Below are 144,179 nucleotides of genomic sequence, written 5' to 3'. Positions count from 1 at the left end.
ATTCTGAGTTTGTGTCACGTATCGAAGAGATGGAGACTCGGATTTCTCGCTTGGAAGACAACGTTGGGTCCCAGAAAGTGACTCGGGAAACCATGGAGAAACATCTTGAGGATACCCAGTGGAAATTGGCAGATTTAGAGGATAGATTGAGATGCAATAATTTACGAGTACTGGGTATACCAGAAGGGGTTGAAGGGTCTGACCCGCGTGGGTTTGTGGTTGCTCTGTTTAAAGAAGCTTTTCCAGATTTGAACCAATGGGATTGGGAGAGAGAAATTCAGAGGGCGCACCGGTTTCCCTTTAACAGGACAGGTATATCTTCTACAGAAGAAGGTGGCAGACCAAGGGCAATGTTAATCTCTCTCCTTAATTTCCAGGCAAGACAGGCTGTTTATGATCTTGCCTGACCTAACTCTAGACGTAAGGCTAAGGGCTGTGATTTTTTTGTGAGGCCTGATTTTTGCCATACAACAGTTGAAAAAAGATGGAAGCTTCGTCAGTTAATTCAGCCTTTGCAGAATAAGGGCACACAGGCCTTTTTGATAAATCCTGCTAAAGTAAAGGTGGTGGCTGGTAGTCGGACTCAGTATTTTACGTCCGAGGCTAAAGCAAGGGACTTTTTGGAAGGTTTAGGAGTTTGATATGGACCCAGGGGAGAGGGGGAGATCGAAGGAGGGGGGGGGAGAAGGGGAAAAAAAAAAGGAGGGAGGCCTTAGTGTTTGTTTTTCTTTCTTTTCTTTCCTCTTTAACGCTAATAAGTATCACTGGGAATAGGGCACTGTAGTGATTGTAATGATTGTAATGAGATTTGAGGTGGTTTTAGGGCATGAGCTGATAAGGATGGGGGCGGGCAGGGTGGTCACGTATCCATCACCAGGGACAGTGGAGTCCCATACTTTCCAGAAACAGGTTGTAAGAGTAGGGGGGGATTTGGGGGGAGGGGAGGTGGGGGAAGGATTGGAGAGGTGGAAGGGGGAAGGGTTTGGGGTGGAGGGTGTGTGGGGGGTGGGTGGGAGGGACAGGGGGAAAGACTGACAGACAAAAATATTCAGGATAACCAGGCAAAGAGACCGACGAGGTTGCAGGAAAGGATTAATGAGAGAGCTGAGCAAAGACAGTGGTTAGGTTTTATAGGAGGAAGAGGTAGAGGAGATGTGGCGATATTAAAACAACATGCACGTTTAGATAAGGAAGAATAGCAAGCCGACTAAGGATATGGCGAACATTTGTGGTCTAAATAACCCCCAAAAAAGGAGAAAAGTGGCAGCCGGTCTTCAATTAATTCAAGCGGATTTATACTGTTTGCAAGAGACCCATATTCCTTGGGAAAGACAAGAGTTGTTAAAAGAACTTGGGCTGATACCTTTAGCCTGCACTCAGCAGAAGGTGTCGACATGGGGAGTGGCGATATTAGCTAGAGCTGGATGCCTTCAAGCTGGTCGCTCGCGGGTAGATAAGGACGGGCGTTGGACTCTTTTAGAATGTATAATTGGTACACTTAAATTTACTCTTTTACCATTCATGGGTCAAATTTTTATGAGACTGAGGTTTTAGATACGTTAAATGTGGTATTGATTGAGGGGCCACTACCGCTGATATTATGTGGTGATTTAAATATCCATATAGAAGTAAGTAGTAATAATATGGGCAATCAGAACCAATATGTGCGACGGAAACCTAAAGTATGGAAGGCCTTAAGAAGATTGGTAACGGATCATGGCTTAACCGATGTTTGGGAGAGCATTAGGGCTCCAGACCCGGGCTATACCTACTATTCTCCCCCACACGCGAAATTAGTACGCTTGGATTACTTTTTTATTTCAGGTAGTTTAATTCAAGGTGCAAGAATAGAGCTCAAGCCCAGATTTCTGTTGGATCATAATCCGTTAACGTTGTCTGTGTTGATAAAGGGGCTAGTAAGTCCACATCGAGCGTGGACATTCGATAGGAAATTATTGGTTGACCCTGGATTTATAGGACATATGAAGATTTGGATTCAAATTTTTTTTAGATCAACAGAAATACGGCTACGAGTGGGATGGTGTGGGATTCATTTAAAGAGGGTGTTAGGGGTGAAACCCTGAACTATAGCCTGGGACTACAGAAGGCTAAGGCGAAGGAGGTGAAAGAGCTTCAGGAAAGACTTATGGTGAGGGAAAGGGAATTAGTCCTAAATATAATTAATGAGGAGGATCATACCTCCACACAGACTCAGATTTTGATGTTAAAAGCTCAAATTAATGCATATTTGAACAAGGTAACTGCAGCTGATTATCAGAGCCATAAATACTATGAATATGGTGAGACAACCAGCAAAGTTTTAGCTAGACGTATAAGGCAGAAAATGGTTAAAAGAAATATTGCAGATATCATTGATGTACATGGGCAGAAGAATGACAAATTAGAGGAAATCATAGAGGTTTTTAAGGACTTCTATCAAGAGCTATATAGAGAAGACATAGTATACTCAGACGACTTCAAAGTGAGGACAGAGAGTTTTTGGGAGGATTGAGAACTGCAAGACTCTCCTGTGAGGATCAAATAATGCTGGATGCATTGATTCAACCTGAGGAGATAATGGAAGCCGTGAATTCTCTGGCAACAGGGAAGGCTGCTGGACCGGATGCCTTACCATTGGAGTTTTATAAGGTCTTCTATACAGAAATAAAGAGGGATATACATAATACTTTCTGTAAAGCACAAGAAGGGCAGGCCCCATTATCAAGGAATACTCTAATATTATAGTGTTTAAAAAAAAGGATAAGCCACCAAGTCTCCCCGGATCATATAGGCCAATCTCAATGTTAAATGTAGATGGGAAGATCTATGCAAAGGTGTTAGCAAGTAGACTGGAAAAAGTTATATCCATGCTAGTCTGTAAAAAGCTGCATGGATTCAATCCCAGTAGAGGAACGGTTGATCATATAAGGAAAATAATCTCCCTGTTTGACCTTGCCAATTTGTATTGAACACCTCTTGTTTTAATATTACTAGATGCTGAAAAAGCATTTGACCATGTGGCGTGGAAGTTGTTATGGGAAAATTTGAAATGGAAGGGGATAGGGACAGGGTATATTACAGCTATAAAAGCTATGTATGAAGCCCCTAAAGCCAGAGTGCGTGTGGGAGGGCTGGAATCGGGTATCATATCGATTTCAAGAGGCACTAGACAGGGATGCCCCTGTTCCCCTCTGCTTTTTGCATTATATATAGACCCCTTTTTATCTAAACAGGAGGGGTGCATAAATATCAAGCCACTGAGTTATCATGAGGAAGAGTATAAGGTGTTTGCTTATGCGGATGATGTAGCTGTAACAACAAGTGATCCGGAAAGTGCTATTAAGGAAGTTGAAGAGGTGGCTAAAAAGTTTGGAGGATACTCTGGATACAAATTGAATGCGGATAAGACACAGATTGTATGCTCTGAACATGCTTTGATAAAGGATAAACGGGTGGTAACAGAAGCTATGTATTTCGGGATAAAAATTACTGCTGCCGTAAATCAAGTGGTGGAACTTAATTTAGCCCCTTTGTTAAGCAAAGCGAAAAGTGACTTGGATAGAATGCATTAATTATAATTATCACTTGAGGGTCGTTGCAATGTTCTGAAAATGATGATTCTGCCAAAAGTATTATACTTATTTCGGGCGATTCCTTTGGAGATTACAAAAAGCTGGCTAAAAAAACTTGAAACAATAAGCAGTAATTTATTGTGGGGAGATGCTAAACCAAGGAGGGCAATGAAATATATGATGCTTCCTAAATGTCGAGGAGGCTGGTCGGTTCCCAATTTTACATTGTATTATTATGCCTGCTGCCTTCAACATATGGATGAACTAATAAGGGGAGAGGTTAAAGAAAATAATGAAGAAATACAACCCTCCCTATATGAATTGATGCTGGGTGGGGTAGCAAAAGGGTGGCTGTCTAAATTTGAGGAGCATAGCTATTTCAAAAAAGTAAGATTCAAAGCTCTACAAGCTGCTTATAACGTTTGTGCACAGGTAAAACGAAGGTTGGGATTGGGCAAGATTACTGTTTACACGCCACTGGATTGTTCCAGTATCCCTAGTTTCATTTTCAGAGATCCCATTTTAGCCTTTTGGCGACGACAAGGGATAAAGAGGGTGGGGGATATTTATGTAACTTTACAGTGTAAATCCTTTATGGAGCTGCAGTCACAATATGGTTTACCCAGGACCCATTTTTTTAAGTTCCTACAAATACGGGATTTGTTTTATCGCCATAGACAGGATATGCCGTTCATGGATAAGATAGCTTTAATAGAGGCCATTAGACGAGGGGAAAAGATAGGTGTGATATATACAATGCAATATTAGTTGATATTCAATAAGATGATTTGGCACAACAGAACAAAAGATGGGTTAAACGTGTGGGAAAGGAGGGGGAGTGGATGAGTAAATCAATAGAAATGGCAGATACTACCTTTCTCTCAGCAAATTTGAAAATGCAACATTATAAAAAAGTATTTGATTTATACTATACACCAGCTAAGTTGAGAAAGTGGGGGAAATCAGATGGGTATTGTAATCGATGTGGTGGGGTGGAGGCAGAGATTTTGCATATGTTTTTTTCATGCCCCAAGCTGAGACCATTGTTTGATGAATTAAAGGTATTTCTCAGTAAGATTACAGGATGTAACGTGAAGTTGTCATCAACATTGGTATTATTAGGAGTAATTGATACACTGGGAGAAGAGGGGCCGGCAGTGGAAAAAATAAGACTCTTTTTATATGTGGCAACGGCAATACTCCGGCTCTGTATAACCGCAGATTGGATTGAAAAAGAGCCCCCTACGTTTGAGATATGGAGGTCAAGACTATTAGCAATTCATAACATTGAACTGAGCTTATATAGACTCAAAGGGTATAAGAAGAGATACAGGGGGGGCAACGAATGTGGGCACCACTGACTAAGTGGGTAGAGATCTATGCATATAATAGAGGCTGTTTGATCATTGATTGATTTTCTTTTTGTTTTGTAAGTGTATTGTCTCTTTTTCTTGGCGTGTCAAACAAATAAAAGAAAAAAAAAAAAAAAAAAAATGAAATAAGTAATTATTTACCATCCAACCATAAATATACTTGAAAGGTCTTTTACACCGACATAGCATTTCAACCTGTCTCAGGCCTGTCACTGCAGCCTGTGTGTGCAGTTTACTGCTACTTTGATCTGGCATTTAAAACTGTTTGTCAATCCTTAAAACTCTCTTTTTGCTACACATAAGTCACCACTAAGGTAGGCGCTAGGTAGGTGGGGCATGTATTTTTAAGTTTACATGTCCTGGTGGTGTCATACACAAATTCTTTTTATTTTTGTCACTACTGTGAGGTCTAATCCTCTTTATTTGAGTGCCTTTTTACCATTAAAGTTAGTTTTATCACTACTATTTTATAAATGTCACTTCTAAAATATAGATATTTATCTGCTGTTAAAATTCTGTGTGCATGCAGCCTGTCTTTAATACCCAGGCTTTGTTACAGCTACACTCTGTGCTTTCCCTCTCTCTGTCCACATTAGTGCGCAAACCACTTTACATATTTTAGACAATCTGAGATACCACATAAACAGTTTTTCTTCTCTAATGCATCAATGATCTACTTTACATATAATTCAACGAAACATTCCAATGAAACGTAGTGGCACATTTAAACTTAATCAACACATGTTTCAAATACAGCCATTGATAAATGACTATTTGTGCACATTTCAAAATAATTTCCCTGTGTTCCGGTGCCAGCTGATCAAATGTTGCCCAAGCTACACTATGGGAGGGTTTTAATTTATTTATTTATTTATTTTCTGTCTGGGGTTCCCATAAAACGAAAATCAATTCTCTTCTCTCTGGCCCAGGCTCTCCTACATGGTCTTACTATTTGCTGTATGAATTTGCCATTATCATTTAACGTAATGATATGGATAACTTATTTATTCCTCAGCCCCCTGTTTAAGAAACAAATTCTCTTCTCTCTAGCCCAGGCTCTCCTGCGTGGTCTTACTATTCGCTGTACGAATTTGCCACTATCATTGAACGTAATGATATGGATAACTTAGTTAATCCTCAGTCCCCTGATTAATTTCCAGCTATATTTTTATTTACTTCAATCCCCAGTTTTACTATAAGCTATATTGTAAGCATTGAAAGGCCACAACAGCAAGGCATTTAATTAACTGACCGGTGGTGGCATTTCACGCATCCCACTTCTGATGCTATTTGTTAGAGAAACTACTTTTCCAATCCTCATCAGAGTGATGCAAAGAAAACACAAACACCAGGCAAGGCTCTGGAACAGATGAAATGTTTGTTGAGGTACAAAGGTTTACTGGCAGGCTAAGGCCGAAGGCAGACGCACATCCCAGTGTTACAACACACAAGCTAGCATCTTCTGCCCTGAGACATTTAAGTCAGGCGCATATATATGCTTGGAAGTGCTGTCACAGAAAAACCCCAAAAGGGGACACAGTCCAAACATGGGCAAGCATATACAAAAAGAAATGCTGCATACACAAAACTTCAAGACCACAGAGTAAAATTATACCTAATGCAGTGTGAGCAGAGATAAGTGAACAGACAACAGGTACACTGGAAGAAAAAGGGGGCTGGGTTGCTGCCTGGCTGAACTTAAAGTGTGAGACTGAGCTAAACTCAACAACGTGGCTTAGAGAAGTTTGTTTGCACAGCTGGCATAGGTGTCAGAAAGGTCAGCAGGGAAGACTTGGTGCAGTGCTAACATTGTAATGTGGATGAGTGGAACCATTCTGTGAATGAGAGGAGTAAGCATCTTGGTAAGAGAAAATAATAAATAGCTTACTGGGATTCAGATAATGGTGGAGAGAATTCGAACTAAAGTATCATGTCTTTAGGTACATCCATGTGAATATATGTATGTGTGTATATATATATATATATATATATATATATATCCTCAAACAAATGTGGTCTAAAAGTTGCTGGGCGGCGCACTCCACTGCCGGTGCCAGTGACGGAGAGGACCAGTCTCGAAAAATACAAATCACAAAAATTATTCACTGCACTCCACGAGATATCAATAGTGCATGTTTATTCCAAATAACAACCACCAACGCGTTTCAACTCCCTCAGGAGTCTTGTTCACAGTAAGTGAGTCCCTTTTCCCTTTTGCTATTTATACCCCAAGGTGATACATACTACTCAGTGCATTATGGTCCATGTAGTTCCCAATTAAATAAAAGTAATTAATTATAAATTTGATATTCTCCTAAAAAATGAAAATAAACTAAAAATATACATTTATAATGAGTGATGTTCTTTATGTATGCTCTCTTCTATAACACTTCTCCTTTCTCATTCGTGATTGCATCGGCTACTGATTAATTCCCCATTAATTTCTCTACTATAATTATCTAAGCTAAGACATGTATGTTAATGTCGACCTTTCAGCATCTCCCATACATATATATTTAAATAACTGATATTGCACTGCTGTCATTGTGTTATCTTGGTCACGACATTCTTATAAATCTGCAGTAATCACAAGGTTATGAAATTTGTCGACTATATTCATAATTATATTTAGAGCAATAAATATCTTTTTGTTTTTAAGTAATTCCATTTTCCAATTCCTCGTCCATATTCAACCCATAAGGCATCTTAGTGCGGAGCTGAATAATAAGTTTGCTCTCCATTTGTCTTAGCTTTTTTATTCTATCCCCTCCTCTCTCACTCCTTTTCATTTGTGCTATGCCCATGAATCGTAACGATCTCCAATCGTTGGTATGTGATTTTGAGAAATGTTTTGCCATTGTACAGTATAGCTCATGTCTTGATTAGTAATGGCTCTGGTATGTTCCAAGATCCTTTTCTTCAATGGACAAATTGTACTCCCAATGTATCTCAAACCACATTCACATTCAAGCATGTAGACTACATATTGGCTCTCACAGGTGATTCTTTGTAGAATGTGTGTGATTTTACCACTATAATCCATATAGGTTTTGCTGTTTCTTGCAATTTGACATACTTTGCATTTGTTACACTTATAAAAGCCAGTCGTCTCATTCTTTAACCAATTCCTCATAATTGGTGCTTCATAATGACTTTTTACCAATATATCTTTTACTGAGCGTGACTTCCTATATGATATTTGTGGTTTGCCACCTACTTTTGTTGCCAAATCTCGGTCACTTCTCAGTATCTTCCAATGTTTTCTGAATACTGATTCTATGTCCTTGCTTTCTTTACTGTAAGTGAGAATAAGACGCGGGCACATGTCTTCCCTGTCATTTCCTCTTTTTACCCCCTTGTCTATCAGTGTTTCCTGTTGAGAAATTCTCTTAGCCCTTTTCTCACTTGACTCAATATTTGTTCTTAGATACCCACAATGCATAAAACGTTTCCGTACCATGCTGAATTGAGTCTCCATTTCTTCATCATTGGAGCAGTTCAGTCTCATTCTTAAGAATTCACCAAATGGAATGCTTTTTATCAAAGGTTTTGGATGGAAACTGCTCCCATGTAAGACACTGTTGGTGGAGGTCACTTTTCTGAATACAGTGGTGTTGATTTGATCATTGTCTACATATACCCTAATATCCAAAAATACTATTTGTTTGTCACTGATATTGTAGGTGAAGCTCAATCCACATTCATTCTCATTCAAAATTGCAAAGTATGATGCAAATTCGTCCTTGGTACCATTCCAAATCAAGAATAAATCATCTATGTAGCGAAGCCATAGTACTACCTTATCCCAGTGTTCGGAGTATCCATCTTGCCATGCTATTTCCCTCTCCCACCAGCCCAAGGTTAGGTTGGCATAACTTGGAGAGAGAGAAATTCCCATGGCAGTTCCTCTCACTTGCTTATAGATGTTTTTATCAAATAGGAAGATGTTGTTGTATAAACAAAGTTCCACCATCTCCACTAACATTTCAGAGTGGCTTTTTTCTTCAATTTTTCTTTGTCGTAGAAAGACTTTTAGTGCATTTAGTCCTACTTCATGTCTAATAGATGTATATAGTGACACTGCATCCACTCTCACTAGCTTGTAGCTCGAATGCCATTGAATATCATCTATTATTCGCAAGAAGTCTCCAGTGTCTTTGATATATGAGCTAAGAGAGGAAACCAATGGGGCAATGTAATAATCCACATATCTCGATATAGTTTCACATAATGATCCACAGCCAGAAATAATAGGTCTTGCAGGGGGATTTTTTAATGTTTTGTGAATCTTTGGAAGAAAATAGATGGTAGATAGTGTTGGATGACTTGGATTTAAGAATTTGAATTCTTCCTCATTAATCAAGCATTCAGTGCGCCATTTTTCCAATTTCTTTGTAATTAACTCCTGTATATGCCTAGTGGGATCATTTCTCAGTTTTCATAACTCTCTTTATCATTTATTTGTCTCATTGCTTCTATAAGATAGTCATTTCGATTAAGAATCACAATATTTCCTCCCTTGTCTGCGGGTTTTATAATGATATTTTGATTGTCCGCCAATTGTTGTAAAGCTATTTGTTCATTTATAGTTAGATTTTCACCCTTTTTAGAAGGTTTAACATATTCTAGTTTCTCTAGATCATTGATGACCATTTCATAAAATAAATCCACTTTATTTCCTGGAGTTAAGGCTGGGCAGAATTTAGAGACTGGTTTGAAGTGACTGTATTCATGAGTGTTTGTTGATATTCCCATTGTTTCCAATATTTGACTTGATGTCATTTCCTCATTTTCCAAATTATTCATTAGCTCATAACAGACTTTTGTGTCTTCTATTTGATCAATTATTAGACCCTCCTCATTCTGGATATTTTCTTTATCTCTGGACCTTTGTTGATGTTTGCTAAAGTACTTGGCTAGTTTGATTTTTCTAACAAATTTATAAGTGTCTATTTTGGTTTCAACCTTGTCCATATGGTGTGCAGGGCAAAATGACAGTCCTTTGTTTAGTACACTTTCCTCCTCCTTTGTTAGTATGTGATTAGATAGATTGATCACTAGTTTTTCCTCTTAATTTTTTCCACATCCTCTATTGTTTCATTTGTCTGTTGCGAAGAGGATAGTTCTTTCTTTCTTTTACCTCTTCTAGTCTTCCTGTGTCTGATTGCATGTTTTTTGGCTGGCCTCTGCCCATGTTGCGTCCTCGGCCCCTGCCTTTTGATGTTTGTTGATCCTTGCATATGATTTGCATTTACTCTAGCAATGTTGTTCTGATATTTATATTTCCAGATTCTTCTCCTTCACTTATTTCGATGTCTGATTCACTGATCGTTTCCGATAACATTGACGTTTTTGGTTTATTATCCTTTGAATGCTGTTCCTTAATACGTTCAAACCTCTTGGCAAAGGTAAGCACTCTGCCATTTTTATAATCTAGTTCATCCCGTTGAAATCTTCTTTGTTTTCGAGATTCTACTTCAGATTCATATTTATTCAATATATCCTCCATTTTCTTCCTACATTTAATTGATTCCTCTTGATGATTCATGTCTTTAACTTTCTCTTCTAATGTTTGTGCTTCCTCTATTGCTTCCGCCGCATCCATTTTGGCATACTTGATCAGAATCAACATCATGTTACGTGAACAAGTCATGTTGTTTTCACCCCATTCTGATAGTAATTCGGGTCTCATGTCTGAGTGATTGGGAAGTGTAAAGATCCGCAGTCCTCTTGGTACTCTACCAACCTCTATATATTTCTCTAAAGCAATTATTTCCCAGCTTTTATTTATCTCCTTCCGATATAACTTCTCCAATTTTTAAAATGTATCTTGTATAGTCATACTATTATCTGTAGGTTTTGTAGCTTCCTCCAATCTCTCACTATCATGTGTTGTTGAAAATATTGTGGCTGCTTTGAGAGCACGTTTAGCTGCTCTCTCTTCCATTTTTGTTTTTCATAAGTATCTTACTCTACTCTATTCACGATAAGAAAGAGAAAAAGAAGAGATAAAGGGCAGAAAGAGAAAGAGAAAGGAGAAAAAGGAGAGGGAAACAGAGCGAAATGCAGGGAAAGCACACAAAGAAAGGGAAAAAGAGGAAGAGAGAAAGAGAGGGAGAAAAAAGAGAGAGGAAAATGGAAAAGAAAAGAAAGAGCACACAAGAAGAACACCTTAAACTACTAAAAAAAAATCTTTTTATCTTAAGACTCATCAAGTTGTTATAACTTATTGTTGTTTCATTTTCAGCACATAACCTTGTGGCCTGTATTTTATAGGCTGCATCGATATTCTTATACATGTATTGTGTGTATACTTTACGTGTGTATATTGTCTTTTATGGACATACAACTGCACTCATTAACATCAAGGAATATGGATTGGAGAGACTCACCGTATGTACTAGTGTCCTCCGACTCCACACAGCCGGTGGTCAACTGCCAATCGTTTGCCCTTGGTTGATTTGAATGTCCGTTTGAAATTTTTCAATTATCCATTTTAAATAGCCAAAAAGAAGAGACGAAGCTTTAGCGTGTGTATTCACACGTATATATATTATTTCATCCAAGTTCTCGGTTCTGAAGCAGTTGTTTATTCAGCTCCCGCTTAGAGACCCTATTCAGAGAGAAAGAGAGCACTCGCGTGTGTGTTTCAAAACGCGAGTTAGGTTCGAAGCTCTTTAAGGTTCGGGAGAAATTGGTTTCTCAGCTGTTTCTGAGATATTTTGTAGCACGCGCGTTTCTTTAATCCGATCGAAAAGCGTTCTTTTCCATGGTGCTCCGTAGTACTATTACATTGTTTGGCAACAGTTTATTCGTAGTCGCGCGCGTTACAAACTCGAAGCTCATGTACTTCCCAATGTGTATTTTGTCTTTTCATCGCTTGCCGCCGTAAGTTGCAAAAGCTATCCACTGTGTATTTGCAGAACTCTAATCGTCACAACAGTTATTTCCAATAATAAGCTCTTCCCATTTATCTCACCTTTTTCATTTCGCCAGATTTAAAATAGTTGAAAAGTTTCACTCCATGTTCCTTTATACACACGTATACATGTTGTTGAATTCCAAATTGGTAATATCGGGTGCTGCCACTCCTGTTGAATCCTCAAACAAATGTGGTCTAAAAGTTGCTGGGCGGCGCACTCCACTGCCGGTGGCAGTGACGGAGAGGACCAGTCTCGAAAAATACAAATCACAAAAATTATTCACTGCACTCCACGAGGTATCAATAGTGCATGTTTATTCCAAATAACAACCACCAACGCGTTTCAACTCCCTCAGGAGTCTTGTTCACAGTAAGTGAGTCCCTTTTCCCTTTTGCTATTTATACCCCATGGTGATACATACTACTCAGTGCATTATGGTCCATGTAGTTCCCAATTAAATAAAAGTAATTAATTATAAATTTGATATTCTCCTAAAAAATGAAAATAAACTAAAAATATACATTTATAATGAGTGATGTTCTTTATGTATGCTCTCTTCTATAACACTTCTCCTTTCTCATTCGTGATTGCATCGGCTACTGATTAATTCCCCATTAATTTCTCCACTATAATTATCTAAGCTAGACATGTATGTTAATGTCGACCTTTCAGCATCTCCCATATTTTATGTCTTCTATTTGATCAATTTTTATACCCTCCTCATTCTGGATATTATCTTTATCTCTGGACCTTTGTTGATGTTTGCTAAAGTACTTGGCTAGTTTGATTTTTCTAACAAATTTATAAGTGTCTATTTTGGTTTCAACCTTGTCCATATGGTGTTCAGGGCAAAATGACAGTCGTTTGTTTAGTACACTTTCCTCCTCCTTTGTTAGTATGTGATTAGATAGATTGATCACTAGTTTTTCCTCTTCAATTTTTTCCACATCCTCTATTGTTTCATTTGTCTGTTGCGAAGAGGATAGTTCTTTCTTTCTTTTACCTCTTCTAGTCTTCCTGTGTCTGATTGCATGTTTTTGGCTGGCCTCTGCCCATGTTGCGTCCTCGGCCCCTGCCTTTTGATGTTTGTTGATCCTTGCATATGATTTGCATTTCCTCTAGCAATGTTGTTCTGATGTTTATATTTCCAGATTCTTCTCCTTCACTTATTTCGATGTCTGATTCACTGATCGTTTCCGATAACATTGAAGTTTTTGGTTTATTATCCTTTGAATGCTGTTATTCAGCTCCCCACTAAGATGCCTTATGGGTTGAATATGGACGAGGAATTGCATGTACATCTGTGATTAAGTAATAAGGATGAATACATGGTAACAATGATGCAGGATGGCTACTGACTCCCAATCACTAAAAATTACTGAACTACCACATGTATTTTTAAGAAATTATAGATATCAGGTGAGAGAGAATTGATATTCATTAATATATATGGAAAATGGAATTGCTTAAAAAGAAAAAGATATTTATTGCTCTAAATATAATTATGAATATAGTTGACAAATTTCATAACCTTGTGATTACTGTAGATTTATAAGAATGTCGTGACCAAGATAACACAATAACAGCAGTGCGATATCAATTATTTAAATATATATATATATATAGATGGAAGATGCTGAAAGGTCGACATTAACATACATGTCTAGTTTAGATAATTATAGTGGAGAAACTAATGGGGAATTAATCAGCAGCCGATGCAATCACGAATGAGAAAGGAGAAGTATTATAGAAGAGAGCATACATAAAGAACATCACTCATTATAAATGTATATTTTTAGTTTATTTTCATTTTTTAGGAGAATATAAAATTTATAATTAATTACTTTTATTTAATTGGGAACTACATGGACCATAATGCACTGAGTAGTATGTATCACCTTGGGGTATAAATAGCAAAATGGAAAAGGGACTCACTTACAGTGAACAAGACTCCTGAGGGAGTTGAAACGCGTTGGTGGTTGTTATTTGGAATAAACATGCACTATTGATACCTCGTGGAGTGCAGTGAATAATTTTTGTGATTTATATATATATATATATAGATATATATATATATGCCCATATATATATAGAGAGAGAGATCTCTCTCTCTCTCTCTCTCTCTATATATATATATATATATATATATCTATATATATATATATATATATATATACACACATATATATATATACATATATATATATATATATATGTATATCCTTCAACAACAGGGCCCTTGGTACCACTGGTGCCTGTTACAAGGGACTTAGCTGTGTGCCAGAGGTGTGCCAAATGTGGAACAATGGTACAGATTTAGGGAAAGAACACAGATGCTGGGGCCTGGTTAGCAGGATCCTAGCACACACTCAGTCAAGTTAGCATCAGATATCAGGCAAAAAGGGGTGGATGCTGCAAACAAGGGGTCAGTTTCCTATACCTGGCTTGTCTTTCTAAAGTACAGAGAGTGAACAGATTAAACATGCTGGAAATTAACATTGTGTGAAAGAGAGCAGGTGGCCACTATTTGCAAAAAAATGAAGCAAATGATTTAGGTTTCAAGTTAAGGCAAGTATTGTGTGATCCTGTTGTATAGGAGGCTTTACGTTGGAAAACTAGGATTTGTATGAGAATCAGGCTACTCACTGGCAGGGGATTAGCACTGATACCACAGCTAACCTTTTTGTTCCAATGATTTGAATAGGGTTAACCCAGTTAACCCCAAGGCTCCGCCTAGGTGATATGCGCCCAAAAAATACAGTGATAATAGCTTAGGTGGGAACTATTATTTGTGAACACTCAGATACAATTTGAAAAAAGTTGCTGAATTTAGGAATAAAACCGCTAAATAGAAAACTGTATGCTAGTGACACTGTGAACAAATGTGTATTGTCATTTTTAGCAATATTTGCTCCTCATGATCATAAGAAATATGGAATACATGAAAAGCATATTTCTAATACCTACACATAACTTCAGAATGAGACAGTTGTGATAGCACCTTGTGCCGACCTTACCACGATGTGATGTTTAAGTCTTTCTAGCTAATAATTTCAAGATTGGATGAGAGCAAGTGCTGGTGGTTGCCTTAATAATCATTTTAAGGAGTATTCAAACCAATCCCTTGATTACAAGTTAGCAGTACTTATGGAGAGTTCTTTCAGTTGGCTGTAATTACCATTTTCAACCAGTATCTTCACACATATTTACTCCTATTATGAGTTAAATCCTCAGGAATGAAGAATAACTGTGTGAAACCCTAGTTACCAGCCATAATTCTTAATGGTATTCCCTGTGATGTGGGGTTTAACACACATATTTACCACCTAAACTGAGAAGGTGAAAAAGGGTATGAGGCACTAGTGCAAAATGGAGGGGAATAAGGATAGTTGAATGGGGATTGTGGGGAAGGAAACGGAAGAAGGTTGGCTGACAGGGGAGACATTTAGCCTTATCTGAGGGTTGGGCGAGGGGAAAGGAATGGACCTGGGCTACAATGCAGCATTTCTTGCAATGCAATTTGCTGTGTTGGTAAAATTGGGTCCACTGGGAAAGTCTGTTCCCCTTCACTCAATTCATATTTGGGGCCTTTGTTGGATATATGTTCAGTGGTCTCTCAATATTTTCTTTTGAATTGTGGTGGTGTAGTACATTTTGGTGAATAGTGAAAAAAATGCTGATAACATGGAGATACCTGAATATATATGGCATGTCTGTGCTCTGTTCTGCCTAATGTGCATGTTTATTTTATGTATGTGTTGTATAATTTACAATGTATAATGTTGTGACGACGCTGGTGTCAAGATGTAGCACCATGTGAGGGAATTTCATGGTCTCCCACTATAAGAATGAATACCTATTCCTCAACCTCAGAGAACCCCCATCACAAATCCCAATCCCAGCAGATTTCTACCCCGAGCCACACCCCAAGCTTACACTGTGAATTTTGGCATTTGCAGTATTGTTGGGGTCATCATAGGAAATTCAGTTTTTTTCTGAATAATATTTTTTAAGAATGGGCTACAACCTGCTCCTAAAAAATGTAATGTCTTCTATCTCAGGTTTAAACTATTGTTAGTTGAAAGATGGCAATAGGTCATGCCATCATCCCAGGTTAACATTAACATTTATTTCTATCACTCTTTATTCTCCATAACTACTACTCCTATTTAGGCCTGGGCAGAGTTCACGGATTTCCACTCTGCAGTATTCTGCAGAGTTGATTAAAAACTACATGGAATTCCACAGAGGTGGAGTTCCATGAGCCATGGAGTCCTGAATAAGCATGATCTCAGAAGCACTAAGCAGGGTCGGGCTTGGTTAGCCAGGCCTGACCCTGCTTAGTGCTTCCGAGATCGGGCGCATTCAGGGCCACAGACAGTGAAAGCTGCAGTTTTAGGCCTCTTGTGCACTGGCCTGTCCTGTGTGCGGCGCACACGGGGCATGCTGGTGCACAAGAGGCCTGCAACAGCAGCTTTCTTTCGCTGCCTACAGCCCTAGCCTGAGTTCAGGCCAGGGCTGTAGGCAGCAAAAGAAAGATGCTGAATTCATGCCAGGGATGTAGGCAGTGAAACAAAGCTGCTGAATTCAGTCTAGGGCTGTAGGCAGCGAAAACTGCAGTTTCAGGTCTCTTGTGTACCAATGTGCACAAAAGGAAAAAAAAAAGAAACTATGACTTCCAGGTTGTCCTCGTCATCCTCTCCTCCACCTTCCCAGCGGCCTGGCTCTCTAACTCCCTTTGCATCTGCTCCCAAGCTGCTGGCAGAGGGAGGACTGTATCTGTCACCGGTGTGCACTGCAGTCCAGTTATGGGTTATAAAGCCAGGTGCGGACTGTCTGAGCTTGCCCTGAGTAGCCCATGACTGGGCTGCAGTGCTCACCGGGTGATCTCTGCTCTGCTGGCGGAGTTAGCAGAGTTTTTGGGTGAACCCACTCCAAGCGAGCGAGGAGTGCCAAAAACTCCTTTAGCTCTTCTGGTAGAGTGGAGCTCGCCAGCCACCAGTACTTCTATTGCCTACTAGAGGCAGGTAATTCCTTTCAGGATGCATCTCATGGATGTCATTTTGGGGTCACCGGGGGCCTCAGCTGCAACCCCTGGCTTGCCCCTTGAAACCCCTAACACTGCCTTTGTGACCCCTGGCCTCACAGGTGGCAAAGTCAGTGCCTGGAACATAGTGGCAGGTCCTATTTAAAAAAATGCTTTTAAATGTATATTGTGTGCATGCTTGCAGGAGTGTGTTTACATGAGAGAGTGTTTGTAGGTGTGGGTGTGAGTGTGTGTGTCTGTAAACACGTATGTGAGAGTGAAATTTAAGGAAAAACGGCACAAGATGTGCATGCGATGTCACTTCGCTACCCCTGGCATTTTGGTGATTCGACGCTAATGATGCATCTCACTTTGAAAAAGCTTATTACTGACCAGCTGCAACAACAAAAGCTCTAGCCAATAATACAACAGAAATAATAGTATGATCAGTACAAACGAATCCAATTAAACCTCACAATCATTTTTGATCTTGTGATTGAGAATGCTCCGTGGACAATTCAATACACGGGGTTTAAAGGTAAAAATCCACAAATAATACAATGAATGAGTAAAAGGAGTGTAATGTTCAATAAAATGTATTTCCCTCCAAAAAGTATATCAGAGCACCCACATAAATATCCCAACAATGCCTTTGAAATTATACATTACACTGGAGGATCAGCATGCTCTAGGGCGGAGGGAGTGGGCTGAAGCTAATGAAAGCAGTTGAAATGCATCTAGAGAAAAGCAGAGGTTGTCCAGTGGTGACTTACTTTCTCACTTGAGAAATGAAGAAATGAGCACCTTCTGAGTGTGAGTCCATAGTCTTTGATTAGTCTTAACTTTTCCCTCATTCTCCAATAGACAAGTGAAGCCACTGGATGCTGCCATTGTGGGTGGGGGTAGCTATTATTAGTGCAGCAAGTGCAGTGTTACCAGGGCACCGACCTTTGAAGCGCCCTCTGCAATAAAATTATGGCTGCCTTTGTAAGCACTTTAAGTCTCACTAGGGATACGATATGGACAGTGCTACATAAATCCCAGTACAATACAACACCCAAGTGAACAGACGAGCATTTCCTTGCTTGCACCAGGGCCATGGCAACTTTGACTCATAGTTTGTTAGTTAATATATTGTGCATGTTTATGAGTAGCACGTTAACCCTTTGTATGCCACGGACGTAATGGTTACGTCCATGGTGGCGCATCTCAGGCGCCACGGACGTAACCATTACATCTGTGTACCGGCCCTTGGGGGAAGCGCTGGCGCTCCCCGAGAGGCCAGCAATGGTGAGGGTTAGAAGAGTTCCTTCCCCTTCCACCACCGACCCCTTCGCCCCCCCCAGTGATGTCTGATGACGTCAGCATGCGATCACGTGCTGACCTCAACAGAGGTCACCTCCCATCATGCTGGAGGCATGCTTCGAGAGCGATGTGGAAAAGAAATGCAAAAGCTCGGGAGGAGGGGGCTGGCAGAGGCATGAAAGGAAAGGAAATGCCTTTCCTTTCCTTTCATGTCTCTGCAAGCATTTCTGCTGCCTGATCGCTATGCGATCGGGCAGCAGAAATGCCCACTAGACACCAGGGATTTTTTTTTTTTTTTGCTGTTGATGATGGAGAGGAGCGGCCCCTGGGCAGGGGCCACTCATCAGGAGGCCAAATACATTTTAGGCCATTCATGCCTCACCTGGGGGCCGATCAGCCTAATATGATTAGGCAGATCTGCCCCAGGGGGTGGCAGAAAACCCCTAGACACCAGGAATAATTGTTTTTTTGTTTTTGTTTTTCTTTTATGTGTGGGGAGGGACCCCTTAGGCAAGGGTTGCTCCCAGGGGGGCCAAATCCACTAGAGACCAGGGATTTTTTTTGTATTATTCTTACGCATAAGGGGAGCGGCTGCTTGGGCAAGGGCCACTCCCTGGGGGGCCAAATATTTTTAGGATATTTCTGCCAGCCATGGGAGCAGATCGGCCTAAAATAATTAGGCTGATGGGGCAGAAAACCCCTAGACACCAAGGATATATATTTTTGGTTTATTTATTTTTATATGTGTGGGGAGCGACCTGGGGGACAAATTAGGTCATTTTAGCCCCCGGGGGGGGGGGTGGAAACCACTAGATACCAGGGATTTTTTTTATATATACTTATGCATAAAGGGAGCGGCCCCTAGGGCAAGGGCCGCTTCCCGGGGGGGCAAAATATTTTTAGGCCATTTCTTGCCACCCAGGGGCAGATCAGCCTACTATATTTAGGCAGATATGCCCCCAGGGGGTCAGAAAACCACTAGACAACAGGCATAACTTTTTTTTAATTTTTTTTTTATATATGTGAGGAGCAGAAACCTCTAGACACCAAGGGATATATATATATTTTTTTATTTACTTTGTTTTTATGTATGGGGAGCGACCCCTTAGGCAAGGGTTGTAAATAAATTAAATTGTACTTAGGCCATTTCTGCCCCAATCAGCCTATTTTCATTAGGCCAAACACTAGACACCAGGGATTGGTATGTGTGTGTTTTGTTTGGGGGGGGGCAGCCCCTTGGGCAAGGGTCGCACCCCATGGGGGCACATTACTGTTGGTCATATCTGCCCCCCTTGGGAGCAGATCGGCCTATTTTTGGAAGGCCCATTTGCCCTCAAGGGGAGCCGAAAGCCCACCAGAGACCAGTGAAGACTTTTTTTCAAAATAAAAGGGTGGAGGTATGGCCATTCCCCCACCCCAAATAAATGAGGCCAAAGTTGTTCTGCCCAACAGTGGGAAGATGGGGCAATTACCCCCGATCCACACCCCAGGGGGCAGAACGTCCACTAGATGCCATGGAACAAAAAAAATAGTAGGGTGGTGGCTACCAACCGGTATGGGCCTGGTCATGCCCTCACCCCAACTGAAGGGGGTAACAGTCTTTCAGCTCTCCCCAAAACATAAAACATCTTATCCCATGGCAAGCAAGAGGACATTTGATTATTTTGGGTTTTGGTTTTACATTTGGGCCCTGAGAGCTTGGCTAACTCTCAAAATCGTCCTACTTGGAATGGTGAGGGCTGCACTTTTTGGACTTTGCGACGCTACCATGTAGAAAAATCCACAAGACCTAGACACATCTGAAAACTAAATATCTGGGTGATTCCAGGGTGATGTGCTTCACATGTACCCCGCACCATTTTCTTACCCACAATGCCCTGCAATCCTCCAACTTTGCTGGAAATCACACATTTTTCCGACATTTTTGTGATGGAACCTTCCAGAATCTGCAGGAATACACAAAACTCCTACCACACAACATTGTCTCATCTATACCAATAAAAATTCTGCTGCACTTGTCAGCCTAAAAATGTTTTTTTTTCAAACTGCCCTTTTGGACCCACTTCAGTTCCCCCTCAATTTTGACATGTTTTTTTGCCTCTTCCCTGTCACAGGCACTTGGCCCACCTACACACAAGTGAGGTATAATTTTTACTGAGAGACTGAGGGGAACGATGAGTGGAAGGAAATGTGTCCTGGTGCGGTGATCCCACACAGAAATGTGGGAAAAATTGGTTTGGTAGCTAAATTTGAGGTTTGCTGAGGATTCTGGGTAGGAAAACATTGGGGGATCCACGCAAGTCACACTTCCCTGGACTCCCTTGGGTGTCTTGTTTTGAGAAACGTCTGGGTTTGGTAGGTTTCCCTAGATGGCTGCTGAGCCCAGGACCAAAAACGCAGGTGCCCCCCGCAAAAACAGGTAGTTTTGGATTTGATCATTTTGATGTGTCCAGATAGTGTTTTGGGGCATTTCCTTTTGCGAGCACTAGGCCTACCCACACAAGTGAGGTACCTTTTTTGGGGGAATGCTGGGTGGAAGGAAATTTGTGGCTCCTCTCAGATTCCAGAACTTTCTGGCCCTGAAATGAGAGCGAAAAGTGTTTTTTGGCCAAATGTTGAGGTCTGCAAAGGATTCTGGGTAACAGAACCTGGTGAGACCCCCACAAGTCACCCCATCTTGGATTCCCCTATGTGTCTAGTTTTAAAAAATGCACAGGTTTGGTAGGTTTCCCTAGGGGCCGGCTGAGCGAGAGGCCAAAATCCACAGCTACGCACTTTGCAAAAAACATGTCAGATTTCAATGTAAAAATGTGATGTGTCCATGTTGTGTTTCCTGTCACGAGCATTAGGCCTACCCACACAATTGAGGTACCATTTTTATCCGGAGACTTGAGGAACACAGAATAGCAAAACAAGTGTTATTGCCCCTTGTCTTTCTCTACATTTTTTCCTTCCAAATGTAAGAGTGTGTAAAAAAGATGTCTATTTGAGAAATGCCCTGTAATTCACATGCTAATATGGGCACCCCGGAATTCAGAGATGTGCAAATAACCACTGCTTCTCAACACCTTGTCTTATGCCCATTTTGGAAATACAAAGGTTTTCTTGATACCTATTTTTCACTTTTTATATTTCAGCAAATGAATTGCTATATACCCGGTATAGAATGAAAACCCATTGCAAGGTGCAGCTCATTTATAGGCTCTGGGTACCTAGGGTTCTTTATGAACCTACAAGCCCTATATATCCCCGCAACCAGAAGAGCCCAGCAGATGTAACGGTATATTGCTTTAAAAAATCTGACATCGCAGGAAAAAGTTACAATGTAAAATATGGAGAAAAATGGCTATTTTTTACCTCAATTTCAATATTTTTTTTATTTCAGCTGTTATTTCCTGTAGGAAACACTTTTGGGACCTACACAAATTACCCCTTGCTGAATTCAGAGTTGTGTCTACTTTCCAGAAATGTTTAGCTTTCTGGGATCCAAAATTGGTTTCATACCCTTTTCCGTCACTAACTGGAAGGACACTGAAAGCACAAAAAACAGTAAAAATGGGGTATGTCCCAGTAAATGCCAAACTTGTGTTGAAAAATTTGGTTTTCTGATTCAAGTCTGCCTGTTCCTGAAAGCTGGGAACATGGTGATTTTAGCACCACAAACCCTTTGTTGATGCCATTTTAAGGGTAAAAAACACAAGCCTTCTTCTGCAGCCCTTTTTCCCATTTTTAAATAAAAAACGAATTTTTCACTGTATTTTGCCTAATTTCTTGGTCTCCTTCAGGGGAACCCACAAAGTATGGGTACCTCTAGAATCCCTCGGATGTTGGAAAAAAAGTTGGGCGTGGGTAGCTTATGTGGACAAAACGTTATGAGGGCCTAAGTGCGAACTGCCCCAAACAGCCCAAAAAAAGGCCTGGCACCTAGCAGCGAAGGGGTTAAACATACACATATTGCGTACATTTTAGCAAGTTACTTTTTCATGATCTTTGTGTGTTGAGATTTTTTTTCATTTGGTTTTGCACAAGAAAATTACTTGTAAGTCTGTCAGGAATTTTATATCTAGTGGAAAACCATACTTTAAAAAATCCGAATTTCCTTGAAAAAGTTATATGATTATATTTTAATAACCTTACGCTCTTTAACTGAAAATGATTTTGCAATCCCAGCGAGTGGAATGCATCATTTGAAAGAGTTCCTGCGAAGTGATATTTGCCCGGCACAGAATAGGACAAATGTAGCCATCATTAATTTTACATATTCCTTGTACAAGCAAAAGGCAGCTAAACAGACAAGCAAATAGACAATACACAAAAGGAAATCATGGCACAGTAAGGCAAAGCATCAAACACAGCATCAGTTCGCCACCTTAGTTAGCATTTATTATACGGACCACAATGTACTTTGATCCCGTGGGTACCTTATGTTGTGCAAACTGATTTCTTGACAAAAAAGGTAAAAATTGCACCTTTTTTTGCCTTTGCTTTAACACACCGTCCATTCTTCCTCAAGGACATTGCATGGATGAGAAAGCAAGCAACATTCCAGACAGGCATGTGCACAGGCAACTCCGCCTGAGTGCCTGTGATCACAACCAGTGTAATTTGTATGATTATATCCGACCTCTAAGACAAAGGAAGTGCAGCAGAGTGACTCAGGCTCCAGTCTCATTTTCAAGTCTACAAACACATGTAGAGGCTATTACATGTCACCTTTGACCCGAGGTACTCTCAGGTGAAAAGGCTCGGCCCATTACCCCGTTAGCTTCATTCAAATGATTGACTTTTGGTAGTTAACATTTAATGACCATAGATGCAATAACGAAATCAAGATCCGAACTGGGATTCAACAGCAGGTAAATGAAAAAAATAACACGTTTTTAAACTTACAATATTCCCTGCTTAATTTTGTCATCTTTCTATGCAAATTAAAGTCGACAGCAGAGAAGAAATTAGACACGTCAGCACAATATATTTATTTATTTCAAAATAATTCGAAACAAATCAACGAATAGCTGATTTTAAGTTATATATAAAAAAGCACAGAACGTTTTTTATTTTTTATTTTGTAAGCACATTTGATGACACTCTCCCTCTCTCTGGTCTCAATATAAGTTTTATTCCTTCATTTACAACAGAGGGTGCGATTTTTACTGCTGTACCAAAGTGTCAAAAGAGAAGAAGAGCATTGAATTTTATTTAGTAATACTTTGCTATAGCATTATGAAAAGTTAGCACGGGACTAAACAGGACATTTTACAACCTAATAAAACTAGTTTACAGTTTTCTAGCGGACGGAGAGGGGATGGCACATGGACTGTAAAGCGTGTTGAATCATTAGTTCAATCACAAGTTCAATAACTAAACCTATTCAGCTTCACGCTTTTGCAGTGGTGTGGCATGCACACACATGCAGCATCGGCATCCCTCTCGGCAGTATACGAATTCACTTTAGTTTGGGCTCTAATTGATTGTTCCTCACATCTGCATTTTATACTGACACTCTAGTACATTGCAGCAAAGTATTAAACACAAGCCTCCTCTTCATCAACCCAAAGACTGATCATTGCATCTGTTCTGCGTTGTCATTGAGTAAATTAACCAAAAGAATGGAATCCGCAAATCCTGTGAGATGCAGGAATACAGCTGGAAAAAAAGTCCTCACGCACATCAATACTGGCACACCAGATCCTAATTTGTTTCCCTCTGCAAGCTGACTGTGATAATTTTTCATAAAGCATACTAAAATAATATTTGGAAAACACAAGAGGCATGGCTTTTTATCACGGAAAGTTATGAAAAATTACAGACAACCTTGTGTTTCTGTGCCTCTTTGCGGGGTGTTTGTGGATGAGAGAGTCAAAGTGAAGATTTAGATGAATGTTGAAAAATGTGAATCCCTGATGCAACAACTTGATGCACAACAATTGTGAGTCATCAAAGTTATACTTTAACCTCAAACAAGAGTGTTTCAAAAGGAGTGAGATGATGAGGACCATATTGTGAGTGATGCTCTTACAAGTGAGAGAGCGTAGTTTAAATATTACATATATTAGACGTGAAATGCTTATACCTAACAATGCTGCATACAAGAACGATCATAAACTATTATTTGCTTAAATGTATTCTTAACATAATTATAAGTGTGAAGTTACTATTGTGCACATATGCTAATGTCGAATATAAGAAATAATTGCTTATAATTAATTGAACATCTACGAAGATTGCGTTTATTAGAATCTATAAGTCTTAAGTTAGCGTGAGCTGAAAACTTAGCTGTGTAGCTCGCATATTAAAGCATATTTTTCTGTTTCTCCAGTGTGCTGATTCGCAAAAGGCCATGACCCAGCATGTGTTCTTTTCCTTTGTTTTATGTTGCAAGTTATGCCCTATTCCCATCCGCATGCTAGCTGCCTTAGTATAAGTTTTATACGTTTTGCAACAAATATGGAAACATTCAAGGACAATCGACCATGGAAAAGAGAACTTTTGACCTGAAGAACGTGCCAAAGGATGACACCCCCCAGATGTGCCACCTATGAAGACGTCAATTATGAAGACCAATCAAAGCGTTATAAATTATCGTGGGGTGACAAGTTGGATGACTTAATGTATAATTTGATAGGCTAAAGATAGTGGGGTATAGCGATTATCCAATAGAATTTTGGGGGAATGTATTTGGGAAGAGGGATAAAAACCCATGACACAGAAGACTCGAGAGTACTAGGTAGGGAATGATATTGATTGCATCCAGAAACTCTGTCACTCTGTTTGGTGATTTGAGACTTAAAACCATCCTCATCTATAGACTGCCCCATTACACTTTTCCTCCTTATGAGGGAAGTGTCCCCTGTCCCTTAGACGAAATAGACTGTCAGCGCTCTTACTGATGTCCTGAAGACGAAGACTGATCTTGTATGCTGACTCATTCCGAGGAGGGTAATTATGACAATTGCTATTGTAATTCGTCTATTTGCTTTTCCTTTCTAGGTACCAACTGCTGTATTTTTGGATAGAGACCCTAGTTAGATGTTTTCTAAATTAGTGTTCTAAATTGTTTTGCATGAAGTCCAACATGCTGATACTAATCAGTGGTTAGGCTAGGTGATCAATTTGACTGACGCAAATAGACGTGACTGACCTAGTGCTGTGCTGAACTGAGACGTATATTATATCTTATGCACTCTGATCTATGCATATCTTACATTGGTGCTTTTATGTTTGTGATCTTTGCATTGTCGAAGTCTTATCACAGTTGTCATGTTGTGACTTTGCTCTTTTACTTCATGGTTTTGAGACTAATACTCTTGCTATTAGATTGTAATTAATAGGGAATAAAATTCACAAAACTCTCATAAAGGTGTGGTTATTCATGACTGAAAGGTCATGGTTGCGCCGACCGTTTAATCAATGTCTAAAGTGAAATATATTGTGGTGATATATGTTGATAATATCATTGATATACTGCTTGACATATTTATCAGTTATCTCATTCTACGGTGTCTCACAAGTGGATCAAAAGATTCATCGGCCTAAAACAAGTCCTAATGTGTATAAATTGACATAGAGGGACGCGTTAACAGTTCTGGTAGCAGAGCGACGGTTTGGCCCTTTGGGGCCCTAGGACGGAGATTCATTGTTTAATTTGTTTTTCTGTGATAATTCAATTCAGAGATATGATGGTTTTCTAAGTTTACCATGGCTTTCCCGGGATCTCGGAGCCTGCCTAAATGAGTTGGGGATGTTCTCGGCGCCATAGTGTGTGTGGTTAGGGACTCTGCGCTTGCCTAAGCTTATGTATCTTGCAGGTGATTGTGAAAATTTGTGTGTATATTTAGGCCAAATTAAGTGTTGTTTTGCAGGAATGGGCGTACTCCACAGTATGAGAGTAGGGAAGTCGGCGTACTTCATGTGAATGTAGCGCTTGTTGCTCAAAATTATCCACGTGGTTGGTTGTTATGTACAGACCTGTTGAGGGCTAAGACTCCGGAGTATGAAGATAAATGTGATTTATATTGTAATCTGTGCGGTTTAATAGGTCAATCGGGCGTGGTTGACAAGTCATAATGTGTGTATGAAAACTTTGATGGAGATTTGACAAATTCTAAAGTGCACTAGAAGGAGTCATTGACAAGTCGAGAGTAGAATTTGCGGGTCGGATTCTGCTTGCGTATGTGGGAACTGATGAGGAGAGAGTAGCGGCTGAGGCTTCAAGTGAAATTTCTGTAAATTCTGAAGCAAATGTGTTACCCTTCCTGTAGTAAACTGACAGATTTGTGTTGTCATTTTAAGGCGCTCGCAATAATTTGCATTAGTTTGTGTGAGTTGTAGGGGTTCAGTGAGAAGCGGACAAGCCGCAAGACTTTGTCAGCTGCAGTGTGTGTGAGTGTGACGTCAGTGGTGCCGCGCTGAGATAGATCAGATGTCGAGAGGGGTCGCGCACGGATTGGCTGCCGTCCGTGAAAGGCAATAGGTTGAGAAAGGCAGTTGAAGAGTATCTTGGGAACTAAGCCATTTCTGATTAAAATACGAAATAAGAAAATCGCAAAAATGAATTTTGTTAAAGCATTCAAGAGCGCTCTAAAGCGAGATGTATATATTGTTGCAACCAATGGGGAACCTACACCACCTGAGGGCACACCAGCTTATACGGTTATGGAAGAAAAGGGTGTTGCGCCTTGTTTATGGATGAAACAGTGGCGCAAATTAACAGAGAAAGAAGAGTGTCTAGCGTTCCCAGAACATGGGACATTTAATCAAAAGGTATTAGAAAATCTAAGATGGATGTTAAGTACGCAGAAACCACCTCCAAGACCGGCACAATATGAGGCTTTGGCGATTTGGGACTTGATGGCTCTCAACCATAGACAGGAAAGGTTTCAGAGAAGACTGAGAAGGGCGGAAAAATCCTATGCAGAGGCTAGATGGGACAATGAGAGCAAAATGTGGAGACGGGGAATTGTAGACGGGTTGAAGATGTTCCCAGCAATAACTCAGGGAGAAGAAATGCAGGGAAAGAAAGCCTCCTATAAAACCGACAAAGATTCAGGCAAATCTAAAGAAAATAAAAGATCCTGGGAAGAGGAAGATGACTCAGATGATGAGGAATTTATGGATAGATTGTTACATGATCGCCCACCACCATATGCGTTGAGCGACAGCGCTCCAAGTACTAGTCTGGATCCTGGGAACCAGACGCAGGAAAAGGGAGTTGCTGATACGGTACAGATTAGCGATACAGCTTTGACACAGAATGGTGACAGTGTACCCACTGCACCAGACTTGCCGATACAGTTACAGCCTCCACCACAGATAAAGAGAATCTACCCTAATGTCCCAGTGCTTGAGACTACTACGAATTTGATAGTGCCACCAGACCCGATATATACAAAGCCAAAAAAGCTAATACAGATTGAATCAACTCCGAAATTAATGTCTCAACCACCACCACCACAGTTAATACCAGGGTATAACCCTGTAGCGGGACCACCGATAGTACCTGTTCCGGGTACATTGGAACAGACCTATGGTGTTGAGGCCCCAAGAGGTCTGGGTCCAGGTCAGACACCTGCTGCTATATCGCTACCCATTACTGTCGGTCAACCAGTGCCATTATATGCACAGGGTAAAACAAGCGTGTGTGACCAGGGAATGATGACTCAGGAAGCGATAATAGGAGGGTCTATGGAACTCCACAGATAATGGCCCCTGGAGAACAAGTAAATGAACCACTGAGACCCTTAATGGACCTTAGTCCAGTGGGGGCACCTCTCGAAGCAATGCGTCAAGCAGGGTTGGGAGTTCTAACTCCCCAAACCATGAGTACGAATACCTCACATTCTCCAATGATAAATGCAGGGAACATTTCACTGCAGGGTTTTACAGTTCAACAGTTAAATGAATGGTTGGAAAAAACTTATACTTCACAAAAGACTGCAGTGACTACGGTTGAACCTGAGAAAGAAAAACAAGACGAATACCTGAACTTTGTACGACTAGGGGCAGAAACTGCAGAGTTAGTGGAAGGAACAATGGGAGTAAAGAGATTGGAGTCCTACACAGAGGCAGAATTGAGATACTTATGCCCCAAGATTACCAAAGAGGTAGGCAAAGTACATCAGCGATTAGCGAACTTGGCAGACAAATACAATATTGATATTGGAAACACTAAACATTTGAAAAGAAGTTACAGATTAGACTTTGATTCAAAGGATTTCGAGCACATGAGATCTGCAGGAATGAAGGCACATTTGAGAGAACTGTTACAAAGCGCACAAATTTGGGGTGCACTGGAAAAATGGGAAGGCAGATGGGCAAAGAAAAGAGATAAGGGAAAGGGTGATAGCCCAGGGTCTAATCAAGCAAGGACCTCACCAGATTTGGAATCAGTAAAAATATTACCTATGAGAGAGACAGATGGTGGTGTTTTAGTACATGTGCCATGGACTAGAGGAGACATTCTATCCTTTACTAATGATTATCCCAGATTGAGAGAGAAACTGATCGAGTGGTATCAACAGACGGACATGTTTGTGGAACTTGCAAAATGGCTTTGGGAAGACTTGAATACTTTGTTTGAGATCATTGTTCCGCCTAATTTATGGCTTGAGTGCAAGAGAGGGGTAGATTGGCCGACGAAGGAGCCGGCGAGAGATAAGGTGACCGGAGCACCTTCAGAAGAGGTGATGAAATATTATCATAAAATGATTGAGTTTTTGAAACAAAAGGTATCGCCGAAGGTGACTGACTGGCAGAAAATCGACCGGACTTCTCAAGAGGTTAAGGAGTCAATACATGCTTATTATGAGAGACTGTTAAAGGCGTTTAAGCATTACAGTGGTACTGAGACTATCGAACCGAAAGATATGAACCACCTTGTGTTTAGATTCGTTGAAGGATTGAGACCGAAAGTTAGCCAAATGATTAAGAATCATCTGATTTGTTGGCAAGCTAAACCGATTGATGAGGTGTTGCAGTATGCAAAGTACTGTAGTGATGAGATTGAGTTGAAGCAGAAAAAGCTGAAGGAAAAGGTGATGGTGATGCAGATAAGAGCTGCACGGGCTGGAATACAGGGAAAAGGAGTTCAGCAGATGATACAGCAACAACCACAAATGAATGGCGTGTTTCAGGCACAGCCGAGAGGTAGAGGTCGAGGGTTTGTGAACCATGGATTAGACATGAATAACGTTGTTATTCCAAATGATGTTCAAGGAGCAAAAAAGATGTCACCATGTCACGCGTGTGGGGGCGTGGGGCACTGGAGCGGGAATGTCCAAATATGGTGCAGGATGGTGCAGTTCAGCAGAGCACTAATGTTGGTACATTACAAAACTCACGAGGTCCAAAAATAAGACATCAAACTCCAAATTTTCAGAATAACTTGGTACAAATGCAAGGGGTACAGCCCATGCAGCAGATACAAATGCCACGTTTTCAATCAATACAGATGCAACCAGTACAACAGCAGATTCCTATGGTGCCTAGACAGCAAATGCAATTACCAATAGCTCCGATGGGACAGCAACAGGTGATGCTTCCTCAGCAGGTCACAGGTCAGGTAACGAATCAAAACAATACTGTACAACAGTTCCCACTACGAGGTGAAAATGAGATGAATGAGGATTGGTCAGACGATAGTTCAGACAGCGAAGAGTGCTGGCTTGCAGCATCCTTAGAGGTAGATCCGAGAGGCCCATATGTAGAAGGGAAGGTGATGGGCTATAAAGTTTCATTTTTGGTTGACACAGGAGCCACACGTTCCACAGTTCGAAGTGCAGAAGTTCCAAGATTGCCTCTCTCGGGGCGTACTATACGAGTGGTCGGAGTAGCAAATCGGTACTTGACTAACCCGATTACCGATCTTGTACAAGTTGAAATTGGCAACTTCCAAGGGCTACATAGATTTGCTGTATGTGATTCGAGTCCAGTATCCCTACTGGGAAGGGACTTACTCTGTAAGACAAAATGTTCAATTACCTGTTCCAACGATGGAATTGAAGTACAGACAAATAGTGACGATGAGGGAGATGAAAGTCAAAATATAGAAGATGAAACAGGGACAAATGAAGACTACCCTTTGATTACTCTATTCCCAATGCATACTTTGATTGATCTACCTGTTGAACTACAAGGAACAGTAACAGAGAAAGTGTGGGATTTGACCGGGAAAGAAGTAGGATTAATAAAGGGAGTAGAACCAGTCAAAGTTCAGATAAAACCGAATGCAGTGTTTCCACAAGTGCCACAATATCACATGACCCAAGACGTCCTCATTGAAGTATCACAAATAATTGCAGACTTTCTCAGACAGGGAGTTCTGAAAGAAGTCTTGAGCAGTCCATATAACTCTCCCATAATGGGTTTGAAGAAGCCCTGTGGAAAAGTTCGAATTGTGCAAGACTTGAGAAAAATAAATGAAATTGTGATAAAATGTTGTCCTGTGGTACCTAACCCAGCAGTAATAATGTTCCAGGTTCCCTGTGATGCTGAATGGTTTACCGTAGTAGACCTATCACAAGCCTTCTTTTCGATACCTCTTCATGAGGACAGCCAATTTTTGTTCAGTTTCAAATTCCTGGATAAGGTGTACAGTTGGTGCAGAATTCCTCAAGGGTTCTCAGAGTCACCATCTATCTTTAATCAGATATTGAAAAAGGATTTGGAACCTCTTGTGCTGCCTTTTAATTCAACTCTTGTGCAGTACATCGATGATTTGCTAATTGCATCCAAAACAAGGGACAGTTGTAAGTATGATACCATTGCATTACTGAATCATCTGGGAAAGAACGGACATAAAGTGTCACCCAGAAAACTACAATACTGTCAGAAGGAGGTGAAATATTTGGGACATTTGATTGAGAAGGGTTCCAGGAGAATATCAAAAGAAAGGATAACAGCTGTCTTGCAAATGAATCCCCCAATAACAAAAAGAGATGTCAGGATGTTTTTGGGAATGGTGGGCTACTGTCGCCAGTGGATACCCAACTTCTCAATCATTTCAAAACTGTTAATAAAACTGACAGGAAAGGAAGTCAAGGATGAGCCATATACTATAACTTTGTCAAAAGAGGAGCTTGAGTCATTCATAGAATTAAAAGAATGCATGTGTAGAGCACCAGCATTGGGAATGCCAGACTACGAGAAGCCTTTTCTGTTGTTTTGTCATGAACGTGATGCTTGTTCTTTGTCTGTCTTAACACAGGTCCACGGAGATGCAAATCGCCCTGTAGCATATTTTTCAGCTACTTTGGACCCTGTCGCAGCAGCCTTACCGGGTTGTTTGCGTGCAGTTGCAGCAGTTGGTCAGAGCCTTTTACAATGTGAAGGCATAGTCATGGGATACCCTCTAACAGTAATGGTTCCACATTCAGTTGAAATTCTGTTGACACGAACTAAGACTCAGCATATGACAAATGCACATCTCACTAAGTATGAGACGACCATACTGGGATCGCCAAATGTCACTCTTAAAAGATGTACTGTACTGAACCCGGTAACTTTGCTACCAAATGAAAACACTGAAATTAAAGATGGGGAAGAATTTGAGCATGATTGTCTTGAGGTGACTGAGTTGTGTACCAAGCCTCGTCCCGATATTCAGGACACTCAACTGAAAGAAAATGACTGCATCATGTTTGTTGATGGGTCCTGTTTAAGAGATTCTGCAGGAACCCTAAGAGCTGGTTATGCGGTATGTACCATAACTGGCATCGTCGAAGCCTCCTGGCTCGAGAAAGTGTTTTCAGCACAAGTGGCAGAATTAATCGCCCTTACTAAGGCATGCCAGGCAGCTGTAAATTTGAAAGTCACTATCTATACTGACAGCAGATACTGATTTGGAATTGTGCATGATTTTGGCCAACTTTGGTCACAGAGGGGTTTTATGACTTCCTCTGGTTCTCCTGTGAAAAACGGTGAACCAATACGAGATTTGTTACACGCGATTCAGTTACCTCTCGAAGTTGCCGTGGTGAAGTGCAGCGCTCACATCAGATCACAAGAATTTGTGTCTATGGGAAACGGCTATGCAGATCAAGTTGCAAGATTTTGTGCATTGAACTGTTTTTCGTTTAAAGATCAATGGGAATTGTTACCACAAACTGAAAATGATACGTGTTTAAATCTAGCATTACGGGTGGTTGACACCTTAGATGAACTAAAAACATTACAAAGTCGTGTGAGCAAAGAAGAAAAACGCTCTTGGCAAAGAATGCAATGTGTACAAAGAGCTGATGACCTATGGGTTTCAGAGGAGGGAAAATTAGTCTTGCCAAATAGCCTTTTGTCACAGTTTGCCCGGCTTTATCATGCGCAGGCACATCTGGGAAGAGATGCCATGATCAGGTCCTTTAAGATCGATTGGTTCAATCCAAAATTCAGACATGCCGCGGAAATCACTTGCCACAGTTGCGTCATCTGTCAACAGATGAATGCTGGGAATGGGACTTTGGTAACTTTGAGCCACATTGGGAGAGCTGGAGGTCCATTTAACAAAATGCAAATGGATTTTATTGAAATGCCTGTTTGTGGAGGATTGAAGTACGTGTTGGTGATTGTGTGTGTTTTCAGTCATTGGATCGAGGCATATCCCACACGTAGGAATGATAGTCTTACAGTTGCAAAACTACTACCCAGGGAACTAATACCAAGATTCGGGTTTCCGGTTTCTATAGAATCAGATAGGGATAGACACTTCGACAATGAGGTGATTAAACTCCTGTGTGCCGCACTCAACATTGAACAAAAGCTGCATTGTAGCTATCGCCCTGAAGCATCAGGACTAGTAGAGCAGATGAATGGTACTTTGAAATCAAGGATGGCAAAAATGTGCGCAGCAACTAATATGAAGTGGCCAGATGCCTTACCTCTAGTGCTGATGTCAATGAGAAACACCCCAGATAAGAAAACGAGACTGTCCCCCCATGAAATCCTCATGGGCAGAGCTATGAGATTACCAGTAGTACCTGCAAATGCACTTGTGAATATTACAGATTATATGGTGTTGGATTACTGCAAAGGTTTGGCTGACGTGATTCGCTCTTTTTCTCACCAGGTGGAAGCTAACACATTGCCACCGATTGGAGATCCAGGTCACTCTCTACAAGCCGGTGATTGGGTAGTTGTCAAGAAGCATGTGAGAAAATCGTGTCTATAACCACGCTGGAAAGGGCCATATCAAGTAATATTGACGACTACTACTGCTGTGAAGTGTGCCGGGGTTCCCAACTGGATACATGCCAGTCACACGAAGAAGGTAACGTGTCCTGTTGAAGAGGAACTTGAAGTTTCCGGCACAGTAACCTTAGAAGGAGAGGTCTCAGGGTCAGAGAACAGTCAAGAAGGAACTGAGACTACCGGAGAGCCCACTGAGAACAGCCTTGTCCCTCAAACTATCAATGAGTTCGAGAGAGATGACAGAGTGCCTATCTCAGTAGAGGCAGCAGGAGAACTAAATCAAGGAGAGGTTCTCCCAGAAGTAGACGAATACGGATTAGAGTCTGAACCCAACATAGCACCGGAAGAAGAAGGAGAAGGAGAAACCGTAGAGAAAAAACAAAACGTATCAGAGTCCCCTGAACCAATTTCAGGTCCGTCAAGAGAAAACACCATATCACAAGAGGAGGGTGCTGTCCAACGTCCTGAAGGAAAACATCGAGAAAAAACGCATCGAGGCGACAATTGGCCTGACAGGCAACTCCTTAAAATAAGGGAGGCATCAAATGACACAATAATAGAAGAGAGTGATACTTCTCAAGCAGATGATCTGAGTGAGGGGGAACAACAAGGTGAACAAAGGTTAAAGAGAAAAAGAATCGCAAACAGAAGATATACAGGTCCTGAATGGGCGTACGCTACAACCTCTGAATGGCAACAAGAATTCCTAGCATTCTGCTTTGATCGAGAAGTACCAGGCCAATACTACGGTACCTGAACGAATCCGAGGAAAGCCTGGTTAAGTTTTGGAAAATTTTGAAATTGAAAAGAGCCATTATAAACTACCGGAAGTGACATTAAAACTGGATTGACTTTGAACTTGATTACAACAAGCTGCTAACCGAATTTGACAAGAGGTCCTGGAGTGAGTGAAGACGCTGTAAAATACGCAGAAAGAAAAAAAAAAACGAGAGTTTATCCTTAAGTTGATTGTTGATCTGCTATTCAGATTCTATACAAACATGGCTTACAATAGAAATAGTAACAAAGGGAGTAAGGTGTGTGGTTGGTTAGGTCTTATAATAGGTGTTGTGTGTGCAGTGATAATAGTGGGAGTGATTGTGGGAATGCCATGGAGAGAGAAAGAAACTATTAACGCAACTTTAAAACCTGAAACTACTACACTAACACCGTGGGAGAGATTTGATCAAGACGCAAGACACATGCATGAGGGAACTAATGCAAAAGGAGAACTATCTACTAATGTCTTCTATCGCTTACTGAACGAGTATGTGGAAACTATGGATGCAAAAGATTGTTATGTATGTACTAAAATTCCTTCATCTGTGCAGGAGGGAGTTACCTATCATAGTCTCCCTCTTACTTATGGAATTAGTTGCAGCTTAATATTAACAAGATTCTATAATCAAGAGCATGTGCAATATTTTTATTCGAATTTGGATGTTGTGTTTTCCTTTGTGCCTGTGATTGAATTCTTAAATAAATTAGCTAAAGAACACGATATAAAAATAGTTAGGGGATTCTTTGAGCCGACACTTACGTTTGGAACTGCCTATGCACATCGTAATAACTTGACTTGCTTACTGTCGCCTGTAGAGAAAAGCTTCTTAGACCACACAGATGATAGACGCAAAGCATTAAAAGAAAGATTGGAAAAAGGATTAGAGAAACGCACATACGCAAATGATTATGCTTACACTGCAATCAAAACACAAGGCAAATTAGCTATAGATGCATTACATGTAGGTAGGCTTTGTATATATAGGCCGAAATCTGAACAGGATAATTTGTTTGTGGGAACGAGTGAACGCAGGCATGTGTTTTTGTTTCAGAGTAAATGGACCTTTATGCTAAATGGACAAGATCCAGCGATTCCTGGAATCTATTACATCTGTGGGCTAAATGCTCATTACCGTCTCCCTAAGGGATGGTATGGGACATGTTATTTGGGGATAGTGTTCCACAAAGATATACCAAATTGATGACTTAAAACAAATACCTAAAACGTCTGAATTACAACATCCTAGACAAAAACGAGAATCAGTGGCGGCTGTCATTGGTGATATATTTGGAGCCATAATCCCATCAGTAGGGGTTATATTGAATTCTATGAAGATTCAAAAGTTGTCTACTATAATGGATAACATGTTGACAAATTTTACAGGGGCTATACTCCTGATGGATACTGAACTTGCTGCAGAAAAAGCTATGACTCTTCAAAATCGACTTGCTTTAGACATTCTTTTAGCAAAGAGTGGAGGGGTCTGCAAAATGCTCAATGAGCGTCATTGTTGTTCATTCATAGCTGATAACAGTAAGAAGATTAGAAGTATGCTTACTAACCTTACTAGAGATAGTACAGATTTGAAGGGTTTGAAAGAACTTGGTGTTTGGGAGAAATTTGGAAAGGGAATTGCCAGAGTGGGAAGCTGGTTTACCAACATTTGGAATGGGGTACTTGCAAAAATCTTGATGGGTCTATTAATTGTTTTGGTTTGTCTATTGGGATTATGGGGGGCATGCAAAATTAATGACAAAATAAAGAGAAATTGGACAAAAAGAACCAGAAGAAATGAAGAAAGTGAGAGAGAGAAAATGTTCAATGAGATATGGGAAAGCTCACATAAAGGACAAGATGTTGAAATGCGTATTATGCGTAAGGTGAAAAATAAAATCAAAGAAAGATTTGTGTGATGAAGAGCGTCATCAGAGGAGGGACTGAGAGAGCGTAGTTTAAATATTACATATATTAGACGTGAAATGCATATACCTAACAATGCTGCATACAAGAACGATCATAAAATATTATTTGCTTAAATGTATTCTTAACATAATTATAAGTGTGAAGTTACTATTGTGCACATATGCTAATGTCGAATATAAGAAATAATTGCTTATGATTAATTGAACATCTACGAAGATTGATTTTATTAGAATCTATAAGTCTTAAGTTAGCGTGAGCTGAAAACTTAGCTGTGTAGCTCGCTTTTTAAAGCATATTTTTCTGTTTCTCCAGTGTGCTGATTCGCAAAAGGCCATGACCAAGCATGTGTTCTTTTCCTTTGTTTTATGTTGCAAGTTATGCCCTATTCCCATCCGCATGCTAGCTGCCTTAGTATAAGTTTTATACGTTTTGCAACAAATATGGAAACATTCAAGGACAATCGACCATGGAAAAGAGAACTTTTGACCTGAAGAACGTGCCAAAGGATGACACCCCCAGATGTGCCACCTATGAAGACGTCAATTATGAAGACCAATCAAAGCGTTATAAATTATCGTGGGGTGACAAGTTGGATGACTTAATGTATAATTTGATAGGCTAAAGATAGTGGGGTATAACGATTATCCAATAGAATTTTGGGGGAATGTATTTGGGAAAAGGGATAAAAACCCATGACACAGAAGACTCGAGAGTACTAGGTAGGGAATGATATCGATTGCATCCAGAAACTCTGTCACTCTGTTTGGTGATTTGAGACTTAAAACCATCCTCATCTATAGACTGCCCCATTACACTTTTCCTCCTTATGAGGGAAGTGTCCCTTAGACGAAATAGACTGTCAGCGCTCTTACTGATGTCCTGAAGACGAAGACTGATCCTGTATGCTGACTCATTCCGAGGAGGGTAATTATGACAATTGCTATTGTAATTCGTCTATTTGCTTTTCCTTTCTAGGTACCAACTGCTGTATTTTTGGATAGAGACCCTAGTTAGATGTTTTCTAAATTAGTGTTCTAAATTGTTTTGCATGAAGTCCAACATGCTGATGCTAATCAGTGGTTAGGCTAGGTGATCACTTTGACTGACGCAAATAGACGTGACTGACCTAGTGCTGTGCTGAACTGAGACGTATATGATATCTTATGCACTCTGATCTATGCATATCTTACATTGGTGCTTTTATGTTTGTGATCTTTGCATTGTCGAAGTCTTATCACAGTTGTCATGTTGTGACTTTGCTCTTTTGCGAAAAACGCAGTTTGCGAGTCGCTAAAGCCCATCTGGTATGTAGAAATGCATTTTGCGAGTCGGAACCGACTCGCAAAATGCATTTCAGAGTCGCAAATAGGAAGGGGTGTTCCCTTCCTATTTGCGAGTCGCACTGGTATGCAATTCCAATTGCGACCGCGAAAGCGGTCGCAAATGGACTCGCAGTTACCATCCACTTGAAGTGGATGGTAACCCAGTCGCAAACGGGAAGGGGTCCCCAGGGGACCCCTTCCCCTTTGTGACTGGACCAAAAAATAATTTTTCAGAGCAGGCAGTGGTCCCTGAAAAATACCGAAACAAAAGGTTTCAGTTTATTTTTCAAAGTGCAGCTCGTTTTCCTTTAAGGAAAACGGGTTGCACTTTGAAAAAAAAAAAACTACTTTATTTCAAAGCAGTCACAGACATGGAGGTCTGCTGACTACAGCAGGCCTCCATCCCCGTGAGTGCCCTGACTCGCTATGGGGTCGCAAATTGTGACCCACCTCATTAATATTAATGAGGTGGGTCTTTGCGACAACATAGCGACTCGCAGAAGGTGTCTGAGACACCTTTCTGCATCCCAAATTGCGACTTGCAATTTGCGAGTCGCAGGGACTCGCAAATTGCAAGTCGCAATTTGGGAAGTTGCTACATCTTGCCCTAATACTCTTGCTATTAAATTGTAATTAATAGGGAATAAAATTCACAAAACTCTCATAAAGGTGTGGTTATTCATGACTGAAAGGTCATGGTTGCGCCGACCGTTTAATCAATGTCTAAAGTGAAATATATTGTGGTGATATATGTTGATAATATCATTGATATACTGCTTGACATATTAATCAGTTATCTCGTTCTACGGTGTCTCACAACTGGGTCAAAAGATTCATCGGCCTAAAACAAGTCCTAATGTGTATAAATTGACATAGAGGGACGCGTTATCACAAGTCATCTGTAGAATATAATGATTTGGCTTCTGTAACAATGCGGGCTCCTATTTAAGGGAAAAAAGTACCATGAGTGAGATATTGAAGGAGAGAGGGTACCCGATGTGGGTCCTGGAGGAAGCCCGCAAGAAAGTCAGGAAAACTGAAAGAAAGGAGACTCTAATTACTTTCAATAATGAGGCCAAGGGGATACAAGGTATCTTTTGCAAACACTGGGACATATTAAAAAGTGAAAAATATAGTGACAAAAAAGCAGGTGAATGATCCAAAATCACTTACAGGAAAAAGTGCAGCCTTCAGGACACGGTAATGTTCAGCGTATAACTGAAAGTATCAGAGACTACACACCACAGGGTTTCTTTCCCTGTGGGCATGGAAAGGCAGGCAGAAATTAAATAGTACAAAGAATGACGAGACCCAATGGGGGTGGGGAATGGGTAATTAAATGATTCCTTACCTGCAGTACCCCTTTAGTGATATATGTAGTGATATATGTATTGGAATGCCCATGTCAACTGAGACATATAGGGAGCACTACACTGATGGCCAAAAAGAGGGTAATGGAGCATATCTGGGCCATTGCGAATGTGGATCCCCATTATCCAGTAGCAAAACACTAATGAGAAACATGGGAAAAACAGTGCACTACTGTCCTTCTATGCCATAGATCATATACCACAAAATGTAAGAGGAGGGAACAGAACCCAATTTTTGAGGAAACAGGAATCAAATTAAATTCGTGAATTTGAGAATAAGATCCTGGCAGGCCTGAATTCATATGAGGAATTGGGTTTACATTTATATGAGGAGTAAGAGAAGGGATGCCACCCTTGTTGATGTATCTAAGATGCAAATGTGTGACTATGTATCTACAACGCAACTGTATGAATATATTTTTAAGTGAATTATGGAACCATGATATGTGATTTAATCTGCACTGTAGTTTTTGACTTCACAGTTCTTTTCACAATTTTATTTGTTGTTTTTTTCAGGAAGAAAGGAAGGTGCCCATGAGAATGCATGGAGTCTACTTGAAGGATGGACCCCCCCCCTTTTGCTCGTCTTTTCACTTACTGGCATCATGATCTGTGCTGTCAGATAAGGCCACCCCCAATACCCTTTTTTATTCCCCCTTTTTGTTCTATCATTGAGCATAGATGGAACTGTACACCAACCCTTGCGGTATAATTTTCCCTTTCCCTTTAGTGCCTACTGCACATCCAGTATGGTGGCACTGTATAGGTCATATACTAATATGCAGATGACAATTATGAGGTCACCCCAACAGGGTGACCAAGAATGATTTCTAAAGGAAGTTAGCAGGCTGAGATGGATTAAACTGCACTATGTGACTTATTGAGGTTTTTGTGACATGAGGATGACTACATTGTGGTAATAGGCTTAGTTCAGAATGCATCCTTCATACTGAGCCTTATTCACAGTGTAGGTATTCCTAAGTATTGGAAGTTATGTCATAGACAGAATGCCTGTATCCATGATCGATATCATATGGAGTTGGAATAGGTTGTATTTGAACATTATTTAATCTACATACGATGGTTACCTTGATGACATGTTGAGTACCAGGGGAAACATACATGTTTATTTATTCTGCATCATGTGGATTTGGAATGGTGTTCTCACATGGTGGGATCACTTACTTGCATTTAGCAGTTCATGTTTGAGATAATGTGAGAACTGTAATGTTTGATGACAGATGTACTTACATGAGAATGTGGTATCTTACTACATTGTAAGATGGCCACCATTATGACATGCTCAGCACCAGGAGATTCCTATGTTTATTTCTGTATTTTTTCACATGTTACGCTTAAATTGTATTGCAACATGGATGATGGTTATGTTGTCAAGTCCATACATCGGGTGAAACACACTATGGGGGTCATTCCAACCCTGGCGGTCGGTGTTAAAGCGGCGGTCAAACCGCCAACAGGCTGGCGGTAAAAAAAATGCAATTCCGACCCTGCCGGAAACCGCCAACAGAGACCGCCACTTTAACACACCGCCCGCCACGGCGGGACAAACAAACAGCGCGGCGGTCACCGCCAACAGACAGGCGGGAGACAATGTACCGCCCACCCTATCACAACCCACCAATCCGCCACCTTTTCCGGGGCGGTAGCCCCGCCGATAAAAACACGGCGGAAACAGCGTTTCAAACGGAAAACGCTCACCTCCATACACCCCACGAGGAACCCGAACTACACATCCTACCAGCCATTGTCTTCCTGCTCCTCTACCAGGAGCACGAACGCCGGCGCAGAAGACAACGGTGAGTACTGCACCTACGACACAGGGGAGGGGGAGGCAAAAAATTACGGGGACACACATATGCGACACACCCACCCTCACCCTCAACCACTACAACACACACATCAATGCATAGCAACACATCACAGTTACACCCCCAAACCCCCCGGAAGAATGCAAAGGCAAAAGGAAATGATTATAAATATAGAATTATATTGTAAGACTGCGTATAAAATATATCACACATCTATAACTTTATATACATAAATTGTCCAGTCCGATATGTCTATCAGCCACTGTTCGTGGGCCACTGGGCCAAAACACATGGGCAAAGCCCACACAGGATACCTGCCTCCAAGGGAGAGAACACTGCAGGGGCATCAGATAGGAAAACTACAGGCACCTCAGGGGGAAGGGAAGGGGGGGCACCTCAGCCAGATGAGTCCACGACGCCAGATCCACGAGGGGCCTCCATGGCCACTGTGCCATCCTGGGGAGTGCAAAGCCACAGTCTCACAAGTCTCTACAGTGGGTGGGTTGCCCACTGTGCCATCCTGGGGAGTGCAAAGCCACAGTCTCTCAAGTCTCTACAGTGGGTGGGGTGCCCACTGTGCCATCCTGGGGAGTGCAAAGCCACAGTCTCTCAAGTCTCTACAGTGGGTGGCTTGCCCACTGCCATAGCCTGGGGAGTGCAAAGCCACAGTCTCTCAAGTCTCTACAGTGGGTGGGTTGCCCACTGGGCCATCTTGGGGAGTGCAAAGCCGCAGTCTCTCAAGTGGATAACAGTCTCCACTGGTACTGGAGGGGGACTAGTGTCCAGAGTGCTTCGTGCAGCCCTGCCCGACACAGATGCGGGCCTGCCCCTTCCGCCAATGGGCCAGCTGTGCTTGAGATGAAGGGCCCAGTTCAGCAGTGCTTGAGATGAAGGGCCCAGTTCAGCGGTGCTTGAGACGGCGGTGCCCAGCGGAGCAGTGCTTGAGATGAAGGGCCCAGCGGAGCGGTGCTTGAGATGAAGGGCCCTGTTCAGCGGTGTTTGAGACGGCGGTGCCCTGTTCAACGGTGCTTGAGATGAAGGGCCCAGTTCAGCGATGCTTGAAACGGCGGTGCTCAGCAGAGCAGTGCTTGAGATGAAGGGCCCAGTTCAGCGGTGCTTGAGATGAAAGGCCCAGTTCAGTGGTGCTTGAGACGGCGGTGCCCTGTTCAGCGGTGCTTGAGACGGCGGTGCCCAGTTCAGCGGTGCTTGAGATGAAGGGCCCAGTTCAGCGGTTCCTGAGACGGCGGTGCCCAGCGGAGCGGTGCTTGAGATGAAGGGCCCAGCGGAGCGGTGCTTGAGATGAAGGGCCCTGTTCAGCGGTGCCTGAGACGGCGGTGCCCTGTTCAGCGGTGCTTGAGATGAAGGGACTGTTCAGCAGTGCTTGAGGCGGCGGTGCCCTGTTCAGCGGTGCTTGAGATGAAGGGCCCTGTTCAGCGGTGCTTGAGACGGCGGTGCCCTGTTCAGCGGTGCTTGAGATGAAGGGCCCTGTTCAGCGGTGCTTGAGACGGCAGTGCCCTGTTCAGCGGTGCTTGAGATGAAGGGCCCTGTTCAGCGGTGCTTGAGACGGCGGTGCCCTGTTCAGCGGTGCTTGAGATGAAGGGCCCAGCTCAGCGGTGCTTGAGACGGCGGTGCCCTGTTCAGCGGTGCTTGAGATGAAGGGCCCTGTTCAGCGGTGCTTGAGACGGCGGTGCCCTGTTCAGCGGTGCTTGAGATGAAGGGCCCAGTTCAGCGGTGCTTGAGACGGCGGTGCCCTGTTCAGCGGTGCTTGAGATGAAGGGCCCTGTTCAGCGGTGCTTGAGACGGCGGTGCCCAGCGTAGCGGTGCTTGAGATGAGTGTCCTGGTCAGCGGATCCGGCCCAGGCATGGATGTCACTCGCCACCTGACATGTGGCTGGCGGGGCCTTCCTGCCCATCTGTCTGGTGGCTTGCAGGGCCCTCCTGGGCTGCAGTTCTCGGCCTGTGGGTGTCCTCCTGCCCACCTGGGACGTGGCTTGCGGGGCCCTCCTGGGCTGCAGTACCGGGCCTGTGTGTGTCATCCTGCACACCTGGGATGGGGCTGGTGGGGCCCTCCTGGCCAGCTGGCCTGCTGCCGGACTTGTCAGGCGTGCTGCCCTTCCCACCCTTCCCTGCACGCTTGTGGCCCTTTCCCACCTTTGGCGGTGTGCCAGGTGCCACCCGACTTCCTGCCGGAGCCTATGTAGGGATTTTTGTCCAGTCTTCACAGGTCCCGGTTTTGTGGTGGCTGAGGTGCTGATTGGAGTCTTATGAGATGGACGGGGTGGGGGAGTTGTTGGAAGGAGGTTAAGGTTGGCAAGGAAAAGCAATTTGGAAAGAGAGGGACGGGTAGGTGTAGTGGGTATGGGAGTTGAGGAAGAGGATGTGGTTGTAGGAGTGTGAAGTCTGGTGTCTTTGGGTGCAGGTGCTTGGGCTGGAGGCTGTCGTGAGGTGGATGGCTGTTGGGTGGGTGGCTGCCTGCGTTTGTGTAGTTTGGAAGAGGGGGTGACAGACACTCTGGGAGAGGACACAGGGGACGTGTAAATGGTAGTGGGGTGGTGACTGCACGTTTGCGGAGTGTTCTGGTGGGTGTGCTGGTGATGGACGTAGTGGCTGAAGATGTTGTGCATCCAAGTGTGAGTGGAGACGTCACAGGGAGGGAGACGAGGAGGAGGGGGATACAGTGGAGGCAGTGGCTGTTGGTATGTCTGCATGTGGATGTTGCTTGTGTGAATGCTTGTGTGGTGCTTATGTCTGGATGAGCTTCCCTTGGGTGTTAAGGTGTGTGCAGGCTGGTCTGATGGTGTGTCTGGGATAGGCAGAGGTATAGGGGATTGGGTCTGGGTGGAGGGAGTTGGAGGGGGGAGGCTCGAGACAGGGACAATTGCTGCCGTCAGTGCTGAGGCCAGAGCGTTGAACGATCGCTGATGGGCAGCCTGACCTGAATGAATGCCCTCCAGGTATGCATTACTCTGGTGCACCTCCCTTTGTACACCCTGGATGGCATTCAAAAGGGTAGACTGCCCAACAATGATGGTCCTCAGGAGGTCAATGACCTCCTCACTGAGGGCAGCAGGGGCGACAGGGCCTGAGGTGCCTGGGGCAAAGGAGATGCCCACCTTCCTGGGTGAGCGGGCACGGGGGAAACGCTGAGGGGCTGCTGGGAGGGCAGTGCTGGTGCGCTGGGTGGCGGCTGTACCTGTTGTTGCGGGGGGCACGGATGTTGCCGCCACCACAAGGGAGCTCCCTTCAGAGGACGAGTCGCTGTCACTGACATCAGCACGAGTCCCCGCTGTGGAGCTCCCCTCGCCCTCCGTCTCACTGGTGAAATCCGAGTCAGTTGAATGGCCCGCCATGGCCATGTGAGATGCAGCTCCCTCGTGCTCCGATGCCACTTCTCCTCCACCTGATGATGCTAATGCACACATGAACAGGAAGACCACAAAAAAGGGGGGGAGGAAAAATAAAGACATGTTGACTGCATGGATTACCGCTACCGTTGGCGGACAAGACAGACACAGAAGCCCCCTGCAATACGCCGCGCACCTGGGGTCCACTACGCAATCCGTGGGACATGGCCTACAAGCCTATGGACGACAACTGCACACATAGATGACACAGGGCCATGGATACCTGTACTTGGCACCCTACAGAGGTGGAGGGCGGGGGCACAGGGCCATGCCTTACGGAGGGGCCTAGCCTACAGAAATCGCCCTGGCCTAGGGATACCCACAGCCCTCCTCCCCCACCCAGACACCTCCACTGCACGCAAAGTCAGCAGAATGTATTTGTACTCACCCCCTTGTGTCTGCTGTGATGTCCTCACGCGCCCATCCAAATCGGGGTAGGCCACCGCCAGGATCCGGGACATCAGGGGAGTCAAATGACGACTGGCACCCCTCCTACGTTGGGAGGCCATCCCCAGCTGAGCCTCCGCCGTCTTCCTGCTCCAGCGTCGGATGTCCTCCCACCTCTTCCGGCAGTGGGTGCCCCGTCTGTTGTGGACCCCCAGGGTCCGGACGTCCTTGGCGATGGCACGCCAAATCGCGACTTTCTGGTGGGCGCTGACCTATGTGACATGTACAGGGAGAGAAAAATTGTCATCACCTTCTGCATGCTCGATGTGAGTGGCCCCCCATCCCCACCCTTGCCATGTGGCACATGCTTTCATCTGTCGTTTGATGCATGCCTCAATCGCTCCCCTCCCCACCATCTTTCATCCACCCCACTCAACCCAGGCATTGCCCACTAAGCATGGTCCCAGTGTACTTACCTCTTGGTCTGGAGGACCGTAGAGTAGCGCATACTCGGGGAGGACCCCATCCACAAGTTTCTCCAACTCCTCCGCAGTGAAGGCAGGGGCCCTTTCCCCAGTCGCATGAGCCATTGTCTCTTCCAGACCGAGGTCACAGCAGCACTTGCAGTGTAGGTCCTCTCCGGTCGAAGATCAGGTATCGAGTGATTAAGCAGATAGAAAATGGTGGTCACGCCCGCGGCGGTACGTACCACGCCAGCGCATTGACCTCACATCCCACTGTCGCACTTCACAGATCAGGCAGCCGCCATTTCAAGGGCCCACATGGCCTAATTACCAACTGCGTCACACATACCTGGGCCATGCACCAACACTCATACAAGCCATTCAATGCATTGGGAATCATGTTATGTGCAAGCTGTGGTTACCTGTGGGTTGCTTGACTCTGTGCTCGCTGTTGTCCTTCATAGGCACCGTCCGCTGGGACATGCGAGGAGATGGAGGAATCTTCCCGTGTACAGACCGCTGGTGGACCTGTCGACAATGGAGGAACGACATGTCATACTGACATACAGGCTTGACCGAGCCACTATACAGGAACTGTGTGCCCAGCTGGAGCCAGACCTGATGTCACCCATCCGCCAACCCACAGGGATCCCCCCTCTAGTGCAGGTGCTGTCAGTACTCCATTTCTTAGCAAGTGGGTCATTTCAAACAACAGTGTCCATATCATCAGGGATGTCCCAGCCTATGTTTTCCAAGGTGTTGTCCAGAGTGTTGTCTGCCCTGCTGAAACACATGCGGAGCTACATCGTTTTCCCTGAGGTGGGGGATTTGCCTACAGTGAAGGGTGATTTCTATGCCCTTGGACATATCCCCAACATCATAGGTGCCATTGATGGGACACATGTTGCTTTGGTCCCCCCCAGCAGGAGTGAACAGGTGTACAGGAACCGGAAGAGTTATCATTCGATGAATGTACATATGGTGTGTTTGGCTGACCAGTACATCTCCCATGTTAATGCCAAGTTCCCTGGGTCAATGCATGACGCCTACATCCTGCGGAATAGCAGCATCCCATATGTGATGGGTCAACTCCAGAGGCACCGGGTGTGGCTATTAGGGGACTCTGGTTACCCCAACCTGTCCTGGCTACTGACCCCAGTGAGGAATCCCAGGACAAGGGCAGAGGAACGGTACAATGAGGCCCATGGGCGGACTAGGAGGGTGATCGAGCGAACCTTTGGCCTCCTGAAGGCCAGGTTCAGGTGCCTCCATATGACAGGTGGATCCCTAATGTACTCACCAAAGAAGGTGTGCCAGATCATCGTGGCCTGCTGTATGCTTCACAACCTGGCTTTGCGCCGCCAGGTGCCTTTTTTGCAGGAGGATGGTCCAGATGGTGGTGTTGTAGCAGCTGTGGAGCCTGTGGAGAGTGAAGAGGAGGAAGCCGAAGAGGACGACATAGAGAACAGGAACACAGTAATACAGCAGTATTTTCAGTGACACACAGGTAAGAGTAGACACCGGCATATTACATTTACTTAATGACTCCTACCTCTCTACTGTCTGACTTTTTCCCCCAGTGTATGGTAACTGTGTTGTGACTTTCCCTTCCGTTTTCAGAGATGTGGGCCCCACTGCGTGACATCTGCTTTGTTTCCCCATGGACTACAGCTGTGTGACAGCGGTTTGTTAGCATCACAATGTGAATGAACATTTTGGCACGGTCATGTCTAATACATTTGTTCTAAATCACAGCCAGACTCCAGATTGTTTTGTGCAATAAGTGTTTTTATTCAAGTGCTCTAAATTGGATGGGTGGTTGCAAATCGGTGAGGGGTGATGGTGGAGGATTGTCCATGCCAGAGTCCAGACTATCAGTTTCACAGGTGCATTGTCCAAATGCCTGTGGGAAGTGCAGCAGGGGCAGTTTAAGGTTGGACAGGGTGACAATGTGGGACAGTGGGATGACAATCAGGGCGGTATCCTTTGCTGGCGGGGGTCTTGACATCTTACTCTGTCTTCTTCCTGGATCTCAGGGCCCGCTTGCGGGGTGGTTCTCCTTCTGCAGGGGGTGGGGTTCTGGTGGCCTGTTGGTCTTGTGTCGGGGCCTCCTGTCCACTAGCGCCGGCAGAGGTGGTAGGCAGTTCTTGGTGCATGCTAGTGTCAGGGGCCCTTTGAGGTGCCACAGTGTCCCGCAATGTCGGGACTACCTCATTCAGGGCCACTACGATGGTACCCATGGCGGAACTGATGTTTCTTAGTTCCTCCCTGAACCCCATATACTGTTGCTCCTGCAGAAGCTGGATCTCCTGAAACCTGGCCAGGACCGTCGCCATCGTCTCCTGGGAGCGGTGGTATGCTCCCATGATGGAGGAGAGGGCCTCGTGGAGAGTGGGTTCCCTGGGCCTGTCGCACAGCAGCCCTCCCAGTTCCCCTGTTTCCCTGGGCCTCTGTCCCCTGGACCGTGTGCCCACTACCACTGCTCCCAGGTCCCTGTTGTTGTTGGGGTGGTGGGTTAGCCTGGGTTCCCTGTAGTGGTGGACACACCGTTGATTGACGTGTCCTGGGGACAGAGATATGGGCCCGCTGGGTGGGTGCTGTGCTGGTGTTCCCAGAGGGGGGAAGGTCTACTGTGGCCTTTGGCTGTGTGAGGGGAACCGACTGTCCCGAGGTCCCCGATGGACCGGGCTGGTCATCTAGATCCAGGGAGACAGAGCTGCTGTCCTCACTGTGGGCCTCTTCTGGGGGTGGAGTGGACATTTGTGGACCCTCCTGCCCGGTGACGTGGCGTTCGGGTCCTGCATGGGTATAAAAGTATGGTTATTACTTCTGTGTGTGTCATAGCGTGCAATGGGTGGGTGCCCGTGTACCCCAGTGCTGGCATTCCTTTGTGGGGGCTGTTGTGACGGTGGTTGGGGGGGGTTGTATGTGTATGTGCAGTGGGCATGCTTAGGTGATGGGTCTTCATGCTTTGTGGACGCATGCAGGGCTAGGTGTTGGGATGGGTGGGTTGTGATGGTGAGACAGTTGCAAGGAGTAGGATGTGATGGGGGTGAGGGTGAGGGTGGGGGTATGAGTTGGCATGCAGGTGGGGTGGGGGGAAGAAGTAGTTAAGATTTGCCTTACCAGAGTCCATTCCTCCGCCTACTCCTGCGAGGCCCTCAGGATGCAGGATGTCCAAGACTTGCTCCTCCCATGTTGTAAATTCTGTGGGAGGAGGTGGGGGTCCGCCGCCAGTCTTCTGCACCGCGATGTTGTGCCTGGATACCATGGAACGCACCTTCCCCCGTAGGTCGTTCCACCTCTTCCTGATGTCGTCCCGATTTCTTGGGTGCTGTCCCACAGCGTTGACCCTGTCCACTATTCTGCTCCATAGCTCCATCTTCCTGGCAATGGTGGTGTGCTGCACCTGTGCCCCGAACAGCTGTGGCTCTACTCGTACAATTTCCTCCACCATGACCCTGAGTTCATCATCAGAGAACCTGGGGTGTCTTTGCGGTGCCATGGGGTGGTGTGGGTGATGTGTAGGGTGGATTGTGTGGTGCTAAGTGTGGTGATGTGTATTGTTGTGTTGTGTGAAGTGCGTGCAAATATTGCTGGGTGCCAGTGAATTGGGCGCCTGGGTGCTCAGATGTCTTTTCTCGGTGCGTGTTCACGAATCTCTAGGAGTGGAGGTTTGTGGGTGATGTGGGTGTGTATTTTAAATTTAATTGGGTGTGTGGGAGTGGTGTGTGTATGTGTCTCAGGTGTTTGTATTTTGAATTGTCCAATGTGGTTGTATTTTGTAAGTGTGTGTGTATTTTGAGCGCGGCGGTGTGTACCGCCAATGGAATACCACGGTTGAAAGACCGCCGCGTGGAGTCGTGTGTCGTGATAGTGTGGGCATATTTCTGTTGGCGTGACGGTGGAGGTTTGGTCATCGCCAGTTTCTCGCTGGCCTTTGGTGTGGCGGACTTTTGTGGATGTCTGTATTTTGGCGGTTTGCCTGTTGTGGGTCAGAATCACCGTGGCGGTTTACCGCGTCCGAGGCGGTGTTATGGCGGTCTTCTGAACGGCGGTAAGCGCCTTTTACCACCGAGGTTGGAATGACCACCTGTGAATTTTGTACAGTAAACTTGGTTATTCACTGCATTCCTGAGTGAGCTTCTTTACTGGGTTACTGCATAGTGAGATTACAGCCAGTTGCTCCGCTGGAGTGGGCACTCCACCCCGCCCCCCTTGGGTCCATACTACAGAAGGAGCAAAACCTGTGTTGGAGCTTTAGTCACCTTCCTAGTTATTAACTGACATTTGGTATTTTTAATCGTTGTGTTTTCCATTGTGGTGTTATCATTTTTATCCTGTCTATACTTGTGTATACTCTTACTGGATTTTGTATATTCATGGTTATCATGTGACATCATCAAAAGCTATTTTTTCAGCAATCGTGATGGTCTTTGGAATAAAAAATAAACATGGATAAAAAAAGTCTGGTCAAGGCAGTTGAAAAGGAAAGCAACTGGTATGATGTAGACACAGACCCGTTATACACCTTCTACAGGGTATGGAGCTGACTTGATTTCATTGAAAATGTTTGATTCTTTAAAGAATAGATATTTTGTTGCAGGACAGGTGGTTTGCCTCACTGAGAGTTGGTACAGTGAAGAAAAACATATCTGTCTCACTGGGGCTGGCATGCTGAAAGAATGTTAATACGTTACAATGAAGACATGCTGACGGAGGTTCACCTTTCACACTAGGGATTGATAAACTAAAAGAAGGCGTATCTGTCACAATGAGGCCTTTTATATTAAAGAAAGGTTATTTTATCCCACAAGACAGTTGACATACTGATACAGATGTCTGTCATGCAGGAGAACTACTATGTTTTAGGAAGACTGATCCATCAAACTTGGTGGTATCATATTGCGGGAAAGATAATCCAATAAGTTAAGAACTCAAATATAAATGGACAAAAGGATCTGCCATCCAATATGTTGATATCTTAGGGAAGAATAATCTTTCAGGTGACCCACTGACAGACTAGGGTGTATCTTCAAATCCTGGGTGGCCAATATATTGTGGTGGGTTAATTTTCTGCACTGGTTGCTTACTCAGTAGTGGGAGGTGTTTATATCATATGAAGGGCTCCATTTGGAAGCAATTATTCTGATCAGACACACTGAGAGATGGTGTATCAGAAGTGTTGTCTAGTCTGTCAAACTGTGGAATAACAGAATGTAGAATGATCTGTAACTGGGCTAGAAATCAACAGCATGAGTGGGTGGTGGGTGTCACATAGAGGACACCTATATGTCAATCTAGAAAATTATATGCAGAAAGAAGGCTGTCTTTACATATTATGGCAGACTAATGTGACACTTGATCAACTGACGTGCTGGCAGACTGACATGCTAGAGGTAGCAGATCTGTAACAGAACTGGCTGCTAGAAATTACATATCTTCAAGGTATGCTGATGCGGAGTTCAGAATAGCACATCTATCCTTACCAATCTAGCTTCCTTCATAATATTCAGGTTGTTAATATCTTATCCTCCTATCAAAGAAAGGGGAAAGCCATAGTTCAGAAAATGAATTGCCCTTGCTCTATAAGTTCAATATATCCAAAGAATGATTCATTACCAAGCTGAAGAAAAAGGTCTTCTTCTAAATCATCATTAAAAGAGAGCCATAATTCAGTGTCAAAATCTACTTTATTGGTATCAAAATCCAGCCCAGCCAATGCATTTCATCCTATAAGGTCTTCATCCTTAAATTAAAACACATACAAAAATATTTTTTTTAAAAACAATAACAAAGAATCAAGCCACACATTACCCCAAAGAGAATAAATACATGATACATAATGACTCCCTGAAGAAACAAAAAGAAAGAGAAAAAGAGAAACCCCATACCTTAATCTCAGAATTTTAGATAAAAGCAAGCCCACTTTTCTTACATATAAAACATCAAAACATACTTTATCCCAAATTAATTATACATCTTCCCATAACAAATGCAAGAACTAGTTAATATTAACAATATATTTCTAAATCATACCCCTTCAACATAAATTAATCCAATAAGTATAAGAATATTTTATCACAAACTGATTACACATTGTTTAACCATCTATAAACCTAGTCACAAATAATATTTTCCAGAAAAATCTATCAAAAGTTGCTTATTATAAAGAGTAAAAAAAACTTCCTTGAGATTTCATATAGGAGCAGCTTCCCAGTATTCCCTTGAGTCATCGGTCCTGAAAGATCACCTCACTTCTCAGTGGGATATGAGACAAACATATAGAGGGACCATAAATTAATTATATATATAGCATTCCACCACAAATTCAAAGAGCATTATCCCTACATGAAGAACCAAATGTTCCTAATAGTCAAGATTTCAGCACTATAAACAGGGACACAAAAATATTAATACCTAAGTTCAACAAAATACCCACTATTGACTAATGCATAAACCAATCACAAAACTGGTTGGGAGGAGGGGCACCAATCCGGCACTACTGATTTCAAGACCACTGGAGCAGAGAGGTCAAGTGTTCCTTTTTCCTCAAGTATCAAGGCAAAAATCCATATTGGATAGTACATACACCAACCACAGAACTGGTTTGGACGAGGGGCACCAAACAAGCACTACTAATTTCCTTTTTGATCAAGTATTCAATGCACTAATTTGCACTAGTTTGCATTGGATAGTATGTAAACCAATCACAGGTTTCGAGGTGGGGCACTAACCAAGCTCTACTAATTTCAAGCCCACGGGATCAGCAAGGTCAAGAGTTCCTATGTGATTCGTGATAGGATTAGACTTGAAAGCACTCCTCATATATTGGTGCTTGCAAATCAAATACCATAATGAGGCTAAAAGTTCCTATGTGGTGTGCAGTGCCAATGTAAAGAATAACTTAGACCAATGGCTACAGACGTGTCTCTATTGTGTCAACTATCCAAGGCACCAATCTGTTCTGGTACTTAAACCAATCACAAGAGTAGAGTGTAAAGCGAGCACTAATCCAGCACTGCCGATTTAAAGCCAACCCAGAGCAACAAGGTCAATTGCTCAAGTATCCAAGGCACCAATCCTTATTGGATAAGTTGAACCCATCATAGAACTGGTTTAGAAGAGAGGCTTGTTGCATGTGCTGATAAAATGAGATGTTAGAAACTCCAGTGGAGTTTATATGATGGTTACATAATTAGTATTCAGTTTGTGATAAAATATTCTAATCCTTAATAGATTAACAGATGTTAAAGAATTATGATTGTGAAGTATATTGTTTCATACTTAAACTACTTCTTGCATTTTTTTGGAAGATGTATAATTAATTTGGAACAATGTATGTTCTAATGATTTATGTGTACAAAAATTGGGCTTGCTTTTATCTAAAATTCTGAGATTAAGGAGTGGGGTTTTATTTTTCTCTTTTTTTCTTTCTTTAGGGCATCACTATGTATCATGTATGTATTCTCATTGGGGTAATGTTTGACTTGGTGTTATTGTATTGTTTTAAAAAATGATTTTTTTGCATGTGTTTTAATTTCAGCCCTGGTGAGGTACTTATAAGATGAAATGCGTTGGCTGTGCTGGATTTTGAAGCTGTTTTTTTTATTGAAGTATGGCTCCCGTAAATGATGATTTAGAAGAAGAATAACTTTTTCTTCTGCTTGGATATGGACCATCCTTCAGATATGTTGAACTTCTACAACACGGACAATTCAGTTTGTGAACTGTGGCATTCCCTTTTCTTTGTTAGTCCCATTCATAGAAAGTGACTCTTGAACAGTGGAATCACAGAAAGATTAAGCACTAAGATTTATTTATAAATACTAGCACCTGAATGATACATTGGGGCCCACAGTGTTCTAAGTTGGTGATTAATGCTTTTACAGCTTTGGATTTAGTTGAGGTGTTCTCCCATAATACTAATGAAAGAAACAGCAAGTCAGCATTTGGTTTGCAAGCCTTTTAATCTAGATTGTATGGAATTATTAATTAAGAAGACATAAATTTATATCTTAGATTCTTTATTTATAGGTCCTCTACTTAGTTATGTATCTCCTTCCTTCAATCACTGTATGTAGCACACAATTCTTAGGTTCCTGCAGTTATCTTTAGGGGATTTAGAAGCAATTGGGAATCTTGCCCTTACAGTGTGGGCTATGATGTTAAAAAGGTAAGTTGTTGTCCAGCATCACATCTTGAAAGATTGTTTCGGCTGTGTTGGATATTTGGCTTTGAGGAAATCTAGCCCTGTAAGGCTGCTGTCATGTTTAAATATTTTGAAATCAGTGCTATAGAATTTGGACCCGCATTTATACTTTTTTTGTGCTGCATTTGCGCTATTTTTTGCTGCAAAAACGGCGCAAACGTACAAAATATAATTGTATTTTGTAACTTTGCACTACTTTTGTGTAAATAAATGGTGCAAATACGGCGCAAAAAAAAGTATAAATACAGGCCTTGGTTCCTGTGACAGTCTTCAGCAACGTCTTCTACATTACCTTCAGGTAACAACTCAAAAAACATACTTCCTAAGCATTCATTTTGGTCAAATTTCCTGTAATATAATAACTACAGCTCATTTAGCTCACAAAGCTATACTATATGTTCATGATAACTATTTATTAACTAACCAGATAACTGAACCAGCCCTGATATCACTTAATTATTTATGAATTAGTGTAATCATTCATGTTAAAGATGCATTTTTCAGCACAAAAAACAATGGCTATAGTACTGACATATGGCCCCTCCTACAATGCAAAGTGGTGTCAGCTACCCTGCATATAAACTGTCATTCATCTGACGTGGAATTGGTTCAGAATAACTTCTTGATGGTGGCAGATTCTTTTTACGATTATGTGCATCTAGATCATGGATACTCAAAGTACGGCCCGCGGGCCTCATGCGGCCCCTCTGACCTTTACATGCGGCCCCTTGGGCAACAGGAGCACTGGGCAGCTGTTTGCTCAACTCCGCACTAACAATGAAAATATTAAATACACACACAATCATTTATTTCAAACTTAATTGGTGTTTAAAGAAAGGAAGTAACTAGGGATTTAGTTAACATGCAGAACCTTTTTGCCTTAGTAAAAAATATTTTATCAGTGCATTGAGATGTATTCCTTCAAAAGTGATGGTTTTCAAACATACATTTGGAAACATACATTTTGAAACATTATTTCCCTTACCCTGAGAACACCACTAATAGTAAGTTAAAGAGGCAAGTCACTTGGTATGTGCACTTTATGGGTGGCCTGGGTTCCTATCATACATTAACAACATTATAGTTTATTAAATCAAACATAGAAGCAGGATTCGTGCAGCACACACCATAAATCATGTATTTCGAGGTCATCTTAAATGTGATAATCCAAAAAAAGGAGTGAAAGTGAGACTAAACAATTGTCTAGGATCACACAATTTGGAAAAGTGGGTACGCCGGGATTCATTTCAGGTTTTCTGGTTTCCAATTGTTTATTTCAGCCACTAGATGTATATCATTTGCTTCTCCTACACCTACCTTGCTACCAATCCCCCCCCAGCCACCCCACTTGACCGCCACTGCCCTGGCATCAATGCGGCCCCCAGGTGCGTCACAGATCTAGATTGACTTTAATGTGTTTGTTCTACCATCTGTCCTAATCTGTAAAGATAAGATCCAGCTGATAGGTTAGCATTATTTATTGTTAGCTGGTGTCCTGTGGTCAGTATGTAAGATCAGTAGAATTTTGAAGTTACTACTTGAGATCTTGAGTGTCTGGTGTTATCTGACTTGGATCAATTAATATCCCTTGTCCCCTTCCACAATGTGTGCCTGTCTGTCTCCTTGTTTCCTTTTGCCCTTAATGTTCAAAATCAAATGGTCTTGCTTGATAGCTAACTTCAGTGCTGGATATACATTTGACTCTGAAATCAGCAGCATCTCATGATCAGTAATAATTCCCTGTCACAATATTTTTATTTCCTAATGCTTGCTGGAGCACAAATGGCACTCTCATTCCAGTCTTCACCTGCAATCACCTCTGCTTGTTGGTTTGTATACCAGTAATAATATGCTATCAATTGGCACAATTTCTGTCAAGCTACAACCGACAGAATTATGAAATTTAAGGATTACAGGGGTAATAATATCACTAATATCACAAATATAGAGGTTTAAAAATAGGACTGGCACATCTTCAATATGGTACTGTAAGACCAGGCAGTTAAATTGTGTTATTATCTTTGTAAATTATGACAGAAGAAATGTTTCTGAGGATATCTCAAAGTCATGAAGCATTGTTTTCAAATGTTTCAAATGTTATTAAGAATTAGAATTAAACAAGAAGAGTTTTAATCACTCAACAAAATCCACAGGAAATAGTAATTTATGCCATGGTATGATAAGTCGAATTCGTTGAGTGCACTTGTCATACCGTGAGAGTATCAGGCACTTGAGCAGGTGTGCAGGTCATGTAGTAGTGAGCCACCTGGAAGAGATACGTGGGATTAGTTGAAGAGCCGGGTCATCCGCTTCCTACAGAAACTGAGTAGTGATGACAAGCACCTGACATGTTGTGGGAAATCATTCCCTGTCTTGGCAAATAAAGTAGGAGAAAGAGGAACCTCTGGCTCTGCTTCTGTGAATTCACAGGATATGTACGGAAGAACGAGGCATTTGATCGCAGTTGTCTCTTGGGTTGGTAGAAGTGCTGGCAGTAGTTGAGCTAGGCAGGTCCAATGTTGTGGCAAGCCTTCAGTGTGTGGGTGAGGAATGTGTAGTTGCAGCATGTCTGTATGAGGAGCCAGTGGAGCTCCCCGAGGCGAGGTGAGATGAGGGTGCGATGAGGGAAGGGGAGTATGAGTCTTGCAGTGGCATTCTGAATGGTCTGGAGTCTTTGTGTGAGTTGGGTTGGGATTCTGGCATAGACTGTATACTGTAATTTAGCTTGCTCATGATGAGGGCTTGAGACACAGTGAATCTGATGGTTTTTGGTAGCCACTAAAAGATCTTGCATTCCATTTGAAGGATGAGGAAGCAAGAGGTGGTGATGGCAATTTACATGGAATACAATTGTGAGTTTATTATCTAGGATGATTCCTAGGTTTCTGGCTTGTTCTGATGGGATTGTAGTGGGTCCTAGTTTCTCTGGCTACCTTGAGAAGTCCAGTGGTGAGCTCTTGTTTCCAAAGATCAAAACTTCAGTTTTGTCCGTGTTGAGCTTTAGGCAGTTATTTTTCATCCAGTCAGCCACTCTGGGTATGCAGTTTGTGAAGTTGTTTCTGGTGGTGCTGGCATTGTCTGTCAGGGATAGGATGAGCTGACTTAGGGAATTAGGAGCTTCAACTTTGAGATAGATGGAATCAATAAGTCACTTTAATGAAATGTTTATTGAGAGTGATGGATTTGGAGTTAAAATATTCTGAAAAAATGTAAGGCATTTAGACTCCATATAAACATGAGTTATTGCTTTGCTTAAGTGTACACATTTAATTTAATTTTAACATAGCAAAGGAGATTATTGATTTGACTACTTGTCATATGTTCAGGGAAAAGGCAGGAATAACTTTTGAGTCAGATGAATTTGAGAAGATCTGTATAGGGATATGCACTGGATATGTTTGGATTTAAGTCTACAGTAAAGTGTAATCAATATTGTATGGTATATAGGTTAGATCTAAATCCAGTCAGATTGAATACAACATTTCCCAGTATCAATCCTAATGGCACCATTTGTAATATAGTGTTTCAATTCTAAGGGCACCATTTGTGATATAGTAAGGTGGTTAAGCCCTTATACCTAATCGTTTTTTGACAATTTGAACGATCATCTGATGAAACAGCTAGATGTCACCCTGCTGGAGGGTTGGCTTTACTAATTCAGCTAAAGGTTACACAGGTTATGCACTGAAATTAATTTACAAAATCAGTATTGCAATGGCAGTACGTGTGGTTCTGAGAAAAGAAGGCTGCCCTCAAAGTTGTATATGTTTAAATTTATAGTCCAGTCACAAAGTATATGATTATGTGTCAGCTTATAATCAAACTTAATTACATTTAATATCCTTTACCACATTCTCAATCTCATCTTCCTAACATCACTAACCATCCAACGGAAATGATGCCCTGGGACCTGACCAAACCCCTCATTGTCTTAATTTCCCTTCTGATACTCCAAGAAAAGGACTTCCCCATCAGCAACCTAAAACTTGAACCTATCTCTTGCCCAGCCAACTTCATGTACAACATCAATGTCATACTAGACCACATCAACAATTTTGAAGAAAACAGTGTGAACAGAAAACAGTGTGACCACACCTTGCTCAACTAAAAAACACAAATGTAAATCAAAACCTTTGGCACCCTGGTATTTTAAATTTATCAATGAATCTGTCAACAGGAGTAGAACACTCTTCAAGACAAGCATTGAATTAAACCCTTGCCTGACCTTCCTATCACACACCCCACATCACAGTTTAATGCCATATATTCTTCAGTGATATAGAAGATATGACAGCACATCAACAACACCAAGCCTGCATCTCCTTTAGACCCACATTCCTGTAATAGTCATCCTTTAAATTCTTATCACTTGCAGATCTTGCCAATATGCTCAACTCATGCAAAACCATCTCTTATAAAGATGATGTCTTACCCTCATCTTCATCAAAGCTCTCTCTGGAAAAACGTACCCATCCCTACTCAATATTGTCTATGTCTCCCTCACTCAAGGCATCTTCCCAGAAACTCATGGTTAGGTCAGATCCTGCCACTCCTAATGAAAATTACATTAGGCCCTGATGATTTCACCATCTACTGGTCTATCACCCCACTACCCATCATCAGCAAAATCATAGTAAAAGCAGTTAATGCTCAACTCCCAGTATGCAGACACAGGGACAATACAGGGGCTCCAAAGGTGTACAACAATCCAAACATGTAATATTTAACTTTCCTAGCTCTTACTTTCCTGAGGACTCCGAAGACAGTACTGGGAAATGTTGAAGAGTTCCAAAGATGCAAGGAAAGTCATAGAAGTAATGCTGCAGAAGGAATTTCAAGAACCACCCCAAACAGAAAACGTCTGGGAAGATGTTCTTGATGACTAGCTTGAAGATTATTTTGAGTTGAGAGACAGGAAGCTCAAGAAGAGGAACAAAGATGAAGGGCAGGGCCCAATCAGAGGCTTCCTCTCATCAACATAAAGGAAAGTCTAGCACCTGGCCACTACCTGGTTGTGGCTTTTATGGACTGTTGGATCCTCAATTCCTGCAGTAGCTGCTTGACTCACAGGATTCTCAATTCCTGTAATGGATCCTTGAATCATGCTTTAGCCTACAACTCAAATGGGGCATACGCTCAAGCATTTCAAGGTGCCCGCAGTGTGAAAGGTTTGGCTGTAGTGATGATGGGGGTTCACAAGTGGACAAAATGTATGTGATAGTCACAATCCTATGTGGCATGACTTCTTTCACACCAGCATGGATGACATCCTGCATGTCAAAACCCTAGCAAAGGGCTGAAGGTGCTGCCAATAATGACCAGGATCACAGTGGAACCAAGCACCTTTGACAAGCCATGACAATGGCCCAAAAGATTCTTATCTAAAATTAACTAGCAATAAATAAATTGGTGAAACCAAGAATACGACCCCATCTTAACACTAGGATCATGCAAGGGAGAAGTGATTCTTGACTTATCTGCATTTATTTTGTCTTCACAGCCTTACAATACCATTGGGTTTCTAGCTATGTTTTTTCAGGAAAAACTCTTAGTAGCAGTATGAGTTACCTTGTTGAAAGAAATCAAGCTATTGCCAAAAAGACATCCATTCTTCTTGAATGCTATGACAGTAACATCACAGATATTGCTTCAAACTTTAAAGAGTTTGTTGTGTTTGCCTATTGGTCTGAGGTTGATAATGCACAGTGGCTGGGATGCGGAGTTTAGTGTCACTATCGAGGCTGTCTTCGACAAGGATACAGGGACCTTGCGCCAATGAAAACACTGCAGTGTTGGTTCCGAAGGCGATGCATTGGTTCTGCCCAAGCAAGGGCAGAGATGCACTGGTTCTGCCCATGCAGTGGCAGCAATGCAGTTATTCCCCCAGAGTACCTCCTTTGATCTACTTCCAAGGGCCCAGGCCAGGGGTGGCACCACTTGGCAGGTCAGGCTTACAGCTGGCAGAGTCCAGTTGCAGTAGTAGGTTGGTTGGAAGTCTTTTATGTCCCTGATTGTTCAGATCAGGGAACCAGTCAGCTGGCATGTGGAGTCATTCTTGGATCTGGGTCAGAGAGATGCAGGTCCAGTCCTTCTGACTCCCTGACAAAAAAGAAGCAGGTCAGCACAGCAACACAGGAGTCCAGCAGAGTGGCAGTCCAGCAGAGTGGCAGTGTTTGTAGCAGCACATCAGTCCTTCTTTCTGCCAGGGTATCCACAGGTCCAGATGTGTACTGAGTTGGTGGGGTCTGGGGTACAGTTCATATACCTAGTGGTGAGTTAGTGGGGTCTGAGGTACAGTTCATATACCCAGTGATGGGTGCTTTTGAAGTGGGGGAAACTTGAAAGAAGGGCCTTTGAAGTCCACAGATGTCCTTCCTTCCTGCCCTGGCCCGAGACGCACTACAGGGGGGACTTCAGCGCTTTGTGTAGGGAAAGGACACAGACTGATCAGGTGTAAGTGGGAGGTTGTGTCCAGCTCCTCTCTGACATCCTGCCCAGGATGGCCCATCAGGAAAGAGATGGCCCATCAAAATAAACACTAAGCTCCCTTTGTGTGTGGCTGTCTAGGGGGAATACACAAAGCCCAGCTGTCACCACACGTCAGACATGTGATCAGAGACAGGCAGCAGGCACCAAATGGCTAAGGCAAGAATCTGCTAATCTTTTAATAGTGGCATTTTCAGAATTGAAATTTAAAATCTGATTTCACATTAAGTTGTGGTCTTAAATTGTGATTCCAGAGATACCAAACTCGAAAGGTTAATCGCTTCCAGATTGTGAATTACACTTATAAAATGTAACTCCAATGTTAAACTCTAGGCAAGATTGGCCTTACAGTAGTGAAAAATTATTTCTAGAGTTTTTCACTACAAGGACATGTAAAACTTAAAAATACATGACCAACTTTTTTAATACATTGGGCTGTATAGGGCCACCTTAGGGATGACTAATATGTTTTAAAAAGGAAAGTTTTTTCCTAGTAGAAGGATTATTTTGCGACATGGCAATATAAAGTGTGCACACGGTCTCTGCAATGTCAAACCTGAGACATGGTTGAAGGGCTACTTTAATATGTGGCACGATTAGTGCTGCACACATTTAATTTACAGGCTCTGAGCTCATGTAGTGCACTTTACTTGGGACTTATAGTTAAATTAAATATTCCAATTGGGCATCTGCTAGTCAAACTATGTTTTAGGGAGAGAGCACAAACGCCTTAGCACTGGTTAGTGTTGGTGAAGTGCACAGAGTCCTAAGGCCAACAAAAACTAATTCAGCAAAATTGGAGTTAAACTGGCAAAAGGTTTGGGGAAGACCAACCTAAGGTTGACAGGTCTCAATCACTGTTAGTTCTCAAATGGTAACTGCTGCCACCTTATCTCTCTTGCTCTAATTCATTTCACTGTTGCCTCCCTACCGACCTGAAGCCTAAGATCAGCTATGCATAATACGCCTCCATATAGTGTGATGCTAATGTTCTCAAAAAGACTGAGACTTCACCCAACCACAAGGCTTTTTCACCTTTCCCTCTAACTTATTCTTACTTTCCTTTATTCAGGTTCATCTTCTGCATCTCTCTTGTCCTCGCTTAGCACTGTTAGATCATTGTAGGATACCATAACAAACTTCATATATAACTAGCGCAATAAATAGAAAAAATATCCTAATATTTTAAGTAGATTTCATTTAGCATTCTGGGGTGGGGTATCTTTTATCCTTCCAAATTATCACATTCTCTTTCAATTACTTTTTAGGATGCTGCTATAATACCGTTTTTCCAGTAAGTAATAAAGGGCCAAGGCCCTCACTAAATAGCCGTTGAGGAGTAAAGCTGATCAACATTGTTTTTTGCCCCACTCTGTATCGTGAAGTGCAGCTTAACATTGCACGAGTGCCTGTGGTATTCAGTATCCAAAATACATCTGATTACTCACACCAAGGTCATTTCTATATGGTTCTGCATCAGGAATCAATCTAGCGACAGATGTGGCATGCTTGCAAATGCTCTCATCACGTCAAGAATTGTTCAGAGCAGCCTTTTCAACCTTTCCAGACAGTAGAGAGCTGCCTTACTCAAAGAGAAATCAATCCAGAAGGTCACACAAGTTAGATATCAATCCTCAAAATCACACAACAATGACCAGACCAGCTCATAAAAGACATCTTAAAAGTAATCACTCCAGCATTTGCAAACGTTTTATCCGACTAACGTTTCCTTATTCTACACTAAAGGTATCCTACTCGAATCATAGACCCACTGTTGCTAGCCCTAGTGCTCCAGCTCAATAGTCCTCTTAAATACACTTAAACTCCCCAAAGGCAACGTGCTTGCATTTAGCTCAACAGTTAAATAAGTGAACAGATACATAAATTAAATTTGCAAAAAGAAATGTAATTTAATATTTGCATATCAGAATTATCCACATTCCTATTAATATTTGAAATTGTGTCATTCCACGTTTCTATTCCTTCAGTTGTGCAGGCGCAATGACAAGTAATAATGTTTTACCCAGCTAAACCTTGCAATGACACCATCATACAGGCCTGGCTTGCACTCCTCAAGTCCCAAGTGTGCTTACAAATATATTCTTGGGGTCCACCAAGCTGTTTGCGTTGTGCTCTTCTCTTGTACTGGGCTTTAGGGCCTCCTTGGGGAGGAAGAGAAAACATCAACTCCTATGGGATCCCTAGCCTCACATTCATTGAGCAGTAGGTCAACCACCCACTCCATGCCCACCTGCTGTATCTGTCCTCACATGCCCATTCACAATGGCTAATAATCAGTGCAGGGAAGATCACGTTTTTAGCTAATGGAGCTCGCGTCCACCAAAGTGGATGTGCATGTGCATGTTGGGTGCTTGTATGCCGTGCACGCAAGACATAACATCAGATATGCATAATAGGAAAACGTGTGCCGTATGTATTTTGGACACAGGTCATCATTTATAACACAGTTCAAAAGGTTCCTAGCCATCCGACCTCCCCGTTTCAATAAATGTATGCTCAAGGATCCTTAATTTATTCAAATAACAAACAAAGAAAAATGTGCCTGAGCATGTTTCTTCTTTTTGAAAACAAAAGTTCTTGTTCATGCAAAAAAATCATCGATAAAAAGAAAAACTACATTGCAGCACGAATTGTTTATGTGTATTGGCTATGCAAAAGCCCTTCTGGGAGAAGCATCATTAGACATAGTATGCATGCATCACTTAATCTGGTTCTACCAGTCCTGGTGGACCCGGAGATGCTTCTCCTCAGAAATGAATAGCAGTAATAAAAGTTTTGCATTTTTCATATGTTTTGAAGAACGAGGGCAGTAATTCTTTTGACTGCATAATTACTTTTTATATACAAAGAAAAATGAGGTTAGAATCCTACGTAAATAACCTCCAAATAAAACAAGAGTGCAGGTACTTTTCCACTCCAAACTCCAGTGCCATAAATATACCTAAGAAGAATAACGCAAAGCTATGCATCCTTAGCATATATTGTCTTTCTGTGTACTCAGAGCAACTTGTGGAAAGGAATGTGTCTCCCAAGACAGCTGACATATATTTGGAAATATGCACACTGTCAATTCAGTTATGTCTTTTATTTATTTTGTTGATCAAGATTTTTTAGGAATCTATTTCCATCTAGTCTTGCTAAATAAATCTCTAAGAAGAATATCGTACAAAGTCTGGACTTAATTTGCCTGGTGCCTGTAATTGTTGTCTATTACAGTAAGATGTGAATGTAAATACCAGTAAGTAAATATATATATACACATACAAACACATATATCTGTATATATACATGTGTGTGTTTATACATTCTTATTTCTATATATATATATATGTATTAATATATATTAATATATATATATGTATTAATATATATATATATATATTCACTGAAAGCTCGTGCCCCGTCACAGTTTTCTCATCATTAATGTCATTAATGTTGCAGCAAATGTTACAGTGATATTATCAATTATATTATAAAAGATTTCATGGGTACTGTAATATCTGGGGTAATTAGCAGTGCATGGCGAGGGCACTCGTTATGATTACCTTAGGGCACGAGTTATAGTTGTTTGAAGTGACTCTAATTATAGCAGCTGAATTTCTGTAGTTTTGTATGTTTGAAATGTGAGCCTAAAAGTCCCTGTAACATTTGTTTTTAAAGTGAATTTCTAAGTTGTTTTTAGTTTTTTATTTCTATTTCCTAGCTATCACGTCCCTGTAACCTTTGTTTTTTCAGGGAATTTCTATGTTTTTTTAACATCAGGTAAATTTAATTACTTACGTTAGTCCAATTACAGCAGTGCACTACCTCCAGTCGTGCACGGTGGGGGTTGGCCTACACCATGGCACTCCTGAAGTGCTTTTTTTCTTCGGTGGAGTTGTGATTATATTCCTATCCATTGTTAAAAGTAGCCCAGGGGGTCCACGTGGCCCCGGCATAGTTTTCAAATCCAAAAACATGCTGTAAATGCCCTCTCTTCATAGGCTGCTCCTTTGAGTCTGACTATTGCCTTTATGTCTCTGAAAAGAGTATTGAGCTGTTTCACACCAGCAGAGGTGATGAGTTCCAGTGCAGGGATAGGTACCAGTTTTTTCAGAAAAAATGTAATTGGCACTTATGATTCTCTGTGTAAAAACTATATTTAGTTTATGCCCCTTAGGCCCATATTTATAAATTTTTGATGCAAAAGCAGCGCACACTTACAAAATACAATTATATTTTGAAAGTTTATGCCACTTTTGCATAAAAAAATGCCGCAAATGTGGAGCAAAACAAGTATAAATATGGGCCTTAGTGCCTCAGTCTCTGTCTTTGCTACGTTGGTGAGCAAGTTTTTGGTTTTAAAAATCTGGTCATCCTAGGCATGATGGCTCTCATCAAGGAAGTCTTCTTTTCCTCCCTGTAGGACTTTAAAAGAGAACTATGAAAGAAGCTGAAGACTGATCTCACCTCCTCCCTCAATGCCCTCAACATCAATATCCATAATATGCTCACCTCTCTATAGCAAGATGTGGACTCAGGGAGCACCCAGACTCTGGGCCTTGATACTAAAGTTCAGGGGCTGGAACAATGAGTGGGCCAGATGGGAGGCTCGGCTGACCTCCTCCTGACAGAGATACAGGCCACCATCCAGAAATGCAAAGATCTCAAAAACAGATTGCGATGAGATAACATCTGAATTTGGAACCTGGAGGAGGGTGGGGAAGGCCCAGACATAGAGGCCTTTGTGGTGGGCCTGTTCTCCAAACTACTGGGGGATGATCGCTTGAAGGTTAAACTTGTCTGAGTCTTTTGAGTTGGTCGGCCGGATCATGGAAGGGGGGACGTTCTTATGATATCTTGGCAAAAACTCCATTCCTTTATGGTGAAGGACTTAATATTGCAGGCTGCACAGAAAATAGAAGCAGACTCATTTCCCAGCTACACTAGACAATCATCTGCAGTTTTGACCAGTCGCAGACAAACTTAGCAAAGAACGCATCAAGTACAGATGGACATACCCATTTCGACTTTCTTTTGACTTCCAAAACATGACTCATCAGTTCATGGATCTGGCTCATACACTGGCCTTGTTGGGGATGTCGACCCCTTGAGAGTCTAAGACCAGAGGCGGAATCAGAGAGAGCACCTGGGATCGCTGCAGCCAGGGCAGAGAGGGGATATTGGCTTTCACAGTGGCATCCGACAAATCAGAGAAAGAGCGTACTTGGCGGCTGATTCTTCACTGCCAGAACTCTATTTAATGCAGTGTGTACCATGACATGCTTGGCTTAGCCAATCGTTTGATAATTGAGTGAGTGTATGTTTCTCCAGCATTCATGGCCTACTTCTGGGGTCTTGCTCCAGTTTTCCCCTGTAGGTCTATTCCGTTGTCTGAGAACGACTCTTTAGGCTGCGAGATGGTAGACTCTCTTCTCTTGAGCTACTTGTCTAATGGATGTCAGTTCGCCTTGCGCATGATATGCTACTACTGGAATACATTAGCGATTTCTGACCTACATGCCTGAGGCCATGCAATGTGCTGATATTTTTCTATTCTGTCGTCGACTCGGAGTTCGTGATATGGATGTTATGTTGTTTTTGTTCATGGTACATGATTGAGAGAACTTAATTGTGTCATGGGGAGGTAGGTCGGAGGGACCCAGGGGTTTGATACACATTTCTTCCTGGATCAGTGTGCAGGTAGGGGGAGGGAGAGTCCTATGTCGGATGTGTAGCTACAATATGAGATGGTTTATATTGCAAGGTCATGGTTGTAACCATCCCCACATGGAACGTTAAAGGGCTCAACTCCCCTGCCAAGCACCATAAGGTCTGGATATACCTTCTTGATCAAAGACATGATGCGATAGCATTGCAGGGGACCCACCTCAAGCATAGTGAGGGCCATAGATTGAGTTACAGGGCGCTTTCCTTTGATGTACAAATATTCTGTCTCTACCAAGCACAATGGGGTTTCTCTTGTTTTCGACTCCTTTTTAAAATTTCAACCTGAGGCATACAAAATTGACAAAGAAGTTAGAATACTGCTGGTGAAGGGGCGCATTGTGAATGTGTACCTTCATGTCTATACACACCCCCAATACTAACCAGGCCACATTTGTACATTTGTCCTTCACGGGGGAGAGATCGCTGTGATGGAAGACTTCAACCTTACTTAGGACTCAGTGATATATATCACCAACACCCAATATATAGCACCAACACCCACAGATCTCCCACTCAGAGTTTCACAAAGGTCTTGAAACAGGCAATTTACTCCATGGGGATGGTGGACACCTGGTGAACCATCAATTAATCAATCAATCATATTACTTGTAAGCGTGACTAGTCACCAGCTAGGGTCTCAAGGTGCTGGGGGGCAGTAAGTGAGAGGTCGTCGATGAACAGAGGGGATCAGGTGAAGAGCCAAGTTTTGAGGTCCTTTCTGAATGGCGATAGAGTGGAGAGACCTTCTGAGGTGAATGGGAAGGGAGTTCCAGGTCTTAGCGGCGTGGTGGGAGAAGGATCTTCCTCCAGCTGCGGCCTTCCAGACACGTGGGACTGTGGTGAGTGCGAGGTCGGCGGAGCAGAGCTGACTGGTGGGCGTACAGAAGTTGAGGTATTTTGGTCCAGTGTTGTGGAGGGCTTTGTAGGCGTGCGTGAGAAGCTTGAATGTGATTCTCTTGTTTATTGGGAGCCAGTGCCAGTCTCTCTAGAGTGGAGGTGTGGCTGTGTTTGGGGGTGTTCATAATGATACAGGTGGAGGCGTTCTGGATGCGTTGCAGTCTTTTCTGTCCCTTGGTGGTTGTTCCGTCGTAGAGTGCGTTGCTGTAGTATAGGCGGCTGCTGATGAGGGCCTGGGTGACTGTTCTGAATTCAGTTGGAATCCATTTGAAGATCTACCGGGGCATGCACATGGTGTTGAAACAGGGGGGGGAGGGGACTGGGCTGACTTGACGGTTCATCGAGAACGCTGAGTGAACGATGAAGCTGAGGTTGCAGGCGTGGTCGTTGGGGCCGGAGCGCTTCCGAGGGCAGTGGGCCACCAGGAGATGTCCCAGGCTGAGGGGTTGTTGCCGATGATGAGGACTTCTCTTTTTTCGGTTTTAAGCTTGAGGCAGCTCTCCTTCATCCATTTAGCGACTGCCCTCATTCCGTTGTGGAAGTTTGTTCTGGCTGTATGCTGGTCCCAATGACCTGGGACTACACATTCTTTTCACACTACCACCGTACATACTCACATCTTGATTATGTTTTCATATGTCAATCTCTAACACATGCTTTCACTTCATCATGCTTTCTGACCATGCTCCAGTAGCATTGACACTGGACTGGAACACACCAACACCCAAATATCACTGCTGTTTTTTCCTGCAGCCCCTTACTAGGTTTGCCTCTTCCGGGATGGAATTTGCAAAATAATTAGAACATTCTTCCAAATGAGTGAACCACAAGGCACTAATCTGTTGAATACCTGGGACGCCTTCAAAGCAGTAATAAGGGGGACGTGCATAGCTCTTTTGTCCACCCTGATCAAACAGAGATCCCGAGACAGACTAGCAGTTGAGTCTGAACTCCTGGGAGCAGAACAGGCCTATAAAGAGACCCTGACTTTAGACCTGCATCAAAAAGTTACAGCCCTGAGGGGGAACACATAAATAGACCAGAGTTCACTCTGTTACGCCTTACAAAAGTGACATACGACCTTGGTAACAAGGTGGGGTCCCCAACAGTGTGATAACTCAGAGCCAAATATGAGAAAGAATACATTGGTAGCCTTACCCGGGAGTCTGGACTGCTGTCTGTTTTGGAGGATGATAAGGCTAAGGATTGCTCCTCTGAACCAGTAGACAAAGCAACACTGCTGGACTACCTGGATGCAGTGGAGCTCCCCCAGGTGACGGCAGACCACAATAAAGTTATACGGGGCACTATGAGGGATGACGAAGTCCAGGCTGCTATTGATGCCCTGAAACTTCACATATAACCAAAACACAACAAAATCAAGCTCCAGGTTTATAAAACTTTTATCTCCGATCTGGTGCCCCATCTAACAACCCTCTTTAACTACATGGCTATGGCTTGCGCCGTCACCATTTCAGTCAGTGAAACATTAATATCGATTATCCAAAAACCCAGCAAAGATACACATTCTTTTGACTCTTATAGACCTATAGCCCTACTCATCCTAGATGCCAACCTATACCCTAAGATACTAGTCACTAGACTGGATAACATCATGCCTGACCTGATCTACCCAGACCAGCATTGTTTTAATAAAGGCAGGTAAATCCATACAATTTACAGAGGGTGGGCCAGCTGGGAAAAACGCTGAAAAAGTTTTTGACTGGGTGTACTGGTCCTTCCTCTTCAAGACCCTCCGTCGCTTCTGTAAACAACTTATAGCCATGTTGCAGGCTAAATATGCCATGCTACAAACATGCATACTGGTCATTGGAGTGGGCTCTGACCTTTCCAGATTGGAGAGAGGGAAGAGAATGTTGTGTCCCCTTTCCTCACTCCTGTTTGCTCTTAGTATCAAACCCATAGCAGCCAAAGTGTGCGCGACTCCCTCCATTACATTTGGGTCACTTGAACACAAGAATTCACTATTTGCAGGTGATGTGTTGTTATCTCTTACATCACTGATGGGTCTGCAAACAGAACCGACACTCTATGAGAAGGTGTCAGATTTTCAAATCAACCTACACAAATCCTTCTAGCGAAACCTGAACCTGCCTAGCCACAAAATGAAATCCCCAGTGGGATTCATGCTTTTCAAATGGGCCACAAATGGCATCATTTATTTGGGTATGGAAATCACCCCTTGAGTAAATAACTAATACTGGGCAAACTACCCCCTGCTACTACAACAACTAAAAGTAGACTTTTACAGATGGGCACTCATGTACCTTATGTGGCTAAGTTGCATCGATGAGATCAAAATGATTATCTTACTGAAACTATTGTATCTCTTCCAAGGGCTCCCCATTGAGATAGATCATGACTTTTTACCAGCTCTTTGCTCCTTGATAACCCGCTTATTCTGGCAAGACTGCAGAACCCAACTACTGTACAAATTGTTACAGCTATCGAAAGACTTGAGGGGACTGGCCCTACCCAACTTTCATCCATAGTGTCAAGTGGCACAGTTAATGGGGGGGCTTCGAAAGGTCGTTAAAAGAATCTGACAAACATTGGCTCCACATGGATAGAGCAGTGGAGGGCAGATACATATGTGATGTACTGTGGAAACAAAAAGTGGATTGAACCCTTAATGCATATCTTAGTACTCCAACTAAAACAGCTCTTAAGGTGTGGGATGAGAAGAATCGAGTCTCTGATTAGACTTTATTTCCCTTCCTTATTACCCCGATTCATTATAATATGCCCTTTATGCCTGTGCTTCAGCAAGGCCCCTTTGACCTGTGGAGGGAGAAGAGATGTCTCATCATTTCTGATCTGTTTCCTGGTTGGGGGATCCTCACCTTTGGGAATTGCCAGTGAGAATTCACTCTTCTGAGTACAAACCTCTACCACTACACAAAGCTGAAACACTGGGTAGCCCATCTGAACATCAGGATGGTGGCCACCAGGGAACTCTCTGATATTGAGAGGTTTGCTAAATAGGTGGGTGGTTCCACTGGATGGATTTCATTCCTCATCTCCCTATTGCTCACTATAGTCATCACCCCACAACTCCACCAAATCACCTTTGGGACCGTCCATGTTGATCTCTGCTGGAGGGGTTGGGGGATGCTTGGGGGCTTTTGTCACTTTCCAAATTGTGGACATTCTGGATTCCTGCTCAAAAACTCCCATGGGTTTGCCCTGTTGAGAATAAGGGAATAGTTCCTCAAGCATAAAACCTATGGTGACCAGGTGATACTGTGGTTGTGCCTTAGGGCAGCTAAGATAACTCTGGCTACTTGGAGAAGAGGGGGAGGCCCTTGTTGTCTTAGGGGCATTCTAGGCTACAGCAGGCCATCACTATGGAGAGAATGCACAGCACTCTCTTAGATAATTATAAAAACTTAGCCCCTTATCTGGGGCCCCTTAGTAGAATTCCTTGCAAAAGTTCTCCCACTCTGTGTGTGTGTCCCACCTGTATGAGTGCACCCCACCTCTTTCAGATTAAGTGCTAGCAACCATCACTGTTTCTCCCGGGGATATTGTGTTTCCTGCCCCATTACGGGCCCCTGCTCCTTTCTCACTTGTCTCATGTCACTGTAACTACTGCACTAGTATTTTTGCTTAGGGTTTTTAGTGGGGAGGGGGATATATTTTGTGCAAAGTTAATATTCAGTCTTGATGTATAACTAACAATGATATTTTATCTAACTGCAATATTTCACTCAGGGATACCGTCCTATAGCAGAAGCTGTCACCAACATTAGCAATCTTGATGTGTGTTAATGCCGGCAATACTGTTGTTATCTTGTTGTTATCTTGTTGTGGGCCAAAAAATCCAGTAAAGAAAGTTTAACAAAAAAAAGGTATAGGACAACTAGCCAGGTAGGTACAATGAAGCACTTTGTCCTAGAAGCTTTGTCACTGAGGTAAGGTTGAATTTTCTAGGGTTGCATATTAATCTGTTTTGCAGACTTCATATTTATCATTAGTGGTAAATATTTACAATTGGAACTGACCCATTTACATGTTACCCCTGATGGTACGTAATCAATGATTTGTGGCAGGTGAGATATCATGGAAGAATTTGCAGCTGACAGAAATATAATTCTCATGGTTGTAGGGAAATATGACAAGCATTAATGATGTACTGCTGGCATTGTAGGTTCTCCAACACAGCAAAAACATACCACCAGTGTTTAAACACCCTGCTGCCCATCAACACTTTTTATCAGTCGAACTTCAGGTATGATTTCCTGCTGGTGTTCAGAGTAGAAGAGGCTGGAGAATGCCAGGGATAAAAAGAGAGGTGGGTTGGGTGGAAATAAAACCTTAGATTTGGGACCAGACCACCTTGCAGGTAAAATGTGGGGAATCAAGATGCTGCTGGGGAACAGGGACTGTAGCAGCTAGGAATGTTTGTCACTGCCAGCCAGGGCAGCCAAAGCTGTCCTTATTGTTCACTTTTTAAACTTCAGAAGCTTCACACTTCATGAAGCTCAGGAAATTTAAAAACCTCCGACATTGCAAAAAATGCACTAATGAGGCGCTTACCTTCTCAACCACAGTTTTGGCCTCCTTAAATGGGCTATGAAAAGAAAGCTGAAAGGTGGAATCAATGAAGTACAGTGTCACATAAAACAGGATGTATCTTTAATTTCACCTGGGTAAATCAAACAAAATTGAGTATTTCCCTTCTTTATCAAGGTAAACATTGTCTACTTGGGCCGATTTACTCTTTTCCTTTACCCTTGAGGGTTCCATCTCAGGGCTTTCCCCATTGTGCAGGGAGGGGTGGGGCCGGGCCATGGGAGGGAGGAGAGAGGAGTGGAGTGTGCCCTCAACTGCGCATGTCTATTTGGCAGGCTGCTCAAGGGCGGCCAGACATACGCAGTTAGGTTTCTCCAACCCAGCTGTATTTGACAGCTATTTGGAGAAACAGCACAGACTCCCTGTACCTGAGTGAGCAGCAAACTAGCCCGTTCAGGCCAATCCCTGTGGTGCTCTCATGCTTGGTAATAGCATAAGAGCAGTGTGGGGATTGCACAGGGGGTCTTTGATGCTGAAACCAGGAAGTAGAGGAGCGTGAGGTGCGGAAGCACCAGGTAATTGTTATTTTTATTAACGCCCCCAATCTCCCCCTCTCGTGTTCCCCCCCACTCTGTCCCCGTGCTCGGCCCACGCCCCTTCCACCCACCCCACCTCATTTAATTTATGACGGGCGCTGCTGGTTTTATATGAAATGTATAGTGATATTTGCTCTACATTGCTTTTATTGGGTTTTAATTCATGATGTGCTAGCATGTCTCTTGTTGTAGTAAATATTAGTAATAAAATGCCAATTCTCTATAGCTCTGCCAACACCCTTAAGCTTTTTGGTGCTGAAACATTCAAACTTGTTCTGGTCACCTTGTCATTCATAATCACTTACATTTGAAAATGACAGTTATTAAGACCTCCTCTGAATTTTAGCTGGCCTGGATGTATTTTAGTACTGAATTATATAGGTGGGCAGCCTTTGTGGAAAAAGTTATACTACCAATTATTTTTGTTTTAAAAGGTAACACTTAGTTGGTAATTAGTTGTAACATGTTGTTCCTCCTTACATATGGTATTATCTAAAATTGACATCATAGGAAAAACTCTGTTGTATCTTGGATTGGAACTGTCAGTAAACATTCAATGGGCACACCACCATCTTGGAAAGGGTTGTGTATTTGGCTTTACCTGACCAAACCCCTTCTCTGAAAATCATGACATCCCTCACATAAGTGAAGAAAAAGACAAAGCTAGACAACTCTTTACCATCACTGCAACTTGCAGTCTCACTGACATCATCCTGGTAAACTTATTAGTTTGTGGATCACCACTCCGTGCAGCCACAACACAAAGACAACAAGGCACTTTCAGCAGCACAACTACTCAGCAGAATGGCATGTGCAGAGTCTCGGAGTACATTGCTGGTCAATGAGGACCACTCTCCTTTATCTGCAGCACAAGCACGGCCTGTGTAGTATTTCCAAGCTCTTTCAGAATGAGAGGGTGGTGTATCTTGGACTTTAAATAGGAGATTAAATACCTGTAGCATTTCTATGTATCCTACGACCTAAAGAAAGCCATTTCCATATATCCACAGAAGGTTCAACAACAATAGAATGGCCTTCACCCACTAATGTCAAAGAGACTTAAGGTTTCTTAGATTCACAAACTTACAGTATGGTTTTATTATTATTTTTGCAGAAATAAGTAGTGATGTTTTTCATGAGTTGATAAAGGAGAATGTGAGAATATGATAAAGGTTTTTTCTACTAATCAAGTTGGTGAGGCTTTTAAGATATGCATGAAGAAGCTTATTCAAACACCAACCTTACACCATCAATACACATCTGAACAAATCATTGGGGAGACAAACGTCTCTGAAACAGGAATTGGGGCAGTTTTGTTACACAAAATAGAAAAAGATATATTGAAAAATCATGTTTGTTAGTCATCTCATGTTTTGTCACAGTGTGCACATAGTTGTTCACTTTTAGAAAGAGAACTCTTAACAATGAAAATAATGTGCACCAAATTGATCTTTTCTGGGCACCTGAGGGCTATTTGAAATTCAAACTGTTTATTGGAAACTGCAGAGCTTGGGAAATCTGTTGTGAAAGAATAGTCATTAGGTGCATTTTTTTGCCCCTGATAATTTCACAGTCATTGATATTGCTGGCTCAAAGATTTTCTTGGCTGGTGCCTTGTCCTTTCTTCATCCTGAGCCATTTCTTATTTAGGATCAACTTGTAGTTCCTTCTCATTGTGTGGTTGGCATTGTCTAATTGTCTTAAACAGAATTAAAGTGACTCAAGAACAAATGGATCTGAAGGACTTAGAATGTCACAATCTCCAGGCTGCTTATGCTCTATTAAATTAATTGTATTTCAATCAACAAGCCTCTTTGGTCCCCGTTAAAGATGTACGGGTGGATGTATTGAAGAGGAATGAACATTTTGCATTTTGATAGGAGTGAAGACTGCCCTAAGTGCAGTATTATGATCTTTCTGATTGCCAATTGGAGTAGAAAAGTATGTTCTTACTTCTGCCATTTGTTCTCAAAATAAGTAAGTACATTCTAAATGTTTTCTGCTACATGTGGCTCCTGAACCTTGGCAAACCACTGACTTTGTAATGGATCTTTCACATATTTTTTAAGAACGCTGATTCATAATGTTTACAGTGGATGATATTTTCAAAATGGCAGCTTTTTTTACCCACAGCTTAGGAAACAGCTCAATATTTTTTTTACAGATTTTTTCTTCATGAGCTACTGCTGATTATTGCTTCTGATAGAAATACTTATGATCCAACTCATTTTAAAAGGCTCTATTTGTGACCTTACCAATTGTACACAAATGGTCTCCTGCTTACATCCTCAGTCAAATGTCCAATTAGAGTACACCATTTAAAGTCTGAAACAGCATTGTCAATGTTGCTATAATACAAACCATGACCATTGTGTCTCCTGCGCATTCACTGCAGAGGTTTCCTACAGTAATGAAACTCATAGTGCTGACAAGGTTTCACCACATTTTTTTCATCCAACATATTTGTTCTTTTCCTCAAAGTGACCCATTGGCCCTAGCTGGTGTAGATTATATGAATCAGTTACAGAAGACAAGATATGCTGATTAAAGAGCAAGATGAAGAAACATACTAATATGATTAAATTACTTATTTTTCCTCCTCGGGTTACGGTCTGTCGTCTCATTTTCTTCCCCTTCATATGATGGCAGTCAAATTTCAACCACAATTGGCCAATTTGTTTTGATTCATCATATCAATCTGGTGACCTTCTAACTGAAATTGCCTCACTTTTGAATAGAAGACCGTATATTCTGCATTTCAGACATTACATTTGAAGCCACAGGTGCTGGATCCTTATTTTTTAAATACCTTGATTGGCATTACAACAAGCAGTAAAGCATATAAAGCATGTCTTAATGACAGCAGACATTATCCACCTAATCTGGATTCCTATCAGTTCACCAATAATGCAGCCATGATATGTCAAGTATTGTACGAAGTTAGTGATTAATAGCTATTACTAGCAGAACAGGTAATATACCAACATGAGTTACAGGACCCCCTCCTGCCCCAAAACCCCAAGCTTTCTTTCAGCAGCTGGTCCACACCTATAGGAGAAATGTCAAGTGCATCCATAGGTCAGTGATATATTAACACCTTGTGGCTTGTTCCACATCTCTCAGGGTGCAAAGGAATCATCCAGGTATAGTACTCTCTGGGGGTTCTGTCAGATCCTGCATCATGACTTCCCAGGAAGCATGTTAAATGCAACTTTTTCATATCTGCATGGTCTTTGCATATGCACTACCTCTGAACACTTCAAAAGATCCCTCCTTTAGTCCCGCAAGTGGGGAGGCCTAGTACTCAGCCAGCATATAGCAATACGCCTCTTCACCGCTATGAGACCCAGTAAAGCATAGTCTACTTAATTTATTTTTTGCACTATTATGGAGCAAGCCCAGCAAACACTGTTGAACTGCGCATGGGACATCCAACCCCATTGGAGTTCGGATTTGGGCCCAACCTCCACCCAATAGGACCCAATCACTGGGCAACTTCACGCCACATGCAGGAAATCAGCCACAATGGCACCACATCTAGTACATCTCTGATTTCTGGCGGGGTCAATGATGTGTAGTCTCCTAAGGGAGAGGTAAGCCATGTGTATGAAATTGTATTATACTTATTTAAACCAAGCATTAATCAACAACCTACACATGCCATTGTGAATTTTAAGCCATTCTTTGGAACTAATAGGATCATGTGTTCTATCAGTCTGCGGCCTCCTGCCAAAGAGAGAAGGGTAACCATTGTCTGCGTGGGCTCATGAGTGTCAGGGGACGATGGCCAGAATTGACAAGCCATGGCCACTATTTTGGCATTTTGTAGGAACTGGCCCTAGTCCCGCTCAAATGACGAACACATCTTGCATAGTAACAAAATGGCCTTCAGGATAAAGATGTGACAACATGATACACCCACCCTCTCACCATTTATAAACCACCATAGACTGTGCTATTTGCATGAAAGGTAGCACAATCCACAAATCCAGATCTGGGGTATACGGTGCTCTCTGCAGCACCCGTTGCACTGTTCTCTCACAGAACTGAAATAACAATCGGATCATATAGGGAAGCAGTCCGAGACCTTTCTCCCCCTCATCAGCAGGGCCCCCAGCTCGTGGTCCTCATGGTTACTGGCCAGGAGTGACCTTTCCCTGTTGTCCTCACCATCCACCCAGTGGATGGAATGCTGAAGGTACACAGCCAGGTAGTAAAGCTCTAGGTCTGGGACCTCTATCTCACCTCTGTCCCATTTCCTCTTGAGGGTGCTTAGTCTGATCATACAGAGCTTTCCTCCCCACAGTAGTTTTATCAAAATATGGACCATTCCCTTAAAGACTTGTCGGGGGATCTCGTACATAGCTCCCTCAAATACATACAAATACTTGAGCAGCACCACCATTTTAATGAGAGCTATTTTCCCCATCAGGGACAGTGAAATGTATTCCAGAACTCTTCTGAAGGATGCAAGTTACAGATCACTCGGCCCAGGTTCAGATTATGTTTGCTGTGTGCTGTGAGCCACCTCTATATATAGATATTTGACACTATCGACCAGCCAGGGAAATCTCGACTCAGGAAAGCAGTCTATAGGCAGCTCTTTTAGCAGCCCCAGCGAGAAGAGGGTCGACTTAGTGCAGTTAAGGCAAAGCCCAGAGAGGTCTCTGGACTCTTGTATGACATTGCGCAAGATTGGGACAAAGATGTAAGGTTGACACAGGTAAACCATACCGTCATCTGCATGCAGTGAGATGGCGTGCTCTGTGCGACCCCCCTTATGCCCCACCCACACATTGTCTGGTGAATACTGCACGCCAGGGGCTCCATCATTAGGAAGAAGATCAGTGGGGACAGCAGACAGCCATGTCGGGTGCACCTCTGTAATAATACGTGGGTCGAGACATACTGCCCAGTGTGACCTTTACTATTGGCCTTTCATAGAGTAGTTTGATCCATCTTTTGTAATTATGGCCCAGCCTCACCCTGGCCAATACCTGCCAAACGCTGTCTCAGCAAACAGGGTTAAAGGCCTGTTCTATATCCAAGAAGGCAAGTGCATGGAGGTCATTGTCCAGGCCAGGTTAGTGTAGAATGTGCATCAGGTGGCGGAGATTGCAGAATGTATTCCTACACAGGATAAATCCTGACTGGTCCATATGGATCAGGCGCAGGAGATGAGGAAGTAATCATACCACCGCTACATGGGTGAGAATCTTCTGGTCAACATTCAACTTGGAGAATGTCTCTGTGGGGTCTTTCCCTGGTTTTGGTATCAGCTCTGTGAGGGTCTCCCACATTGAGTTTGGGAGAACACCTCTCTCAAGTGCTTCGTTCTAGGCTTTATAAAATTCTGCCGACAGTCCATCTCCCCAGGGACTTAATAGTTTTCAATGTATCCACTGCGCTTATCAACTCTCGTTTGGTTAAAGGAGCCACTAGCTCTTTGCGTTCCTCTGTGGTAAGCCATGGAACTGCCAGCTTCGCCAGATACTCAGGGAGTCGGTGCATGTCTGAGAGCTGCACCACTGCGTTAGTCTCATTAAATGCTTACTGGGTGGAAACAAAAGTCTCCATTCAGTCCCTCAGGCCCAATATGGGTTGTACCAAAGTTTCAGATTTTATCAATAGTGTCAAGAGTCGCGCCACTCCATCCCCATATATTGAGAATCTCCTATACCGCCACCACCAACCGGCTAACGTCGTTTTCCCAGACGCTATCCCACACTTTGTGCCGGCTTGCGGGATTCCACAAATTTGCCGCGCCAACTGACACTCTGGAAAGACCCAAGCCGGCACTATACTTTTTGACGCAAAACTGCATTTGTGCATAAGCGTCTAATGAGAGATCATGGTCCTCTGCCTTCTTTGTTCAGACTACCAAACTCGCTGGCTGCTTCTTTCAAAGGCATTCTGAGAAACCCAGAGGTTCAGAAGGGGCCATACTTTCACCACTGTGCCCAGGTCTTACCAGAGACCAGCAACAGTCATGGAAAACTGCACATGTGCCTTATATCTAGACAGGATGTTGCTGGAGGCCATGCCCAGTGCATCAATAGGCACCTTTGCAACTTGGGTCTTGATGATGATTTCATGTTCGCTGTCATTTGCAATACATACACCCCAGAAGACTACATTCATGGCATCCCATTTCACAGCCCTGCTGCCTGCGCTTTCCCAAATACATTCAAAGTATTGTTTGATGGTGTCCGTCAATGTCCTGCAAAAGACTGGGTCTGTCAGCGCTTCTATCTTGAGTTGCCAGAGCAATATTCTAGATACAATGTAAAGAGTAAGTAATGAAGAGGGGGGATTGATCAGATATATTGGTCCAGGTTGACTGAATCCACTATTCTCTGTATGTCGTCAGCTTATGTGAAAATATAATCTAGCCAACTGTATGTACCTGCAGCCGTATATAATCTATAATAATATAGAACCCCAACATACAATAGGCGATGCAGTATTCCTTCCTCTCAGACCCAGCGACCCTCAATGTAGACTATAAGTGTTATCAAGCACATTCCCCATAGCAATAGCCAAATCCTCCACCGCTTATTCAGCATCAGTATTATTACTAAGGGTGTCTGGGACCATATGTATCTGAGAGAATGAGTTTTGGGGCACCACATGTGTTGATTCAGCCTGCACCATCTGTGGTGGAGGTCGTGGAAATTTCGACTGCGCCACTTTATTCCTTTTCGAGCGGCACACTCCTCACTGTCCCGGCTACTGCCATTCAAACGTTTATTGTTCACAGCTTAGACCCAGTGCCTCCTGCCACTCTGATACTGCTTGCTGTGATTAATAGAAATAGACCCTGTCTGTGTATTGGACCCGGAGTTTTGCAGGGAACATCAAGCTGTACTTAATAATATGTTCTCAGCAATTTTTTGATCTGCGTGAAATTCTTTCGAAGCTCTGGGACTTTTCTCATGTAGTTAGGAAAGATAAGTATCTGTTTATCCTCATAGGGTGTGGGATGTGTGAAAGGTACTTAGATTTAAATGTGTTGACAATCCAGTCCTTCAAGAATAGTTCAACAAAGGGGCCCTCCATGTGCTCCAGAAAAACAATGAGATGTATATTGTTCCTCCTTGGGTGCCCCTCAGCATCCTCAATACTCTCCTCCATTTGCATCACACTGCATATAAGGCTGGCCACTGTGGCATGAAGCAATTTTTGGATCCTTATTATCAGCTTGTATCTCTGACAATCATGGTACAAAGTCAAGCAGAATTTGAAGCTTGAGATTTTTGTCACTCAGATTTTTAGAAGTCATCTTGAATTCTCACTTGATACACTATGCATCTAATTACTTATTATGGTCCTGTGCCTTCTTTGTTCACACTAACATACTCGCTTGCTGCTTCTTTCAAAGGCATATTGATAAACCCAGAGCTTCAGAAGGGGCCATACTTTCACCACTCTGCCCAAGTCTTAATAGAGACCAACAACAGTTAAAGAAAAACTGCACATGTACCTTACATCTAGGCCAGATGTTGCTGGAGGCCATGCCCAGGGCATCCTCATGCACCTTTGCAACTTGGGCCATGCTGATGATTTCATGTTCACTGTCATTTGGAAAGACATTCATTAGAAGCTGGGAAAGGATAGAAACAGTGGGAAAGTTTGTCAAACGTGGTCTTCTTCATGTGTTCAGCAGGTGTCATAATTCTGAAGGAAGAAGAGTGGGCAAGCATGTGAGCTGCTTTTTCAGAGATGGTATATTGTTCAGAGAAACTATGGAAGGTTCCTAACCCAACATGAAGTATGAGTGTTTCTATAACTGACTTCCTGTTGAAATCACATATTTGATGCAACCATGACAAGAGGATGGACCACAACTTATTCATTTCCTAATTTTCTTTATATTCATTACCACCTTGTTCTATATTTTTGCCTCTGATTCTTGGCTTTTGGCAACTACGGGCCAGATGTAGGAAGGCTTTCGCGCCTCGCAAACGGCGAAAAACACCATTTGCGAGGCGCAAAAGCCCTTACGCGATGCAGAATCACATTTTGCGAGACGGTACCGACTCGCAAAATGTGATTCCGACTCGCAAATAGGAAGGGGTGTTCCCTTCCTATTTGCAACCGCATCGCGATGTAGAGTTGATTTGTGACCGCGAAAGCGGTCGCAAATCAACTCGCAGTTACCATCCACTTGAGGTGGATGGTAACTCATTCGCAAACGGGAAAGGATCCCCATGGGACCCCTTCCCCTTTGTGAATGCAAACAAAAATATTTTTTCAGAGCAGGCAGTGGTCCTATGGACCACTGCCTACTCTGAAAAAAACCGAAACAAAAAGGTTTTGGTATTTTTTCTATTTGCAGCTCGTTTTCCTTTAAGGAAAACGGTCTGCAAAGAGAAAAAAAAAAAAACTGCTTTATTTAAAAGCAGTCAGGGACATGGTGGTCTGCTGTCTCCAGCAGGCCACACTCCCCGTGAGTGCCTAGACTCGCTATGGGGTCGAAAACTGCAACCCACCTCATAAATATTTATGAGGTGGGTCTTTGCGACCCCATAGCGAGTCGCAGAAGGTGTCTGAGACACCTTTCTGCATTTCCTTTTGCGAGTTGCAAATTGCGAGTCGCTGGGACTCGCAATTTCCAACTCGCAAAAGGAAACCTACCTATCTGGCCCTAAATTCCTTTAAGATTCTTCTCCTGGATTTGTTGTAGAGATCTTCTCCCTTTCTCATATAAGGGAGAATTTGGCGCCAGGCTTATTTATTGTAACATAATGTTCATCTTCAAGCAAGCATTAGAAATTTCCAAAGAGGTTTTTCACCTCAATAATTGTTCCTCCTATTTGGGCTCCTGGCACCGAAACACCTGACACCTTTCACATTTGTAATACTGTGCAGGGTGATCACCCATAGAATTTTAGGGTGCATCATTCTCATATACTCTTAGCCATGTAACATCCGAATGTTAGCCTTACCTGAAAATAATGACATACTGACCTGTGAACCATACCCTCTCTTGTAGAAGCATTCCATCAATCCTAGAATACTGTTGTTTTGCAAAATGACTGAAGCTTGCCGGGCCTGTAAACTTTTACAGAGCTTTGTATCATACATGGTCTATCCACTGATGTTATTGAAGCGTTATGTTATCTGCTTTGGTGAAACGCACTATCACACGCAAGTCATCCTATTCCTAAAGTGAGTAAATGCTTGTTTTCAACCTTGATAGGGATGTTGACCACATAGGTGCAGTTAATGGGTTCAGTTTCGCTAGGCATGCCAGCTGATAGAATTCAGCCTTACAGTTATGATGGGTGCTATATCACCGGAAAGATATATGCAGTGAAAAACTTAGAGCAGAAGTAATACCTTCAGTGTGGCATATAGGGGGTTATTCCAACTTTGGAGGAGGTGGTAATCTGTCCCAAAAGTGATGGTAAAGTGACGGATTTACCACCAGCCGTATTACGAGTCCATTATATCCTATGGAACTTGTAATACGGCTGGTGGTATAACCGTCACTTTTAGGACGGATTACCACCTCCTCCAAAGTTGGAATAACCCCCATAATGTGTAATGTGTCTTAGAATACAGAATGGCCTAATATGTTGACTTGGTAATGTTGTCACAAAGGCTACGTTAGGTGATGGAAGCATTATCATTTGGCTATGTCGTCATTCTGAGGATTGCATTTAAATTTGAGCTCAAAATAAAATCAACATTATTATGACCAATTTAATTGTCTGAAACAATTAGCTGCAAGGCCACAAAGGAACCTGCGTGGGGGCAACGTGACTCTGCCTCCTTCCCCTACACAGGGTGTTGTCTTCAAAGAGGGAACGTAGAACACACTGCATTCCGTTGATAAGCTCTCTGAAGCATTGTGAGACATTTACATAACCTTGGTGTTGTCAGCTCAAACAATTAAAATATTACGATTAAAGAGGCTCAGTTGCTTTATAGTTATTACTTGCCCAATAGAGTGTGAAAGATGCTGTGGGCCCTGGTGCAAGAAAAATGGCCCCTTTACTGTTCCTGGGGTAGTAAAATACAGCACTGTCGGGATTCAATTGTCCCTTAGGGCTCTGGGCCCGGTGCCACTACACCTGCAGTACCAATGACAGGTACGCCGCTCATCGCGCTGGAAGTGATTGGAAGAGAAATGCAAAGCATTTCTCTTCTGATCATGTGATGGGGCCCTGAGAGGCTTCAAAGGGAAGGAAAGCAATTTCCTTCCCTTTGAAGTTTCTCAGAGCATTTCAGCAGCCAGATTGTGAAGCGATCTGGCTGCTGAAATGCCCACTAGACATCAGGGATTACTTAAATAAATGAAATTGTCATAAGGAGAGCGACCCCTTGGGCAAGGGTCGCTCCCCAGGGAAGCAATTTTTTTAAGGCCTTTTCTGCCCCTTCCCCCTCCCCCGGGGAACAGATTGGCCTCTTGTTATTGAGCCGATCTAAAACCTCTAGGCGCCAGGGATCTTTTTTTTTTTTTTTTTTTTTTTGTTTTTTAGAAGTGGGGAGCGAGCCCTTAGGCAAGTGTCGCTCCCCTAGGGGGGCAAATTATATTTAGGCCATTTCTGCCCCCTTTGGAGGCAGATCGCCTATTTTTAATAGGCCAATCTGCCCCCAATGGGAGCAGAAACCACTAGACACCAGGGAGATTTTTTTTAAGGTGAATTTCATGCAAGGGAAGCAAGTTTATTTTAGGCCATTTCTGCCTCCCTTAAGGGCAGATCGGCCTATTTTAATTAGGCCTAGCTGCCCCCCTGGGGGCCGAAACCATTAGAAACCATGGATTTTCTTTTGTTTTGTTTTACAGATGAGGAGTGACCCATTAGGCAAGGGCCGCTCCCATGGGGGGCAAATTGTATTTAGGCCATTTCTGCCCCACTAGGGGGCAGATCGGCCTATTTTTGTTAGGCCAATCTGCCCCCAAGGGGGGCAGAAACCACTAGACACCGGGGATATATTTTTGTTTATGTTTATTTTTGTTTTTTATATATGGGGAGCGACCCCTTAGGCAAGGGTCACTCCCCTGGGGCAAATTGTATTTATACCAATTCTGCCCCCCTTGGGGGCATATCGGTTCATTTTTGTTAGGCAAATCTGCCCCCAAGGGGGGAAGAAACCACTAGACACGAGGATCTTATTTTTTGCGTCAATTTTCCGCAAGGGGAGCGACTCCTTAGGCAAGGGTAATTTCCCTGGGAGGGTAAATTTATTTTAGGCCATTTCTGCCCCCTTGGGGGCAGATTGGCCTATTTTTATTAGGCCGATGTGCCCCCAAGTGGGGCACAAACCACTAGGCCCCGCGGATTTTTTTTTTGCACCAATTTCACGCAAAGGTAGTGACCCCTTAGGCAAGGTCATTCTCCTGGGGGGGGAGGGGGGGTAATTTATTTTAGACCATTTCTGCTCCCCTTGGGGGCAGATCAGCCTATTTCTATTAGAAACCACTTAGGCACCAAGGATTGGTGACTGTGTATGTGTGTGTTTTGTTTGGGGGGGCAGCCCCTTGGGCAAGGGTCGCTCCCCATGGGGGCACATTACTATTGGCCATATCTGTCCCCCTTGGAAGGCAGATTAGCCTATTTTTGGAACACCCATCTGTCCCCAAGCGAAGATTTTTTTTTTTTCAAAATAAGAAGGAGGGTGGGGGTATGGCCATACCCCCACCCCAAATAAATGGGGCCAAAATTGTTCTTCGCAACAGTGGGGAGATGGGGAAATTACCCACGATCCACACCCGGGGGGGCAGAAAGTCTACTATATGCTAGGGAATTGGAAAGAAATAAAAAAATAGTGGGGTGGTGGCTACCAACCTGTATGGGCCTGGTTATGCCCCCACCCCACCTGAGGGGGGTAACAGTCTTTGAGCTCTCCCCCGCACACTGAAACATTTTATCCCACGGCAAGCAAGAGGACATTTGATTATTTCGGGTTTTGGTTTTACATTTGGGCCATGAGAGTTTGGCTAACTCTCAAAATTGTCCCACTTGGAATGGTGAGGGCTGTAATTTATGGACTTTGGGACACTGCCATGTAGAAAAACTCACAACACCTAGACACATCTGAAAATTAAACACCTGGTTGATTCCAGGGTGGTGTGCTTCACATGCACCCCGCACCATTTTACTACCCACAATGCCCTACAAACATCCAACTTTTCAGGAAATCACACATTTTTCCAACATTTTTGTGACAGAACCTTGCAGAATCTGCAGGAATCCACAAAATTCATACCACCTAGCATTGTCTCATCTATACCAATAAAAATACTTCTGCACTTGTCAGCCTAAAAATGTTTTTTTCTCAAACTGCCCTTTTGGACCCACTTTGGTTCCCCCTCAATTTCGACATGTTTTTGGCTCTTCCCTGTCACACGCACTTGGCCCACCTACACAAGTGAGGTATACTTTTTACTGGGAGATTAAGGGGAACGATGGGTGGTAGGAAATTTGTCCCGGTACGGTGGTCCCACACAGAAATGTGGGTAAAATGTGATTTTTGGGGGCTAAATTTGAGGTTTGATGAGGATTCTGGGTAAGAAAACATTGTGGGATCCACGCAAGTCACACCTCCCTGAACTCCCTCTGGTGTCTAGTTTTCAAAAATGTCTGGGTTTGGTAGGTTTCCCTAGATGGCTGCTGAGCCCAGGACTAAAACCGCAGGTGCCACCCCCGCAAAAACAGGTAGTTTTGTATTTGATAATTTTGATGTGTCCCAATAGTGTTTTGGGGCATTTCCATTCGCGGGCAGTAGGCCTACCCACAAAAGTGAGGTACCATTTTTATCAGGAGACTTGGGGGAACGCTGGGTGGAAGGAAGTTTGTGGCTTCTCTCAGATTCCAGAAGTTTCTGTCACCGAAATGTGAGGAAAATGTGTTTTTTTGGCCACATTTTGAGGTTTGCAAAGGATTCTGGGTGACAGAACCTGGTGAGAGCCCCACAAGTCACCCCATTTTGGATTCCCCTAGGTGTCTAGTTTTTAAAAATGTGCAGGTTTGGTAGGTTTCCCTAGGTGCTGGCTGAGCTAGAGGCCAAATCAACAGCTAGGCACTTTGCAAAAAACATGTCAGATTTCAATGTAAAAATGTGATGAGTCCATGTTGTGTTTCCTGTCACGAGCATTAGGCCTACCCACGCAAGTGAGGCACCATGTCTAGTTTTCAAAAATGTGCAGGTTTGGTAGGTTTCCCCAGGTGCCGGCCAAGCTAGAGGCCAAAATCCACAGCTAGGCACTTTGCAAAAATGGCTCTGGTTTCTTAGGGAAAATGTGATGTGTCCACGTTGTGTTTTGTGCGGCATTTCCTGTTGCGGCGCTAGGCCTACCCACACAAGTGAGGTACCATTTTAATCGGGAGACTTTGGGGACCGCTAGGTGGATGGAAATTTGTGGCTCCTCTCAGATTCCAGAACTTTCTGTCACCAAAATGTGAGGAAAAAGTGTTTTTTTAGCCAAATGTTGAGGTTTGCAAAGGATTCTGGGTAACAGAACCTGGTGACAGCCCCACAAGTCACCCCATCTTGGATTCCCCTAGGTGTCTACTTTTAAAAAATGTGCAGGTTTGGTGGGTTTCCCTAGGTGCCGGATGAGCTAGAGGCCAATGTCCACAGCTAGACACTTTGCAAAAAACATCTCTGTTTTGTTTGGGAAAATGTGATGTGTCCACCTTGTGTTTTGAGGCCTTTCCTGTCACGGGCGCTAGGGCTACCTACACAAGTGAGATTCCATTTTTATCGGGAGACTTGGGGGAATGGGTGGAAGAACATTTGTGGCTCCTCTCAGATTCCAGAACTTTCAGTCACTGAAATGTGTAGAAAAAGTGTTTTTTTTCCCCCAAATGTTGAGGTTTGCAAAGGATTCTGAGTAACAGAACCTGGTGAGAGCCCCACAAGTCACCCCATCTTGGATTCCCCTAGGTGTCTAGTTTTCAGAAATTTGCAGGTTTGGTAGGTTTCCCTAGGTGCCGGGTGAGCTAGAGGCCAAAATCTACAGCTAGGCACTTTGCAAGAAACATGTCAGATTTCAATGTAAAAATGTGATGTGTCCATGTTGCATTTCCTGTTGCGAGCATTAGGCCTACCCATGGAAGTGAGGTATAATTTTTATCGGGAGACCTGTGGGAACACAGAATAGCAAAACAAATGTTATTGCCCCTTGTCTTTATCTAAATTTTTTCTTCCAAATGTAAAACAGTGTGTAAAAAAGACGTCTATTTGAGAAATGCCCTGTAATTCACATGCCAGTATGGGAACCCCGGAATTCAGAGATGTGCGAATAGCCACTGCTTCTCAACACCTTATCTTGTGCCCATTTTGGAAATACAAAGGTTTTCTTGGTACCTATTTCTCACTTTTTATATGTCACCAAATTAATTGCTGTATGCCCGGTATACAATGAAAACCTGTTGCAAGGTGCAGCTCCTTTATTGGCTCTGGGTATCTAGAGTTCTTGATGAGTCTACAAGTCCTATATATCCCCACAACCAGAAGAGTCTAGCAGATGTAACGGTATATTGGTTTTGAAAATATGACTTTGCAGAAAAAAGTTACAGAGGAAAATATGGAGAATTTTTTTTCTTTTTTTCACCTCAATTTCAATATTTTGTTTCAGCTGTTATTTTCTGTAGAAAACCATTGTAGGTTCTACATAAATTACCCCTTGCAGAATTCTGAATTTTGTCTACTTTTCAGAAATAATTAGCTTTCTGGGATCCAGCACTGGTTTTATACCCATTTTTGTCACTAACTGGAAGGAGGCTCAAAGCACAGGAAAAATGTGGTTTTCTGATTCAAGGCTGCCTGTTCCTGAAATCTGGGAAGATGGTGATTTTAGCACTGCAAACCCTTTGCTGATGCCATTTTCAGGGAAAAAACCACAAGCCTTCTTCTACAGCCCTTTTTCAATTTTTTGGGAAAAAAAAAACAAAATTCTCGCTGTATTTTGGCTAATTTCTTGGTCTCCTTCAGGGGAACGCACAAACTCTGGGTACCTCTAGAAACCCTAGGATGTTGGATAAAAAAAGAATGCAATTTGGTGTGGATAGCTTATGTGGACAAAAAGTTATGAGGGCCTAAGTGCGAACTGCCCCAAATAGCCAAAAAAAGGCTCGGCACAGGAGGGGAAAAGGCCTGGCAGCAAAGGGGGTTAAATAACACTTGTGCTAGGCGAACTCAAACACAGGGGCTGTTGGCAAACTTCCACTGCTAAACTAAAGATATGCTGCCCCTGGGCAATTCCCCATCCACATGCCAAAGACTTTTACTGCTCAAAGGAACATACTGCGCATTTCTTAGTTAAGGCGCCTGCATTTGATTATGCGCAAGAGTAAATAAATTTGCATATTGGGGCAAAATGAGCAGAGCAAAAATGATGTGTGTATTTCCACAAGTACTATTACGCAAAATTAGCCTTGTTCATGTCCACCCACTAAAGGAAAACGGCGGCATTTTAAAGGCTTTTTTTTACATATTCAGCAAACTCACACTCCATCAAGTTGGCGACGTCTGACATATTCCGTAATTCCGTTACTTTGCTTGCAATATTAAGTTGAGTAATATTTTTTTAAGCATGATCGCTAAATAATGGTTATTACCACTGAAGTGGAAAGACATGTCGTAGAAGTATCACAGAAAGTTGCATTTTTATTTTAACCATATCTGAAAGGCGTTTTTGAATCTGTCTCCTGGAGGGTCGTTTGAGCAGTTTGCATTTTCTACATGCGTTGTCGGCATCGGAGTTACTTTATAATTTATAAACGCAGTAAATATTATCGTGAGGGGAATATTTCTCATGTTTTAACAATTGAAACATGCACATGGTGTAGGTAAGCAAGTTATAAACCTTTTGAGAGACATCACGAACCATACTTTGGAATGTATTTGAATGTTTAATTCAATCTAAAGATACACTTACTCCATGTTCCCCTGTCGCCTTTATCTCTGATCACCAAGAGAGCATTACATCGGAAGACACATGCTTTATTGGCATAGGACATTTTTATGACCCTCTCTATGAGAAACCTAGGCATGTAGCGTGATTATTACTAGATATGTGCTACTGTTTTATAGAATGTGATTCTAATTATTAACACGAATCAGCCTGGAGTGTGCTAACGAGCTCTTAAAGAGGGTATAATCTAAAAGACATCTCTGTGCATATGCCTGGGTGATTGCTACCAGCTCATTCTTTCGGTGGTAGATTTTCATTTTTGAATGAACACGCCTAACACAATATATATAACACTTCAACTGGACAACACTTAATGGAAGCTGCGGAAGCTTCCATTAAAGTTCCAGTTCGTGTGCATGTGGTTTCTTATTTTCCTTGAATCGTTTACACACAGATTACCAGACTGGAAAATGAAAATGTTGCCAGTGGAAAGAAGCACTGTAACATTAAAGTATTACAGAAGTTTGCAGAAGCTAGTGTTAAAAAATTAGAGGAATTATAACAAGAGTGTTAAAAAAAATGCGCAACAGAAAGAGAATGTACAGTGGATATGGCTTTGTGTCTAGAAGGATATGCAGGAAGGCAGAGGGGAGGGGGGCAGAGGGAGCTTGAGGAGGGGTGGAGGTCCTGCTCTTGGTGGCTTTTTGTCCCCGACAGTGTGTGTCATAGGCAGGTTTAGGACATTGTTCTTCTCTGATGCCTGCCTAACCTAGAGCATGTATGTTGGATGGCAGGGGAAGATGGCAGGCCTGGTCAAAGTGTTGTAGCAGAAGTCTCATGCTGGAGCCTCTGTCATCTACCAGAGCACATCGGACACCAAAGAGAGCCACTCACTCGTTCAGAGTGTGGATTACTCATTACAATGAAAAACTTTAGAATCTGAGCCCTGAGAAAGTCAATTTCAACAAATAGATATTCGGTGTCTTGCTGGTGGTTCACGTTTATGTCATGAAAGCTGCTGTTCAATCCATTTTTGTTAAACAACTACAAAATTGAAATAAACAGGACGCAAGGAATGGGTAGTTGGTCAGTATTGTGCTCTGTAGACAATTATCTGGGTTACATATTCTGGCCTCCGGTTGACAACATGTTATCACTTTGAGATCGCACCAATACATTATACACTCATTGCTCTTACTTTGAAGTACATTGGGTTTTTGGTGCGCAGGCTTTTAAGTCTCTGTTCCCCTTTTCTTACAAGCAAAAAGTGGAATGGGGGAGCTCATTTTCGTTTGCTTTCCTTTTACAGCTCACAGCAAAGCCTTTTATGCAGCAAAAGGTTTTGCATGCTTTGTGCATGGACAGTCTTTCAGTGGGGCACAGATTTCCCTTACAAAGCACTGAGCCTTCACGAGGGGGCACGATTTAAACACCTCTGGGTTTCGCATGTAGGAACAATTGCTTGATTTGTATACCATATTTGGCAAAGTCTGCAACCAAAGAGAGTTTGGTGTCGGCAGAAGAATTAGAGTGTCGTAAATATACTGCTTCCTATTCTTCAAGTTCAGCATCATCTGACTACCTCTGTTCAAATCAGTGCCTTTACCTACGGCTTCCAGCATACCTCAAAGTTTGATATGGCACCACGTCACTCTTCAGTTTCACTGCATCACATCTGACTATTAGACCTCAACACTTATTTCAACTTCACCTACTACAGCTACATCGAAGAAACAGATTATTTTAACATTTGAAAAACTGTAGGGTCTAGATTAATTGTGATTGGACAGCTCTCCGAGTCTTCGACAATCAGGGCTAAGTGATCAACTTAAACTTAACTCTTCCAACACTGAAATCTTAACCAGTGGCAAATGGAAGAACTAACAGTCTACAACCACTCATGTACCGCGACCCTCTGCGAGTAACATAGTGAAATAAAAAAGAAGAAATCTGAGGGAACCACGGACCTCCACTCTTGCTGGGCATATCTTGCTAACTCTTTGAAGCATCCTGCCTCATCTCTGCTACTCTCAGAAGCTTCAACTCACTATCATCTTTGCCATGTCTTGACTAGACCACAAACGGTGTCTACTAAAGGGCCCTTCACTTCCTGCCTAGAAAAACTGCAAAATAAAGGAGCATGGCAGATTCTTCACATTTACTTTTAATAACGGAGCACAGTGGTAGGGCAAGTGTTCCACTATTTCCCTATAAGCAATGCCACACCTTTCACCGTCAAGGCAATCTGCATTGTCGAGAGGGCAAGCTAAAGGTAAATTGTTCTTCCCTGAAAACACAGAGGTATTTACCGAAAAGTACTCTCTGTTCTAGACAGGCTGCTCGAATGATCCGTACCCTGTAGGAAGAAATCCAGTAAGCAATGTGCTTCTAGCAGAATCTGCAGCGACATGAAATGCAATATGATGCAATATGTAGCACTGGTATGTCAACTCTGCTGCGACCTATAATATGCAAGTATAAGTGCCAAAGAAGCATACTCTGACACTCTAGCCTCAACAAAGACAGAAATGCTTCTTCCCATGGTTTTCATAAATGCTCCACTTCTTTCAGAATCATGGCATTAGCATAGCTTACACTCTGTCATACATAAAGTATTGTGGGTTAAGAAATGGATATGCTAGCAATGAATATTTACTTTTTATCATTTCATTTGCTTTTAGTTTCAGCACATACTTTTGGATTTTTCTTGTCCTCGACTACCACATGAACTTCTTGTATTACATCCAACTCTCAAAGTGGGAGAGCTCTCTTAAGCAACCTCATGGCTCGCTTCCAAATTGATGTGGTTTTCTCTGCTCCACCTGAGCCTTCTCCCAAAATCTTCTCACCTTTCATTTTGCCATTTGAGCCCTTCATGCATACGAATATCATACACTCCCCTGTGAAACAGCTTTGTCTATAGCCTTGATTTTCTCGTTGGTGTCCAGGACAGCAGCAGAAGGGGTCTCTTTAGGCAGGTTTGTGCTGGCTAAAGATTGATGGGTGCTAGGCTGACAGTGATGAGGTCTCCAGCGTGGTTGTATGTCACTACATCTATCACCACTGTATTCGTCTACAACTAAATCAACAGCACCACTTGTGGGCCCTCTACCGACAAGGTACCTTACCAATTTATTTCACAACTACACCAACTACACTACATCGACCATATGTGTAGATTGTTGTTTTTTCTAATTTATTATTTTAAATATTTAAAACCACTTATTGCTTCTTAATTGTAACCCTATTTTTTCTTTATGTGCATTAAATGCTGCTTTATTTTTCTTGCAGTCGCTTAACCCACTTACCCTATTTTTTTATTTATTTGAATAACATTGCTTTAATTTAATTCATTAATAATTAATTAATGTTTTATTTTATAACTACTAATTGCTCCTTATTTGCATTCCTATTGTTCTTTCTGTGTATTAAATAGTGATCTTTTATTTCTTTTGTTTATACCACTTACCCTAATTTTTATTTATTTATTTGAATTACATATCTTTAATTTAATTTTTATTGGCCATATTCTAACACTAGTCCTGACCATAACATGAACATAATGCTAAACCTAACACTAAACAGATGTAAATATAATTTTAATTGATACTAACCATAATCTGATATTCTGGCCCCCTTGTAGCCTTTTTAGCAGTCTTCGCTCAAAGGGGGTTGGGACACCAGAGTCTGTCACCTTCTCTTTCGCATCACAGGAGCACATCACCTTACCCTAGGTGGAACTGGCCCATAATGTAAACTGGCAACGCCCAAAGTGCTGATCTGAAAGGTCAGTATGCTGGCCTGTTTTTTGGCTATTGTGGGCTTGTTTCGTGGTCAGATGGACCAGTTTTTACTGGTGATTTTCTTGGTGATAATACAGTCATTGCCTGCAACAAGCGCAAATGCAGGCAGTTATCCATACCTTGGAAAACACGCCTATACATCCTCATTTTGCAAACATTATACACTTTTTTTTTAGCTATCTGAACTGCTAATGGGGGCCACTTTTATTTTGGTTCCCGGGCCTATTTTCTGTCCCAGTCTGACGCTGACCTTACCCTAAGAACACAGACGATCATCATGATGAAAGCTTTACAAGACTCCACACGGAAAAATAAATGATTGTCATGGGCACAAGGAACCTGTATTATTATTCTCATATTCTTCATGTGAAAGAAAGTATAACATTTCATCTTATTCAAATAATATTGACTCACAGTTATGGTATGAATTAGACACTCAACAACAACAATCACACATAACAATACTCACTACATAATACATTTCCTCATAAATCTTTTATTTTCAATTGATGATAAACAGACACCTGTCTCTGTCATTCACACAACACACCACCAGTGACATGTAGTTGTCAAACCACTTCCAGCTCAGCAACACTTATCTTGAACTACAAATATATACATTTTAGAAGCATTCACATAAAACAAGCTGAAAACTACTACCATTCACGCTCACATAACATCATAGCTGTGTAAAGGGAAGGCAATGTGCAATCAATCACCGAGCCCATTGAAGAAGCAGGAACGTTCTTGAGCACACACACCCATTCACATAACACACTACAAATATCTCTATCTTGGTTAAACTCATTATACTTTCACATGAATCTACTTAAGCCATAAGTAAACCTAACGTTTAACGTAGAAACTTCTGTGAAACATACACAATGAAACACTGACACAAACATTTGATGGACATTCCAGTAGCCTATGATAAGGGCTTTCAGTCCCAAAAAGCACCATAGTAGCAACTAACGGTAGATGCAAATGTAGACAATCTAACCAACATGGCATAATGCCATGATATAATATGATGGGATCTCACATGACATAATATGTTATAACGCAACATAAGATAACAGTATCATGCTCCTATAACGACAATGTGTTCCTAGGATGAGAAGTTTTCATACTAGAATGACGTTCTAGTCAGCATCTGATAACATGTATGTTGTGTTGTGTCATAGTCATTTATTAAATTGCAGGTGTTTCACTTTGGCTGGAAGGTTTTTATTGATTCCGAACCCATCCCTTAGGTTGGTAAATTGCATGATACCCAGTGGCTGGAGACAGCTCGAGCATTGTACTGGCGCAAATGTGGAATGTTTGAGCAATGTAGGATATATATGAGGTCTTGAAAAAATGTATCTTTTATGTATGAAATGGGTCACTGTAATCTGTGTGTCTGAGATGCCTATGCCTTCAGAGAGGGTAGTGTTTTTGGTGTTTCCTTGTACGTAGTCAATACTTTTGGGTGGGATGTTTTCTCCAATGTATTTTGATCAAATGGTTTCTGGGTGCGTTCGGAATTAACCGACCTTATATCTCACTGGTCTATCTATACTGTGTTGAAAACATTTTATATATCTTTATCTGTGATGTTTCTGACTCGTAAGAGAATTGCTGTGTCTGTGTTTTACATTCTATGATGTCTTGTGTCCAGTAAAAGCTGCCAAAATTACATCTCTGTTATCTGTAGTGTATGTTTGCAGTGTGTCTGTTGCATTCTGTTGAATGTTTGTCTGTTCTGTGTCCAAGTGACAAGATCTTGTAGAAGCTCCCTGATAGCCAAGTTCAATGCATATGTCTTCTGTGTTGGATGTACATGGTATCTCCTCTCTAATGTGTACCAGCACGAGAGAAAGGTGAAGGTGAGCTTGGACCAAGGAACTTGCATTTACTGATACTGTATGGCTGAAACTGTACGGGGCTACAATCAGTCCTCTGTAAGGCTTGCATCGTGTGGTTTATCACAGATGCTTGGTTTTGAAAGCTGTCAGGTGCTTTCATCGGTCCTTTGAGTGGCAGAGACGTTCAAGGATTAACAAAAGAGAAATTGCTGGTGTTCTTCATCAGTTTCCTTCACTCTGGGTACCTGGAGATTAGAAGGCAATACTTATCTCAAAGGAGGTGGTGTGAGTTGAATTTGTGATACAGTGCAACACAGTTATGTCAGTGGGTTTGGATCAAAACACAACACTTTCAAAATATATGAAACCATATAAATATATGTACAGAAAAATAAACAAAATCCCACAATAAAAGGTATAATGAAATAAAAGTATATAATAAAGTTATACAGAAAAAAACTAGTGAAAAAACCCAAAATATAACACAAACATTACTTTTTGTGAATGGTCCAACACAGTCATAACAGTTTCTCATAATATATACAACTGATATTCTCTACCCAAGAACAACCATTGTGCAACAATAGAGGATTCCAAGCTCCCATCAAAAATGGTAAATCAGATTAGTATTCCTTAATTGTTTGCAGTCCAAATATTTGCACATAAAAACAGACTAAAAAAATAGAACCCAGTGGAAAACTACAAAGAAGGGAAGTAGTAATGTAGCAAGATGTAGACAAAATGTCCTGCAGTTATAAGTGGGGACTAAGAAGATCAGGTAGAGCAGCCATCCCCCAGTTTAGTGCGAGACGTAATTGATCCCATAAGTTGTGGATATCTTATGACCTAGAAGTCTCAGTGACTCCAGGTCAGTTGCTCCACCCTCACAGTGGAACAAACGTGATGATGAAGCGGTGGGGCAGTCAGCTATGTGACCGAAGGGAAGTGATCACACAAGTAAAGGCCACAATGTTGGACCACTTAGCTCAACCATAGGGGCTTCTCATTCTTCATAAAGCAGAGGCCGCTGAGTAGAACTCTACAAAAAAGGTATGGTCAAATAATGATAAAATCAATAAAAGGTGATGCCAGAAGTGGCAGGAAGTGTGCCCACCATGAAAAGGCACCATGCTGGTCATCCATCCTTCTAGATCTTGGTCTATGCTTCATAGTGATTGATAGTTACGGCTGCTTTGTTCTGTGTCAACATCTGAATTTCTTGATCTGTCTTTCACACAGGAATAGCTATAACAGTAGCAATAGCTGGGCAGGACAGCAGAGATTCAGCAAGGTCTTCAGTAGAGATTAAGAAAGGTGTTCTTTCCCAGGCCAGCGTGGCGCCCAAACATGTATATTCACATATGGAAAGCTACACAGCAGTTTGCTGACATTTAGTCCCTGGATACCCTCATGGGTGACAAGTTGCTCTTCACAAGTCGACTGATTGATTGATTGATTAGGGGATCTCTGCACCAGAAATCCAAATAGTGCGGTAGAAGCAGGGTTTCCCTCATCAGAGGACTTTCTTTGAAAAGCATTATTTTTCCTTTGCACATAACATACTGTCATGGTTATTCTTTAGGTTGAATGGGTCCCTTACAATGTCCAATTACCTGTTCTCATGGGAAACCTTGTGAATTTCAGTCAGGCAGGTGCTGGAGACAAAGGAAGAATTACAATGCAAAACACTGGGAATGTGACTGTCCTTGTGGTTTCTCTGTAGGGAGCAGCCATCATTCATTTTTACAGTCAAAAATGTGTTTGTGATCAGCCAATGATAGGTACCTTTAAGGTGATCAGAGACTGCCTTCTGTGTGCACATATTCTGTTATTTGCAAACATTCATACAGACTAGAAATTGATTCCTTCCTCTTTGACTTGTCAATATTTAACTGTGGGGTCCCTCAAAGCTTGTTGCTTCCCCCAACTCTACAAAATAGTTATTGGAACCCTCCTCGTGATATCTTCAAGGGTACCCAAACATGTGCTCAATTATGTACAGATGACAGCCAACTGTAAATCACATTTTTGATGATGCGTCTCTTTGTAGAGATCAGATGTGTTTGTGCCACAGTTTTGCTGTGTCCTACCTGAGCAGAGAATCTCTTGTATTTGTCTCTCATTTTGCTGTATTTAGGGCTCTGTGTTTTCCCACAATGGCAGAGCAGCTTCACGTTTTTGGATGTATATATTGGTACGTATGTAGCACAGCCATAGCTAGAAAGCAGTGGGTCAGGAAAATGAGTGAAACCTAGGGTACTATTCAATTTGCATACAGAGAGCAGGTGAGAGAGGTGTTCCTAGTGATTATGGGGAAGTGTTTCTTAAAGAGGTGAGTTTTCAAGTTTGTCGTGAATTTCAGAAGGATAGAGCCAGTTCTGCTGCTTCATATTCTGTGATGGTAGATGGAGAAGGTCTACTTTATGCTTGTTTATTTCTTTCTTGATAATTGTCATCTTCAGGCTGCCTGAAGTGGTAAATGTTTAGACTAATTATGTTACATTATCCTTTCTCATAGCCTGTAGGTATTACAATTAGCCATGAGGATGATGCAGGTTAGTAACATTTCTTCTTTCAGTTGATGGGATTTGCAATGGATTTTAGAATGCCTTTGAGTGATACTAGAGTAGAGATGCAACATTGTGCACTGTCTACATCCATGTGTGAGACACACAGGTCTTACACAGTTCTGAAATGGGATTTTGGTAGCAAGTGTTTCATTGTTTCTATGACCGAGAGCTTGTACAAAGATGTCTTGGTTTTCCTGGTGATGTGTGCTTTGAAGGTGAGGTTCACGTTAAGGGCGAATATGAGATATTTTGGTTTGGCTGTCAGCAGAGAGGTTCTACTAGCTAGGTCAACTGGATAAGCAGGCTTAGATCTGCAATATTATGGAGCTCCTGGTGGGCAAACAGAAGCTTCGATGTTGTTGGGTTGAGCTTTAGTTTGATGCTTGACTTTAAATCATGGATTAACTCAAGGCAGTCTTTCAATCTCAGAATATCTTTAAGTAGGGAGACTTTGAGATACAATTGATTTTTTTATTGAATGTTTTTTGGTATATTGGCAGATGCTGATTTTGCCAGAGACTAAGGATCCAAGAGGTTTTATGTAGAAACTAAAAATTGTAGGAGAAGAGATGGGACCCTAGGCTGCTCTGCATGCAGTGGGGTGTTCCTGTGATCTTCCGTTTGCTATCTGTAAGAACTGTCATCAGTTGTTGAGGTAGGCGATAAACCAACTCTGGGTTCTATTGAAGAAATCCCACCTGCTTCTAGGGTTTAGATCAGTGCTTAGTCATCAAAGGTGTCAAAGACTGCAGACATACATCAAGCAGAATGAAGAAGCAGGAATCATTTCAGTAATTGATGAGAAGGACATTGCTAACTAATTGAAGGGTGACTGTTTCTGTCCTTCAGATGATTAGAAGCCCTGTAAATGATTGGTCTTGTCAATTCTCTCCTGCAGCTTAATTAAGTCTATTTTCTTGGTGATTTGTTCTTATAAAAGGTAAGTGAATGATGAAGTAGAATGTTGTGTGGGTCGAGCGTCAATTTCTTCAATAGGGTCACTATCCTGTCTTTGGGAAGGCTGCTCAGCTGAGGGAGGAGTTGAGGTTTTAAGAGGCTTTCCTTAAAGAGATTTAACAAGGAATCATGATAATATTTTGTCCTCATAAAATGGGGCCTTGAGTGACTAGTGAGTTCAGTGTGAAAAAGGAGTGTAGGAAGTTGGCTCTGTATGCACTATTTCAAAGTAAGGAATAGTATGCACAGAGTCCAAGGGTTCCCCTTAGAGGTAAGATAGTGGCAAAAAAGAGATAATACTAATGCTCTATTTTGTGGTAGTGTGGTCGAGCAGTAGGCTTATCAAAGGAGTAGTGTTAAGCATTTGTTGTACATACACACAGGCAATAAATGAGGAACACCCACTAAGAGACAATTCCAGGCCAATAGGTTTTGTTATAGAAAAATATATTTTCTTAGTTTATTTTAAGAACCACAGGTTCAAATTCTACATGTAATATCTCATTTGAAAGGTATTGCAGGTAAGTACTTTAGGAACTTTGAATAATCACAATAGCATATATACTTTTTACACAAAACACATATAGCTATTTCAAAAGTGGACAGTGCAATTTTCAACAGTTCCTGGGGGAGGTAAAGTAATGTTAGTTCTTGCAGGTAAGTAAACCACCTACGGGGTTCAAATTGGGGTCCAAGGTAGCCCACCGTTGGGGGTTCAGAGCAACCCCAAAGTCACCACACCAGCAGCTCAGGGCCGGTCAGGTGCAGAGTTCAAAGTAGTGCCCAAAACACCTAGGCTTCAATGGAGAAGGGGGTGCCCCGGTTCCAGTCTGCCAGCAGGTAAGTACCCGCGTCTTCGGAGGGCAGACCGGGGGGTTTTGTAGGGCACCGGGGGGGACACAAGTCAGCACAGAAAGTGCACCCTCAGCGGCACTGGGGCTGCCGGGTGCAGTGTGCAAACACGCGTAGGGTTTTCAATAGGTCTCAATGGGAGACCAAGGGGTCTCTTCAGCGATGCAGGCAGGCAAGGGGGGGGCTCCTCAGGGTAGCCACCACCTGGGCAAGGGAGAGGGCCTCCTGGGGGTCACTCCTGCACTGGAGTTCCGATCCTTTAGGTCCTGGGGGCTGCGGGTGCAGGGTCTTTTCCAGGCGTCGGGATTTCAGAGTCAGGCAGTCGCGGTCAGGAGGAGCCTCGGGAATCCCTCTGCAGGCGTCGCTGTGGGGGCTCAGGGGGGACAACTTTGGTTACTCACAGTCTCGGAGTCGCCGGAGGGTCCTCCCCGAGGTGTTGTTTCTCCACCAGTCGAGTCGGGGTCGCCGGGTGCAGTGTTGCAAGTCTAACGCTTCTTGCGGGGATTGCAGGGGTCTTTAAATCTGCTCCTCTGGATACAAAGTTGCAGTCTTTGTTGTACAGGGCCGCTGTTCTCGGGAGTTTCTTGGTCTTTTGGAAGCAGGGCAGTCCTCTGAGGATTCAGAGGTCGCTGGTCCCGGGGAAAGCGTCGCTGGAGCAGTTTTCTTCTGAAGGAGGGAGACAGGCCGGTAGGGCTGGGGCCAAAGCAGTTGGTGTCTTCTTCTTCTCTGCAGGGTTTTTCAGCTCAGCAGTCCTCTTCTTCTTTCAGTTGCAGGAATCTAAATTCTTAGGTTCAGGGGAGCCCTTAAATACTAAATTTAAGGGTGTGTTTAGGTCTGGGGGGTTAGTAGCCAATGGCTACTAGCCCTGAGGGTGGCTGCACCCTCTTTGTGCCTCCTCCCAAGGGGAGGGGTTCACATTCCTATCCCTATTGGGGGGATCCTCCATCTGCAAGATGGAGGATTCCTAAAAGTCAGAGTCACTTCAGCTCAGGTTGCCTTAGGGGCTGCCCTGACTGGCCAGTGACTCCTCCTTGTTTTTCTCATTATCTCCTCCGGCCTTGTCGCCAAAAGTGGGGCCGTGGCCGGAGGGGGCGGGCAACTCCACTAGCTGGAATGCCCTGTGGTGCTGGAACAAAGGGGGTGAGCCTTTGAGGCTCACCGCCAGGTGTTACAGCTCCTGCAAGGGGGAGGTGATAGCATCTCCACCCAGTGCAGGCTTTGTTACTAGCCACAGAGTGGCAAAGGCACTCTCCCCATGTGGTCAGTAACATGTCTCGAGTGTGGCAGGCTGCTAAAACCAGTCAGCCTACACAGGTAGTTGGTTAAGGTTTCAGGGGGCACCTCTAAGGTGCCCTCTGGGGTGTATTTCACAATAAAATATACACTGGCATCAGTGTGCATTTATTGTGCTGAGAAGTTTGAGACCAAACTTCCCAGTTTTCAGTGTAGCCATTATGGTGCTGTGGAGTTCGTGTTTGACAGACTCCCAGACCATATACTCTTATGGCTACCCTGCACTTACAATGTCTAAGGTTTGGCTTAGACACTGTAGGGGCACAGTGCTCATGCACTGGTGCCCTCACCCATGGTATAGTGCACCCTGCCTTAGGGCTGTAAGGCCTGCTAGAGGTGTGACTTATCTATACTGCATAGGCAGTGTGAGGTTGGCATGGCACCCTGAGGGGAGTGCCATGTCGACTTACTCGTTTTGTCCTCACCAGCACACACAAGCTGGCAAGCAGTGTGTCTGTGCTGAGTGAGGGATCCCCAGGGTGGCATAAGATATGCTGCAGCCCTTAGAGACCTTCCCTGGCATCAGGGCCCTTGGTACAATGGGTACCAGTTACAAGGGACTTACCTGGATGCCAGGGTGTGCCAATTGTGTAAATAAAAGTACAGGTTAGGGAAAGAACACTGGTGCTGGGGCCTGGTTAGCAGGCCTCAGTACACTTTCAAATCAAAACATAGCATCAGCAAAGGCAAAAAGTCAGGGGTAACCATGCCAAGGAGGCATTTCCTTTCACAACCCCCCCCAAACGAAAGAGGATGAGACTAACCTTTCCCAAGATAGTCTTCATTTTCTAAGTGGAAGAACCTGGAAAGGCCATCTGCATTGGCATGGGCAGTCCCAGGTCTGTGTTCCACTATAAAGTCCATTCCCTGTAGGGAGATGGACCACCTCAACAATTTTGGATTTTCACCTTTCATTTGCATCAGCCATCTGAGAGGTCTGTGGTCAGTTTGAACTACAAAGTGAGTACCAAAGAGGTATGGTCTCAGCTTCTTCAGGGACCAAACCACAGCAAAGGCCTCCCTCTCAATGTCACTCCAACGCTGCTCCCTGGGGAGTAACCTCCTGCTAATGAAAACAACAGGCTGGTCAAGGCCATCATCATTTGTTTGGGACAAAACTGCCCCTATCCCATGTTCAGAGGCATCTGTCTGCAGAATGAACTGCTTGGAGTAATCTGGAGCTTTTAGAACTGGTGCTGTGCACATTGCTTGTTTCAGGGTGTCAAAGGTCTGTTGGCATTCTACAGTCCAGTTTACCTTCTTGGGCATTTTCTTGGAGGTGAGTTCTGTGAGGGCTGTCACTATGGATCCATATCCCTTCACAAACCTCCTATAGTACCCAGTCAAGCCAAGGAATGCCCTGACTTGAGTCTGGGTTTTTGGAGCTGCCGAGTCCAGAATAGTCTGGATCTTGGGCTGGAGTGGCTGAACTTGGCCTCCACCTACAAGGTGTCCCAAGTAAACCACAGTTCCCTGCCCTATCTGGCATTTGGAGGCCTTGATAGAGAGGCCTGCTGATTGCAGAGCCTTCAAAACCTTCTTCAGGTGGACCAGGTGATCCTGCCAGCTGGAGCTAAAGACAGCAATATCATCAAGATAAGCTGCACTAAAGGACTCCAAACCAGCAAGGACTTGATTCACCAACCTTTGGAAGGTGGCAGGGGCATTCTTTAAACCAAAGGGCATAACAGTAAACTGATAATGCCCATCAGGTGTGGAGAATGCTGTCTTTTCTTTTGCTCCAGGTGCCATTTTGATTTGCCAGTACCCTGCTGTTAAGTCAAAGGTACTTAAGAATTTGGCAGCACCTAATTTGTCTATCAGTTCATCAGCTCTAGGAATGGGATGGGCATCTTTCTTGGTGACAGAATTGAGTCCTCTGTAGTCCACACAAAACCTCATCTCTCTCTTTCCATCTTTGGTGTGAGGTTTGGGGACTAAGACCACTGGGCTAGCCCAGGGGCTGTCAGAGCGCTCAATTACTCCCAATTCCAGCATCTTGTGGACTTCCACCTTGATGCTTTCCTTAACTTGGTCAGACTGTCTGAAAATTTTGTTTTTGACAGGCATGCTGTCTCCTGTGTTCACATCATGGGTACACAGGTGTGTCTGACCAGGGGTTAGGGAAAAGAGCTCAGCAAACTGCTGCAGGACCTTCCTACAGTCAGATTGCTGTTGGCCAAAGAGGGTGTCTGAATAGATCACTCCATCCACTGAGCCATCTTTAGGGTTTGATGAGAGGAGATCAGGGAGAGGTTCACTCTCAGCTTCCTGATCCTCATCTGTTACCATCAACAGATTCACATCAGCCCTGTCATGGAAGAGCTTGAGGCGGTTCACATGGATCACCCACTTGGGGCTCCTGCTAGTGCCTAGGTCCACCAGGTAGGTGACCTGACTCTTCTTCTCTAGCACTGGGTAAGGGCCACTCCATCTGTCCTGGAGTGCCCTGGGAGCCACAGGCTCCAGAACCCAGACTTTCTGCCCTGGTTGAAATTCAACCAGTGCAGCCTTTTGGTCATACCAAAACTTCTGGAGCTGTTGGCTGGCCTCAAGGTTTTTACTTGCCTTTTCCATGTACTCTGCCATCCTTGAGTGAAGGCCAAGTACATAGTCCACTATGTCTTGTTTAGGCTCATGAAGAGGTCTCTCCCAGCCTTCTTTCACAAGAGCTAGTGGTCCCCTTACATGGTGGCCAAACAGAAGTTTAAAGGGTGAGAACCCTACTCCCTTCTGAGGCACCTCTCTGTAAGCGAAAAGCAGACATGGCAAGAGGACATCCCATCTCCTTTTGAGTTTTTCTGGGAGCCCCATGATCATGCCCTTTAATGTCTTGTTGAATCTCTCAACAAGGCCATTAGTTTGTGGATGATAGGGTGTAGTGAATTTATAAGTCACTCCACACTCATTCCACATGTGTTTCAGGTATGCTGACATGAAGTTGTTACCTCTGTCAGACACCACCTCCTTAGGGAAGGCCACTCTGGTAAAGATACCAATGAGGGCCTTGGCTACTGCAGGGGCAGTAGTCGACCTAAGGGGAATAGCTTCAGGATACCTAGTAGCATGATCCATTACTACTAGTATGTACATATTTCCTGAGGCTGTGGGAGGTTCAAGTGGACCCACTATGTCCACACCCACTCTTTCAAAGGGGACCCCCACCACTGGAAGTGGAATGAGGGGGGCCTTTGGATGTCCACCTGTCTTACCACTGGCTTGACAGGTGGTACAGGAGACACAAAACTCCTTAACTTTCTGGGACATGTTGGGCCAGTAGAAGTGGTTGACTAGTCTCTCCCACGTCTTGGTTTGTCCCAAATGCCCAGCAAGGGGAATATCATGGGCTAAGGTCAGTATGAACTCTCTGAACGCCTGAGGCACTACCACTCTCCTAGTGGCACCAGGTTTGGGATCTCTTGCCTCAGTGTACAGGAGCCCACCTTCCCACTAGAACCTATGTGTTCCAGTTTTCTTGCCATTGGACTCTTCAGCAGCTTGCTGCCTAAGGCCTTCAAGAGAGGGACAGGTTTCTTGCCCCTTACACAACTGCTCCCTTGAGGGTCCCCCTGGGCCTAAGAGCTCAACCTGATAAGGTTCTAACTCCATAGGCTCAGTTCCCTCAGAGGGCAGAACTTCTTCCTGAGAAGAGAGGTTCTCTTTTTGTTGTTGTGTTGCAGCTGGTTTCCCAGCTGGCTTTCCTTTCCTCTTGGTAGGCTGGGCCCTTTTTCCAGACTCCAGCTCTACTTTTTCACCCTGAGCCTTGCACTGTGCCCTTGTTTTGACACACACCAGTTCAGGGATACCCAGCATGGCTGCATGGGTTTTCAGTTCTACCTCAGACCATGCTGAGGACTCCAGGTCATTTCCAAGCAAACAGTCTACTGGGATATTTGAGGAGACCACCACCTGTTTCAGGCCATTGACCCCTCCCCACTCTAAAGTTACCATAGCCATGGGATGTACTTTAGTCTGATTGTCAGCATTGGTGACTGGATAAGTTTGTCCAGCCAGGTATTGACCAGGGGAAACCAGTTTCTCTGTCACCATAGTGACACTGGCACCTGTATCCCTCAGGCCTTAAACACTTGTCCCATTAATTAAGAGCTGCTGCCTGTATTTTTGCATGTTAGGAGGCCAGGCAGCCAGTGTGGCTAAATCCACCCCACCCTCAGAGACTAATATAGCTTCAGTGTGACACCTGATTTGCTCTGGGCACACTGTTGATCCCACTTGGAGACTAGCCATTCCAGTGTTAGCTGGAGTGGAGTTAGAAGTGGTAGTTTTCTTGGGACAGGCCTTGTCTCCAGTTTGGTGTCCAGGCTGATTACAGCTACGACACCAGGCCTTTTTGGGATCAAAGTTTTTACCCTTGTACCCAAAATTGTTTTGTGAAGAGGCTCTGGGCCCACCATCCTGTGCAGGTTTTTGGGGGCCTGAAGAAGTCTCTTTACTATTTTTGTTTTTGGATGCCTCAACACTCTTCCCCTGGGGAGGCTTTGTGACCCCTTTCTTTTGGTCACCCCCTGTGGAAGTCTTGGTCACCCTAGTCTTGACCCAATGGTCCGCCTTCTTTCCCAATTCTTGGGGAGAAATTGGTCCTAGGTCTACCAGATGCTGATGCAGTTTATCATTTGAACAATTACTTAACAGGTGTTCTTTCACAAATAAATTGTACAGCCCATCATAATTATTAGCACCACTGCCTTGAATCCAACCATCCAGTGTTTTCACTGAGTAGTCCACAAAATCAACCCAGGTCTGGCTCGAGGTTTTTTGAGCCCCCCTGAATCTAATTCTATACTCCTCAGTGGAGAATCCAAAGCCCTCAATCAGGGTTCCCTTCATGAGGTCATAAGATTCTGCATCTTTTCCAGAGAGTGTGAGGAGTCTATCCCTACACTTTCCAGTGAACATTTCCCAAAGGAGAGCACCCCAGTGAGATTTGTTCACTTTTCTGGTTACACAAGCCCTCTCAAAAGCTGTGAACCATTTGGTGATGTCATCACCATCTTCATATTTAGTTACAATCCCTTTAGGGATTTTCAACATGTCAGGAGAATCTCTGACCCTAGTTATGTTGCTGCCACCATTGATGGGTCCTAGGCCCATCTCTTGTCTTTCCCTTTCTATGGCTAGGATCTGTCTTTCCAAAGCCAATCTTTTGGCCATCCTGGTTAACTGGATGTCCTCTTCACTGGAGTTATCCTCAGTGATTTCAGAGATGTTGGTCCCTCCTGTGAGGGAAGCAGCATCTCTGACTACTATATTTAGAGACAGGGCTGGAGTGACCCTGTTCTCCCTAGTTACGACGGGTAGGTGGGAATTTTCCTCCAAGTCACTATCTTCATCCTCTGTGTTGCCATCCTCAGAGGGGTTGGCCTTTTCAAACTCTGCCAAAAGCTCCTGGAGCTGTAGTTTGGAAGGTCTGGGGCACATTGTTATTTTCTTTATTTTGCAGAGTGACCTTAGCTCCCTCATCTTAAGATGGAGGTAAGGTGTGAGGTCGAGTTCCTCCACATTCATCTCTGCACTAGACATTATGCTTCTAAAAGTTGGAATACTTTTTAAGAATCTAAAACTAGTTCTAGGTTCTAATTCAAACTTTCACAAAACTTTTAAACTCTAAAAGGAATGCTAAACAGGGACTAACACAAGGCCCTAGCAGGACTTTTAAGAATTTAGAAAAATAGTTCAAATTGCAAAAATCAATTTCTAATGACAATTTTTGGAAGTTGTCGTGTGATCAGGTATTGGCTGAGTAGTCCAGCAAATGCAAAGTCTTGTATCCCACCGCTGATCCACCAATGTAGGAAGTTGGCTCTGTATGCACTATTTCAAAGTAAGGAATAGTATGCACAGAGTCCAAGGGTTCCCCTTAGAGGTAAGATAGTGGCAAAAAAGAGATAATACTAATGCTCTATTTTGTGGTAGTGTGGTCGAGCAGTAGGCTTATCAAAGGAGTAGTGTTAAGCATGTGTTGTACATACACACAGGCAATAAATGAGTAACACACACTCAGAGACAATTCCAGGCCAATAGGTTTTGTTATAGACAAATATATTTTCTTAGTTTATTTTAAGAACCACAGGTTCAAATTCTACATGTAATATCTCATTTGAAAGGTATTGCAGGTAAGTACTTTAGGAACTTTGAATAATCACAATAGCATATATACTTTTTACACAAAACACATATAGCTATTTCAAAAGTGGACACTGCAATTTTCAACAGTTCCTGGGGGAGGTAAAGTAATGTTAGTTCTTGCAGGTAAGTAAACCACCTACGGGGTTCAAATGCGGGTCCAAGGTAGCCCACCGTTGGGGGTTCAGAGCAACCCCAAAGTCTCCACACCAGCAGCTCAGGGCCGGTCAGGTGCAGAGTTCAAAGTAGTGCCCAAAACACATAGGCTTCAATGGAGAAGGGGGTGCCCCGGTTCCAGTCTGCCAGCAGGTAAGTACCCGCGTCTTCGGAGGGCAGACCAGGGGGGTTTTGTAGGGCACCGGGGGGGACACAAGTCAGCACAGAAAGTGCACCCTCAGCGGCACTGGGTGGCCGGGTGCAGTGTGCAAACACGCGTCGGGTTTTCAATAGGTTTCAATGGGAGACCAAGGGGTCTCTTCAGCGATGCATGCAGGCAAGGGGGGGGGCTCCTCGGGGTACCCACCACCTGGGCAAGGGAGAGGGCCTCCTGGGGGTCACTCCTGCACTGGAGTTCCGATCCTTTAGGTCCTGGGGGCTGCGGGTGCAGGGTCTTTTCCAGGCGTCGGGATTTCAGAGTCAGGCAGTCGCGGTCAGGGGGCGCCTCGGGATTCCCTCTGCAGGCGTCGCTGTGGGGGCTCAGGGGGGACAACTTTGGTTACTCACAGTCTCTGAGTCGCCAGAGGGTCCTCCCCGAGGTGTTGTTTCTCCACCAGTCGAGTCGGGGTCGCCGGGTGCAGTGTTGCAAGTCTCACGCTTCTTGCGGGGATTGCAGGGGTCTTTAAATCTGCTCCTCTGGATACAAAGTTGCAGTCTTTGTTGAACAGGGCCGCTGTTCTCGGGAGTTTCTTGGTCTTTTGGAAGCAGGGCAATCCTCTGAGGTCGCTGGTCCCGGGGAAAGCGTCGCTGGAGCAGTTTTCTTCTGAAGGAGGGAGGCAGGCCGGTAGGGCTGGGGCCAAAGCAGTTGGTGTCTTCTTCTTCTCTGCAGGGTTTTTCAGCTCAGCAGTCCTCTTCTTCTTTAAGTTGCAGGAATCTAAATTCTTAGGTTCAGGGGAGCCCTTAAATACTAAATTTAAGGGCGTGTTTAGGTCTGGGGGGTTAGTAGCCAATGGCTACTAGCCCTGAGGGTGGCTACACCCTCTTTGTGCCTCCTCCCCATGTGGCCAGTAACATGTCTCGAGTGTGGCAGGCTTCTAAAACCAGTCAGCCTACACAGGTAGTTGGTTAAGACTTCAGGGGGCACCTCTAAGGTGCCCTCTGGGGTGTATTTCACAATAAAATGTACACTGGCATCAGTGTGCATTTATTGTGCTGAGAAGTTTGAGACCAAACTTCCCAGTTTTCAGTGTAGCCATTATGGTGCTGTGGAGTTCGTGTTTGACAGACTCCCAGACCATATACTCTTATGGCTACCCTGCACTTACAATGTCTAAGGTTTGGCTTAGACACTGTAGGGGCACAGTGCTCATGCACTGGTGCCCTCACCCATGGTATAGTGCACCCTGCCTTAGGGCTGTAAGGCCTGCTAGAGGGGTGACTTATCTATACTGCATAGGCAGTGTGAGGTTGGCATGGCACCCTGAGGGGAGTGCCATGTCGACTTACTCGTTTTGTCCTCACCAGCACACACAAGCTGGCAAGCAGTGTGTCTGTGCTGAGTGAGGGATCCCCAGGGTGGCATAAGATATGCTGCAGCCTTTAGAGACCTTCCCTGGCATCAGGGCCCTTGGTACCAGGGGTACCAGTTACAAGGGACTTACCTGGATGCCAGGGTGTGCCAATTGTGTAAACAAAAGTACAGGTTAGGGAAAGAACACTGGTGCTGGGGCCTGGTTAGCAGGCCTCAGTACACTTTCAAATCAAAACATAGCATCAGCAAAGGCAAATGTCAGGGGGTAACCATGCCAAGGAGGCATTTCCTTACAAGGAGGCTGAAAGTTATCCACTTGGGTGGATCAATGGAGTACAGGGATTTTAGATGTTACTTTCCAGATGCCAATGTAGAATCTGTTTTTGTCAATCTTACCAGGGAAGAAGTAAGTTATGATGTTGCATTTGTCACCTGACCAAGGCATGAGACATCTGGAGCGCACTGATGCAGTCCTTTACACCTTAAGGATTCATTTAATTTAATTACTTGCTTTGTTGATAGTAGTTCTGTATCAGGTAGCTTTAGTCAAGATGATGAGGGTTCTATATTGGAGCAGAGAGAGGTAATCAGTGACAATGGTCAATCTCCATTTCTTTTCCTGTTTGGATATAAGGCGCTTGCTGCCAGAGAGGTCTTTGAATGTACTAAGGTGCCTAGGTCTAGAGATTAGTAGTATGGGAAATATTTGATTCTACTGTTGCATTCCTGCTTTTCACTTTCAAAAAATCATCCTTACAGAAGTACATTCTAGGTACCTCAATGTCAAACCTTCAAAGCATTAAAGTAACCCAGTAGCTGGAGTTCAAGTTCAAACATGCCTCAATTACCCCATTGCTAAAAATGGACAGTTTAGTTCTAGAGTTACCTGCCAATTATCAACCTACAGCAGGCCTGCCATCTACAAGTATGATTGAAGAATTAATAGTGACACCACAGTGACTTGTCTACTTAGATTAATTTAAGCTGTTATGTGTCTGTCAGTCTTGGTTTTGTTCTGGTTATGGGACTGAGACAAAGGCAATATGGCTCTAATAGTGCTATTGCATCTGAAACCGTACACAACAATATTCTGATAGAGAAGAAGTTCAGGGACTAGAATCAAAATGGTCCAGTTATTTCTTGAAAATTTATGGCCACAGTAAGGTGGGGTTATTTAGAGTCAGTAACAATTAATGTGTGGTTCACTGTTCCACAAGGATCCCCACTTTCCTCATATCTATTCATAACCTATATTAGGCCTCTGAGGATCGTAACCAGGACCAGAAGCCTAGTGTTTTAAAGCTGTACACATGATCCCCAGATATTTGTGGATCTGGCGAACAATCCTGAACAATTCAGAGAGCTCCAATCAAATCTACCAGAGATCAGTGACTGAATAAAGTCAAATTTTCTAAAACTGAATTAGCAAAAGACAGAGATTCTGGATCTGGTACCAACAACATTGCTAAAAAGTCCTCAGGATTTACCTAGTATACCCACCTTGCTAGGAACCATGAAAAACTCTACTATAAATTAAAATTCTGAAAGCAATGCTAGCTCTAGTGCTGAGTATAGAGTCTGGTGCCAACTCACTTTTTATTAGCATCTTTTTGACTGTGTTCACCTTGACGAAAACAGTACATCTTGTCTGGCACGCAATGGGGGTTTGAGTGATTATTACTTTAATCAAATCCAGGCTAGACTATGCTAACTCTTTATTTCTTGGCTCCAACAACTAAAGGCTGTTAAACAAATTCAAGTGGTACAAAAAGCAAGCGCCTTCCTGAGGCCCTGGGAAACCCATCCTACTGGTCGATATGTAAATAGAGGGGAGGGGGGCATGCCCTCCTTCTCCAATCCTCATTAAGGCTCTGAAACCCCTTACCCAGGACCAATGTTTATTGAAGGGGAAGAGGGTACTTGGACCCCTTTCCTGAGCCTTCACCGGGCCCCGGGGACCCCATCCTCCAGGGACGCATCTTAAAATTAAAGGGGAGGGAAGCACACGCCTGAGCCTTAATCAGGCCCCGGGCCACAGGTCAGGTCTTGTTGCCAACACCCCGCTGCACAGGCCAAAGGCCATGGAGACCCCAAAAAGTTGCCAGTCACATGTTTCCCTGTCACTCTGCTCACTTAAATTTGAATTTGCACTTGCCCTTCCCAGGCATATGCAAACAGTTAGTATGCCACTTTACAGGCAAAAGCAATTCTATATCGAGATGCAGTGGATTTGAAATTCTGAAGGTCTTTGACGTCTGAAACTCACCTAAACCATGACAAAACCACTTCATTCATCCCAAGCCCACACTTCCTCTTCACCATCTTGACCACCTTTTTTCAGCACTTAGTTTCGATCAGGAACAACTCTGCTTTCCTGACAACTACTATCATGCACCCCTCACTTCACCAGCAGAAACATCTCTGCCCTTGCCTCCACTTATATCAGAACACTAACCATATAAAGAACTCACACATTAAATAAAGTCTTAGGGATGCCACTGTAGGTGACCTAAGAATTAAAGACTAATCCAGATCACCTCCGCCAGACTCTTCCTGAACATTCCACGCTGCAGACACATCACTCAATACCTGAGAAACGTCCACTGACTACCTATCAACAAAAGAATTACCTTCATGCTCCTCACGCACGCCTACAAAGTCCCCCACAATGCCAGACCTGCATAACTCACCCACCACCTCTTCTTCTACAATCCCACCAGACATCTCGGCTCTGCCCAACTGGCCCTGGCCACCATCCCACAGATCTGCAATACCACAGCTGGAGGAAGATCCTTCTCCTTCCTCGCCGCAAAGACCTGGCACTCCCTGCCTCTGCATCTCAGGCAATCACCATCTCTACTGCTATTCAGGAAGGCCCTCAAGACCTGGCTCTTCAATTAATCTGCAGATCCACCCCCTCTAAGCTCCTTGAGACCCTCACAGGAGAGTAGTTATGCTCTATAAGAAACCTGATTGATTGATTTAATCCATCAGTGCCCATATCCTGCAAAGCTATTGCAAAATAATTCCATAGGCAACTACAGTGCTACCACAAGCCCAAATTCCTCCAAGAACAGGACAGGAAAGGTTTAAAGTTGGATCATGGCACAGAAATCATTTTGATATCAGTCTGGGAGGACCTCATGAAATAATTAAGCACATTCTGTTGCTACTGGAGCTCAGTTCCGGCTAGGTATCTCCACCACATTTGATACAATAAACAACTCAGTTCTCACCATAAAGCTCCAGCTTTTAGGTATAACTGCCCTGTCCCTGAAATGGATAGAGAACGTTCTCAGTAAGAGTTGCCACTCTATCTCACTCTTCCATCTGCTTACAATAATTTCACAACTCTTCGAATTTTTCTCAAGGATGCACCTTCTCATCACACACTCTCAACTTCCCCTTTAACAATTCTACAAAATGCACTAAAATTAACTTAGAAATAAACAGCATGTTGAGGTGGAGACCAACCAGGGCCGGCTTTAGGGTTGAGGACACCCAGTGTGACAATCTTTGTTGGCCTGCCAGCCCCCAATGACCAACATCTTCACAGATTCCCTCACTACCTCCCGCCAATGGCACCCGAATCTCTCAGCCTCTCTCTCACATTTATTTTGTAGCACTACTTATCCCATTGTAGACCGTCAGAGTGCTTTACAGTACTAACATATAATAAAGAGACCACAGCACACACAAAAAGTCCATAAGGTAAGTCCTTTGTATAAAAACGGATGGCACAGCAATGTGGTCCATCAAGAAGGTTTTTAATTAGTTGGCTTTCGTACATCTCCGATATAAACCACAGCTACTCCGTATGAGAAATGACTCCTTCAAATGAGAATTCAGCCGACACGCGTTTCATCAATAAGACTTTCTCAAGGCTGTAACAGAAATATATACAAAGAAGAAATATATGATGGTACCATCCCAGGACATTACATGGGTGCAAGTATGTAAACTACGTGTACAAGAACCCCAAAATACCTAACTTATTTAAAAATGGAAAATTATAAGTGAATGCAAACACACAAAGGGGTCTCCCTCGTGATATGCTTAAAATGAAGAAAGGAAAAGAGAAGATGTAGATGTGAAACCCTGTGAAGAATATGCAATACATGCAGTGTATATAGTCGAACCCTGTAGACAAAGTGGTATATATAAGTGACCTGACAAACCAAAGAAAATACAGATCCGTAACCTACGAAAATGCCCATAGAGCTGGGTGAGCCATTGATGTACCAAACAGAAAGAAAAATAAATCCACACTGATACGGGCACATGCATAACCTACCCAGATTAGTCATTATAAGTGCTCCGTCAAAATACTTTAATAGGTTTCCTATGTCCTCCAGATAAATTGTAAAGCATCAAATGCAAAGCATGTAATATGCAATGAGAAGGAGGGGACATGCATAAACGGTATTGTGGAAAAAGAATTAACCTGTGATTCACTGAATATAACCACTAAATCAAAGTATACCATCCGTCCAATATTCATGCTACTATAGGCACTCATTACCAAGAAAAGAAAAATTGCGCTATCGTCACCAAACGTTTGTTTGTTAGTGGTTATATTCAGTGAGCATGTCACCTCCATCTATGCAGCTTTGCTTACTTGTCTGCTTGTTTTTTGGTGTCTCGTTTTATGACAAATTCTATCAATCTTACACTTAGTTATTTATACAAATATCGCCTTTTTACTTATAGACTTATCAAGGTTGGCTTCTCATTGCATATTACATGCTTTGCATTTGATGCTTTTCTGGCTTTACAATTTATCTGGAGGACATAGGAAACCTATTGAAGTATTTTGATGGAGCACTTATGGTGACTAATCTGGGTAGGTTATGCATGTGCCCATATCAGTTTGGATTTCTTTTTCTTTCTGTTTGGTACACCAATGGCTCACCCAGCTCTATGGGCATTTTCGTACGTTATGTATCCGTATTTTGTTTGGTTTGTCAGGTCACTTTTATATACCACTTTGGCTACAGGGTTCGACTATAAATACTGCATGTATTGCATATTCTTCACAGGGTTCCACATCCACATCTTCTCTTTTTCTTTCTTCATTTTAAGCATATCACGAGGGAGACCCCTTTGTGTGTTTGCATTCACTTATAATTTTCCATTTTTAAATCAGTTAGGTTTTTTTAGGTTCTTGTTCACATAGTTTACATACGTGCACCCATGTAATATGCTGGGATGGTACCATCATATATTTCTTCTTTGTATATATTTCTATTACAGCCTTGAGAAAGTCTTATTGATGAAACACGTGTCGGCTGTATTCTCATTTGAAGGAGTCATTTCTCATACGGAGTAGCTGTGGTTTATATCAGAGGTATACGAAAGCCAACGAATTAAAAACCTTCTTGATGAACCACATTGCTGTGCCATACGTTTTTGTACAAAGGTCTTATCTTATGGACTTTTTGTGTGTGCTGTTGTACCTTTTTGTTATGAAATTGGGTTGATTTTCAAACAATATTTATGCACCTGAAGTGGTTGGGTGTGGTACTGATTGGCACCCTCGTGATATTTTAGCACTACATAGGACTAAGCTTGGAAGTTTAGGAAGTGTGAACCTTTGAGCACAGCCACTATTGTTTGTATAATATATTATAAAGAGACAATGAGTGTGTAAATCACTGTTTAGGAAATGTTCCTTAAGACAATGATTACCATAAGCTGTAAGATTCACATGTCATCTATACTGGTAGTCATTATATCTTAAGAGCGCTGGATCTGGAGAAACGTAGAGGTAGATTAACTAAGCTTTTATGATGTGCCATAATCAAAGTTGTTATGCTGTGCTGCACTGCATTGCATGAAACAGAGAGATCACAACAGCACCATATCTATTAAGATATGTGGCTCTCTGTGCTAGTGCTGACATATTACAGGCTGCATTGCACCAATGCACACATACAAAGTTTGAAAGGTTTGCAGAAAGTAAATCTTTTCTCCAACTTTATGTGTGCCTCACGAAGGTGTATTTTTTTCATGCCAACCTCTTTCTACCAAAGTTAGTTGATGGGGTTTGCTTTAAAATCCATGAGTGAGCGCATGGCAAGTCCATGTACCTCACATTGCATTACTCCTTGAAGTAAATGAGCACTTTGTTCTACTTTAGGGCTACTGTGCAATGCAAATCAGGATGTCAATGGAGAGTAAGCCCCAAAACACCACCTTGCACCAGGTTTGGATCACTTTTCTGATGCAAACCAGGGACAAAGTGTTAGTAAATCCACCAATAAACATAAACAAGGATTAAAGTTTCATACTAATAATGTTATATTGCTACCCAAAGAAACCATTTTAGCAACCTAAAAATAACAAATGATTAAAGAGCAAACAATAAGGTAAAAAACTTATGCCCTTCAATTTTCATACATAACTTTGGTGTCATTTCATAGCTCAATGTGTGATATAAGAAGAATTGTTCCTTATGAACTCCAAGTCACATAAGGATCTCTGTGGCAAAAGCAATAACAAACTGAGATAGTTTAAAATACTAACCTATGATTTGTGTGTGACACATTGTGCTTTGCAGCAGGAATAGTTACCTTCTATTCTACTATAAAATGAGTCAAAACTGTGATTAGACAAATCACAGATCTTTCCTTCAAGTTCATTAACCACAAGATTTATCATGGAATTGCAATATTATCTGAAAAAGTCCTTGCACAAGGCAGGTTGCCCTTATCTTAGTCTAGCCTGTCATGCAGAGGTATGCTCAATTGACAATGGAACACTGTAACAAAAGCACCACTTGCACTGCCTTAAAACCTGCACTGAATTGAATAACCTATGACATTGTACAACAGTAGAAGTATCCTATAGACACTAACAGACTGACACCAACATTGTTCAAGCCAGACACTTCCACAACTCAACTCTCCAATGGGCACCATCTATTGGACCCTTTCCAAAATCTGGAGTAATCAAAAATCTGAATGAAGAAAGCCTTCAGATCAATCACCATAACTCAAAGAGATCTGATGACAAAACTATGTGTTTTCCAAATGTGAGTACTAAGGAACGTTTGTCCCTCCATCGCCAGTCATATGAGGTAGTAACAACCCTATGACTAATAATGGCATTACTAGGTCACGTGAATGGTTTGTACCCAGGAACCCATGCTGGCTGTTTAAGTACTCAAACTTCAGGTCTAGATAGATCACAGATTATACACAAAGCATTCCATACAAAGTGGATCAACATTCTTTGAAGACAAACTAATCAAATGTTTCCCTTTCACAGAAATGATGCTCAGACATGTTGTTTATGAAACAGATGTTTCTGTCTCATCTAAATAAGGCTGGTTGATATCTCAAGGGAGTGGAAGTGGGCTCAATCAAGGGGGAACAAGCAAGCAAACTCTCAATACAGGAAGGGTGTGTCCTCACTCAGCAGAGTCACCACTCTGCTCAATCCCACTTGTGAATTTGCCTGGGCATAAATGCATTGATATTTGGTGAGGAGGGTATAGAATTATCCTTGAGAATCTCTCTCTCCCTCTAGACTTTTTCAGCTGGCTGTGGAGGCATAAGGCTCTCCTACCTGTCGAGGTTTTGTACAGAACACTATTTGGGTTCTGATCCAACCTTATTGACTATCAGGGAGTAGGTATTTCCCTGTAGTAAAATTTGTGTCCAGAACACAATGCCTCCTCTGCCATACCTACAGCTGCTCTTCTTGGCTGTGCCTCCTTTTTCAACACACCCCTTTATAGTTAAGGCTAGGAGAGCAGGGAGGTTCTACACCCTGATGAAAGCTGAGAGACCATTTGAGACAATTTGTTTTCGACTAAAAGATGGTGGTGAGGTATCTTTTAGATGTATGAACCACTGTGCTTCACCACACACCCAGACTTGGTTTTAATGGGTATCTGATGAATAAAAAGATATTGCCCGCTTCTATTTTTGATTGAGCCTATTAGAATAGTATTCAACTACTCAAATGAGGGGAGACACCTATGACGAAGAATCCATTTAGATGTTTTCTGCACACCCAAAGAGATAATATTCACAAAAATTAACATTTATTATTTAAAATATTTAGGAACATGCTTAGCAGAGCTCACTGGACTTAAGTTAACCACTTCGCTGCCAGGCCTTTTCCCCCTCCTGTGCCAGGCCTTTTTTTGCCTATTTGGGGCAGTTCGCGCTTAGGCCCTCATAACTTTTTGTCCACATAAGCTAACCAAGCCAAATTTGCGTCCTTTTTTTCCAACATCCTAGCGATTCTAAAGGTACCCAGACTTTGTGGGTTCCCCTGAAGGAGGCCAAGAAATTGGCCAAAATACAGTGAAAATTTCGTTTTTTTCAAGAAAATTGGAAAAAGGGGCTGCAGAAGAAGGCTTGTGGTTTTTCCCCTGAAAATGGCATCAACAAAGGGTTTGCGGTGCTAAACTCAGCAGCTTCCCAGCTTTCAGGAACAGGCAGACTTGAATCCGAAAACCCAATTTTTCAACACAATTTTGGCATTTTACTGGGGCATACCCCATTTGTGCAATTTTTTGTGCTTTCAGCCATCTTCCAGTCAGTGACCGGAATGGTCATGAAACCAATGCTGGATCCCAGAAACCTAAACATTTCTGAAAAGTAGACAAAATTCTGAATTCAGCAAGGGGTCATTTGTGTAGATCCTACAAGGGTTTCCTACAGAAAATAACAGCTGAAAAAGAAAAATATTGAAATTGAGGTGAAAAAAACATAAATTTTTCTCTACTTTTTACTCTGTAACTTTTCCCTGCAATGTCAGAATATCGAAAGCAATATACCGTTACGTCTGCTGGACTCCTCTGGTTGCGGGGATATATAGGGTTTGTAGGTTCATCAAGAACCCGAGGAACCCAGAGCCAATAAATGAGCTGCACCCTGCAGTGCATTTTCATTCTATACCGGGTATACAGTAATTCATTTGCTGAAATATAAGGAGTAAAAAATAGCTATCAAGAAAACCTTTGCATTTCCAAAAAGGGCACAAGATAAGGTGTTGAGGAGCAGTGGTTATTTGCACATCTCTGAATTCCGGGGTGACCATAGTAGCACGTGAATTACATGGAATTTCTCAAATAGATGTCTTTTTTACACACACCCCTATATTTGGAAGGAATAAATGTAGAGAAAGACAAGGGGCAATAACACTTGTTTTGCTATTCTATGTTCCCCCAAGTCTCCCGATAAAAATGATACCTCACTTGTTTGGGTAGGCCTAGCGCCCGCGACAGGATATGCCCCAAAACACAACGTGGACACATCACAGAAAACAGAGCTGTTTTTAGCAAAGTGACTACCTGTAGATTTTGGCCTCTAGCTCAGCCGGCACCTAGGGAAACCTACCAAACCTGTGCATTTCTGAAAACTAGAGACCTAGGGGAATCCAAGGAGGGGTGACTTGTGTGGCTCGGACCAGGTTCTGTTACCCAGAATCCTTTGCAAACCTCAAAATTTGGCTAAAAAAACACATGTTCCTCACATTTCTGTGGCAGAAAGTTCTGGAATCTGAGAGGAGCGACAAATTTCCTTCCACCCAGCATTCCCCCACGTCACCCGATAAAAATGATACCTCACTTGTGTGGGTAGGCCTAGCGCCCGCGACAGGATATGCCCCAAAACACAACCTGGACACATCACAGAAAACAGAGCTGTTTTTAGCATAGTGACTACCTGTAGATTTTGGCCTCTAGCTCAGCCGCCACCTAGGGAAACCTACCAAACCTGTGCATTTCTGAAAACTAGAGACCTAGGGGAATCCAAGGAGGGGTGACTTGTGTGGCTCGGACCAGGTTCGGTTACCCAGAATCCTTTGCAAACCTCAAAATTTGGCTAAAAAAACACATGTTCCTCACATTTCTGTGGCAGAAAGTTCTGGAATCTGAGAGGAGCCACAAATTTCCTTCCACCTAGCGTTCCCCCACGTATCCCGATAAAAATGATACCTCACTTGTGTGGGTAGGCCTAGCGCCCGCGACAGGATATGCCCCAAAACACAACGTGGACATATCACAGAAAACAGAGCTGTTTTTAGCAAAGTGACTACCTGTAGATTTTGGCCTCTAGCTCAGCTGCCACCTAGGGAAACCTACCAAACCTGTGCATTTCTGAAAACTAGAGACCTAGGGGGATCCAAGGAGGGGTGACTTGCGGGGCTCGGACCAGGTTCTGTTACCCAGAATCCTTTGCAAACCTCAAAATTTGGCTAAAAAAACACATGTTCCTCACATTTCTGTGGCAGAAAGTTCTGGAATCTGAGAGGAGCCACAAATTTCCTTCCACCCAGCGTTCCCCCACGTCTCCCGATAAAAATGATACCTCACTTGTGTGGGTAGGCCTAGCGCCCGCGACAGGATATGCCCCAAAACACAACGTGGACATATCACAGAAAACAGAGCTGTTTTTAGCAAAGTGACTACCTGTAGATTTTGGCCTCTAGCTCAGCCGCCACCTAAGGAAACCTACCAAACCTATGCATTTCTGAAAACTAGAGACCTAGGGGAATCCAAGGAGGGGTGACTTGTGTGGCTCGGACGAGGTTCTGTTACCCAGAATCCTTTGCAAACCTCAAAATTTGGCTAAAAAAACACATGTTCCTCACATTTCTGTGGCAGAAAGTTCTGGAATCTGAGAGGAGCTACAAATTTCCTTCCACCCAGTGTTCCCCCAAGTCTCCCGATAAAAATGATACCTCACTTGCGTGGGTAGGCCTAGCGCCGGCGACAGGAAACACCCCAAAGCGCAACGTGGACACATCCTAAATTTTGGAAAAAAACAGAGGTGTTTTTTGCGAAGTGCCTACCTGTAGATTTTGGCCTCTAGCTCAGCCGGCACCTAGGGAAACCTACCAAACCTGTGCATTTCTGAAAACTAGAGACCTAGGGGAATCCAAAGAGGGGTGACTTGCGGGGCTCGGGCCAGGTTCTGTTACCCAGAATCCTTTGCAAACCTCAAAATTTGGCTAAAAAAACACATGTTCCTCACATTTCTGTGGCAGAAAGTTCTGGAATCTGAGAGGAGCTACAAATTTCCTTCCACCCAGCGTTCCCCCACGTCTCCCGATAAAAATGATACCTCACTTGTGTGGGTAGGCCTAGCGCCCGCGACAGGATATGCCCCAAAACACAACGTGGACATATCACAGAAAACAGAGCTGTTTTTAGCAAAGTGACTACCTGTAGATTTTGGCCTCTAGCTCAGCCGCCACCTAGGGAAACCTACCAAACCTATGCATTTCTGAAAACTAGAGACCTAGGGGAATCCAAGGAGGGGTGACTTGTGTGGCTCGGACGAGGTTCTGTTACCCAGAATCCTTTGCAAACCTCAAAATTTGGCTAAAAAAACACATGTTCCTCACATTTCTGTGGCAGAAAGTTCTGGAATCTGAGAGGAGCTACAAATTTCCTTCCACCCAGCGTTCCCCCAAGTCTCCCGATAAAAATGATACCTCACTTGCGTGGGTAGGCCTAGCGCCGGCGACAGGAAACACCCCAAAGCGCAACGAGGACACATCCTAAATTTTGGAAAAAAACAGAGGTGTTTTTTGCGAAGTGCCTACCTGTAGATTTTGGCCTCTAGCTCAGCCGGCACCTAGGGAAACCTACCAAACCTATGCATTTCTGAAAACTAGAGACCTAGGGGAATCCAAGGAGGGGTGACTTGCGGGGCTCGGACCAGGTTCTGTTACCCAGAATCCTTTGCAAACCTCAAAATTTGGCTAAAAAAACACATGTTCCTCACATTTCTGTGGCAGAAAGTTCTGGAATCTGAGAGGAGCTACAAATTTCCTTCCACCCAGCGTTCCCCCATGTCTCCCGATAAAAATGATACCTCACTTGTGTGGGTAGGCCTAGCGCCCGCGACAGGATATGCCCCAAAACACAACGTGGACATATAACAGAAAACAGAGCTGTTTTTAGCAAAGTGACTACCTGTAGATTTTGGCCTCTAGCTCAGCCGCCACCTAGGGAAACCTACCAAACCTGTGCATTTCTGAAAACTAGAGACCTAGGGGGATCCAAGGAGGGGTGACTTGCGGGGCTCGGACCAGGTTCTGTTACCCAGAATCCTTTGCAAACCTCAAAATTTGGCTAAAAAAACACATGTTCCTCACATTTCTGTGGCAGAAAGTTCTGGAATCTGAGAGGAGCTACAAATTTCCTTCCACCCAGCGTTCCCCCATGTCTCCCGATAAAAATGATACCTCACTTGTGTGGGTAGGCCTAGCGCCCGCGACAGGATATGCCCCAAAACACAACGTGGACATATCACAGAAAACAGAGCTGTTTTTAGCAAAGTGACTACCTGTAGATTTTGGCCTCTAGCTCAGCCGCCACCTAGGGAAACCTACCAAACCTGTGCATTTCTGAAAACTAGAGACCTACAAATTTCCTTCCACCCAGCGTTCCCCCAAGTCTCCCGATAAAAATGATACCTCACTTGCGTGGGTAGGCCTAGCGCCGGCGACAGGAAACACCCCAAAGCGCAACGTGGACACATCCTAAATTTTGGAAAAAAACAGAGGTGTTTTTTGCGAAGTGCCTACCTGTAGATTTTGGCCTCTAGCTCAGCCGGCACCTAGGGAAACCTACCAAACCTGTGCATTTCTGAAAACTAGAGACCTAGGGGAATCCAAGGAGGGGTGACTTGCGGGGCTCGGACCAGGTTCTGTTACCCAGAATCCTTTGCAAACCTCAAAATTTGGCTAAAAAAACACATGTTCCTCACATTTCTGTGGCAGAAAGTTCTGGAATCTGATAGGAGCCACAAATTTCCTTCCACCCAGCGTTCCCCCAAGTCTCCCGATAAAAATGATACCTCACTTGTGTGGGTGGCCCAGGTGCCTTCAACATAATAAGGCCCAAAACCTGAAGGGATCGAAGGGATAGCACAGCAAGTTTATAAGGGCATATTCTTTTATACATCTTTAGACGGACTCTGCTTTGGGGACCCACATAAGTGAGGTGTCATTTTACTTGGGAGACTGAGGGGAAAACTGGGGAGTAGGAATTTTGTGCTGGAGCGGTGATCCTACTAAGAAAAATCAGGAAAATATGCTTTTTTATGCAAATTGTGAGGTTTACAGAGGAGTCTGGGTAAGAAAATGTTGGGGGAGCCACACAAGCCACACCTCCCTAGACTCCTTGGGGTGCCTAGTTTTAAAAAGTTTCTGGGTTTTGTAGGTTTCCCTACATGACGGCCGCACCCAGGACCAAAAACATAGGTGGGCCCTCCCCCCCAAACACAGGTATTTTTGGAATATATCACTTTGATGTGTGCACATACGTCCGTGATGTGCCAAACACTAAAATTGTGAAAAGAAACACACTTAGGTTATGTGAAGAAGACCCCTCACCCACCAACCAAGTTGGTGGCATGCTTCATCATCGGGGTCCCACCTGAGGCACCTAGCGTGTCTCAAGTGTGCTGCGACGCCTGATTACAGCGGAGCAGGTTTTGTCATTTGTACCACACATACTGGTTGGATTTGGCACGAGGGTGAGTGATGGTTCAGTAGATCAATTTTTATTAACAAGAGATTTCACAAAAGTGAAATGCACTGGTAATAACTGAAAGGCCAAAAAACTGAACCAATGACTCACAGCTCGTGAGCTGTAAAGCCACGACAAGGCACCAACCGCTTTACAGTCCATTCACACACCTTTCATACATGACATGCACTAGACCATTCACGCCGCCAGCCACGGGCCCAGCACATTACAAGACTCGCATCCACAGACAGCGCCAGTCAAGGGCCCATCACTTTCATACGCCCACATGCCTGATACAGCAATCACACCAGCTGATGAGTGTGTGGACTGGCGTTTGGCCGGCACTGCCAGCCAAGCGCCACCCCACCCACACCACCAGCCAAGCGCCACCCCACACACACCGCCAGCCCAGCGCCACCCCACACACACCGCCAGCCAAGCGCCACCCCACACACACCGCCAGCCAAGCGCCACCCCACACACACCGCCAGCAAAGCGCCACCACACCCACGCCGCCAGCCAAGCGCCACTCTACACATGCCATCCCCTTTTTTTTGTTTTAAACAACAAAGAAACCACTAATCATAAATTAGTACAAAACTACAAACACAAAAGCTCTAACTGAATACATGACTAATGCCAACCGTGAAACCGAACATATAAAAATATAAAACACCAGTTTACGCTCACGGAATTTCCCAACAATTCTTCTGTGTATGGTAGCTCCTGAAACAGCCACCCACACACAGCCCAGGCTTTGAAGGACAATCAGGGCAGTACATCCTAGTCTCCTTCCTGATACCTCTTCGAGCACAGACTCTACATCTCTTAGCAGGAAAGTTTTTTTTGGCCGTGGGAGGAATGTGCTCAGCAAAGTGACGATCTTTCAATCTAGCCACATCCTCCACCACTGCTTCTCTAGGAACTCTTGCCTGTTCCAGCACAACAAGGCTAGCTATGATAGACTCCTGAAATTTCACAAATGTCATCCTTGACTCTGGAGAACTATCCTTAAACACAACAAAAGCATTAAAAGTTGCCAAGTGGAACAAGTGAAGCGCTAATTTCTTATACCACACATAAGACTTACGAGCAGCAGTGTAAGGTTCTAACCTCTGATCTACTCTATCAACACCACCCATGTGCTTATTATAGTCTAAGATGCACACAGGTTTGCGCACTTCGGCAACCTGACCCCAAACAGCCACAGGTGAAGTACTCTCATCATGGATGGTGCTTAGCATGTATACATCCCTCTTGTCTACAAATTTCAGAGCTAGCAGCTCATCATTCCGCAAGGCACTGCACTGTCCCTTCTCAAGTTTTTTACAGACAAGCTCTTTTGGATAGCCTTTCCGATTAGAGCGGATTGTGCCACAAGCAACAGTGTCCACTCTGAACAACTCCTTGAACAACCGAACTCCAGTGTAGAAGTTATCTACATATAAATGGTGACCTTTGTTAAACAGTCGTCTACCAAGTTCCCACACAATTTTCTCACTAACTCCAAAAGTGGGAGGACAACCAGGGGGGTCAATATTGGAATCCCTACCAGTGTAGACCCGGAAATTATAAACATATCCTGTACTACTTTCTGACAGCATATACAATTTAATTCCATACCGTGCCCTCTTGCTAGGAATGTACTGCCTAAAAACCAAACGACCCTTGAACAGGACCAAAGACTCATCTACAGATATTTCTTTCCCTGGAACATAGATCTCTGAAAACCGATCTACCAAATGATCAAGGACAGGTCTAATCTTAAAAAGACGGTCAGAATCAGGATGATCTTGTGGCAAGGCTAAAGCATTATCTACAAAATGCAACATCCGAAGAAGAAGCTCATACCGGTTACGACTCATGATGGCAGGAAATATAGCAGTTGCCATCAAGGGACTAGTAGACCAATATGAAGACAGCGACGGCTTCCTTATCAGCCCCATCAAAAAAGTTAAACCCAAGAACTTTTTCAACTCTTCCAGATTTGTGGGAATCCACCGGTTAGCTCTAGAGTGTGGCCTAAGTCTGGCAGCGTTGTCCCTCAAAAACTGCTCTGCATACAAATTAGTCTGCTCAACAATCTCTTCCAAAAATATATCGTCCATAAACAACTCAAAAAAGTTGACGGGCAAAAAGTTTTCCGTATTAACTCGACACCCTGGAAAACCAGTAAACGCAGGCAACTGTGGCTGCTCCATGTTTGGTGCAACCCATGCGTCAGGTCTTCCAATGGGAAGCCTTTCAGCCGCTGGCTCCTGCACCATTGGCACATCACTGTCCTCCTCTAAAACAGGCCCTTCATCAGCACTGAGAGTGGCTTCATCATCAGATGATTCATCTCTGACAGAAAATTCACTTCCAGAATCCTGCACTTCCTCCTCTGCCTCAGATGCAGAGTCAGTCTCATATTCATGGTCAGAAGATGACTCAAAAAGCACACTAACAACCTGCTGAGCAGTCATCCTACGGCTGGCCATGATCCTTCCTACTAAAATTAACTGGACAAATACACCACCAACAACCAGCACTGTGTAAGATAAGTAACAAAGTATAGGTTTATCACTAAGAATTATAAACTCAAAAACTATACTGCTCACTTGCCTGAAAAAGCTTGACTCACCAGCAACTACTCTGCACAGCCACAGCAATCACCAACGATATCCCACTAAAAAGAGAAAAAAAAAAGCAAATTAGACATAAGACAACACAATAATCATTGTGCATAACTCTAAGGACAATTTCACACACAATCCTGCATTCAGTACACCACCTACAAACATGTCATTCATGCATTGCAACAATACTCACTTGGAGTAAATTTATTTACTTACCTAAAACATGCAACTACGCAAACCGCAGGACAACTACTGCCAAAACTGCAACAAGCCACAGCAAAGTCAGCAAAAGCTTTGAACTAAAACAAAAAGGAGAAAAACTGTTATTATCATAAAAGTAAATACTTCGCCAGTTGACAAACACTCCGCCACTAACCATTTTTTCATTTTCCCGTGTCTAGTCTTCTCTGCTTGGGGGAAGATGGGCCTAAAAAAAAATAGGCCAATCTACCCCCAAGGGGAGGGGGCAGAAATCGCCCAGATTACATTGCACCCTTTGGGGGGGGGCGACCCTTGCCCAAGGTGCCACACCCCCACACAAAGCACACACACACATACATAGTATCCCTGGCGCTATGGGGATTCTGCCCCCCTTGGGGACAGAAAGGCCTAAAAAATAGGCATATCTGCCCCCTAGGGGGGCAGAACTGCCCAAAAATACATGTGGGCCCCTGGGGGCGACCCTTGCCCAAGGGGCCACCCCCCAACACAAAAAATAAAAATCAACAATAAAATCCCTGGTGTCTAGTGGCTTTCTGCCCCCCTTGGGGGCAGATCGGCCTAAAAATAGGGCCAATCTGCCCCCAAGGGGGGCAGAAACGACAATAAATACATTGCGCCCCTGGGGGGAGCGACCCTTGCCCAAGGGGCCACCCCCCAACACAAAGCACACATACATACATACTATTTCTGGCGCTATTGGGATTCTGCCCCCCTTGGGGGCAGAAAGGCCTAAAAAAAATAGGCCTCTCTGCCCCCAAGGGGGGCAGAACTGCCCAAAAATACATGAGGGCCCCTGGGGGCGACCCTTGCCCAAGGGGCCGCCCCCCAACACAAAAAATACACATCAACAATAAAATCCCTGGTGTCTAGTGGCTTTCTGCCCCCCTTGGGGGCAGATCGGCCTAAAAATAGGGCCAATCTGCCCCCAGGGGGGGCAGAAACGACTTAAAATACATTTGCCCCCAAAGGGGAGCGACCCTTGCCCAAGGGGCCGCCCCCCAACACAAAAAATACAAATCAACAATAAAATCCCTGGTGTCTAGTGGCTTTCTGCCCCCCTTGGGGGCAGATCGGCCTAAAAATAGGGCCAATCTGCCCCCAGGGGGGGCAGAAACGACGTAAAATACATGTGCCCCCAAAGGGGAGCGACCCTTGCCCAAGGGGCCGCCCCCCAACACAAAAAATACAAAGCAACAATAAAATCCCTGGTGTCTAGTGGCTTTCTGCCCCCCTTGGGGGCAGATCGGCCTAAAAATAGGGCCAATCTGCCCCCAGGGGGGGCAGAAACGACGTAAAATGCATTTGCCCCCAAAGGGGAGCGACCCTTGCCCAAGGGGTCGCTCCCCTACACTAATATTCACACACACACACACACATACAGAAATCCCTGGTGTCTAGTGGGCATTCCTGCTGCCCGATCGCATCGCGATCGGGCAGCAGGAATGCTCAAAGAGACATCGAGGGAAAGGAAAACCCTTTCCTTTCCCTCGATGCCTCTCTGAGAGCACCCCCACCCCGCAGGAAGGTGAAATACTCACCTTCTCCCTTGACGCGCTGGAAGCAAATGGCTTCCAGCGCGTCATTCCCCCTTTCCATGAAATCAGCGCGCGATCGCGCGCTGACGTCATGGGGGGGGGTGGGGGGGGTGGGCGTGAAAGGGGAAGGGATTCCCCTTTCAGCCCTGGCCTGGGGGTGTTGGGGGGCGGCCCTCGGGGGAAGCGCTAGCGCTTCCCCCGACTGCCAGTCCCTGGACGTAATGGTTACGTCCATGGCGCCACACGGGCGCTGCCATGGACGTAACCATTACGTCCGTGGCGGGGAAGGGGTTAAATAAGGTGGCTAGTAGGCACCAATGCTGAGTACAGCTACTTCATGATAGATCTAGATAAGTGCTGCCATCAGCCAAGATGGGCAAGGTATAGTACACCCTCAAAACTACAGGTTGAGAAGATCAGTGTCCTAAGGTACACCAAAGTTATCCTTAGCAGGCACTAATTATGCTCCACACTTTGAGCCTGCGATTTAAAAATTGGTTTAACTTCCAGCAGGAATTTTTGTTTTCTTACAATAGCTGAACTCAGATATAGAGATAAAGGAGATACAAGATGATATAGGCTCTGGGAAAATATGGATATGGCGATGCATAAAATGGACATGCATGGGGAACAAAGACACAAGGAAATATGGGCGTTGACCTGGCAGAAGAGACTTTGGCTCTTGAAACAGCCTGAACCCCTAATGGAGCAAGAATTGGCAAAGTCAGTATGAGCTACTTGTTTTAACAATGATTTGTGTGTGCATGCAGGCTGAGGTGCCATCTTAGAATGATTTTCATTAAAGTGATAGTTAAAGCATTAAACAACTGCTGCCTAGAAGGCATATGGTGGAAAGAGTAATGGTTGAGGGTGTGAGTATTGGGGGGCAAAGAGCAACAGGACAAAGTTGACAGCGCTGTATGGGAGGTTGTCATTGATGGCGTAGGGTTGAAAGTAATTGCTGCATATCAAGTGAACTGGTAGCATTGTGCACCTGCTGGCCTTGTAAAATAAATACAAATAAGAAATAAGCAATTAGTGGGTGTGAGTCATTCTCTCTCACATGGAGTGCTAAAGAGAAATTATAAATAGTCCACTCATATTAGTAGTTAAAGAATAAAAGTCAGGCAATCAAAATGATGGTGAAGAAGTTATTCTTCAGAGGCTGGACTAAAAGAAGAATAGGGAGGAAAGCCATTGGATAAAAAGCAGGGAATTTAGACAGACAAGAAAGCTATCCAATCACAAGCAAAGGGCGAACACTAAGCCCACTCCATTATATCACACTGTAGACAATAGGTCTCTGAAGGTCATTAAATAAGGAGCGGGAACGTGATATAGACAAGACAGTCATTCAATCATGAGCTGGTGCTGAACCAAAGTCCATTCCATGTATGTTGGTTGTATTGAAGATAAATTAATCATTGATGAGAACGATTAGAGATCTAAAAATACCCACCACAAATCTCACTGCACTCCACAGTCATAGCAATGAAGACATGTTTTATGAAAGCAAAGTAACACAATAGTGATGTGTCACGCGCTGAAAACTGTGCCATCAGTAGTTTAGAGCTATGGTAATATTGGTGGCGTGCAGTAGCAGCATGAGTGTGTGATGAGTGTCATGCAATCCTTGGCATTTTTTTGATGCAAATTTTTATGTCACCAACCTGGATCAAGGTCATTTGAACACTTCACACAAGAACAACACTATGGGCCTGATTTAGATCTTCACAATGCTACCACCAAGCCGCATGTGCGGCAGACCCAAAATGACCATCATATTGACGGTGTTCCACTCCCTCTATTTAGTTGTATTGCAGCTGAGCCAAAGACCGGCATGACAGAGTGTACTCCATCATGCCAGCTGTATCCTGCAGCCAAAATGGTGAACTCCAATGCTGAGAAGCAGACCACTGTTGTCTTCTTGGCGGCAAGATCCCACAGGGCGTATTTAGATCACACAGTCATGCTGACAGTGTATCAACAATGGGCCCATGATGATGGGAGTTCGTCGCATGACCTGTTCAGTGTAGTGCTATGGCTACTGGTTGACTGCTAGCAGCCACACCTGTTGTATATTGGGCAATTGTGAACACCTGCAAAACACACTATAAAACACAGTCCACTTCAGACCATGACCCTTTGCCATCACACTACAGAACATCATGTTCTCAGCAGAACTAGCCACACAGGAGACAGGGTTTTTTCTGCGTTTTTTTCCATTTGTGGTTTTTGTTGATTTTCTTTTTTATTCTCCTACATCTGTTTTGGCACTCTCATTTTTTTTAAAATAATCACAATGGCAGGGAGGAGAAATCCCCATTTCACAGAGGGAGAGTTGTCTGTCATGGTGGGTGACATCATTAGAGTAAAGCCACAACTGTTTGGAACACAAGTATAAAATACAACCATGTCTCAGAAGAGGCAAATGTGGTCCATAATAATTGACAGATGGAATGGTGTAGCAAACAACCTGTGAACACAGGAGGAGATTAGGAAGAGGTGGAAAGACCTGCAGGTGAGAGTGTGTTCCTTGGCCTCCAAGCACCACCTGGAGGAGAGGGCACTGGTGTTGGTTCTCCCAGCCCCCCATTACAACTCTTTCTCCCGGAGGAGAAGGTCATCGTAAAGGCTTGACGTGAATTCCTGGTGGAGTGGAGACTGGTAAGTTGCACTTAGCAATGCCTCAACAATCATAAATTGAGTCCTGCCCTTAAGTTAGATGTTTAGAATGGTTTAACACCCTTATCAAAACAAATATATCTAAACTTGACTCAACAACATTTCTGGTTTAATAAAAATTACTAACACAATGGTTGTATCTCTCATGTTATCAATGTGCAATATGTTTAGTCAGATTGTGTGTTGTTTCTCATGGATCATCCCTGCATTTGCTTAGTCCCTTGCTTTCTACCAATGTATCTTGTTATCCTAAAACAGGTTGGAAACTCTAGGTATGTTGCTTGTAAGTGGTATTTTCACCTATTCATATTATACCCATATGTGTGTGTACATAATGTAAATGTGTATTAATCTCCACTATACTGATTGAAAAAGATATGTGTAACTCATGTTTCAAACAAATATTACCTAAGGTGTCAACATATGACTACAACTACCATGATGCCCTGTTTGTATATGTGCAAAACAATAGTGCTATGTAATGTTGCTCCACCTTCCTTTACTTCCTTATGTGCACACATCTCAAAAACTTGTGCATTTGACAGTCACCACTTCATGCTATGGATAAAAATGTCAGTTGTTGTGTATCTCAAACAGTTTGACACCTTTTCATAGTTACATTGAAGTGATGTAAATGCTCACATAAATCATAGTTTGTTGAGTCCAGGATTTCCTGCCATGTGATGTGGCATGCTGAATAGAAGTAGTATCCACACACAATTTACTTTGGGGGTCATTCTGACCCTGGCGGCCGGTGGCCGCCAGGGCCACCGACCACGGGAGCACCGCCAACAGGCTGGCGGTGCTCCCACGAGCATTCTGACCGCGGCGGTTCAGCCGCGGTCAGAAGCGGAAAGTCGGCGGTCTCCCGCCGACTTCCCGCTGCTCGGGGGAATCCTCCATGGCGGCGGAGCGCGCTCCGCCGCCATGGGGATTCTGACACCCCCTACCGCCATCCTGTTCCTGGCGGGTCTCCCGCCAGGAACAGGATGGCGGTAGGGGGTGCCGCGGGGCCCCTGGGGGCCCCTGCAGTGCCCATGCCAATGGCATGGGCACTGCAGGGGCCCCGGTAAGAGGGCCCCACTGTGTATTTCAGTGTCTGCAATGCAGACACTGAAATACGCGACGGGTGCAAACTGCACCCGTCGCACCCCTGCAACTACGCCGGCTCAATTCTGAGCCGGCGTCCTCGTTGCAGGGGCATTTCCTCTGGGCCGGCGGGCGCTCTTTTGGAGAGCGCCCGCCGGCCCAGAGGAAATGTCTGAATGGCCGCCGCGGTCTTTTGACCGCGGTGCGGTCATTTGGCGGCTCCCTCCAGGCGGGCGGCTCCCGCCGCCCGCCGGGCTCAGAATGAGCCCCTTTGTACTGTCCATATGATGACCAATTACAGTTTTACTATTAAGTTGAACCACTATTTACCCAATGTTTTGTACCCTCCTAGGCCTTGGAATGGTCCAGTTCTCTAATCTACTCACCACTGTATTGGATTGAATGTCTGGTACATGTAATATTCAATTCAAAAATAATATTTTACATTTCAGGACATCTCTACAACATCATCACTTCAGTTTGCTTCTATGTAAATCAGCCTTCGTGTGTAAAACAATGAAAATCACACAAAGGCCTAATCATTCTATCATTCTGATTGTACTTTTTTAGGCTGTCCCATTTGTAGCTAAAGACACATATGAGGTACAGACCAGATGCTAATTTCATATTGTCTGCTTTCTTCTCAGGTTCAACCTCTCGGACGTGCGTACCACTCTCGTGACGGGCCACTCACCTGAAAAGCAGGATGTCTGCAGGGGCGATTGTATGCCCCGACCTCCTGGAACACATTTCGGCACTTCCTGGTGGACACAGAAACCCTGGCAGGTGTCCCAAAAAGAAAGGGGGAGTGGAAGAGAAAGAGACAAAACGCTGCCACGTCTTGCCGGTCCAGCCAGGCACCCTGTATCTTCGGAGGCAGGTCGTTGTTAACAGAGTGATAGTAGAGTTAGTGCACTCAACTTCCTTGAAACTGAATCTCTCTTCTGATATGGGCACTGGAGCGGCAGAAAAACACTGGGATGCTCCAGCACTTTTCTTGGATAATAATAGCTGTTGGCACAATTACTAACACTGCATTACGAAAAACCCAAACTGGGTACCATAACAATAACTACTGCGTCACTAGGGCTGGCTGCACAGAGATTCACTGTTGCACACTACAATTAGAACTCTGGTTGCACTTATCATGCACAAGAAAGACAAATAAGGGCATTAAATATATCACATATAACTTTCCTGCATGCATAGGGTTAAACTAAAAGGAACAAAAACAATCCAAGAAATACAAACGTCCACTCTGGGTTCAAACAGTTAGGGTGGCACAGTTTGGTTTGGTTTCACTATGTGTGTGAAAAACCCTTCAAAAAGCAAATTCCTCAAACCTGAAACACAGGCATGAATGACACAATTTAAAATCCAAGAGCTATGCTATTAGAGAAAGAAAGGTCATGTAAATGCCCTTTTAAAATTGCACTGTCACTTTTTTTAGTACTTGAGCTCAAGCAGATTTCCTGAAGCACATTTAGACAAGTAACTACAATAATAATATAGAATGTTCAGAAATGCATTTGTCTCTTCAAGATAAGCACTCTGCCACAATATGAGGTCTGAAATACACCAGCTGTTCTAGGAAAGCACGGCGCTCAAAGAACAAAATCCCTGGAGAATACTAGTCACTTAGCTGCAGTCTTTCCGGAGTGCTGGAGGAATGCCTGGTGTCAGCTGGTACAGGAACGAAGAAAAGAATTACCTCAAAAGTCCTGAATACGAGGATGACAGCAGGGGCTGGACTGCCACGTCAGATGCTGGGATCAGGAAGCAAAACAAAGACAAGCAGGGAGACATGCTTCACTCTCCTACTTATAGTCAATCAGGAAAGCAGTTGAGATGAGTCACCATGCCCAATTTGAAGCACATGTCCACACCTGCTCACATTAGCAAACAAGCATTGGTAAAACAAGCATTCATAAAACTAATTGTGTAACACAGCACTTAGAAACATGAAGGTTTAACCAAGAACAGAGATATGATTTAACCCTAATCCCAGGGGATGCTGACAGATAACACAAGAGGCAGCTTGGGGATTTCTGACAACCACCACCTGCCACTCAAGACACCTCTGCTCAAGACCAGGATCAAGCCTTCAGTGATTACTCCAGCCATGCAAGTCTGGAAGATCTAGATCTGCCTGGTCCATCTATTCTATCAGTCCAGACAGCTCTAGTGAGTCACACTCAGCCTACACCTATACCTCCCACCCCAGATGCAACCACATCTCAGCATCAGGACACCTCCACTTCGTGTGTACCTAGGAACTACACGCCAATCTGGTGCCCCCCAGTACTGGCTGTTATGGAGACAACACCAACACGGCCTCTAGTTGTGCCAGGAAGCAGTGGAATGGGGCATAATGCCTCAAGGGCACAAGGTAGTGGGGATAGGGGTCATGGGATGGAATCTGTGGGCCAGCAAAGTGAGGCCACTGGCGTCATTGTCAGCCAGACCATCATTGACGGAGTCTTGGGAGCAGTACAGAAGTCCCAGGATGAGATGGGCCAGTCATAACTGAGCTCTGGGAGATCAAGGAGGTGCATAGGGAGCTCGTGTTGGAAACACATAACCACAATGACAAAATGAGCTTCCTGACTGGTGTGCTTTTTTACAGGTATCACTGCACGTGCAGAGCTTTTCCCATACCATCTACCCCTGTCTGTGGTCCTTCTACACCTGGATCAAGTACACCACTGCCAGCCATAGACAGGGAGGTACTGCCTCAAGAGGAGCCTGCTCCTCCCACCACAGTCCCTGAATAAGTATCCCTCCCTCCTCGGAGGGGACGGTCATCCGGACCACCAGGAGAGGATGGCAAGACCTCCACAACCACCTCCAAGAGACACAGATCCTAATTTCCTTCAGTTTGTGTCTACCATTCACTCTGTGAACTATTTCAGGGACACATTAATTTGTTTTGAGGACAGTTGAATTTTGTACATGGGACTTCAAACTGTTTTTGGCTGTACTACTATACTTCATCCACCATGGTAGACTTTTTTATTTCATTCTCTCATTGTTTGAAACAACTTGCAGTTCTTTTGTGCATGCACATAAATGATGTGGACACAAACTACAAGATTCTTGTTGATTTGTGGCATTTCATTTGTCGTGTGTCTTCCACCATCATTTTCTCAAATCTTTTGAACATTTATTTGCAAAGGAAATTAGAGCTAAGTTTCACAAACCGTGCATAACCCCAATAGTCTGTGCCATCTAGAGGTGGGCACTCCACGGCCATAACACCATGGAAGAAAGGGAATATTGCATGGGATCAAATTAAATAGGCAAACTATCATTGATGCACGACCTCAGCTGGAGCCATATATTCTGCTCTCACAATAGGAATCTGACATCAACAACACTGATAGTCTACCTCATGGCAGTAAAACTGTTTGAGGGCCACGTGACCATTACAGGACACTGTGAAAGTATCTGGTGCAATGTCACAACCCCCATTCTGTGGTGTGCAAAAAAAAATTCTATCAACAATTAGGTGACACATCAACAGCTACCGCCACCGAACTCCAATTGAATATTTAGCCCATGATAATGAAAAGTAGTATGCTATGTCTTGACATACACACTGGGGTTGAGTAAGTTATGTGGCACATATTGCCTTGATAGCAACATCACACAGTAAACAGGTCTGACACGGTGTAGGTTGTCTCTGTACAAGATCTGTCCATTCCAAGTGGGTATGTGTCCCAGGATCAACCCATGTTCACTTTGTATTTTTCAACAGCAACAGATCACTACAAATGTCATAACTTTGAAGTGTCCAAATCAAAATGACATAATAAAGGACCCTGAAACAGGAGAACAAGGCATAATTAATTATTTCACATATTACATTTTACTCAAATGACAATTTAGGAGGACACATATATTTAGCACAAGCAAAGTTAATTTATGACAATAAACACAGTAGTCAATGTAGGGAAACACAGATCCACTAACGTCTTTGCCTTGGACTTTCCTGACCTGACCATTACTACCAAATTACCATTGCAGACTGATATGTTCCCTATGTCACAATTTGTTCTGACATTGAAGATTACAATATGTAAAGGTAAACTTACACTTAGGTGAAGAAGTGATCAATAACATCCTGATGTAGGTCAATTCCTTCTTCTTTTCCACTGTTATCTTCAGTGGGCATTTCAACATCCTCATCTAGTGGCTCTCTACGGCTTCCATCCTCTGTGATTATTGAGATGTTCTGTTGCAGGGCGATTTTAAAATGGCCTGAAGACCTGAGGCTATCATCTCCTACCCATGCCTGAGTTCATATGTCAGCACGTATGGAAATGAAAATATCAGCTTAAATGGTCATACCATACTTTGATAATCAACACATCTTATGTCTTGGGAGCATTAGGAATGGCATTGTGTCAATTATGTACAAACAACATTATCAAATCAATTTCTATTTAAAAAATCATGTTTTTACATGTACTTTTTACTATGTGCAAATAATGTCAGGAATAGAAACATGCGCGGTCCAGGTCCCGCCCAAAACGCTGCTGCGTGGCTCTGAAGCACTTTCTGCGCACCACTTGTTATCCCCTCTTGCTCCAAAGGTGGCCATAAACGTCATCTGTTCTGTGGCAAAGCTCATAGAGCTGCAGGTTCAGGTCATTGGTGGACAAGATGCACTTATCAGTGCTATTCCATGAAGGGACTACAATTCCCATGTTTTTAGAGGCAGCAGCCATCTTCGGGTGTGGCAGGCTTATAAAGTCCAGCCACACCCAAGCATGTTGCTCACTATTTGCAGCCAGACCTCGTGGGGGTTTCTCTGGAGAAGAGCAGAGTTCCTGAATGGCAGAGTGTCATCCAACCGAAGTATCCTTGTTTCCATGGTGCATTCAAAAACGAGTAGGTCATACTCGTAGCGGTAAGGCCTTGCTGAATCCAAGTTTGAAGGAAGTAGTTACTTCCAAAAGGTAAAGCGCCCCTAGCATAAAGAGCAAAGCGTTTCAGGCGTTTCAACACTTGCATCCATGGAGACGCCTTTGTTTATTCCATAAGGGTCTCAACACTTGCATCCACGGAGACGCCTTTGTCTGTTCCATAAGGGTCTCAACTCTTGCATCCACGGAGACGCCTTTGTCTGTTCCATAAGGGTCTCAACACTTGCATCCACGGAGACGCCTTTGTTTATTCCATAAGGGTCTCAACACTTGCATTCACGGAGATGCCTTTGTCTATTCCATAAGGGTCTGAACTCTTGCACCCATGGAGACGCCTTGTCTATTCCATAAGGGTATCAACTCTTACATCCACAGAGACGCCTTTGTTTATTCCATAAGGGTCTCAACACTTGCATTCACAGAGACGCCTTTGTCTGTTCCATAAGGGTCTCAACTCTTGCATCCATGGAGAAGCCTTTGTCTGTTCCATAAGGGTCTCAACACTTGCATCCAAGAAGACCCCTTTGTTTATTCCATAAGGATCTCAACTCTTGCACCCACGGAGACGCCTTTGTCTATTCCATAAGAGTCTCAACTCTTGCATCCCCGGAGACGCCTTTGTTTATTCCATAAGGGTCTCAACACTTGCATCCATGGAGACGCCTTTGTTTATTCCATAAGGGTCTCAACACTTGCATTCACGGAGACACCTTTGTCTAATTGTATAATTGAATGTTAATGCTGTTATGAACAAGTATATACATACATGCTTAACCATTTTTTGTTCTCAGATCTCTCTCCCTGCTGTCTCCTTCCCCCCAACTGGCTTCACCATAACTCTGTGCTATAATAACTTTCTGAGTTGGTGACGCCGGAAGGTGGGCCTTTTGTTCGGTGACGTGCAGATCCCGAGGAAAGGACACTGTAACAAATAATACATTTGAAATGTATTATTTGCACAAATTTTTTTTTTTTTTTTTTATTTTTATATATATAGTCAAAGGAGGTATTACTTCCCCCACAGCACTATCGATGTCAAACACAGTCACGCTTCACTTTTTAAGGAATCAGATCTTGCCAAAAACAGTGTTGTACGTATCAGTCATTTGTTTGGACACTAGCCTCTATTTTGAGTGCTGGTGAAGCACTAACAATTTAAAAATACACAGCTTCCCAACCTAAAATGGCGGCTGCCTGACCGTCAAGACGTTGACTACCTGACAGCTGCCTGCAGAAGTTGACTGCATAGTAGGTGGAACAGCCCACAGGGGGCCCTGTCATAGGCCAACGTGTGTGATGGCTATGCATGAAAGCCAATAGCTGTCTCTGTCTCCGTCACATATTGCATCTGCTGTGTACTTGTATGTGGCATATTGAAAAAAACTCACTTGCCTCCTAACACTGCAGTCAACTGGACCTCCTAATTTTTCTGCTGTTTCTGACCTCTGGGAGTGAGGATGCCTGGCAAAGAAGATGAGGGGGGGGCTGCCTTCTCCCCTGAGGAGCTGGAACTCCTCATCTGGGAGGTTCTGTCCCTGTACAGTCAGCTGTATGGCACCCCAGAGGAACAGCTGCATGTTTGAGTAAGAAACGATTGCTAAAGAAACTTGTTCCCTCTGTCCACATGTGATTTGGTCCCTTTTTTCATGACTGATGTGTTGTGATTGGAGGATAGTGAGCTGAATGGATGAGCTAGGTAGAAGGTGTTGTTGAGGATGTTAGAAAAGTCTGTGCATTGAGAAGAAAATTCACCTGTGATAATTAGCTGAGTTTTCAGTGGATGTTACTCACAATTCCAGGTTTAATGAGACAAAATGCAGGCCCTTACTTCCAGGGCTTGGTAGGCACTGTACCACTAGTTTAAGTGGAAACATACATGTCAGGTCAAAATGCGAGAAATCTGACATGCAAGTAGATTTTTTAGAGCTCTGGAATTGACTGATGCTGTGTCAAGTGAATTTATGGCCATAATTGGGAACTGGAATAGCTTTTAGTTTTAAACAAGTCATGGTGCCACATATGGGGAAAGGTATTGCCTGTGCTGCCAGTTTACATGGCACAGGCTCACAATCAGCGATATAAGAATGCCCCATTACCACTCACACTTGTTCATACATCACCCAAGACCTTGCTCTCACTGACACATGAAAGCACTCTCATACTGCCCTTAGTCACTGTAAGTGATGCAAACCATAGTATCTGACTCTTAGAAGATTTGGCATGAAGCCAAAGTAGCTGTGCACGTGGTTATGTGCACATAATGTAAATGTTGTTTAGCCTTTAGTAGCTCATAATCAGTTGGATTAATCTGTAGTGGGTCTCATTATATGATAAGTTCCCTATCCCTGCCTTAGATGGTCTTTGTGTTGTGTTTTGGTAACATGAGAAAAATGTTGAGGCTACTCTACAGATCACTGCAAATTAGTGTTTTTAAGGAACTTTGAAATGTCTGACTGTTCAGGAAATGCTTCTGAGAGCTGCTATTAAATTGTGTGATTGCACTACAGACAACCAAAATCACTCAAAACCTATTTTGTTGTCACTCATTGTCATCCATACAGGTCAATGCCCATCAAAAGCGGGACATAAGGAAGGCCATCACGAAGAGGGTGCGGACTCTATGGGTCTTCAAGCAGTGTCTTCTGAATTGTAAGAAGAGGTGGGAGGATCTCTGATTCTGCACCAGGAAGTCAGTGCAAGCCCAGCTTGGCCAGGCCTCCCAGCGAAGCAAGTGCCTGCACCACAGCCTGACCCCCTAATGGCCTGCATCCTTGCAGTGGCCTACCCAGAGCATGATGGGCAATTGAGGTCCCAACAGTAGCATTGAGGTGGTGAGTTATGGTGCATAGCTATTTTTGTTGTTTAACCTTTTTAATTTACAGCAATGTAGTTTGATATCAACATGATGGTTGACACACATCCAACTAAGACGAGAATTTCTGGTTGTGTAAGTTGTTCAGAGAGTGTCTGATGCTGGGTTTGGAATGTATTTTTGTTGCAAATTTTGTCACAAGATTTCTCATCACAAGCCAATTACTATCCAGAGCAGACACAAGGCAGCATGTGAAAAAAATGAGTTCCTGCAGTTTCTCTGTTATGAGGGACATAGGTACCAAACATGCCACATTTCCGTATTGGGTAAGGTGCGATGCAAGAGGTAATGTATGCACTATTACTGGTGACATGGCATAGTTAGACAGTTGCAGCTTCAAACTATCCATTGGTAAGGTGGTACAGTGAAATATGTTTATGAGCAACTGCACCAAACGGACTGGAAACATGCACACAATGACATCATTCCTTATCTGAAAACTGTTGTTTGAGAAAGGTTTCATTAGCAAAAATCAATTCATTTCATGTACACAGATTGTCATAAAGCCTCAGTCCTCCTCAAATGCACACAGGAGCCAGTTTTTGGCAACCTACGTGACTTTTCATGCCAGAATATATTGATTGAAACAGACAGGAATGTGTACTAATTGGTGACAGAGTTCCATGTAGCCCAAATGACATGTAAGTGTCCTTAGTTATGTCCAGATGGGAAAGCAATGATCATGAGCAAAGTGGTCCTTGAAATGGCAATTGAAGATGGAAGGTTCCATCACATAGATGTTGGTTTATCCCATCTTAATGAGTCAATATCCCAGACAAAACATGCTTCTTTTGGATATATTGAAATGTTTTTACTCTGTACTGCAGTAGTTTAGGAATGTATCCAGACCTATGTATTTACTAATGCTGCCAAAGCCATTCATCATGCAGAGAAATAGAAGTGGATAAGGGACAAAAGGCATACATGGTGTTAGACCCAGCTTCCTGGGCACCAGGGCACTCAGGGGCTACTATGCTCCAATCGCATCAACTGGAGTATTCTCCGTTGGTGTCCTGGGGCCTCAGTACTAGTGAACCCCAAACTGGATAACCAAGTACTCCTCTCCAGCACTTGACTCTCTCATGGTAGCGAGACAGAGCAGTCCAAGGCTTACTCAGGGAGATAAGGTGAGTGTAGACATTCAGAATACATTGCACACCATACTACCAGCTAATAAGATCAATGCCCACTCAATGCTTTACTTTGTAAAAAGAAAAGTACTTCAATACACATAATAGAAATATACTACATGTAAAACTAGGAGAAACAGTGAAAACCAAGCATCTCTACAACCTTCTGGGCCAGAGTTCTGACCCCAACCAGTATTATAGCACCTAGTTACTAAGCACTATAAAAACACAGTTAACTTGTGGACACAAAATTAGCAATGCATATTACAGACCATGGTGCACAGGGTTGCTCTCATTCGCTACAGCCATGGTACCAATCCTTATATCGCAATGATGTCATTTCAGCATATGTTAGGACGTCAAATGTTCCAGATTAGCCCCAGAACCCACCACCCAGAGCACAGACGTGCCCTCCCATCCTCAGCGAGCACGGCGCTCTAGTGCCATCAGGGATGTGATCACAGGTGCCTGATGTCTTGGCACGGTTTACTGGAGTCCCACCAGTCCAGTAGCCACCGGCTAGCTGTAGGAAGGTAGTGGCTGGCCGGAGTTCTAGTACACTATGGTACACCATGGTACCCCCAGATGTCACAAGAGAAAGGTGGGGGCATGTACCACAGGACACTCTTCACCAGCTACAGATTGTAACTGGAAATATCACACAAGCTTCCACAGCACAGGGGAGGGTGTCTGTATAAAGTGATCTCAACTTCAAGTACTGGGATCAAGCTTCCCCGTCTCCTCTGTCTCTGTTGATGTGCTACAAGCTTCCTTATCTTGAACAGCTATCTGCAATTTCCTTGTGTTCCAAGTGGATGCTCCACGTGCCTCACACCACAGCTGGTTTTCTGCATTCAGGCTGCTGACTGATGCCCTTGTTTCTCGTCAAGCTGGCAAATTTTTTCACAGCAGAATCTATCTATCTCTGAGTTAAATCTTTCAAGTTCAGGCGCAGAGACCAAGCTTCCTTGCCTTCACACCACAGGCCCCCAGCTGGCTTCAGTAGATGCTTGTTAGAACAGAAAATCAGACTTGAACAACCACTGACTACACAGGCCAGACTTTTATCACCTCTAATTATAGGCTGAGCCAATCAAAGGGGCTGCTACTTTTGAGTCCTGGGTGCCTCTCCAATCATGCTCACTGTGTGTCCAAGGCATGCAAAGGATGAGTTGCTGTCGTTCAAGACATGCTCTTTGTATCAGCCCAGGCTATTCCCCAGAGAGGAATTATAATTAACTCCAGACCAGGAAGCACTGACCATCACCCAACAGAAAGGGGAGAAGGGTCCCTCCTAGAAGAGTTATTGCAGCTAAACACAAATAAGAGCAATTGTGTACCGCCAGTGCACCAGGTTTCTCAAAGGAATAGAGAGGGGCGTGGGGAGCTGGAATTTCAAGCAGAACAGCTCAGCTCACATTAAACACAATGGCTCACCTCACTGTTCTGCCCTAGGGAACCTAAAGGCTCTCAAGCACACATCCCAGGTAGAAAAAGGCAACAGGACCACAGGCAAGAGGGTGGGTACTAGCCCCCCCCACCAAAGATATGAGGATTCAGGTATCCCTGACTGTAGATTTATTGCTGCCACCACTGTCAGTCTACCACAGCCTGGATATAGAGGGCAGTAGCCACTCTCTGTGAAACATGGGTGGACTATGCATCACCCCCTCAACCTCAGAACCTAGCTCTAGGGTCTCAGTTCATGTAAACAGGGAGATCCTCAGTGAACATTCATAATTGTCAAGTTCACTGATGTAGGGATCCACAAAACATCAAAACATACAGTGACTTTTAAGTGACTTGCCTGGAGATCAGCATAAGGCAGAGGAAGCATGCTCTACAGAGACATGCAGAAGACTTCCTATCCCAAAACATGGTATGGGAGCTAGCATGTGGATTTTTCACACTGTGAGCAGATGGTTTGTGGAATTCTTCCTACATGCATGAGATACTGATGATAAAGAAGCAAAGTTTGAGTGCCTTGAAGCTGGTGTAATCTGTAGACTAGGGAACTGTTTTTGTAACAAAGTTCATGTTAAATTCCATTTACACAGATATCCTCAAACTTTTGTAATTGTTTTTACATCATCATCTGGGCAACGCAAAGATGACAGTGGTCAGGTCGGCAGTGAAGACGTTGGGAACTGTGGCCCTGGTGCAGACATCACCAACACAGAGGGACACAGTGCCACTCAGGGTGAAGGGAATAGCGTGGAGGCCACAGGTGACTCAGCATCTTCTTGGGAGGCCTCCACAAATGACCAGTCCCTACTGGTGGCAGACCGTAGTGTGACTACTCCATCTGCATTGTGACCCACCACCCATGTTCCATTCTCCACCTTCCTTTTCCTCACCCCCAGTTGGCCTTAGCCGCTCCCCGAAAAGGGGTGGCATCATATTCACTTCAGGCATCTCCCCCCACCTCAGTATCCCAGGCTGCACTCAATCAAGAGGCTGTTGATCTTTTGAGGACTAAAGCTGTCGGCCAGACAGAAATATTGAATGCCATCTTGGGGCTTGTTGGTCAGAATACCCAGATGCTGGCTTACCTGAATGGCATTCACAGTGCCCTGTCTGGCCTACTGTGTTCATTCCAAGGTCTGGCCTCCTCACTGACTACAGCCTCCTACCCACCCCTACCTCATGCCCCAACTCCCATCCCAAATCCATCTTCCCAGCCCTATCCAGAGCACATGCACACATTTACATGCACCCACTCCAACAGCCACAAGCAGCACATCCTCACACCGACACAACAAGAAACACAGACATACATATGCAGACACCACACACTCCTTCACCACCACAACCACAAGCATACACACACAACACATCCACCATGACACAAACCACCACCACCCTCATCAGAAGCACACCTGCAGACACCACACCCACCACATCACAGCCATCTGCACTCACCACTAGAACACCCACAGACAACACACCCACCACTACACAAACACCCACACACACCACCAACACACCCACAGTCACCACACCCACCATGACACACACACCACAACCAAACATACCACCTTCACAACAGACACATCCACACATACACATACTGAACACAAATGCTCACACTCACCCACACAAGAGACACCCATTAAGAAACACAAAGCAAAGCAAAACATGCACCACATATACCAGACCCTCAGGCACCTCCACCATCCACAGACACATGTACAACAGCCGCTGACATGCCCTCTACCACCCAACCCCAACTCCCTCCTGGTCAATGTACCTCTTCCCCCAAAGAGGACCTTATGTTTGCTGTGTCCCTGATCCCTTCTTCAACCGAGAGCCTCCTCCAAAACCTCAGACCACCCACCCAAATGTCTCCATACCCCTTCTAACTCCCAACCCACCCCTCGTAAAACCAAAGCCACCCATCCCAAACCCAAAACCACCCCACCCTAACCCAAGGACCCATCCCCCAGTAACATCATTGAGGTGCCTGCTCTCTGCCCCATAGATTCCCCTTCCAGAGTAGGTTAAGTTTGGCAGTGACATTAGGAGACAAGTTGTGGGCTTGCAAACCATACTATGGACTGATGGCCTAGTGCCTTTGTTTTTTTCGTTGTGCAATTATTCATTTTACTTATGAAAAACATCTAATTTACATAAAATATTTTTATTTTGAGAATTTGTTTTGCCATTTAGAGTTAAGTTTGGTAGTACATTCTGTGTACACCCACTTGTAGCATATTGTAGTGAAATTGCTACATTATCATGGGATTCAATAGTTCCTTTAGGGTGTACTGTTTATGATTTATGATTTATTGGGAAATTATTTCACACACCTGTATGGACACATTTCTGTTTGTGATTGCTGTGACTTTTTGTGGAGGTATGCATTGCCATGAAGGCAGTTAGTACCAGATTGGTGGGTGCTACTAATATCTCAAGGTGTGTCTTGATACCATTTTCGAAGTACGATATTACACACATGCATTGCACATGGTTATGTTGTTTGCAAAAAAACTTTACACATACATGAGTCCAGTGCTACTGTACAGCAACAATTCTGAGTATGGCAGGTATGACAGTGACTTATCTTCTGTTCTGGCGATGACAAGGTTGATTTTCTTCTTGGTCCAGGTGCAGCAGCAATGGCAGGACTGGTATGGCCAGTATCATGGCAGCAGCAAATGGGAAAACTGGAAAAAAGTGAGTTTCATCCTTTTATACCTCCCAATCTAGCACCTCAGGCTTAGCCACTGCAGTTGCGTCAGGAGGAATGCACATTGTGAATGGCTCAGTGGAAAAAGGGGCTGGAGTCCTGCCAGCAGCCGCTTTAGCCTATGGCACTGTTAAAGCGGTTGGAAATTCTTGGTGGTGACAACAGACCGTCAGTGGTCATTTTCCTATGCTCACGCTAACATCTAAATACACCGTCATGGAGGCGACGGGTTTTCAGACGGAAGTGTGACGGAGGTACTGTTACTGCCAATATCTAATTCAGGCCTGATGTTACACATTTCCCATCTTGTTTAGACACAGGGAGATCAAGTTATTTTCAAGAATAACAAGCTGTTCAGTTGAGGTGCTGGGGTTTGACCCTGGTTCACCCTGTATCAAAGTCAGGAGCTCTAGCCACAAGGCCACATCTGAAATAAGAGAACGATGCTGAACAAATATGTTTCATATTCAAGACTAATATGTTCCAGGACGAGTCCAAATCAATCACATATATCGAAAAAATTAATCTGAAGGCACAGGGTAAATCATGGTCTCGTAAAGTGCGGAGATTTGGTGATTTTGATAATCGCATTGAATACCTCTGTGCGTTTGTTGCCTTGCTGCTTAGTTTGCGATGACATCATAGGTCAATATTTCTTGACATTTAATTTTGACAGCAATATTCAATACTATGGTATTTTAGATATGTATTCAATTGAATCAAAATGATAACAGTATTTGCACGTTATGGTTCATCTAAACGTTGAAAATGCTTCACACAAGCCTATCTTTAAGAACTTAGCGCTTGTTCCTGTGTTCCGGTTCAGTGTCTTCATCTGGGGGTGGGCTATTGGGGCATAGCATCTTCAAGCACACCATTTCTCTAATCATATTATCACATTAGAACAACACACACGAACCATAGGAACACATTTGTATTCATAATGTTTTTTTTCAGAGTTCGCATCCAGGGCAGCTACACTTTAAGTGTGAGCCACAATTTAGCCGCACAGCATTAAACATGTGCAATGAACTGCAATGGTGTAGTAATAACAGTGCAGGGCAAGCAAAACATAGCTCCGAGACAACCCTGCTCTGAACATCGCATTAGGGTGAAAGCATTGTGTTGCATCATTTCTACAATTTAAACTCTTCTCGGAGTGAATGAGAGAAGTATGTAACTATTGTGTTTAATCAATAATTCCTTCTCTGGTGGACCAGGAATGCGCATCGGGGATGGTTTTATTCAATATAGAGTAATTACACACATAGACATGTATAAAAAAAAAAGCTTTATTCACAAGTACTGGGAAGTCGCTCACCCTGAAACAATGGGGCAAATTAGCAATGCATCCAGCCCTAGGGTATCAGAGGCGCGCGCACGCATTCTCGCAGTGATGTCGCCCTGCTCTTGCTGGGAGGTCACCGAAGAGAATCTTTCTTGGGAGTGCAGCATGTCACATTTCAGACGCTTTCGCTACAAATGGGCTCCCCCCGCCCAAGGGGGGTCTTTCTGATCCAGAGAATAAAGACAATTTACATGAAGGGTTGCCGCGTTCAGTGACATGATTAATTTCGGAAATACCTGGCATGTGAATGGAGCAAAGAGCTCGGAAGATGACGGATGACGAGAAAAGATAATTAGGCGACTGTCAAGAGTCGTTGTTTTCATTGGTGGCCAGAGAGGCCAAGCCGCCGAGCTTAGGTTGTCCTCCATACATTGCATATGGCTCTGAAAGATCACATCGAAGAAAGGAAGAAGGCTAACTATAGTTAAAAGAAAGCCTTGATATTTCAGAGAGTATGCCAATCTATTCAGTTTCAAGCTAAACAGTTTTGCTCAGTGTTGCATAAAAATGGAGTAAAGCCATGGCTTCAGATACAGAGACCCTGTATCCATATTTCATGATGTTCCTTCATTCTACTTCATATATGTCAGGTAGGACTGGGCGCAACCCGTGTAGTTCTGTGTAGTGTAATGACACAAAATTACCACGAGATCACACATAATCACATGGAATGTAACTCACACTCAAATTATTACCCCAGTGGTCCGTTCAGGTAAAAATTCTAATCTGAAATGTACTCAAAATTACTAAAAGTATGCCAATTATTCTGGGTACTAAAAATTTCGCCCAGAATTGCCTAATTACCCTTTTTTTAAAAAAGAAACAGTGTACATTTCTTCACCTTGATGCGGTTGAATATCAAAAACAGTATATTACAAAACCTATTTTTGCGTCTGTATATTGCCTGCCTTGTAAAAAAACGTGCATTCAGATTTGTAATAAACCGTGCTCCAGTGCTGTAACTGCAATGAAAAAGTGGTGGGATACTACAACGGGTGTGGCAAGAGCAGGTGTCTAAGATACCTTTACAAGAGGCACGGCCTTTGTAAATAAGGGCACAACCTAATATTTGCAAAATTGAAACACTGCTTGACAAATTCATAAATGGATTCTCAGTGCACAAAGCACAAAAAACAGTAGGATATCTTAATGAACACTTTTATCTTTGGCCATAAGCAATAACAACTTGTCAAAGTAAAGTTAAAAGCAATAGACAAAACATGTATTCAATTGGAATGAAATAGTGTTTTAGGCACTAGAACATGAAAGGTAAACAGCAGTCTTCACCACAGTGTTTAGACCCTATGTCACAAAGGGGGCGTTCATTATATTGCACTGCAGTACTTGCATATGACAGGAAGGCAGATACAGTAAATTTTACTTCAGGTGGTGAATGACAGAAATCAGGTATAGCACAGGGCTCTGGTTCAATGACAATGTTTTTGCTTTGCCTTGCCTTCCCCCGGGCCCTGGCAATCCCTGCACACTGTGCTTGGGCCTAAATATGGATGTATAAAATACTGAACCAGGCACTTAAAGACTGGAGCCACGTTTCCTCCTCCAAACTTTTCTCTCACTGAAAACTTGCTGGACTGAAATATTTTGAGTACACAACGAGATTACATTTAGTAATAAGACCCCAATTGGAGTTCTGTCCTAACACCGAATCTGCTGGAAACTCCTGACTCAGCAATACGAACTGCATGTGAAGAGTCCACCGCAAAGGTT

Source organism: Pleurodeles waltl, chromosome 5, assembly GCF_031143425.1.
Source record: "Pleurodeles waltl isolate 20211129_DDA chromosome 5, aPleWal1.hap1.20221129, whole genome shotgun sequence".
NCBI lineage: Eukaryota > Metazoa > Chordata > Amphibia > Caudata > Salamandridae > Pleurodeles > Pleurodeles waltl.
Note: the sequence above shows the minus strand (reverse complement) of the source record.